At 44.7% G+C, this 144179-nt stretch overlaps 1 protein-coding gene across 4 annotated transcripts; it reads left to right on the forward strand.

Annotated features, from left to right (window-relative positions):
* Positions 1–8165: 8165 nt before the first annotated feature.
* Positions 8166–120343, forward strand: LOC106482246 (calcium-activated potassium channel subunit beta-2). Of its 4 annotated transcripts, none has more exons than XM_067301426.1 (6): positions 8166–8247; positions 8592–8716; positions 102360–102470; positions 109009–109179; positions 111929–112124; positions 119845–120343. In XM_067301426.1, the coding sequence occupies exons 3-6, from the start codon at positions 102415–102417 to the stop codon at positions 120127–120129; spliced, it is 708 nt and encodes a 235-aa protein (XP_067157527.1). In that variant the 5' UTR covers positions 8166–8247; positions 8592–8716; positions 102360–102414; the 3' UTR covers positions 120130–120343. The 4 variants fall into 4 exon arrangements, with proteins under 4 accessions (XP_067157527.1, XP_067157530.1, XP_067157528.1 ...); XM_067301429.1 differs by having other exon boundaries at positions 109030–109179; XM_067301427.1 differs by lacking the exon at positions 8166–8247 and having other exon boundaries at positions 8516–8716.
* The last annotated feature ends 23836 nt before the right edge of the window (positions 120344–144179 follow it).

Raw genomic sequence — 144179 nt, forward strand, 5'->3', positions numbered from 1 at the left:
GCAGTGTGTCTGCGCAGCTCATTGGGGTGCTTTTATCTTTAAGCACTGACAGCTGAGACAAAATGCATCCCCGGAGCCTGATGCTACAGCATGCAGCGGGTCGCACTGGAGTCAGGGGGTGACAAGTGGTACAAGGTATTATTTGCAGCAATAAAGACTTTCTGGAACTAGCTTTTCAGATTTGTTTCATTTACTCACCTTTAAAACACCACTAGTTTCTGTAGTCTAAAGCTCCAGCTGGTTGCCCCTGCAGAAGAAGTATAGTAATTGTGTGCTCTAGGACAAATCCATGTGCAGTGGGGGGTTTTTTGTTGTTTTGGGGGGGTTTTTTGTTTGTTTTTGTTGTTGTTGTTGTTTTTTAAGGATTTGGCCCCTCATCCCAACAGGAATGTACTCCACAGTTTGCAGTGCATCCTCTGTGGCCATCTTAGAGTCCAGAATTTAGATCCAAGGTTATTTCTAAGAGTCTCAAAATAGGGCAAATGTAGATGCAAAAACTTAGAGAATCTACTCAAAACTACTCAGAGCAGAGAAGAGGTCAGATTACTGGTGAATTTATGTACAAGTTGTTCCTTTATCTTTTTTGTATTTTAGAAATTACCTTAAGTGGAGAAATGATGACAAATTACTTCAATAGACATAATGAGTATAAAATCATTTCAAGCAGATGTAAACAAATAGAGCTAGGTAATTAAAAACAGATAACTCACTGGCTAAATTCCTCTGGAGTCCTTTTCACTTCAGTCTTTGATGATAGATTAATATTTTTTCATATGCAAGGTTGAAACATGTATCAGTGAGGATGAAAGAAACAGACTTCTCTTATCAATAGAAAATATGTATTTATGCCAAAGGAGTATCCCTTTAGCCTGTCTTAGAGGAAAGCTTTGCCATTCTGCTTTCCTCTTGGAAAGCGTTACTTGGAGAGTCTGGCCATTTCCAAAACCTTTTTTTTGTGCCAGAGTCACTTATCCATAATCACTGCTTGCGTCCTCATCCGTTGTGATGATAGGGGAGAGGTGGCAACTTCATACACCTGCTGTTGAGATAAGTTTTTCACGGAGGAAAGATAACTTTGCACAACACCTACATGCCTGCGGAGATGTCTGCTTAAGACCACAAAATGGCAGAGAAAAGGCCAAGTCCTTCCTGCCGTTCCCAGAGGAGGCACAGGCCCCTGGGCCATCAAAGCACGCAGAACGTGTGGTCCCGGCTCATGCAGAACGCGTCCGGGCGCTGGCGGGGAGGCAACGGTGGCTGTCCGCCCCCCGGAGCGAGACGGGGCAAAGGCCCCTCGTGGGCGAGCTCGTCGTTCTGCCTCCTCGACGTTTCTAATTATTGCACCATCCGGAATCGGTCGCTGACACTTTTCTGAGCGCTTGCTGGGCCGGTGAACATCTCCTCGGTGTTAAACCACGCCAAAAGGCAGCTGCTGAAGCTTGCGCCAAATCAAATCCCGCGAGGCGCGCTGCTCTACGCGGCTGGTTTGTAAGGCTGTGCTGAGGCTCCCGATGGGCCGCTCTTTTAAAACTCCGAAGCTTGTGAGACCGCAAGCCTGGGCAGAGCTTCGCTGTCCCGGTGCAGCAAAGGTGCCGAGGAAAACGCATGGCCCCAGCCCTCATCTTCCCCGAATGTCTCAATTTGCCCCAGCGGCGCAGAAGCGGCACACGTGCCCTGGGCCTGCCCGCTGGTCTCCGCGCTGCCTTCAGGACACATCCCCAGCTTGTCCTGCTTCGTGGACACAGGGACAAACAGCCTTTCCTTATGGGTGCTCTTTTGTCCGAAGAGGAAAGATAAAATGGTTGCGAGATGGCTGCAAGGACACCGCAAGGGAGGTTGCGCGTTCAGGAGCAGACGTACACAACCGGCAACACGCAGCATAAAACACTCTGCACAATACTTGCACAGTTTTAGGCTCTTACTAGTCTAAATTTAAAGTTCATCAGCAAGACAGCAATAGCATAAACTTAACATGGTTGAATTTCAGTCATCTTCTTTCAGCTGACAAAGCACTTTATAAAGGCAGAGCAGTGGCATTATTCCTGGCTTACAAATGGGGAAACTGAGGCTGCCAAATGGCCTCTCCAAAGCACAGATCCTGATGCCCAGCCTGCTCCCACACGGTATTACCGCTTCACTGAAGAGCCCTCTCACAGGGACGCGACCGTGCCCCTTTCCCTTGCCTTTTGCATGTGCTCTCTTCAACTTGATCTTTCACACCTAGAGTGCAGGGCTGAGCATATAGCACCAAATCATCAAAGAAATCAAAACAGGTAGTCATTTCACTGATGCAAAAGACCTTTCAAAAAGAGAGAGAACAGAAATAGAAGCATGAGCTTCAGAGAAGCGACTATTGCGCTAAAGCTAAGCAGCAGCTGAGTAAAGAATAAAAGACAGAATAGATTAAAGGAGATACTTGAGTCCAAAGTTTCTAGAGCGTTGCATATCAAATGATTTTCAGGGGGGTGGAAAAAAGGCAAGGAAAGAACTACCCAACAATATCCTTCTAAAGTTGCTGGAGAAGTAAAATTAGCATAGGAATAAGAAGTATGGATAGAAAAAAATGTCAAGAGTTGGTGGAGAAACAGCAAGACACTGTTTATAAAAATCAGAGTGCATACAAGTGGCCAATTCTTTTGTGTGTGTGTGTGTGAAAGGTGAATAGCACACTGCATTGTCTGTCACAAAGCAAGGAAATCATAGTAGCAATGACTGGGGCTTCAGGAAATTATTGAACAAACAAGAAACACCTCTGATCACAACATGCCAGGAGAGGAGTAAATTTGGAGAATTGCATGCAGAGCTCAGACCAACACGGGCTGCAAGTGTTTGAGCAGTAATCCATTGCTTAACAAATGAGAAAGCAGCAGGCAGCAATTGCTGCTCAGCAGAACTGTTCAGAGCAGGAAACAGTCTCTGCACAATAGTTGCACACAAAATCAGGTTTTGAAAGCACGGGTACTGAGACCCAAGCTGAGGAGAGTGGGATCACTGAAGCATGAAATCCTCTTGGAATTACTCAATGCACACTTTGGAGACCGGCCCCAGCAACTGGGTGTTCATCCTCAGATACATATTTTGCTAGCCATTAAGCAGAAAATATTCACTGGGTCTGACAGCCGGCATTGTGTAAGCAGTCTGTTTCATTGGATTCTGTTTTGTTGTTGTTCAAACTTATAGTGATTCACTGAGCAGAATTGGGCACACCAGAAATCATTTAATTTCATCCTCTCTGCCAAAGAATTCAATAGTTTACCCATCATTGTGAAAGATGCTGCTTGAGTCTAGATTTCCCCTCCAGCTAATCGAATGGATGCCTGACCCATATCTGAGCAGAAAATTTAATGAAGTCAGTGGAGTAGCACCTGTTTATACCAGCAGGGCAGTATGAAGAGGGAGAAAGGTCTATTTTGATGTCTTTGCTGATAGCTGTCTTAGGCATTTCACATATCTGCTGCTCCTCAGTACGACCACGTCGTTGCAGTATGTGGACACTTTGATGTTGCTGAAAAGTAGCTGTGCTTTATGATATATTTGCTCTGTGTAACAGCCCAAATGACAACTCTTAATTAACTAGCACATCTGGAAGTGCAAGAAAACAGTAAGACCTTGGAAATGGAAAGGAAGGTATAGAAAGAGTTAACTGGTCTTTACTTTTGCAAGCAAGGATATGTACTCTGTTCCCCATCCACCCCCATAAAGTACGAAATGTAGCAGATGTTTTGAGAACAGCTAGCCAGATCTATCAGCCTCTATATAAATAGAGGTTGAGTTAGTGAAGAAGAAGGCAGAATAATGTTTACAAGAGAAGAGCAAGAAGATTTCCGACACCTGGGCAACTTAATGATGGCAGATGGCAAAAGCTGAAGGAAAAGAGAAGGAGCAATGCACACCAGCAGCTGTTGAACAAATGGGGAGTAGAAAGGCCTCCATCGAAATTGCACAGGAAGAATTTAATGCTGGCAGTTGTATAAGAATGATAGAGTAAATATGCAAAGAAGAGGAGCCTATGTTTTAACTCCTCAGACAAATATCATCAAAAGTACCCAATGGATTGTCAGCCAAGGAGATTTTCACAGCAAGAAGCCATCTATTTGCATCAAATACTGTCAGCCTGCAAAGCAGCAACTTCTGGGTCGTTTAGCAACACTCCAGTTGTAGTTATTTTCTCCTAAGCAAGTGGCTCAAAACAGACTACGTGAGAAAAAGACAGGGTTGTCATAGAAAGGGGGACAATCAAGCAGCATGGGAAGCTATTAGCTACTCAGTGCAACATAACTCTGTTAAATGTATGGATTTCCAGGATACTTGGGCATCCTGTGATCCTGAGCACAAGAGAGACTGCAAGACAATAGCCAAACACAGGGTTGCATTTCACCATCAATAAACAGGTGATTTCTGACTTTATGCTAAAGACAGAGCTTATGGCTCGTCACCAAGGACAGCCTGGCTGTCTGTTTTTCTGTGGCAGCATGTCAGCTTTTGCACTGTAAAGTCGTAGAAGATGCAGGCACTACCCGTCTTATCACAGGGGAAAAGAAGGGAGACCAGCCAGAGGTGTAAACATAGCTACTGACGTCAGCTGGCTTTCTTGATAATTCTTTCATCTAAAGGCCCGAGGTGGGATTAATGCATGTAGCCCAGATTGCCACTAGAAACATATCTTCCCCCAAGCTGGACTCATCCTTTCTAGGGAATAGCTGCCATCTGCAAAATTCAGGCTTTACAAAGCCCAAGAGTATTTAGATGTGGATGACAGAATTTGGCCTGTTTCTTCTTAAGGATCTTTCTCTTTCATAAGACTAATTTTCTTTTACAATATAATTATATGCTCTTAATACAATCTGTTACCTGCTTTGCGTGTCATATCTGTAGCTCCGCCAGGCTAACACCATATCGACCAGTCACTCTATAAATGGACCCAATATAGAAGGACCATCAATGGATCATTCCTGTGATTCTTTTCATAGATGATTGACATCAAGCATCTATGGATTAGTGAGGCTCCCCTGCTGCCATTTCAAATGTGGATACATTTTGAAAAGGACTCCACAAGGGGATAGAAATAATGCTACCTGATAGGTATGCAGCTTCAAGCCAAGTTCATATTGTTTCTAGAGAATTTGCCACCGCAGGGGAAGAAAAGGTTACTGTATGTGTAACCTGCAGCTTTAATTATATTGTGTACTTTCCTATGCAGTTAGAAATGTGTATTTGTGACTGATAGTTACACTTTCTAGTTATGTATCTATCAAATTCTTGTTATAATTAGGATGACTCATAATGAAATTATGCATTAGTTGTTCCATTCATTATATTGTTTGACTTACAGTCAGCACGTAAACTACAAATCTCCTGAATTCCTCCTCTCCTTCATCCCTCCTTGGCCATTTCCTAAGTGAATACTGGTCAGAAATAGAAAGGCATCAAATCTAATTTAAGTTGTTGCAGCTCCTTTGCAAGCAATGGGTTTTCTCAAAGAGGGTCTACTGCTGCAGAGGTGAACAGCAATCTCAGCTCCTACCCAAGTGAGTAGGATTTTGCTGATGGAATGCAAAATGAAAGCACATTTGAGCCCTCTATTTCCCAGGGCAATCCTACTTTGCAACATTCAAACAGTCCAGGAAGATAGAAAATTGCCATACCTGATCAGATCAGTACTCCATCACTCTCTATATCTTGTTTCCAACAAGGAGCAGATCAGTGCATCAGAAGAATACAACAGGCAGTAAAGCCACAGTAAACGCAGGGTGTATGCATGAGTGATGGCAGCTGCTATTGCTGTCCAGTGATTAGAGAAAGCCTGAGGAATGGGGGAAGTATCTTGAAATATCTCACTCAGACAGAACCATTTTGAACTAATCAGCCCCTAGAAGGTCTTTCTGATTGTTCCCAGTTGACTAACACCTTAACAAACACCCTGAGTAGTTTATCCCCTTTCAATTACCACCCAAAGTAAGTATATCTCATTGTCCATTTGGTTACTCAGCTCTCACAGATAGTTACCACCTGTTGACCTCCAAGTCTGAGTGACTTTAACCTATTCCAAAACCTTTAAGCATTTGGGATCACTATGGCAGGCTGTTCCACAGGTTGTTTGTTCACTACCTAAGGGATGGGAGGGGATAGTCATCAGTCAGCTCATTTTTATGAGCTGCCTTATACTTAATATACATGGTGGGAGAACTGTGGACATGGATAGCAATAATCACCTATTTTAATCTGTCAGTGAACACTGTTCTGTTCAGTTTTGTACTGAAATCTCTTGAAAGACCATCAACAAAATCAGGGTCCCTAGGCCCATGCATCTTCAATAGGAATTTGTCTCGTGTTTCTTGAACTGCTGTGTCATCCCACATACAAATCAATTGTACAGTGAGCCCCTTAGTGAGACAGAAATGTATTGCTCAGGACAAGGAGAACTTTCATTTCTTTCTTTTTTTTTCCTCCCCTATAGTGAATTTAGTGCTTACGAAAGGTGCTGGATAGATGGCACAGAAAGAATTCTTGTGTTGTCCTCACAGCCATGCAAGCAGCATGAAGGTAATTGTTGTCCACCATTAGATTCTTGCCTACAAACTTCAGTCCCCTCAGCTCCCATCAATTTTGGGGGAAGCTTAAGGTTCTAAAAATCTCTCACTGTAGGCTGAGAAACAAAACTGGAGCCCTGACACCTTCCCTCCTACACGCTAACTGTGTAAGGTGCAAGGCTCGGAGAGGGGAAGGGAGGACACCAGATGTCTGAGATGGATAGCAAACACAGATTGCAAAGGCTGTCCTGTTAGAAGCTGTGTGTATCTGGGGGCAAATGTTTTGGTGGTAGTAGTCCCATATGTCCCCACCAGTATCCGTGGATTGTGGCTGGTGTAAGCAAGTCTTGAATGCCACTCATAGTTTGCATGAAGGTCAATTTAGGAGGGGAGAACATAGCCCGCTCTAAATGCACTCTCTGCCCTAGCTGTTTGATAAAGCTGTCAGCACTGCAAGCATCTGCTGTGCTGGTGGCAGGAAGCAGTGTGGAAAAGAAGAGGGTTGAAAGTTGGCCATTTTCCCCCTCCGAATGAGGTAGAATTTACCAGCTGGTTTGGCACAGACCAGTGGCCTCCCCTCCAACAATGTCATGGTTCAAATATTCTGTAGAAGACTCTAGTGCAAAGGACTAAGCCAAATCCCAACCAGAGCCATAAAACAAAGGAGAAGGTTAACCAGCCCTCAATGCTCCTCAGCTCCTAACCACTTAAAAACCTAATGGGCATCTCTAGTTGGTGCTCCCTTAACCCCTTCATTCCCATGGTATAAGACACCACAGATAGGTTTTCACTGAGATCTGCCTTGCTCCTTTCTCTCTCCAAGCACCATTCATTTCTGGGCTGGCTCCCTGCATGATGTTTTCATTTTAAGCTGATGGCTATAGGATCTGAGGGACTGATGGCTAGGTGACACCAAAAAATCAAGCAGGTGCCAAACAGGCAACAAAAGTGCTAACTTCCCACCTCCTCTCTCTCAGCCTGCCTTGACACCAGGTTGCCTGTCCAGTCCTTCAGCCTGTGTGCCGTTGCTGCTGGCAGAGCTACAACAACACTGGTGGGTTTTACATTTGTCCACTAGGGACCACACTGAGATCAGCAACACTAAGCTGACAGCGGATGTTAACAATCCCAGATCCATCTTGACCTGGGCTGATTAAGAACTGGCAACCAAGAATAAAAAGGCTCCAAGGTCCCAGCAGAACACTAATATTTCTGACTTGGGGTCTAGAGAAGCACCCAATTTTACTGAACGCAGCAGTCTCCAAGACGATCCTCTCACCACCCCCCTGACACGAATCCCAGGCACTACGAATGCTGTGTGTCACTCGTGTTTGCTCTGCTTATCATCAGCTGGGGTGCTGTCAGCTTGCAAATTAGATTGTGAGACCCTATTATCTGCAAACTGTATTTTGCCTTTCGTGAAGTATGGTGTACACTTGTGACACCAGAAGTACAATTCACGGTATGGTCCATATGTCCCCCTTACTCACTTCGTGCCACTTCTGCCTTACAGAGTTTTATGAACTTTCAGCTTCTGATCGATACTTTCACTAACTCCTGCGACAGCCTCAGCTTGCAGTGGGGGCGGACGCTGTCGCGTTCATTTTCCCGTCCACATCAGTCGTGAAAGCTACAGCACCTTCCTTTCCAAGGAGCGGTTTTCTCCTTAGTTCCAAAACAATGTGCGAAACCCTGATCTGCAGAAACAGTAGCCCTAGTAAGTTTAAGGATGACTGAAGCTATTTCCTCTCCTGGGGAGGTTTAAAAGCTACGGAGGGATGAATGGGGTTAGACCTATCGCTGCATTTCTAACAACCATCCTATTACAGCACTGAATAAAAGCAGGAATGGCATGTCTATCCTAGGTTAATAAACCTTATCTAGTGCATGCCTGAAAAACACTATGAAACAGCCTTAACTGAGCTTCAGATAACTAATTTCAAGCATGGCTGTCTAGTGTGCCTGTCATTCCTATTGTCCTCCCAAACTATTTCAGACATTTTGAGCAGGGAGTACTAAGCTATGAGTTAGCAGGGGTTGTGACATTAATGGTCCAAAAAGGTTTAAGCACCGGGAGGTAACGATGACAGCGCTTAACAACTGGTGGCACTTCGGAGGATTCCACTGGATCCCTGTTTATTAATAATTAGGCTTCGCCTCAGAGGAAGATGTGACAACTATCGGAGGTAGGATTTGCATGTGAAACAAAGGAATCTGTTGCTGTTCGGTGCTTATTGTTTGTGCTTTGCTCCGCGGGTTTCCAAAGGCAGCCAGGTGCAGAGTCAGGAGCAGCGAGGGAGCGGGTAGGGAGGGGGTGGCGGGACATGGGGGAGAGCCAAGACTGCTGAGAATTAAAATACTGTTGGTAGTCCTGTGTTTTATGGCAGAAATGCCCCGAGGACAAGCCGGTTCACATCTCATCGCCTGCTGAGTGTGCATTCCACGTTGCTTTTCCCGGGGAGTAAAATACATAGAGGTCATGAAGAAAACACTTTAGCCCTTCTCTACTGAGCCAGCTGAGCTGTTTCTGAGGTGGGAGAGGGGAAAAGAGGAAGGCGTCCTAAAATAAAAGGGGAAGGGGAAAGCCTGTCAGATAAGGGAGACATGCTATTAACATGTAAAATGTGTCTGGAGTGCCACCGCTGTCATCTGAAACGGGGAAAATAAAGTGGAGGGGGAGGGTAAGGGGGATTTTCCGGATAAGGAATTCCTTAGGTTATAACCTCTTGCAAAAAAGGCGCGATGTGTCCATCCATTTTTGCATAAAGAAATCTGCACTGTTGACACTGTTTTGCTGGACGAGAATTGTAGTTTCAGACAGAAAAAGGTAGGATTTCTTCCTCCGCCACTGCCAGACCCCTGCCACCCTCCCTCTCCCCGAGAGACGACAGCGTGGCGAGGGATGTAAATGATGTTTAGCTGCATGTTGAAAGGCTTGGGAGCGAGGGCTGAGGAGGCAGAGAACACTAAGTAGTAAGTACAAAAGGAAAGCTTCTCCGCGTAAAGGCTTGTTGTTTCTTTCCCAGCCAGAAGTGCGGGAGGAGATATGCAAAGTTAGCAGCCTCATGTACTTTTTTATGGTGTGCCTGTTTAGCATTACGAGACAAGAAAATGTCAGAACATCAGAGAGTCGGGTTTGCAAGGCAAAAGAAGGCAGTGAGGACTGTGTGTGATCCTTGGTCAACCCGAGGCTGAAAGTTGGAATATTTGTCATTGCATATGACCCTCACCAAGATAAGTAGCAGGAACTTAATGAATGAAAATCTTATGTACATGCATATGCAGTGTCATTATCATCTGGTGCGTTTGATCTGGGTATGATGTTCCCTGTTTTGATGAATGGTTTCTACTTAGGCATTAAAGTTTCATTTCCAAACAACAGAGAGACTTCAGAGTGAGCAGTATTTAGTAACAATAAAATGTTCTGCTTGTGGAAATGCTTCTCATAGGAGCAATTAAAAATGCACTTAAAGGAACGGAGAGTCGTATCTTGCAATAGGAAGTACAGTATCACTTGCTCTGCTAACTATTAAAATCAGGGTTATGATAACATTCTAAATCTACTTTAATGTGGTTGTCATTAGGCATACTTTACAATGCTGTTATCAAAAGCTCACGCAACTTAGAGAACTCTGTTCGACTGATTGTTTTCATTAAATCTTCATTAGGAAAAAAATTCCAATATAACAGGGACTTAACAACTAATTTGAATTTACTCATCCTATCAAACGTTCCCTTTAAGGAGAGTTTCATTATATTAGAGTACATAATAAGTGGGTCATGATGTAATTCATTTAATAGCAATATACCAATGACAATTTAACAACAAAAGTGCTAGATGTGTTCCGTGACAGTAAATACAGGTTCTGCCAAAGAGAAGCAATATTAGACCAGAAATACTAAGAATTCCTTTTAAGAATCATAGCTTATAAATATTCGGCACCTGATCCAAGCAGCAACTTTTCAGTCAAGTGCTTTACTTTGCATTGCAAATTGGGGAAAAGATTGTTTCAACCTGTGTCATGATCAGTGGTCGGTACATAATGATAATAGTGAAAACTTATTCCGAAGAAAATTTTTCTAGTGGTTTGCAGTATGGATCAAAAGCCTCCTTCACAGAGACACTTTATCTATGTCAGAAGTGAACAACGCCTGTGGAAATCAAGTACCTGTTTTTTTCTTCCCCATCTCACTTTCGTCTAGAAGCTTAGACAATTTTACTTCATTTTACTTTCCGTTCTTAAGTTTTCTTCCGTGCACTTTGTGAGGAAAGGGGGTGAAGGGGCAAGACGGCGAGGTGCTGGGAGACTGCGCTCAACCTGCGCCCTGCCACAGACCTCCCCGGGCACTTGGGCAAGTCCCCTAGTCTTGTTGCAAAATAGGCAGTGGTGGGGAAGGGTAATAGCTCTGCCTTGCAAATACCTGCGAGGACAGTGTTATTAACGATGGAATGAAAATACAGACCGTGGTCCTCAGGAAATGAGACTAAATGTACAGTTCCAGATAAGGCAAAATGCAAAACAAACTTTTTGTAGCAGGAGGAGGTTCATACATTGGGCATTTTCAATTGTAAATAAGACATACTGCAAATCCCTTGATCCAAAACTAAATTTGCTGTCAGAACTGTTCCAGACAAATTCACCATTTACAGAAACTTTTGCCAGCAGCAAACATCCATTTTTCTGAGATCCTGTCAGAAGTGACTCCAAATCTCTTGGCTTTCCCCTTGCTCCATCAATGTATAACAGACAATGAATTAAATTCCACCAGATAGATTTATAGTGGTGGGAAACCATTTCCCTACTTTCTTCAAAAGCTGAATGAGTACTTTTTGCCATGAATTTCACTTGTCTTTCTGTTTATAAATTGTCTGTGGAGTTCATACAGGTTTCTAATTTATTTATTTGATTTTGCTTGGGAATTTCTTCCGTGAATAACTCTTGGCTTGCAGATCTTTTGGGAATGGCAAATGTTTGCAAATTCATATTGTGTTGCTTAGTTCAGTCATGTGGTGTTTCTTGATTAGATGATTTGTGTAACTAACTTGCACAAAGTGAATTGCTAATTTCACAACCAAGTATACAGTTTCATATTGGGTTTCCATCACTATCTGAGCAGTCAGGTTTAAAATTCACGCCTTGCAAGCAGTCATACCAGCAACACATAAGCACTGAAGTGCTCCCACCAGGCAGATGTGAGAGCAGGGTTAAACAGCTTTCAAATTCAGATGAATATTCATGCAAAGTGTTTGAAATCTTGCAGCTCTGAGAAAATGAATAGTCAGCATCATCCATTGCACATTGCATGGGCCATTCGCTCACAGTGTTTGCTGTGCCACCACTTTGTTCCTAACAGTCTTGCTTATAAATCCACGATGCCCACAGAAACTGTTTGCGCAGCCAAAATAAAGAAAAAAGACCATCACGGAAATTTCTAAATTTCCCGGAGTAGTGTCTCTTCTTGCGTCTATCTTGTGTGTTGCATGAGATGAAAAGAGACACCCGGAAGGATAGCAAGAGAGCATCGGCAGTGATACAGTGAGTGATATGACTGCAGAACAGAAAACGTAACAAGAGGGAAAAATAAGGATGACCACTGCCGGAGGGGAGATCAGCCACACGGAGAGTGTATGCATTAGAAGTTAGGGATTGACACAATATTTACAAATAAAGGTGCTCAATTCAGGTGCAGTCAAGCAAGGGGGTGAGGTGGTTTATATTTTGTCATGCAGAGGTATTGATGACATTCCAGGAAAATGTGGAGGAGTTGTGAAAATAACAGTCAAGAAAACTAACTAACATCTGGTGCATGCCTTGAAAGCTGTGAAAATCAGCTGGGCTAAGAATTTCTGTCAAATATTTTTTCTCAAAGAGAAAAAAGATCAACTGTCAAAACACCAAGCTCTTTTGACTCAGAAACAAATAAGGAGAAAAAGGTTATAAAACAGGAATATATTTGCCTTTTGAATTACTTTTGCACTGTAGTTATGTCAAATAGGAGGAAAACTCAGGTCTACAACTGAGTGAATTGCATACTTTCCACTTTACGTAAAATAAGTCAGGCGTGTGCTAAATCAGCAGGGTTGCTGCAACTGCCCAGAGCCAGCCCCCAGTTTGGTCCCCCGTTAGATGATCTTTCGCACCCTTTCAATGGATTTGAAGTCCAGTGATCCTGCATATCATTATTTATCCTAAGAGCAGAAACGTGTCCATGTGGCAAGCAGCAAGCGTCGTGTGCAAGCCACACGGCAGGTATCACTCCATTGCACATGTGCTGCAAGTGCGTGTAGTCAATATGCATGTATTTGTATCTTGTCAGGGCACTCGTCGTGCAAGATTAGTACTGTGTAGGGAAAATAAGAGAACTGTAAGAATTAGAGGAACGAAAATCAAGGCAGAAACAGATAATCTTGCAGGGACAGAGATTGATTCACTGTAGTCTGGGGTGAAATCCCAACTTGAAACTCCTCCTTGATACTACTAGAATTCCTATTAGGTCTCCTTCTTGATATACTACTATCATTTTCTCAATATAATGCTGTCCTATGGACCATCATTAACTGCCAACTCTGCTTGATCCAAGTGGGATGATTTTATATGGACCACTTTTTAAGAAGTAATTAATTTTTAAAGGGAAAGCACAGAAAAAGTCAAATCCCTTGGGAGGGGGATGAGAGCGGATAGCTGTAGAGGGGGGAGCTCCCATGGGCAAGCTCTGCAGGGACACCCAGCAACGTGTTAGAGCTGTAGCATCTTCTTCAAGCATCCCTGTAAGGTGGGAGACAGCAATACGATTGCTAACGCACCTGGGGGTCTCCACTCTGTTTTTTTGTTATTCACTTCTACAGCTCTGCAGTAGCAGTCACCTGGCAGCTTTAGATCCTCAGCAGTCTTTCAAGACTACTCCAGTAAATGCACAAGCTCTTTAGTCACACCCTTGCATCACATCACTGGCCAACACCGCGGTAAAGCCAGTGTCTGCCTGTCTTGCCTGCGAACCCTCAGCACTGTCCTGCACCACAGCTCCCCATCACAGGGAAGGTTTGCTGGTACGTCTAAAAGCGATGGGGAAGAAGCCTAGCCCTTCAGGGAAAGGGGAAAAATGTCAAACTAAGCTGCAGATGCTCAGTGACTCTGAGCCACTGAAAGGGGGATATAATAAATCCCTGGACCACAGACACGACCAGCGTACAGCAGCCAGGGCCTGTTCCCTACCCATCCCCAGGCACCGAGCAGTTTTGCCTGAACTCGTTGTTCCTCCCCCTCTGACTCAGATCAGGCGTGCCGCTGTGTTGTCCTAAATCAATCACCTCCAGAAGGGTTTTGAAGACCAGAGGAGACAAAAGAACATTTGTCCCATTTCCCCACTTCCCTTTCAGTGGATCAGTGGGAGAGAAGTGTTTGCTTGGGCCCAGGGTGGCTCATTTGTCCGAGGTGGCTGTCGCAGAAGGAGCCCTCTGGACGGCACTGTCCTTGTATGCCTGCTGAGGCGCAGTACCAGGAAAGGGAAGAGCGATAACATTGCCCAGCTTAAAGAAGTGTTGCAGAAAACATCCTGTATGTTCGGCTGCATTTTACTTGCAGGCAAGCTATTTTCCACCTCAGCAGAGTGGTGCTCCTTACTGACAACCATTAGTTATTTTCAAATCTAGATAGGCTTTATAGACGTCAGGCTCTTGAGTGAATAAATAATGTTTCTGAGCAATAACTTGAAATAAGTCAGACTAGGAACGGTGAGAAGACCAGGAGTATGGTCCCTTTGGGACACACTCCCCACCGTTTCTAATTAATATATGGTACTTAAAACATCACAGCCCATGGTTAAATCAAAGTCAGAGGAAACAAAGGAATATTAAATCCTACTGGAGACTTGTCCCCCGCTCCATCCACAGGTGTGGATGTGCTACTCTGTGCTACTACTGTCTTTTACTTCTGCGAGAAGTGTATGTTTTGGGGAGGGGCCGAGGGACCCAGGGGCTGGGCTGCCCTGGCAGTTTGCGGCATCTACGGGGGCTGTCGTTGCCCTTTGGACTCCCGCTGCCTCCCCCTTCCCACACAGCCAACCCCTCCTGCACCATCCCAGGCTCGCCTGACCCTCTGGTGAGCCAGTTCAGCTCATAAAACCTTCAGACACCTACACTTTGGTTTTGGCTGGCTTAGGGGGCTGAACTGGGAGCAAACGGCCACCAGCGGTGGTGCAAGAAAAGCAGGAGAGCATATCCAGGAGTGAGGCATGGAGAGTGAGGAGCAGCGGCAGTCCCAGCTCAGCACATCTTCTCACCAAACACCCCTAAATTCCTCTTCCTAATGACCCGTCAATCGGCTGCAGAAAGACTTCAGATGAACACATCTGGACCACAGCAACATGTTGCAGAGCCCAAGAGTTAAAAAAGGAACTGAATGGCAAGAAGGACACAACAGCTTGTGAGTGCTCATTGCGTTTCAGCTGTCTTGACCCATCTATCCATTGATAAGCCATTTTTAAGTTTATGTTGAATTCCAGCGCTGTTGTTGTGGTGATGGGGAAAGAATTGATTCAGCTGTGAAAAACAGTCCTTGCAGAGCAGGTGTAAGGATGTCTGTTGTGATTTGGTGAAGTTTACTGATCCAGGAAATGAGTGTTTCAGAAAAAGAGCCCGAGTAAAAAACATCAGTGCAACTAGGCCATCTTTCAATTCCTTCAAAGAAGCATATAAATTTTAAGGCACAGGGAACAACAATCCAAACAGAGAACAAAGGAAGTAAATTTGTAACCACAGCATTTTATTAACTGGAGGATCTGCAAATGAAAAGGGCCCTGGCTTTTGAAAACCGGTGTTAATAATGCATCGGGGCATAGCATAAACTTCTGACAACTTCTTCCTCTCCTTTTGCTTCTGCATAATGCACTGCTCTAGCTGACACTCTGCTCTTTGAAAGCTCTACTGCTCTTCCAATTATTAATTTCATGAAACATGCATATTTCCCCATCTTGCAAAGAGTGTCGCAGGACTTACTGTCTGGTGGTGAAATATTCCAGGAAGTCCATGACAAAATATTTTTTGGTAGAGCTTAATTAAGAAGATCCAACAGTTGGTGCACAGCTGTTTTGGAAAGATTTTGTCACAGGTAAACGAGCTGCAAAAAAAATTGCTTTTACCTCCCCTTGCTTTCTGTTTTAGTTGTATTTCAAGTGGATTAGCATAATCTTTCCTCAGCCAAACTCCACAGCCAGTCTATTCCATCATTGCTCTAATTTTACAAAAAGAAGATGACTGAAAGCAATTAATTAAAAATCTCTTTGGAGATGCACATGTGGATGCACTTATTCAGTAAGAACTCACAAAATAACTCTGCATTTTAAAACAATTTATCTGGTGCATTAGGTGTGAACAGGATGTCTTTGTCAGGTGTGCCTGCCTTTAGGTGGTACCCTAAATGAATATGCTTCTCATGTAGAAATATCTACAGTAACTCAGCTCAGTCAGAGAGGATCCCCTTTGAAAGTATATTTGGGTTTCTAGGTGTGTTCCTTTTTCTTTTTCCCTGTGTGATGAAGAAGTTGACAGATTTCAAGTGAGGAGTCTCTCCCCGCTGGGACCAGGACTGTCAAAAGCCATCATAGAACTTGCAAAATTCTGTCGCAACACCAGAAGTTCTAATTCAGCTCCAAAATCATTTGAACTGAAGGAAAGTTTCCAGTAACTGACAACTGGAGCTTTTGTAGCAGTGACACTTTGCCAGACGAAGGCATTGTTTTCTGCACATGCATACACACACAGCACCCATGTTGGGGACAGTACTAAGGTACACAGTAAACTACTGACACAAGTGAGTTTGACCATCAACAAGAACACATAGATGAGTTCACACTGAATCCTTGGACTAGAGTATCCGTAAACTCTAAGGTCAACCAAAAAAAAAAACAAAAAACAAATTCACATTTTGTAAAATTCCTTTGATTTCTTATGAACCAAATAAAAATTCTAAACATCCTTGAATTCAGGGTGAGGGAGAAGGTCTGGAAATCAGAACTCTTGATCTCAGAGCTGTGCTTTTCCTTAATAAAACTCCAGCAGGTCAGTGCCAGGAGTGCAAATGATAACTGCTAGCATTCAGCACGAAGTGCAGAGGTTCTTCCAGCAGGGCTAAAAGTTTTACTCCGCAGAGGCACTAGTATTCCTTTTTTGTAGCTCAGAGTGAGTGTTTACCTATGGATTTAATGCAGCAGCCATCACTAGTCTACAAGCACACTTTCCATGCAATTTAAATACACGTGAGAAGATTCCTAGATTTCATGCACTATTTCTTTTCTTTGACTATAAAATCTTGAACAAATGGATTTCTCAGGCCCTCTTCACTAAGTTCATTTATAATCTCTTCAGCCTCCATTAAAATGTGCTCTGTTAGTCTACTGTTTCCAAATATCTGCACTCTGCTTTCTGATTGTTTGTGTTTAAGAGCATCACATATCAACCTATTGGTCACTAGCCAGATATCCAGATGGTAATCATGTATCATACTGATAGATGCCGTAGAAATAGCTGGGAGAGAGAAAAAATATCACTGGAAAATTTCAGACGCTCTTTTGATAGATGGCAACTGTAGAGCTAATTAGCCTATTCCCTCCTTTGGAGAAGTCCTGGAAGCAACAGTAGTTGCAGTCCCACAGAGCAGACATGCGAGAACACGTCTCTTACTGTCGGATTTTAGCTTTTCACTCCAAACAGCCTCAGCTGGATGGTCCTTCTATCCATCCCTCTTCTTTAAAAGACACCAGGCTTTCCTCTGCGTTTAAAGGTTTCTTTTAGTGCCTGTCACTGCACAGCCTTAGCACCACTCAGCTATGTCGGCTGATTTTGCACTGACAACTGATTTCTATAATAAAGATCAAACACCACTCACCTTAATTGGGTGAATATCCCTCTGACAATAATCAGGCTAATTACCTCAGCAAGGCAAGCAGGATTTGGCTCTAAATCAACCACCAAAATGATTTAAGTACAAGTTCATGAGCTTCTTTACAAATCCAAGACCTACTCGTTAGACATTTATATCTCACTCAGAAATGCTATTTTCTTCCTCTTTTCCATTCACTAAAGAGAAAAATAGAAAGAATGAGGTTTTCAGAAACACCTGTGTGAGTTAGGAGCTCGGCCCACCCTGAATGAAGTGGTGGGGAAGACGGGACTCCTTCCCCTTTGGCAAGAGGACGGTCTGGAAATGGCCTGCAAAATCCGCACGTGGGAACCCCAGGTTGCATCACGTCTGGGCGTCTCTCGCTCCCCAGCCTGCACAGGTCCTCCAGAGGAAGGTAAAAAACCTCTGGCTGGACATCTGCAGAATAATCTGCCAATAACGGAGCCACTTTCCAAAACTGCAGTAGTTAAGCATTTAACTTATGACTTAAAGCATGAGAGATCATATCCTTTAAAGTATTTAGCTTGCTCGATAAAACAGATATATGTTCACTTTACCTACAGAAATTTCTAGACCTTTCTTTTAATCCTATTTAGCAATTGGTGTTTATCTTGTTGCAAATATTGTAGTGCTATAAAAAAGTCCCAGCAGCTTCATTTTAGCAGTTGGCTCTGGCATGGGGGGTGTTAAATTCCTCAGAGCCAGCCAGTGTGCTAACCCAGACGGTCCCATAGACCGGGCATGGATAGGAAAGGCTTGAAATCCCACCAAAACCAAGGTTCGAGGAAGGGCTGCCATCCTCCTTGCAAAGAACTGGGCCTTTTTCTCTTTAGCTTCCACAGTTTCTATAGCAGCAGGTCTCTATTCCTGGGATCGTTTCTACATTTTATCCAAAGCCTAGCATAACAGGCATTCCTCCATCCCCCCGGCCATCGCGTTGGAGCCACGTCCTCCCCGCTCCGCCAGCCCCAGTACAATCTGCCCGGGTCCCGCCGAGGTGTTTGAATCTCTCATAGGAGCTAAAGCTTTTCCTGAACAGTCCCAGCTCATTGCCTCCCCTCTTACAAAAGTCTCTACATGTCTCTAATAATTTTCACTGTCAATCTCTGCACTCTGTTTATATCTATTAAAGACTTTATGAGATGGGATGACCAGAAATGAAGAAAGATTCTGAGAGCAGAGCGTGCGATTGATTTATGTTAATGGCACTGTAATAATATTTTCAGTGTTTGATTTCTTTTTCATTCTGTAAACAGCTAAGATGTTGATTACTTTTTTATTCCTTTCCTGCTTATTGAACAGCTTACACCAGGCTCCACAAATCTATTTTCAGGTCTGTCTCCAAAGTGGTTAAAATATAATTAATTTAGAAACCACCAACATATGAGAAGTTGAGCTGATTCCTCCCAGTCAATCTTACTAGAATTTGTTGATGAATTTCACCAGCTGTCAGGCTGCTCATACATTTGTCTTTGCAAGGCTTCTCTAACTTCACTAGCTTTGACATATTTAACAACCGTTAATCCTAAAAAAAAAAAATCCCTCCAACCCTATAATTTGTATTGAACTACACTGTAAGCCTCGGAAGTCCCCAACATGTGCATGAATAAATATCAGTCACCTGTGACAGCATCCTTAATTATTTTTACATTTCTTTATACCAATAACTTACATCTTTTATGCATATGTCAGAGAGAGAGAAAAGCTGTGTGCCAAGATGTGTTAGGAGTTTATAAAGGCAATCAGAGAATAAATCTTACTGCTAAATTTTGCCTTCATAATATATTCTGCCTTGAAAACCATATTAGGTGTCAAATTGATCAGATGTAAATGAAAAGTGTCCTTCAGTGATGGAGGCAAAAAACCCTGACTATTTTAAGACGAAGTTTGATAACCCAATAGAAGCTATTATACAGCACTTTGCCAACAATAGCCAGGCACCAGGTGTGAACACCTTTTTTAGGCCTGTTTGCAACTAAAAACGAACAAACTGGTTTGGAGAAGAAAACAGCCTAAGTCTTGTCTCAAAGTCGAGACAAAATCAAAAACAAGCATTTCACCAAAAGCGTGACAACCTGCTTGTTTTTCTTCTCTTTATTACAATGTGTCTGAGCACTGCCTTATTTTGGCTGGTGGGAGACAGGAATACAGTATCACAAATTCTGGATCTGCTGAAAGCACCAGCAATAACAACGCTTTATCCTCAAGAAGCTTTGCCAAAATTAAGGGCTGGATTTTCAAAGCAGCCAGGCACCTGCAGCTCCTCTGGACTTCCCTGGGAAATGGACAGCTGAAAATGCCTGAAAACAAGGCCATCAGCCTTTCATTTTCAGCGTGTCTCTATAAAGCAACTCACAGTCTTCACACCTTTTTTTAGGATTCAGAAAACAGGTGTTACATGGACAAGTGGCTTAACGTTAACGGGTTTCAAGTCCCCAGTGGCCACATAAAACTGTATTTTGTGACAGTGTCACCTAATACTGAAAGCCTCTACTTTTTATGATGGAGTGCTTCGGTTGTTAGCTGCCTCAAAGAGAGGTGGAGGAGCCAGTCCAAGGGGCGAGACCTGCATCAGTATCTGTGCGTTCAGCTCCTGAGACCATGCACCTAGCTCACAGCAAGGCCTGCGCACCTTCAGGCATGACATATAACACAAAGTAGTTACCACACTAATAAACGTAAGTGTAGCTAATTGGCATACTTATTACTGATGCGTGTAACACAGAAGCTGCTGAAGGCCTCAGGTTGTGCCAGGTGGCAGACAAACATACAACCATAAACTACAATTAAATGCGTTTAGACCAAGCGCACGACCACAACACTTGGGAAGGGTGTCGGACGTCCCCGCGGGGGCTTCCCTGGGCCGCGGGAGGAGGCGAGGGCGCAGCCTGGAGCAGGGCAGTGCCTCGCTGGCCCCATCTGATCCGTCGCTGGTGTCACTCTGCTGGCCGCTCGCTGTTTCTGGAGATGGGGAAATACAAACTGAGCAGCGTGCCGCGGGCAAAGCTCCAGGAGCTCCAAACACAGCACTGTATACCTTGTGAAAGCAACAACCCACAGGCCCCTTACCGGGCCTTTGCTCCAGCAAGCTGCCGTTCACCGGCACAGTCATGGCTTCGACCCGGTGCCGCGTATCTCCCAAGAGCGCGCTGAGGGACGGGCCCTTTCTGCACCTGCTGTGGAAGAGGTTGTGCTGACCCCAGCAACCACACACGCACACGCACACACACACACACACACACACACACAAAACCTCCGACTGCCTCCCTCTCCTGGAGGGTCGTCTTCGTGTTTCTAAAGTGCTCAGTGCGAGCAGCAGAGAGTGATGAGAGACGGGGACAGTAGCAGCTGCAAACGCGCTGACGTACCGCAGGTAGCGGGCGTTTGTTTTGCAGCTATCCGAGGTTGTTTGCGTGACAGCTCCTATCCTGGGGGGGAACGGAAGCAGCGCGGTATCGGTCTGGCTGGGGACCTGCAGAGGTAGAGGGGTAATTAAAGACTATTTGTCAGCTCTTGCTGTCCGGATGGCTTCTCTGGGTGGGGGAAGGGTATATTTACAGCATCACTGGAATCAGGCTATAAGCTATTCTTTCAAAGCGCTTATTGCTTGCAATTAGAACACAGCTTATAATGTTATAAATCCAGAAGAATGACATTTTCATTCATGTGGTTTCATAGGAACTGCCAAAACAAATCTTCACTCTCTAAAGCAGTGTCTGCCTTTCAGATTCTCAGATATACATTTCCCAGGATAGTATTTTTCTTCATTCCCTATATGTGCAATATTTTGTATTTATGGCTTTCACGTACGCATAGCTAGGAAACATTGCTTATCCAAACAGAGTTTTTCCTCTCTATCTCATCCTTTTCATCTATAACTTATTTTATTTCCAGACATGAGAAAACAGTTACAAATTGTATATGACAGCAACTCATCAGCTCCTGTGATTTCAGATCTGTCCTGCTTCACTCTATATTTTTGCTACATCTATATGAACAGCACAGAACATGCCTTGCAAAAGAAGCATTTTATCATAAATTAGCCCCAATTTCTTCATTCAGATTCTAGGGATATTGTCAAATTACTTCACCTTCTGCTAACTCCTGATTGTCTTTACCATCCATCCTCTCAGCTTAAAAATTGAACTAACAGACTATTATGCATAAAAAGTAGTTTTTAACACACAAAAATGAAACATAAGAACAAATGCTGAAACGAATAAACTTCAGAAAATGCAAAGCTACATCTGTCATCCTCATCAACAGTGGCAGTAGCATCACAACTAAAATCAAAATCCTCAAATACAATCAGTGCTCCGTGACTGTACAGTGTCAGGTACTTACTATACAAGCCCATAGCAAGAAATGATTCCTACCTATTAAGGATTTATTGTTTGGACAAACAAGGTGTGGGAAAAAGGATAATATTTTCCCATTTCAGAATAAATGAGCAGAGGCACAGAAAAATTAAGCATATTGTCAAAAAAAAACACATAGGAAGCCCAAAACAAAGTTAGCAGTCAGTCTCCCAAATCCCAGGACAACAATCAATACCATCCTTCTCTTCTATTCCCACACTCATGGAATTGCATCTATTTTTGCCTTATTCCCCCTGGGTCAATACATCTGGTGCGAGAGCTGCCATCCTCTGTCTAGCCCACAATCCTGGCTTCAAAGGCAACCAACAACAGTCTTCAGAGGAAGTCACAAGAAATTCCTTAATTGGTAAATGCAGGATTATCTGTGCCAATGAAGGTCTTATCCTGACAGAGATTAACTTTAAGCCCTAAAGCATGAATTTTTATGACCGTTCCAAAATCTAATTTATTAGCGCTAAATATTATTACTCAAAGCATTCATATTAGCCACATAAACGTACACTCCATCTCTGGAATTGCAGTCCCACACCGAACCCTTTGGTTTCCTATTTAATTAGCACAATTTTTTGTGACAGACGTTAGGGGATAACAGCGGGTCCAAAGGCCTGTCAGTTAATGAGTACTAAGAAGGTACTGAAGGAGGAGAGGAGAGAGGAGCACGGCATATTTTTCACTAGTCCCAGTATTTACAAGTGAGATTTTAGATCAAGGTGAATAACACTGAAATGCTGCCAGGCTTGTTTCTCTGGATTTCTGAACGGCTTCCCCTTCACCGTTGCCTTGCCAAGTTTTGAATTTGCTTTGTGCCAAACTTCATAGAAACAAATTTGCAGAAAAATCACTTCAAAGTCTGACTTACGCTAGTATGAGTAAAAACCAAACGTGAAGCTAGCATGCCTGAGTATTAGTGCTACTGCTGCTGTTTCCACGATCACTTCAATGAGGAAGGGAAACAATAATGCCAGATTTTCTTTTATCTGGCCACAACTAAGCCATATCTTTTGTATAAATGGATACCAAACACATCTAAAACTATTAACTTTTTTTTTTTTCAAATACACGAAGTCTAGCATTGGACTAGGATGGGAGGAAGACTTCATTGTATTCTTATAGGAGCACTTTAAAGTTCCTTTTCAAGGATCATTTTGCCTTATGGCTGCCAGACTCAGCAGTATATAATGCTCAAGCAGGGATCAATAGAATCAGGCAGCCGAAGGACATCTGGGAAAAGAAACGTACATGGAAATAATGATATTTTTATATGCATAATTCTAATGTAATTATCAAACTAGCATGAACAAAGACATATATTTTTCCCTGAATATAGTGCTAACATGCCCAGAGCAATTCAGCCCTGAGCACGGGAGGAAAACGTGTGACAGGGTCCGCACCCACGTGCGGCAAGGTCAGCTCTTCAGCCCAGGATCAGGCTTGCTCCCACATCCCCATCAGCTCAGCTCATGGTGGGAGATAAGGCTGCCAAGAAAACAGGAGCAGCCAATTAGAGGTAATTAACAGAGCTGGAAATCTATCCCAGGCAGCTATTAGTGACACACTCAGGGGACGGAAAGGAGGTGATGTGTAGGTGGTTTTCACTTTCTGCAGGAAAGACCCTGTTCTGGCCAGCTTGGTAGACAAGCATCAACAGGAGACTCGCCTCCCCTGCCTGTCATATGGAGTAGGGAAAAACACCCCAAATGCCAGTCATCCGCCCCGCTTGCACTCATCCCTTGCCCTCCTCTTCCATCCCCCTGTGGGCCAGTTGAGGGCACTTGCTGGACCAGAAAGTGGAAGGGCAGGGCCAAGGAGATGAACATGCTTTCTCTGAGATGCCTCATCAGAGACACCACTTGAAGGGATCAGATGTAAATTAAAAGTTGCCTCTGACCTTGGAGTCAAAAAAAACCTTTGCCACCTTCTAATGAACTGATGAAAGAGGTTGTAAGGCAAGGGACCGAGGCAGGACCGCGCTCTTTGGGGGTTGCCCTGCCAAAGGGGAGGTCAGCACAGCTCCTGGCTCCATCACACCAACCTCGGGCAGCAAGTTACATCCACAACCCTCCTCTTCTCCATTGCCCGGCAGGCAGCAAAGCTGTGCTATTTACCCAAGTGGCAGCTGCAGCTCAGCTGGAGGCAGCCCAGTTTTTCAGATTTACACTTGCATTCATGGACATTTAGCCTTTTTATAAACAGGTAATGAGGTTGGGTCAGCTGGGGATAGAGCCAGGGCTCCTTTCTCCCATCAGGCAAAACTCCCATTGCAGCGAACCTGCGCACAGCCTAAAAACAGCATGGGCAGAGGGGCTCAGGAGGCTGCAACTCAGCTGCTGCTACCCCACATGGCACACGCGCTCCCCGGTACACGACACACTGGAAGCCTTAGAGTTGTCCTTATTCATTTTTGCAGCTGAGTCCTTGGGCTAAAATAGATCATAGCAGTCGACAGGCCTGCTCCATCAGAGCAAACCACTACAACAACCCCCAAAAGGTGCTTTTTTTCTTTGAAAGAACAAAGAGGACAATCCCCTTCCTTGCAGGCAGCAATTTGACCCTGCTCCTTCAGCCAGTGCTATGCAGCACTTGGAAAACAACAAAGCATCCAAGCCAGTCCTCAGAAAAACCCTGGCCAGCCTTTCCAGCTTTCTCTTTGCTGGGCATCCAAGCAGGACATCCCTGCTGCCAGCAAAGGCTGGCTGAGGATTCCCCCACTGCAGAGCCGGTGCGGGGTGCCGGCTTAGCCCCCACTCCTGCTCCCGTTCGCTTGTTTGTGCTCGAAGCCCAGGTACAGAGCAATCAGCGCTCTGCTCCAGCCTCATATCAACACGCTCTCGCGTGCTCTATTTTGTATCTTCTGCTTTGGGAGCTATTATTAGAATACGCTTGCAGATATGATACAGTGCCAAGGTGATATAAATCTAATCTGGTTTTCCTACTATCCCATCAGTGCTGCATTTTGCTTTTTTAAAATGCAATATTTAAAAAAAACAGCAGCTCAGAGGACCATCATGATGGGAGCAAGCCAAGACAGAGTGTTTTCCTTCCGGCTCCTCATCCAGCTGGTGATGTTTACTGAGCTTGGATATGTTTACTATGTTTTAATTCCTCCATTTAATTTTCCAACCCCATGGAAGATACTGTGGGCAGTTCCTCATGAGCCAAGTCGCAGGCTGCAAGAGTGGTTGAGCATGTCTGCCCCAAGGTGCTCTTCCCTTAAGCACTAATCAGTTCTGTACGATACTGCCACAGTAATTACTCCGCAGCCCAGCAGATAACAAGACATTACCGGAGCAGCTCAGCAGAGTTTCGGGTAATGCAAGCACTAGTGGACCGCAAGGAACTTGCTGGTCTTCACTGCAACAACCAGCCCAGTCTCCTGCCGGTGGGGGGCTGCTGCCCGCTTTGCCTTGTTTAGCTATAATTGACTTTTGCATGCACTTTTTGCCACGTCTTGTCAAGCAGAGGTGTAGGTATAGAGCAGATTGGCTAGGTATAATGATCCTTCTCCTCTTCTATCCCACTCTTCCTTATTACGTCCTTCCCTGGACCACAGTGAGCAACCGATCCCTTTTAGCGCATGCCCTGCAAAGGTTTGTAGACATTCACAGTGCCACTTAAGATGAAGTCTAAGTCTTTCAGTCTTTCAGAACAGTTCGCCTCACCAGCTGTTAGCTATCTGCATTTGCTCCAGCTGACCAAGACCCTCTAGTACGCAAGTGTCTAAGAAGTATAGAGCACTTAAAACCTGTTCTCCTGCTCTTGCTAATTCTCTCTAGACTACAGTGGAATATGTTAGCACTTGCAGCCCCTAAAATCTATGCTCCGGGAAGCTTTCCTCCAAAGTTGCAGAGAAGGAGTAGAAACACAGGATCACAGCAAGCATGCAGGGGAAGCAAGTCTAAGAACCAATGAAAAATTCAATGTTTAGAGAATTTTTCAAAGAACATCAGAGAAGAAAATGCAGAAACATTTATTTTGACTTTCTTAACATACTCAGAGAAATATTTTTCTCTAAGACAAGCTCGGCAATGCTGTGGCAGTACACTGACTTTATGCTGATGCACACGGGGAGGCTGAGCCACGAGGCCTCAGTTCCCTTTTTCCAGGCAGGTGGCATTTCATGCCCATGTAGCTGGTCAACTAGCAGCACCTGCCCACAACAGAAATCAAGTTCTTAGTGCTGAAACTGTGCAAATTTCTTCACCCATGCAGAGGTAGGCTCAAAAAGCAGGTCAGTTCTCAGCCTGTACTGTACCATTATTTTCCCATCAGAATAATTGCAGATACAGGATAGCCAAAAAAGTGGAAAATTGGCAGCAGGAAAACGTCAAGTCACAATTCAGTGGAAAAAATGTAAATCGCCACTCATTTTTAAGAACATGACTACTCTCACTAAGAAATACATTTAAAGTAAAATTATCTGGACTAGGACACAGAAAGATTGGTTAATCCTTTTACTTGGAGCACTGAGTTATTCCCTAGGCTGTATTTGCTCTTGTTCCATGCAAGTCTCTGTATCATGGGGGTCCTGATCTTCGGCACAATTAAGAATCAATGAATTTTCATTTTCACAGTTGCTTTGATCTCATCTTGCAGGGGAAAATGCAGTTGTTAGCCCCACTTCTTTGCGGCATTAATTCTTCCATTGGCTTTAAGGAAGCTATCATTTAGTGGTTGGCTTTTGGCACGATTTAAAAACGTCATCTCAGTAACTTTATCTTCCAGCAATATTTCACAGATATTGTGAAACCAGTTTATACTGATATCATACTTAGCATCTGGTTGAAAGGACAATTGCAAGAAAATAGTGCCAGAGATATAAGACCATTGTAAGATAAATAATGGGCTTTAACACTTAACGGGTTGATTACTTCAAAGGGGATCGTAGCAATGTTCCTATGCACAGAATACCTACTTCCCATACAAAGGATGGGATAGAAAGTGCGCCATAATGTGTGAAATAAATCCTACAGAGCGGCTGAATAACAGCTTCGTTCTGAACTGAAATTTTTCATGGGCTTCTTGAATTATCTAATTTGCCAGAGTGAGCGACTGCTTCTGGGAGTGTGCGATAACTGATAATGCACTCTGGAGTCATTAAGGTTTATCATGTAAATCTCTATTTAAGTGCTTTTAAAATGCATATTACTTTCTTGATAAACTATGATGGCTCCTTTGGAACCCTTAATACGAATTAGGGTGCATACCATACAAAGTAGAAAGCCTTATGAAAAGTAGTTATTCCACATGCAGCATAATCAGCTTTTAAATTATATTAAATACTGCAGCTGTAATGTTCCCCCCCACACACACACACCCTCAGGGATCAGAGAGCTTTAAAAAAAAAAAAATTGCTAAATTTCATTACCTCAGGTATAAGCCCAGTATTGAGTCGTGCAACCAGGAGCTGAGAAGTCAGGGACTGACAAATGGCAGGGAGGGGAGGACGGGTTCTAGTTATCTGTATGAGTTAAAAATTCCTAGATACTATTTTTAAAAATGATTTTCATAATCTAAAAAAAGTGTTGCTTTTGGTCAGAAACTCACTACATACATGTGGAGCAGAGTTTCTTGCTTTTTATTCTGACCTCTGGTGTCTTTTCTCCAACATACTGTGACTAGCTTTATCCTACACTGAGAGCTCACTGAGGCAAGTTTCTTTTCTATAGGCATAGGGGGCTTTGATACTTATTTACAGCACCATAGCACTACTGCAAATAGTATCCTTATCTGTAAAACCCTATCCTGATGCACGTTGAAGGAATAAGAAGAGAGAAAGAAAAGTTGCATTAACTTTAGCTGAAGTCAGGTCAAGTCACAGCTGCTCACCTTGGCCTCCTTCAAGCTTGTCCGAGGCAAAATGAGGTCTCGAGCTGGTCGCTCTCTGAAAGTGGAAAGCAGGGGACCTGAAAATGAGGTGGTTGCCGGGGAAATGGCATAAACATTAGCTCACCTATAATTACTGACACTTCATCCGAAGATCATCTTTGCCTTGAAATAACGGCCAAGGAAAATCTGAGCAAAACCCCAGGATCTGACCCATGCTGGGTAAAGAAATCTTGCAGTTATGGCAAGCGGTACATGATTTTCACTTACCAGCTATCACAGGCCAAAGGACAACAGCTTCATAAGTGTGTTAGACTGAACAGAAAAGCGTTGCTCAGATTTTAGTCAGCTTTTTATCCCGCTACCCTCCTAGCTACAGAGAAAGGCTGAATAAAAACCACCTTGACACAGGGAAAAGGTCTCAGGATGCATCCTGTTCTGCTTTTCCAGGGAAAGGATCTCCACAAACAGCAGCATTGGGCCCCTGCAGCTGGAGCAGGAGCGCAGGAGGCAAACGGCTCCGTGGCCAGGAGGCAGTGCAATGCCCCTTGCCGGCCTTTCGGATGCTCCATGGAAATCCTGGCTGCGTACGACAGATGTAGTCTAAGCTACAGATGCTAACGTGAAAGCAGGGTTTTTAGTTGCTTCAAGCTGACAGACGGTTTCCTTACATTTCATTTCAAAAGTAATTTAAAGTCATGCAAAACTTCCCTGTACACGGCCTCATATTCTTACCGCGAAGCCTTCTCAGGTGCTTGCAAAGTATGCCCAAGATCAAAATAGCTGTGAGGACTGGACAAGAAGGGAACGTGGAAAGCAGCTGCAGGCACTTAGAGATTAGGAGAGCTGTAAGCTTCTGTAGCACTTGTCTCTACCCAGCATTGCCACCTAAATTAACTTAACAAGGTCTAAAAAAAAAAAAAAAAAGGGGGGGGGGGGAGAAAAACATTTCTCTCTGTGTTCAGCAAATGCTGCTTTCCAAACATCGGTTACAATTTTGTTAGCTTGTGTAGTATCATAACTTGATACCATTTCTGCATTTGAAGATAACCTGCTTGCAAAAAGCTGTTAGTTTTCAGTACCTCTCTTCTTCCTTAGTGAAAAGATTGCAACAGGCAGCAATGTACTACAGCAAATAATAAGGTTCATTTACGTCTTATACCTGCATGTATCTATCTGCAAAATTCTTTATCCACCAGTAACATGTCTCTCTGCTGATACATCTTGCATTGAGCTCATACCTATATATATTTTGTTGACAGACAAAGGCAGGGACGATTTGGAGAGAGATGCTGTTGTTTTTTTGTTTTTTGGTTTTTTTTTTAAAAAACATTCAATTAAGCAGCAATCTCCCCCCCCCCCCATCAAATCCAGTTTCCATCATCTGCATTTTTGTAGAGCCACATCATTATCACACACTGTTTGAAAGCTTGTGGTTTTGGGCTTTAGCGAGACCTGTTGAAAGCAACATAATGGAGTTGTGTTAAAGCCTTTTGCAATGGCTTTTTTGTCTCACATGATCCATGATGAAATTTCTGAAGGAGTGTTTTTCTTCCCTACAGCTCTTCCCTTTTTTTTCTTCCAACATACCCACTTGTTTTAAGTAGAAATTTTTACCTTCTTGCACCTTTTGCGTAGAAGTTTATTTTTACTATGGAAACCACACATCAAAGGTAGGATCCTTTCAGACTTCTGTTTCTCTCTGTCCTTTGAGCAAAGATCGAAATAGTTGTGGCAGAAAGGCTTGTAAGATCCGGTTTCTACAGATGTCAGTCTGAAATGTTTCTTTATTTATGAGGAACATCAGAGGAAGAATAGGCAGATGCGCGGCAAGATCAGCCTTGCTCATCTCCCGGGTGCAGGGCAGGTGGTTTTGGATGGCTTCCCGGCACCAGGGCACCAAACAGAGAAGCTGTCAGGATAATGTTGCGCTTTTATTATATGAAAAGCAGTGTGAAGTACCGGCTTCCTCGTTGCTCCAGCAGTCCTGCTTGTGTGGCAAGGAGCAGCTTTATGAAAGATTATAGGACAATTGGGAGGTATAGAGAAGGTGATAATTTATATGATACTGTCAGATAATGTATGGGATATTCATTCCCATACATACTCAAACACTCTCGTAGTTTATCACCTTCTATGCAATTTTAGTCTCTGTACAATTACGCACTGTACAGCCTTCAATATTCAGGACGTGCTGACTTTTTTTATTTATTTTTTAAATGAGCAAGCATTTGAGCAGCATCCTATTAACCCAAGTCTAGGAGGTGGTTTTGGCATAGGATACTCCTGTTGCTCCTATATCCGATGCCTCCAGTCATTGGCTTCATGCCTGGGTTTGATACGAAACGGACAGCAGGGCTGTGCGAGACAGACCGTTGTAGGCAAACAGATTGGGGTGCCATAAAATTAACACCTAAGAGCGTCGGGGAGAGTGTGAAAGCTAAAAATACTCACCGTGTGCCTACAGCCAAATGCAGAGCACGTATGAGACAGGCGGTTTCTGACACTGCTCTCCCCAGCCGGCTCCTCCCGGCAGCCGAGCCGGGGCAGCTGGTGGCTGCAGAGAGGTGCGAGGGCAGCACACGGCCCCGTCCGCGTAGGGCAGGGCTCGGGGTCCAGGAACAACAGGTTTCACGGTCCTCTCGCACCAAGATGTTGATCAAGCGGTGCAGCCTCAAAGCTGTTGGTGAGTGCAAGAGTGCTGATATCGGTCACTTTTCCAGCATTTTCCCACCTTGCTTTCTAGACCTCTCCAGGTAGACCAGCAAAAGATGGTGGAAATACCCGAGTGCTCCTTTCATACAACTCTAAGTAAGGTAGGAGCAGTGGGAGTGTTAGAGAGAGACAGCAAGCACCAGAGAGCAATAGAGAGAAAATTATCCTGCAAAACATCTAAGACGCTAACAATTTAATTTATGCAACTCTGCTAGAGAATCTGTGCAGAATGGGCTGTGGTCTCCCAAGAATACTTTCTCTGAAGTGTTTGTAACTTGGGTTTTGTAATTATGGAAGAGCAGAGACAGGTATGTCCCAGCTGTATTGCACTGTGACCATGCTTAGCAGCAGAGCGAGCTAAGAGAGGTGCAGACTCGGGTGGACAACATGCAGAAATTAAGCTTCCTACAGGAGAGCCACTCTGACGTATGGTGGGGAAGCATTTTTTTCCTTTTCCTGCAGCACTTCTTCTCTATGACTTTCATTTAAATGGAGAGTGGAAGTTAAAATTACAAGCAGCAAGGACATAGGAAAGGTTGATAATAGCCATGGACTCAATCTGTAGGGGTAGATTGTACCAGTGATTGAGCTGTCTTCCATTAAACAGCTGAGGCCAATGCTGTGTGCTTGATTTACCCTTCCAGTGCTGGGATTTTTCACCCAGTCTTCCTCCCTACCTTTTCTAGGGCTAGAAAATCTGTCCCTAGCACTAAAGATTTAATTGCCTGGATTACTGAAGCAATCCAACACGCTAATCAAGCAGATGCAAAAATCTCTTGAGCTGATGGTTGTGGTGATCACCATGTCCCAAGGGGTTTTTTGATGGAACTATGAAACCAAAGAGATTTTTCTCTCAGTCTCAGAGCTCCCAGAAATGTCCTCAAGACACTAAAAAATCCTCCGGACAGTATCATGGGACCTGCTCGTTACTATGGTGCCCGGCAGCCTGGAATTTGATTTTCCTGGGCTGAGGAACTCTATTTCCAGAGGCGCACACTCAAATTCAGGTTGCTGGAATAATCCTGAAAAAGCTCATCTTTTGAGAGGACAAAAACCTGTTTACTGGATAGCGCACACAGCTCTCTCCTCTGCCTCAGACCCTTCCAGTCTGCCTTCTTGTCACTGGAAAAAGTCTGGTTTCATCAATACAACTGAAAAATTTCAACCTCTCTCTGAACCATTACCAATCAGTTAACCTATTAAGAGACCTTCCCACAAGCTAAAAATCAAATGTTGAGCAATTATTAATTATTAAAAAAAAAAAACACCCTCACACAGCCTGTTAAAACTTCTCCAAGGTTTCAAAGAACCTTGTTTAAGCTAATGCTTATTAGTGTTGTATTTAATCAGCTCTGAAGCCACTGTCCCAACAAGAGTGACTTATCCTCCAGCGGCAGCTGCCAAGGGGAAAAATCATGCCCTGTCCTCCAGGGGAGATGGTTCAACCCTGCATTCAGGCAAATGCACGTGTGTCCACACAACATGTAAAATTAGCGGCTGCGCGTGCTGCAGTGGGGCTGGCGAGAGGATCCCAACCCGAGGATGCAAAGCTCAGACCTGAACCTGGGTTTTAAAACCATGCGTTTACTCTCCAGTACTGAGGGGTGCGATGAACTACAGCATTAGTGAGGAAGGTAGGCTAAAGTCCGTGCATTTTGGCTGGGAAGATTCATCTCCTCCTGTAGAAATAGGCGAGATGGCATCTGAAGGTTTGCTGCGGGCCCGTCTTTTATAGCAACCAATGCAGGGAAATGATAGAAATGAGATTGCAGAGGGACAAGAAATAAGAAAATGCCCCCAAAAAATTGAGACCAAGTATCTGCCAGACAAAACTGTCACCAAGATTAGTACCGGCTAGCACCTGTCTTGACAATCTCAGCTGAAATATGACTGAGACCTAGCGCATAAGGCATTCAGCCAGGAAGGGGAAATTATTTCAGCTCAGGATTATTTCTGTTTTCAACATTTCTGTGTTTATTTCTATGTTTAACATAGAATGCAGGGAAGACAGCTACCTATGTACTGGATTGCAGAGGTAACCAGGGTAGTTTCAGACCTAAGTGAATCTGCAGATGAAGGGGGAAAATGGAGAAATTTCATAAGTGGGAACATCTAATGATAACAAGGGTAATTAAAGCCCTTTTATCCACCTGATAAACCCTTCTCCTGGGAATTTTGGGGCAAGTCAGCAATAAATTATGACCTTCAGATGTTGATTAGAGAGCCTATATTCTGTCTGATGATTTTAGGTCAGCTCTTAGAGACTCACATCAGAAAAACACTGTTGGCCAAATGTATTGATTCCCCCCCACCACCAATCCTTTTAGCAATCTTACCACTGGCCAAGGAATAGTAGGTAAATAAAGCAGCTACCCTCTTATCCATGGGAGATTGTTCGTCTGGATGCGTTGTTGCAGCTGACTATATTGTAGCAAATAGTTAGCATTAATGAATAATTAATGAATAAATAATGTATTTGTCTCTCAATACCCCAAGGTCTTTGGGCACCTTCACAGAAAATAATTAAAACAATAGATTACAAATAAGATGACAAGTCCCCAGGCAAATGGAGGTACATAAAACCACCGCAATGCCGAAACAAAATAGACTTACATGTGATGCAGAAGCTAAAAAGGTCTTGTGCCTTGCTCTGCAGACCCCACAGCTTCTGTTCTTGCCCCATGCCCCAACCTCAGAATCTGGGGAAGCCAAAAGTGCAGGCTAATACTAGACTAGGAAGCCACAGTCACAAAAGCCTTGCTTTCATGAAAACAGCCTAACATTGTGAAGACTGACAGCTAAGGAGGGAAAAAACAGATTCACAGGCTGTAGAGTTGCCCAAATCCTTGAGTGCAGCTGGTGTGAGAGACAGGTAGCCCTTGATGATGTCTGAAGGGAGAGCCCAATCCACTTGATCAGAGATCTGAACGTTTGGGGAAAGAAAAAAAGCAATTCCTGAGTATTTCCAGCTTTGGACCTCTTAAGTAAAACTGTACCACGTATTACAACTGCTAATACCTGACCGGACTTGTGGGGCTAGACACCATCATCAGTAGAGAGCAGCCAAAAAGCAGGTTATATAAATGGAATTCTTGATCTTTGGGACAGCCAGAGCCTTCTCCAGGCTCAGCATTCATGGAGAATTAAGGTGAGCAGCAGCCCCTCCCCGCTCTACACGCACACACGGTTTTCAAACACACGATCTCCTTAGCAAAGCAAAATAGGCTGAAAACGCCTCTTCCAAGAGACATGATGGAGTCAAAAGAAAAGGTTTCCAGCTACCATTTAAGAACCCACAGGAATTATGGTTAAATAAAAGAAGCCACCAGTCTGGTTATGATCAAAATGAAAAATTACTCTGAGGGTCGTTCAGTCTTGGGGAGCAGAACTGGATAGTAGCTGTTTGCAATCTGGAACATTTCCATCCCTTCCATGCAGGTGCACAAAGGAACCTCTTCCCAGACCTTAATTTCTCTCTTGATGATGCAATATGAGAGTCCCTGGAGGCCAAAACCAGATATTCAGTTCTTTCAGTTGCTTCTGAGCATTATGGAGCCAATATTTCCCCGCTGCAGAGAAAGAGCGCAGTTGTGACGTATGCCCGTGTACCCAGGCCACAGTATCACCAGTGCCCAAGGGCTGGGGCACAAGGGGACCTGACATCGCACTGCTGCCAAAATGGGCAGCGACCCCTCTCCCCTTGCTCTTCTGGCATGTTCCTGTTGCCTCCTTCAGATCAGCCTTGGCACTAGCTTGACTTCTCACCTGATCCAGCTTTTTAAAAACAATCAGAAAATTGACATAGGAAAAGAAAAAACAAAACAAAAACACGCACAGTGAACTGCTTGCTGCTGATTTAAGGATTTAAAGTTGCTCTCCAGAAGTTTGGCCAAGCACCACAGCCTGCACAAGGAAAACGATGGGAGAGCAGGAGACACAGGCTGGTGGGACACAGGCGTAGCAGCAAGTCAGTGCAGCTGTGTCCTCGGTCCTCAACCTTGGAGGAGGGCTTTCACTGTAACCAGGGCTCTGGATATCCTAGCAGCAAGAGCTGACACCAGATGCACAATTCCCTGCCTCGTCCTCTGGCAGCTATTGTGGATGTCCCTGCCTGCCTTTGTCACTCAAACACACTTCTCTGTCCTAAGCAGATGCCTCATCTCAGCAGTCTACACTAATGGAAAGCTGATTAAAACCTCTAAAGCTGTCCTGCTTTTAAACTGAGTGTGTTTATATGGACTTTTCAGTCTCCCTGAGGAAAGAGAATCACTAAGGCTCTGTTGCTACTTCAGAGCTGCAAACACCAAGAAGCTCTGCATGTCTTCTGGAGATGAAAATGAGCTGCTGACTTACCAGTCAGACCAGGGTGTTTCACAACCGCCTTGGCCTTTCCAGCAGGCAGGCAGTATGAGAACGAAACCACGTAGTCAGCCCCCTTCTTTCTGGGAGATGTCAGCACCCTTTTTAAACAGGGGAAAAATTTACATCATTTAATACCCTTTCCTCACCCACTGACATCCTGCATGGGCTTCTAGCTCCAACCACATCAGCGTGTGAGAAAAAGAGCAGTACAAAGGGAAGTACAAGAAGTGGGAGAAACCTACAGGTGCCTACCAACACGTTGCTATCACCCATCATGTGTTCAATGTGGAAGAGGTAAAGGCTACAATTATGCCAACCAGAAACAATATTGCAGAAGTGTGACTTACAAAGCCCGTAAGCTTTTCACTCCCTCTTTCCAAATCTGGAGTTTAGAAAGCAGCAGGTCTAACCTGGAAACCTAATTCAACCCCCAAGGCATATTCTGTTTTCTGTCTGTGGCATAGCGCTCTCCAGGCACCAGCACAGGACTCTTCTCCATTCCTCAGTCATCTTAAATTTCTGCTAAAGGATCAAACAGAAGAAAATCTTGGCAAATCTGCTCAAACATTAGCTTTTAGTGTTGTGAAAAGAAAATCATAATGATTCATTTAAGTTTGAGCCAGTTCCGTCAAAGATGTGTGCTGGAGCTGGCACTTGTGCATTCATCCCACTGTGTTGTATCAGATTATACCTTTGATCGTGCAGCACAGTTTGGGAGTTCTACAGATTCACCCAGTCTTAAGCGAAGGCAGAAATCACCCACTAACTTCAGCTCACTGGTCTGACTGAAAACAAAGCCCATAACCCTAAAACCAGTTCAGTTTGCCACTCGAGTGGTGGTATGGGGGAAGAAAGTGGCAAAAACTGCACACTCGAGAGCAGAGGATGGGTCTGCTTCCCTCAGTGGTGCCCACAGTTAGTTCAGCTTCAGTCAGTCGTGAAATTTCACCTTGATTTTCATTGCTTACCTCATTCCCTTTCCCATTACATTTGTAATTGCCTCAGAGAAGCTCATCAGTAGGTTTCTCTACTGTTTCTGAACTCATCCCCAAGGGCTCAGTGCAGGAGCTGGGGGACATGTGAACGTCCTCACTCATTAACATAATGTCTGTCAACAGCAAAGCTTCCCCGTGACTCCTGAAGCAGAGACATTTTTACAGAGTGGAGAAAAAAAAAAAAAAATGTAAGCCTTGCACGAATACCTTGAAACATGCAGACAAACCAGGACCCACATTTGGATGTGGGCCCATACAAACAGCAAGGCCCCTCTAAAGAGAGGCTCAGCTTTCCTGTGGAGTCAGTGGGAACTGCATGTCATAGCCTCTGACCACAGTCTTCCCGGATTTGAGGTTGGGCCTCCCCTTTCCCCCAGCTGAGGAAATCTCAGGGCATGTGTGTCAGTCCTTCCTCTCGGTGATACTAAGCACACCAGAGGTGGGTTCAGGTTACAGAGCAAACCTTTAGCAAAAGAACACAGCATCTGGGGATCAAACTGTGTTCCTTCCTCTAATAAAGCTTCTTCCTTGGTGTTTGGAGGTGGAAAGTTGGCCCTCAGGATAATGGAAGCAGTTAAGTTTTTTGGTACTCTTGATTTCCCAAATGAGCTTATAAAATACAGGTCACCCATAAATGCTCAGGGAACAAAACCTGTCCCAGGGAACATCATGACATAGTAGTAAACTGGCTCCTGTGCTTTTATATTTTTCCCCAACTATTCAAGACCACTTAGGAACTCCCTAGTTGCCTGGAATTTAATACAAAACACACAGAAATCAATGGAAATGCTCCCCCTTAAGTCCCTACAAACTTTTAGGGTTGTATTAGACCATCCTTACTGCTACTCCTTAGCTTTTTGTTCTCTAAAATGTCCCATTTTACTGTTTTATAAAGTTTGCTTCTGAGTTCGGTTCGAGTTGAGGGCTTTTTCCTAAGGGTCTCATGTATCTAGGGTCATCTTTCCTTTTGTGCTCTGCTTTTTCGGATGCATGCACTGGCAGTGAGGAGAGCTGCGACTGGCTGTCTGGGATGCTCCCTGGGCTCACCTGGCCTAACCACTTATAATTACACTGCTGTGCAAGAGTGATTGCAAGGCAATACTTGAGGCTAATTCACCACTTTTTGCATGCTTTCAGCTGCTAAGGTGCCTCTGGTGACAGCCTGGGGTCAGCCAAGGCTAGCTCCAGCATGCACTGGCGCTGGGGGTAACCTCGACTCAAGGGGACACTCCGCAGGGATGGGACCCTCCCTGACCTCTGAGGCTACCAGCCACCTGCAGGGACAGTGCCAGGCAGACACCCCCCAAAGCCCCATCATCACCCGTCATAAGGTTGGGTCAGGTTCACAGCCGACCTCAGTTTGCACCAGGCTGCATAGAGGGTGCTGAGTCCTGGCCACAGCTTCCCACCAGATAGGTGAAGCTACAAACCTCAAGTCTGCTTAGCTTCCAGGAAGGTTGCAATGTCCTAATACTTTCTGAAATTTAAGCAGCGAGTGCAATAAGTCACATGCTGTTTAGAAGTCCTCATTCTTTATATTCAAATGTTATATCTACTTTTAAATTAACGTTTTATTGTCCATTTGCTTGAAGAATTGTGATGAGTATGAAAGGGTTATTTCTGTGGGAAACAGACATCTCAGTGATATTGAAAATGAAATGTCCTAAATCAAAGCCTAGGAATGTATTTCACGCACTAGCTACTGAATGATGAATTAATAACAGCATCTCAAATACATCTTCCATCAATATGCTTCTTCATATGCCATCAGCATTTAATTAACATAAATTATATGACATGAGAAGGATTCTGACAATCACCAACCAACCAAAGAAAAAAACAGCTCTTATGAGCTGCTGAAATTCTCATGGTACCAATCACAAATTCTCATTCTGAGATAGGTTTTTTTTCTTAGAAATTCACCACAGATCAAATATTTTTACAGTAGATCTAGAGCTGAATTTCCCCACCTCTGGTGAGGTTAAGAGTTTGGATCTCTGTCTTTGGTTCAGGCACTTTTCTAAGTTTTATCCCAAGTAAAAGTAATTATACAAAGGAAATAATGGTAGCGTCTAGCTGCAGAGGCGTCTTCAGCAGTCCCCATAACTCCAAAAGTGAGGTTGGACCTCAGTAAAGCCACACAAGCCATTTCACATTTTCACCATCAGACTGAGAGAAAATAGTTACAACTCTCCCAAGAATCCTGGGTGTTTGTTATCTCTCGTAAGGATGTAAAAGGTCTTATCAGTGCACCTTCGAAAGGGTGCAACAAAGAAAAGCGGCTGAATCCAGGAATGTGAAAATTAAAGTACACAGTAGAAATGTCAGCCAAAGGACCAGAACGATGAAGAGGGAAAGAAATGCTGTAATCGCCCACCGGGCTGACTGGTGTGCACATGCTCAGTTACAAGAGAGAAAGAAAGAAGGGGGCGGGCGGGGGGAGAGGAACCAAGTGCAACAGGCAGAAAGGAGAGACAAGGACATTGAGGCTCCAAATGGCATAAACAGGAACACGGCCTTTTCTCTGTGACTTCCCCCTGTCAGACGGGGGGAAGAGGAACAAGGGCGAAGAGCTACTGCTCTAGGTAAAAGATGCGAGAGTCCATCTTAAGCTAAGAGAGGGAGATGCATGCTATAACCTCGAACAGAGAGCACTAAAAGCTGGCTGAGTTGGACCAACTAAGAATGATTTGTATTAAGCACCATATTAAAAGCATGTTTTGTCATTATTTTTGTGATTCATGCTTTTAAGTAAACATATTCTTTTAAGTTGGGTCTGGTGAAAAGGCCAATTCTGAAGTGACCTGACAAACCAAAACATATTTTATTCCTGTGGGTGTGATTATTCTTTAAACTAGGACAGTGGACCTCTAAGAAGTGTCCTGCTCCCCAGCACGGTACTCCCAGGAGTGCAGGTAGTGCAGTGTAGTAGTGTACAAGGGTACTGTACGGGCTAGGGCAACATGCAGCATATAAGTCTAAGAAGTAGCTTCTTCCAGAGACTAGCAACAATTACAAAAGCTTTCTGACGTGTAAAGAGCAGATCCTAGCCCCGAAACTCTTTGAGAAGTTTGTAACGGGAAAATGATCCTCCTTTGGCATCGCATGAAAGAGAAAGCATGACGCTATAAATAAAGTGGAGTTAATGTACTGCAAGTAGTGGGGGAAAGACGAGCCCTACATTCAATTACACTGTTCTAGTCCATATAATCCACTCCAGATTAGTTAATATAAAGCTCGCAGACCAGCAGCCCTCTCTGCTGTTGATACTCACTGCCACATAGTAACAGTGCTCAGCACCATGCAAGCCCGCGCTAAACAGCTGTTCGTTCTCCAAAGAGTTGACAAGAAACCAAATAAGCAAAGGAAAATAATAATAGCATTAATTGTCCAAGGTTAGGGAGCAAATCAGTAACAGAGTCAGGAATAGAGCCTATGTCCTTCGTGCCCTTGCTGCATGCAGCAGACCGAAATGTGCCTTTTGTTTGGTTAGCTTCTTTTCACATAAGATGCATCTTTCCCCTTTGCAGACTCATCAGCTGTACCGAGACTCCAGTTTTAATAACCATCATTTCCATAAATATTATACAGGTCTATGAAGGCTGACTAATAAACCAGCAAGCATGACATAGTGCCTTAAATAGGGCAAATCTCTCCCAAATCAGCAGATAATGGATGAATCCTTGATCTAACGCTTTTATGGTGAAACTCCTTGAGCACTATTGTGGGAACCCTTTTCTGAAGCATGCCACATTCACGTATGCAGTCAAAAGAAGGGTGAATATTTGTGAAGGCCATCTTGAATGCTGGTCAGAGAACAAGTCCCATTTGGGTCTTGCTTGCAAACATATTTTGGCTTCACAGCTCCAAAAGAGGAACTGTGGCTACATAACTGTGGAACCGTTATTCTCATATCTTCATTTGCTTCCAGCCCAACCTTTTTCACATCCAGAGTTGAATGGCTGAAGAATAGTTCTTCAGAAGGAGTAATGCCAATGTTGTTTGGCCCTTAGCCCCCTCACTTCTCCCCCTCAAGATGGGGTTTTAAAATGGGATGATGAAGCCAGCATCCTGGCCGTATGTTTGCTTTGTCAACACACCTTTGGTACACATCCGCACCACTAAATGCTACAAAAAGCAGCTCCCACCAGCAGACATAACAGCGCTGACAGGAGATTTGGTACTAACAAGGCTCTGGCCTTTTTAGAATGGTGACCGAGATTTTCAAAGGAGTCTAGGGAAACAAAGCATCCAAACCTGGTTACAACTCAGTGTGAACTAGAGTCCTAACCTTCTGAATCATTTTTGAACATCCAGGCCAGAAATAGTAAAAAAAGTATTTGCTTCTCTCCCACATTTGCTTTTTTCATTATATGAGTACGAAGCAATATTTTTATATCCCAAGCAGCCAGAGCTAAGCTGAAACACAGCTTCCTCCATGATACTTCTCATTCAGTTGCTCATTTCCCATTCTCATAACACTCTCAGGAAGCTTATTAATAACAACTGGAGAGACAGAGATCTTTTCCATCTCCAACTTTGTAATGTGTAAATTTTCCTGGAATGCATTACTGAGATTTCTTCCCCAGACATCCCCCTACTCCAGGCCCCACTCCTCAAGAGTGGAGGTATTTCCAGAAATTACGTTAGCTCCACCAACTGTGTTACATACTCCATTCTTGACAAACCACCCTTCATTGCCTTAATGACCTCATTATGGTTGATGCATTGCGTCACTGTTCATTTATTACAGCATTTTAACTCAAGTTCAGATTATATATTGCTGGTGGAGCTCCCTGGGATAAAGGGCAATGAATACTTTAATTGCCTGATAAATTATTAAGGACACTCCTTTAATTGGCTAATGTCGTGTTTACACCTTTGAAGCAAACACTTATGGAATCTGTATGGGTGCAGATTTTCGCTAAACACACAGCTACCAGCCGCTATCTCCCCTTGAGAATAATAGTTCTATCAGGCTATTAAAATAAACACCACGCAGGGTAAATTGTACCAGATGCCAGGCCAGATCTGCAGCTGGAAGGAACAGGCAAACCTCCATCAATGTCAAAGGAGATGCATTGACTTACATCAGCTGAGGGACTGGTCTTCTGCATCCAGTGGATTTCACTCAAAGTGAGGCAAAATAGCAAGAGACCTACATTTTACACTGCTTTAGCTAACCTAGATCATTTGAACTGAAATGGGTCATGGTGTACCCACACAAGGGGTTCAGCAGTGAACCTGACTTCGGGAGTGCTTTCAGGGAAAATGCAGCTGGGGAGAGCAAACACACATTGTGTTAAGCAGAGCCTGGCAAAATTCAGCTGCTCTTGCAATGAGGTTCAAAAATAAGGCGTCTGCTGGAAGGGCACAGCGTACACAGCCACTTACAGCCTACAGGGAAGGGATGGGACTGTCCCGCAGGGAGGGAAAGGCAAGGCAAGCTTCTGCCTCCAAGGCCTTTCTGCTCTTGGTGATCTCTTCCATTGCAAATCCCTTGTTCATTCATCTCCAGACTTTGCAGCTGGTATTTCTTGAAATTTTGCAACACCCCTTCCTCCCTGAGCTGCGTGAATATGAAAACAATTGTCTCATCCTTTGTCCATTATTTTCCAGCCGTACAGTATGCTTTTTGTTTATTAAAAGAGAAGGAAGCAGATTGTCTAGGAATAAGCTTTGTGTTGCTTAAAGGTATTCAAGAAACAGCCTTTTCAGGACAAGTTAGCATTTCAAAGGCATTTTGTGTCTATTAGTTGTCAGCTGTTGGCAATACAGTGCAGCCAGACTCAGGCATTGCTTCCAGAATACCACTGAGAGACTTGTACTTTATCTGCCTCTGATTTGATCCCCGCATGCTGAGCTCCAAAAGGGTGCGAGGTGAAGTCGTATGAAAACTAGAGAGGACAAAGTCTCTGCTAAAGAAGAGCAACTCTTCTTTTGTTTCAGTAACTACACAGCGGCTGCGTTTTCAGCCATTTTATTGAACAGCCTCATTGCGATTCAGGGAAGTCTGTCCTGGGAATACTGGGGCTAAGTAATGAGCAGCGGGCAGGAGCGTGCAGAGAGCAGGAGAGCTCTCCGAGTGCGAAGAGAGCAGAAGCGAGAATGTATTAATGCCAGTTTGAGTGTTATGGGCATGGATGTCTGCTCCTTTCATTAAGGAGACTTAGCATTGGCAGCAAGGGACAGACATGGTTGCACCAGCACCAGATTAGCTGGAAGCCGGGCAGCACTGTCACCAAGCAGGCGTAAGGTGAGAACCTTGCCCATATGTGTCTGGTGCAGCCTAGAAGTCCCTCCTGCCTCCCTCTCCCCAAAGTTTTTTTCTCACCAGAATTGCACAGCCTAGGACCATATGACTTCCTCTTTATATAGAACTCCATGCTCCGTCCTCTACGTCCAATACACACAAAAGCGGTTTGGAGAGGAAACCATACATACTTACATGCACATCATATGCATCTATTCACATGACTTTTCCAAAGAAAAGATGACACTCTAGCATCTGGTCTACCTGTTAAGTATCCACCAAGTTGGGGTAGGGATTTTGGCCTGTGTTATGCCACACGACCCCACTGGACAGTGTTAGTAGAGTTTGGCCTACCCTTTACTACCGCGCTGGAGTCTGAACAGGATTAAGCCTTAAAGAGAAAGGAGCTCTGTGCCCTTTCAAGGGCTACTGTGAAAAGTGCACAGACCTACTGCTTACTGCCAGTGCATCTCAATAACAAAGTCAAATTAGGTGAAATCCCAGCTGATGCCTCCTTGCAAAAGCCAAGGTTGAAGCAGTGCATCCGGAAAAACATCTAATTCAATGCTCAGATCTTAAGAAAAATCAATGCCTATGAACACGCACGCAAATGAAAACAAGTGTAGATGCAGAAATCCCTCAGGTTAATGCTTCCAAACAAATCAATGCACAGACTCCTGTGGATTGATTTCTTGGGACTCCAGCTCCACGTTAACTCTTAGGTCCCTTCGGGACAATCCTGACCAGCCATGGATCTACGGAACTACAGAGAGGGCCTATTCCTGTAGTTTATTTATGTTTTTCTTGCCCCTTCTTTTCTGATTCTGCTCCTTTCTACTCCCACCACATACTCTGGCCACTTTCACACCCTCTCCAGGCAAGCAAACAAAGCTTTCCTGGTCTCTGTTACCTGTGTTTCTTGCTCTCCAACAGAGAGTGGCTCTGACAGCCAATTCAAGGGGTTTCTACACCAGCTAACAACTTTCCTGCTGCAAGTTGCAGGTCTTTCAACAGAGAGCATACCTCAGTAACGTCAACAGGCTGGATGTGACCAAGGCCAAGCTAGCCACAAGGGAAACAGCTGGTGCTAGGCTTAAATTCTAGATATGCAGAAAAAAATCCTCCTCCCTCCCAGAAGTGAAGCAGCCACAGCCTATTCACTCAGTTTAGCATTTCTGCTGTATGATATCATGCAAATAGATGTTGGAAAGAACTCAACCCAACTGTGCCCTCACTTCTACGGGATCCATCCCTCCTGCTGTCACTGATAACCTCTTTTCATCACATCTCAAAAGGGCCTCTTTTGCCGGTCAAAACTTCATTGTCTTGCCAAATCAGTTGTAATTGCAGGGCAGCTTAGCAGTGTTATGTTGATTATGTTGTTAATGGGTGCAGAGACACTCAGTGTACAGCTCAATAACCATTACATTAATGTCTGGTTAAAGTTTACCTCTAATACCAGCGCTGTCAGGAGACCATAGTCCAGAGAACACAGCAATGAAGAAAAAATAAAGCAGCTTTAAACGCGGGTGTTGGGGGCTTTGTGCTTTTTAAGTGGTTTCAGGGCCTTTACATTCACATGAAGTTGGAAGGTGGAACACCAGGCATCTGGGGCACAAGGGGAGCTTAGCTGCAGGGAGGACTCTGGCACGCAAAGCCACCTGGAGGAAGGCAAAAAAACCATGCAGGAGGTGGAAGATGACAGTGTGAAAGATGGAAACTGCCCATCGCAAGGATGGCATCAGGCTTCCTGAGGCAGAAAATGGTGTGGTTGCCAGCTTACAGCAAGGGGTCCCAGGCACCAGCCTCTCACAGTGCACCACTGTATTTGGCCTTTTTCCCACCAACGCTTTGCAAATTTAATGGGTGCCACTTCCCGCTCCAGTTGGCAGAAGCCCTGCATTTTATTCTGCTTTTGGATGTCTGTGTGCAGCTCCCAAAGCTTGTGACCTGCTAATGTTTTATGCTCCCTACAGCTAGTTCTCACTTTGACATTGGCTCTACCACCATCCTCAGTTTACCACACACAACATAACAAGAGCAAAACGAACACACACCTGACTGCCCCGAGATCTGTAAAGAGGGCACTAAAGAATACAGGAAGTGCAGTAACAGCCCATACAGTGCTGCACTGATTGAGTGGCTCTTAATACTTAATGCCATGATCAGATTGTCTCCGGGGTTATTCCTGCAAACAGGTGGGTCCTCAGCCTGCGTTATCCACGCGATGCTAGCAGGGAGCAGAGCTCCACAAGCAGGGAGGAAGGCCTCCTCCTTGCTCAGAAAAATTTTTACATCACCCTCCCTCATACCCGTACGTGTATGGTTAGTGTGACAGAAGTGGCATGACTCTGGTAAACGGCACAAAATATATATGCACATGTCTTTACATGAGTGGGGTCGTAATGCTGCAAGTATCTTGCTGGAAAGCGTGAGGCTCCCTAGGACTCCATGTTCTGCTCTCCATCCTCATTCTTCTGGGGTAGACAAGGTGAAGAGGATAGCGGAGGGCAGGAGTTGTCTTGTTTGTAGAAATATTCAAAACGGAAATCCACGCTGGATACTAAACATCCCGAGGCATTTTCCATGCCACACCACAGCCACACTGGCAGCTGCTCTCACCTGGCTGCGACCTCAGCGGCGCACGAGCACAGCTGTAAGGTGACATGAAAAGACAGAAATAGTGCACATACAAAATCCTGCGCTGTCATAACTGTTCCTGTTATGCGGGCTAAAAATAATAATTTGTAGCACCCTCAGCAAACTACCACAAACAGGCAGTGGGAAATAACTTCCTATCTTCTTCCCTTTACCTTGAGGCATTTCTCATCTGCCTTTGTCAGAATAACCATCTGTCAGATCTCTTAGTAAGTGCCAGAGAAAAGAAACAGGCATTTTGCATCTGATTATGCTGCTTTATCTTTACCTGCCTTTTAAAAGCCGTTTCCACTTTGATTATGCTAATCTGATAACATTATATTTGAGCAAGTTGCCACAGCAGAGAGACCAAGAGCTGCGTAGCAGAGGCCAAACACAGTGTAATCAAATAAGCTGCTCTTGTATTTCAGGCACTGCTTTCAAAGGGTACGAGTTCTTGTGATGCCAGAGAGAAAGCAGAGTTTGAACTTCCAGCAAAACGTTAAAGAGGCAATATGTATACATCTGGGAAGTCGGGAAATGTCCCATGTTGTGCAAAACGAGTACAGGGATGGGGGGGGGGGGGGAAATCACATCAAAACTCTCCTAACAGGAGAGAGTCCAACTGCAAATCCCAGCGTCAACCCCGGCGCAGTTTAAAAGGCTTTTCCCCGCAGCCGAGGGCCTCGACGGCCCACTCCCCTTCGCGGATGGGCTCCTGCTCATCGGCGGTCGTAGCCCGCGGGGCAGAGCGGAGGGGGGGGCGCGCGCCCCAGGCTGCGGCCCGGCTCCCACCGGAGCGGGGACGCAGGCACCTGGGAACAGCAGCTCCTGAAACAGCTCAGTCCACCAGCGCCGGTGTCCAGACCCGTGCTACCTGTCCTAAGCCTCTTCTGCTTTCCAATACAAGCACTTTCCAGTCTGCTATTACAACAGCGCAAGGGCAGGAAAACTATTGCATCGTGGTGCCTGCTGTACTAACTCTCCTTTAATATGCCGCTCCGAAGGGCTTTGCTCTGCCGGAAGGGCTGTAGCAGCGAGGAAGGGGTCTCTACCTTTCTGCACCCAGAGCTCCTGCTCTGGAGAGCAAATTAAGTTTTTTCAGATAAACATGTTAGAGGGTTAAAAAGAAAAAGGAAAAAAAAATTGAGAGAACCGAGAGAAAATGACTCTGATTTCCACAATTACAGTACCTTTAGTTTCCCATTAACATCCCCACAAGGGAGGGCCTGAGCTGGAGGATGGATGCCCTCACGCTGGGACAGGAGCGAGCAGCAGGCGCAGCCCCCAGAGCAGGACGAGTCATGCCACCCCATGCCATACGCTCAGAAACGCTCCCACACATGGCTAAATGGCTCCAGATGCTGCAGTCAAGTAATTGGGAGTGCCATGTTTCAGCAATAAAAGCGAGAACGCTGAGGGAAACATCCTTTGATATCCACAGTGAAACTGCAAGGATCAGAGAGGTTGGACTCTGCTTTTTTGGCATCAAAGCTGCTATGTCAGGAAGCGCAATGCAACCGCATCCTGAAACGTGCTGCTTTCGTACCCCAAAATCCAGCGCGGGGATTCCCTGTGTACGCACCGTAACAGCACAGCACTTTAGGAGACCAGTGCCCACATCAGTCCGCCCTCTTTAACCCAGAGGTTGCCACCTTCGGACCAGAAACAAGCGTGTGGCAGCTCACAGCAAACGGCCCATTTCTCCCTTCAGACAGAGCATGCTGCGTGTTCAGCTTGCTCTGCTTTAGGGAGGCTCCCTCTGTAGCTGAGGGGGTAATGCCAAGTTTCCATCTGCCGAGCATCTAGCCTCTCTCCTAGAGATGGAGAAACAACGGAATTTTCTATCTGATGGCCAAAGCAGGTCAGATAGGGAAAACTCAGTTGAAGCTGATCTGAAAAGTGGATAATTCCTTTAAATACAAAAATAATAATAAAAAAAATCTTGAATCTACTTTAAATATTTTTAAATCTTACTTTCTAAATTTAGGGACATTTACAAACTAGAAAACCATTTCAAAACAGAGTCCCCAAGTCTCATTTTCAAAGTACCAAAATGGCATTTTGTCAGCTTGGAGACAATTCCTCTTTCTCCTTTCTGCAGCCAAAACTATTCTCCTAATTCAAGCCACTTCTGTGAAGAGTTTGAGTACTTTTAGTAGGAAAAATTCACCCAGCTCATTCAAGCCTGCTGTTGGAGATGTCGAATGGAGTTGTAGTTCCAGGTTCTGCACAGCTGCCTGATGTGAAAGGGCGTCCACAAGTTAGCAGATTCATTTCTTCATGGATCAGCCGAATAATTTTGCAGTTAATAATCTTTGGTCAGTGAATTTACCTTTGGCTGCAGCTATTTTTTGTCATTCAGGTTTATATCCTAAGAGAAAAAGATACCTACTCCCGAGCCATGGAGGGAATCAGGCCAAGCCTTGTAACCGAGACCTGAGCTTGGACATCTCCAAGATGCTGCTTTTCGCCCTGCTTTTAAATTCCTGAACTACAGCAGGGGAGGCTGGTATTGCCTGTGTTGACGTCTCTGGGAATAAGTCCAGCAGTGAGTTGATTTGGCAGCATCACCACGCTCGCAATGACGTGGCAGCGCTTTTGAGCGGGTATGGGTTGTAGATGCTTTGTGGGGGCTCGAAGGAGATGGCATCGTGTACAACCAGCTCCCGCGGAGCCAGCAGAGCATCGCGCAGCAGAGGCCATGACTGGTGCCCAAGTTTGGCACTCAAAGCATCCGCAGAGAGAAAAGGAGGTTGCTAGAAAGGCAGAGAGAAGCCCTGAGGAAGCCTCAGTGACAACTCTTGCAACGTGGCGTCCCTTCTTCCCCTCCCTGCAGGTCTTCACACAAAAATCATCTATAACAGGGTTGAGAGCAGAAGTGTGTCATCGACACTGTCTGCAGGGATTAGAAATTGGTATAAATTATCCTTTTCATTAATTACTTGATCCTACCTAATCCTCAGCAGACTGTAGGTTGACCTCGATAGTCTGAATCTAGGCTTCTTAGCTTGCACAACCTCTTTATCCCATTTTCTAGCTTACTCTTTGCAGGGCTGGTTTCCAGCTCCGTTATGTCCCAGCTGGAACTGTTCATTTCTGCCAGGGCTCGCCCAAACCACAGCAGCTCCGGTGCAAGTCCCCAGCTGAAGGGGTCAAACCCAAACCTTCCTGTGCTGCCCTGTGAATTGGTGGGTTTCCATTACGTCATCCAGAGGTGCTGTAACTGCTCTAAGAAGGACAAAAATAAGTGTTCAGAAGGGCCCTCACCCTCTCCAGTTGTCCTGATGGTGTAAAAACCTGGAGGACTCAGGACTGTTTGACTCTCCAGGCCAAACCAATAAGAGCAGAAGAGCTTACAATTCCAGCAGAAAAGAAGCAGCACTGTAAACGCTCCAAGTGATAGTGGGACAATGACTTTTATATAAATTGATTTTTCAGCCTAAACTCAATGGCTACTTATCTCCAATAGCAAAATTAACATTCAATTACATTTGCTAAATAATTCATGGCAATATATTTGATACAGTAGTGAATTCCAGCAGTGAGTCATCAGGGTTTTGCATTATTGTGTTGCAGTAACCAGGATTATTTCTTAAACTAAGGCATCTCTTGTTGTTTCCACCATCCACACCCAGACTATTCTGGGGCTTGAAGCCTCATGATTTCATATTGCCTAAGGCTAAATTTGAAGGCATAAGAGGATTCATTTCTATTGAGATTTTTAGTTTAAAGCAATTTAACCATACATAGCAGTTTGATTTACTGCCGTTTTTTTCCAGCAATGAAACATATTTGGATCTCTGCAAATCTTTTGTAATGAAATGATGCAGAACCACTGTTTGGTTATGCAAACGAGATGAGAGTTAACTGAAAAGCATTCTGGGGAGCATGCACCTTTTGCCAAAACTCAAAGCAAAAATTTCTATTGTCAATCAAAAGGCACAAGCATTTCCAAATTGTCTTTTGTGTGTGTGCATTGTCAGGAGAAGGACAAACAAGCTAGAGTAAACATTTCCTGCAGTCTCCGAAATACCAAGGGTACAGAGTATTGGGGGAGGGATGCAGATATTTTTGCAAGAAACTGCTGAACAGATGCACGAGGTTACGACTATAGGTTAAAAAAAAAAAGGGACAAAAAAAAGTTTTCCATCACTGAAGCACCAGAACCTCCACTGAATCCATCCTTTTTCCTTATCATACATGAGACCAGAGTGGACTCTCAAAGAGCACAGAACTTCTGCAAGCAAATTCACAAAATTCGCTCTATTTTGCTATTCGATCTGAACCTTGTTTTCACTTGAAGGTCAGGCTGGTCTCCCACAGTAAGTCTATTGCGAGTCCCCTGAAGCCTTGGGAGCAATACAAGACTTGGACCAAGAAAAGCCAAGACAAGTTTTCACCTGGACTCAGTGGTCTTCTCCTTTTGCATTTGAAAGCCTCCCCATTAATCGCTTTTTATAAAATATATATTTATACACAGATAAGCTAGAAACAATGGCTGGGACATATGTTGGTTTGGGGACTAAGAAACTGTAACTTCCCCTCCTGCTAGCTAGATCTTTTTCCGTTTTATTTGTGTAGTTGTATTTTACCCTGCAAGAGGAGGTGTAATTAAAGCTATCTGGAAATTTGAAATGGCTTTCACCCCACAGCTAGCTGAAGGTGAAGTCAGTAACTACAATCTTCCAGGACAGTAACTTCTTCTAACTCGATCTTACGTTACGTGGCAAATCCAGTTTGGCTCAGCCCCTGCTCCCCGAGGACAGGAGATTTGCTCAGCGCGTGGTTTCACCCCGGCTCCGCCGCCTGCCCTGGAAACACCGCGCGCCTGGCCCAGCAGCGCTGAGCTTCTGCTCACAGCACGCAGCGCCTTGCAAAACAGGACCTTCCGGACACCATGCATGCTCACTGAAGGGGCAGGGGGAAGCGGTGAAGGAGAAGAGATCTATATAACGGTACGCACAAAGGATGCTTCTCTGCATGCACTTCCCCGGTCTGCACATGCAATACCTTTGTCTTTAAACTGAAAGACTTTGCAAACAAGTTTTAGCAGGCTGCGGTTAAGTTTTCGGCTCTCTATAACCCTACTCCCCTATTCTTTACAGATTACTACAGAATGTTATATTGCTGAAGCATCAAAAACAAATAGCCGTTTGAACCTGCACCTCCACAGCAGCTTTTACAATGTTAGATATGAACGATCAGGTACTCAGGTGATATAAACTGCTTTAACTTTATTTTCTCCACTAGCAATAAAAGCCAGTTTACATCATCCAAAGACCTATCCTGAAGTCAGTATTGGATACACCCGATACACAGGTCTCACTTAACTACGTGACATTTACTCAGATTTTTGTTTCTGCTGAGATCTCTACAAACTCTAAGCAGTTCATTAACGTATCATTTCTGCTGCAGACATGGCAATTTTTGACATGTAATACCAGCAATGTAATACTCTCCTTTATAAGGAGAGCAAAAAAAAAAAAAAACCATTTGCCACCCCAAGGATGACACAAAGTGGAAGTAGGGATCCACCTATCTCACACAACACAGAGCAACGTAGGAGTATGAGCACTAGTTCTGAACACGATGGGTTGAGTACAGATGCAAGCTAGCTGTTTCCAAACTCCCTGCTTGTCCTCTATGTACCCTGCATTACGCTGTAGCTACTTCTGGACCAGCCGGTAAAACAAGGTCATTGTCATCATGATAGCAAGAAATGTTGCAGCTGTGAATTCACAGCCCTGGGCTGTGGGTGTCTTGATGAGACAGGCTGTGATGCTCAAGAGATATGCAACGGGCTGGCAGTGGTTCAACAAGCAGCAGCATCGCTGGTAATGAATGAACTTGCCATAGTAGGCTATTCACAAAATTACAAAGCATGGTTTATCTCTAGACTTTAGTTTGGCACAGAGCTACAGCTAAATGGCTGTGAAAGCCAGAGGAAGTCTTCTTCAAGAGCTTTTGAAAAGGGAAAGAAAAATCTAAAACAAAACATACAGCCGCTGTAAGAACAGAGTGTTAATTCAGTCTACGCTTCTCTGAGCGACTCAATAATCCAGCCAGGTAAACTGTGGCTTGTGGATCACGTCCTGCAGCGAAAGTAGGTAGCATCAATCATAAGAATCTGAACAGCAGAGGTTAAGAGATGTATTGAGGGAGCCTCTCTTCCATTATAAAGAAGTTGGTGAATTAGTCAGATTAGCAGAAGACAGGAAAGGCTGGAGAACACTTGTGAATGATGCCAAAACCCACAAGCTGAATAGTTCTGCTGTTTTGTAAGCTAAATGGCTATTCAAGCCATTAAGACCGAGACTGACAGCACTGACAAGATTTATCAGAGAACATTTACTCTGGACTCAATGAAAAATCACTCCAGTATGAACCATGCCAGCTCTGCTGATGTATATTATCTTTGTTAGAAAGGCCTCTCTGATAACCAAATTCATTAGGAATTTTAACAATTCATTTCTTTGTATAAACTTCTTCATATGAATTCAGCATAGACAGATGCAACAGGAACTTTGCAGAAATATCATTATATTCAGCAACACTACATTTACCAGTGGGTGTAACAAAGGGGAAGGTTTAAGGCACGCTTTTGTTCTGCGAAACCCATTTAAAATCCGTACGGTACACTACTAACTCAAGTGTCCCTGCTGCCACTGGTGTATGTGCTTAGCCTTCCTTTGTCCTAATACAAACTAGACACAGTACGAGGAGACTGATGCCATTGCCCACAGGATGCAGTAATTCGTGTTCTTCATTGCTCAGGTTTTACTTGACCAAACATATGTTCTGAGTGAGGCAAAGAAACTTTGCTAACGGAAAGTTAGTGAAGCAGGATTCAATACTTGGATCCCCCCCCTCCTCTCCGAGTTTGCCCACCAAAGCTACTGGGTCAGGAGATGGCAGGCTTGACTGCAGCAACAAGCACTGCTTTCCCTACCAAGCAAGGAAGGGAAACTGCCATGACCATCACTTCCAATTTCTTTCTTTTGTGGCAGTGCAAAGGTGTGAAAGGAGCAGTCTGACCCTGGCTGCTCTCCAAGGGCAGAGCACAGAGGAAGCAGCACCCCTCTGGGAACTCCGGTGCCCCTAAAGCTCGTGCTGGCCAAGTACTTCCATGCTTGCCAAAACTTCCCAAAACTTTGGCTTTTCTGACTACTGCTTTCCATGATGATGGGGTAAGCTCCAGCCTGGAGCAAAGCAGGGCTGTAAAGCTGAAATGTGGCAAAGAGACAATTCTCACTGGAGTGAGGGATTTCCTAGCTGTGTCTATCCAGGCCAGCAAAGCCACTGCTCACGCTCAGGCGTGCCTGACCCGTGCCACGAGGCTGCAGGGATGGCCTGGGAAACAGGGTGTGGAGCAAGCCCCCTCCAGCACACCCTCCTCATTGCGAGGCTGTGCCCGCGTGGCTGCTCTTGGTGAACACAGGCAGGTGGGCACAGAGGTCCCAGGACAACTAGCAGGTCATTTCTGACCTGCGCAGCGGCAGGAGGCTTCAGGAACGCTGTCTCAAGCATAGACAGTGTAAGCCATGACATCAAGCCCTGTTCAGCAAGCAAGCGACCAGGACTGCTTTCATGCAGGCTGACAGACAGCTAATTCTCTTCACTGCCTGACCCAAGGAGGGCCAACGGAGCTCCCTTATGAGTCATGCAGAAAATGTGAGATGGTACATTCAGGCAGGAGCAGACACGGGGCTCCAGCCAGGGATAGCTTCAAATCGCTCCACAATCCCCCACCTCCCCCACTCTGCCATAATACTGGCATCATTCACACTCTCAGCACAGCACCCCAGCTTCTCGCCTGATCTTTAAATTGGGTCCAAGGGGCCAGGGTGTCAGAGCACAGGAGCAGCAGGAGGTGGGACTGATGAAGCCTGTAAGGTCCCCTAGTGCTCTCCTGCTAAATCTGTGCCCTTTCTCCAGTGGGAGATTGATTAGCTAGTGTTTAGGAAAGAAGGGGGATTACTGTACGAATCCAGTTCAACCTCCAGCCCAACATGGGCCAGCACGCTCCAGCTGGCAGCAATATTTCTGACTGCCCCCATCAGAGGGGCTGCAAGAGCCATCCTGGCGACTCATGCTGCCCTTGCAGCCAGATGCTTCCCGCAGTGCATAACAAGGTGCTCAGGGCCCGTCAGCCACAGCCAGGCAGGGAAGGATGCGCGCAGCTGGCACACCTGCTCTGGAGAAGGCACACTTCCAGGTCCTGGGTGGTCTGGAGCGGTGGGGAACAGGATACAGTCCCCACACAGAGGTCCAGGCCCTGCACGTTGAGAAGTCGGAGAGCCTGACACAGATCCCTGAGTTTTCTGCCATTAAAAACCCTATAGAAAATTGCACCGAAGAGTGAATGACTGTGCTCGAAGCCTGCTGGGTTTCCCACAGCTGCACACTCAGTCAGAGGATGGCAAAATTAAGGCTTCACACACAAGTTCAGTGGTATCCTCTGGTGCATCAGCCCTAACACAGAGCTTTTAATTGCAAGGTCAGATAAAACTTCCCAAATATGGCACTTAACATGATCCCATTTCCACACAGCCTTGTAGGGGTGTCAGAGAAGGGAGAGGCATAGCACCTCTTGCTTAAACCTGTGTGCACATCACTATACTAATGAAGTTCTCAGTTCTTTGTCTACATTGAAAAGACTAATTATATCCATGCTTTAAAGAGATAGTAATAGAGAGAACAACAGCCTTCGACTTCTAACAGCAAGTTACTCCTTTAATTCTCGCAATTAAGACCTTCAGTTTGGTGCTGAAGACTTAAAGTCTTCCTAATCCTCTGGCTGACCTAGAGAGATCATTAAATGCAGAGGGATGCAAAATGTTTTTATAAACCATTAACCATCAACCTGTCCACCTTCTCCCCTCTACCCCCACTCTCTACTAATACTTGCATGTCAAGGGATCCTGACTTCCAGCCCCTCCTTTCTCCCAGGAAGGGCTGAGAAGGTGTGCATGCAGACTACACTGAAAAAGCAGCTGGGCATATCACAAACCAGCATTTCAGACCACTAAATCCATCCCCTTCAACCTGCAAAAAGTACGTGTAGCCCAGGGACAGTGGTAGGGCAAGCCTTTCACCACACATGAAAAAAATCAAGTGATTATTTCTATCTTTGCCACTGGATGGCCAATTTCACTAAATTCCATCTCTAATCCTCCAGAGGACAAAAAAACAGTAAAACTTGCAGTAAATCCTAATTGCAATGGACAACTGAAGAAAAGCACCTTACAGATCCTGCCTTAGGAGCAGAATTCCTTCTAGGTGAAGGAAGGCAAAAGAAGTCTCAGCAGTAGCAAATGACATAACCCATTTAACTAAAATCCGGCTGGAAGAAGAGAAATAAGGATTGACAGACCTGTTGTTCCAACATAAAGTTTATCATGGTCTCTGTGGAAATGAGGTGTCCTTTCCTACATAGACTGGCAAACATGAAAAGACAAGCAGAGCAGATTGACTGGAATCTCAATTACAAGGGGTACAGTTAGATAACAAGGGCACTATGTTTAAGTGTCTTCTAACACTTCAAAAGCCTTAAGATGTCGTTAAAAAGAAAAAAAATCTAAAGTGCAGATTTCGCTTTACTTCTGACAGCTTGCAGGCTGGAAAAGAACAAAGAATTTCCCACAACGGTCGCAGAAATATCAGGCACATTATTGTTAACATTATGCAAGAAGTGGACATTAATTAATGCTGAGTTTCAGTGAAATTCCTGTAGTATAACATATTTCATCCTGCAGCTGCAACACCAAACTCATTATGAATAAAGAAATTAAAAGCATATATCAAAAGGCAAAGTTAATGATTTTCCACTTATTATTAAGCATGAGCAAACTGTACCACCAGACTAAAATGAGAAAGGATGAACATATCTCAGCTTTTGTCATAGGATAAGATCACAGCCCAGAGCACATCCTTTTCTGAAAATGAAGTGTTTATCAAGTGATCTGAAAAGTTATGCTCTGTGTCCTTGAGCCAAATATTTAAAATTAATCACCCAGTAGGTTTTCTGTCTGTGAAATGGGAACAACAGCACTTACCTCCTACAAATTCAGAGACAAGTTTATAGGCGGGGGACCATGCTGCTGCTCTGTCCTTGCACAGCGACTGCTACAACAGTAGTGGGCATCTCAGGGACTCCTTCAACACCACCACCAAGGCTGTGAAACCCCCCCCGGTGAGACATGGGCAGTTAATTAGGAACAGCCCTGTTGGATGGGGAGCTGGGGGAATCCAAACCACCTGGGCACACTGGCCAGCACAAGGGCTGAGAAGCCTCCATAAGGTGCTTACAACTGATTAAGGGAAAATTGGGCTGAAAGGAAGAGCCAGAGGTGACCAGCTGAAGTGGATGAAGCAGATGGAGTGATGTAGGGTCAGTCAATCAAAATTACATTTGTGCTGTCAGGAGGGGATTGAGGCTTTTTGCATTACCAAAGAAAAATAGGTCTAGGATTGCATAATCATCCTTAAACACAAAAGGCAAAGCCACATCTGCAGTAAATCAGTGCAGCTCCAAGGACACCTGCAAGCTGCTCGGCTCAACGGGCTGAGGACCTGGCCCAGGGATGTGCCAGATCTTCTCTTCAGCACTTGTCAGTCCCAAAGACACCCGTCAGCCTTGCAAATTAACCAAGCACCAAGCTGACACTCAGCTAGGTGCATTTGCAGCTGCAATGAACCTTTCCTGCAAGTTCCCATCTCAGATATTTATTCTGGTAGTTCTAGCTTTCATATCTTTACCATTTTTACTACTTCCATTAGCCCTTTCAGCTTGAACTGAACAGTCTGCCTTCACATTATTTCTGCCATTGCTCTGCTCATATACTATATAAGTGTCAGTGACTGCAAAATTCCATGAAGCTTAGCTAAATCCATGTTGTTTTGTAAATAATAGCAGCATGTCCCCCCATTCAAAGAAAATAATGAGAGATTTATCAATGTAGCATCAGATGAATTTGTTTTGTATAATTATGCATTGAATTTAAAAAGAAATGTCATGCAGGCACTCTTTAGAGTCATAATAGACAATCTGTAAGAAAGAACAAAGGAAAATAATTTTAATAAAACATTTTGCCCTTAGCGAGGAATATGCTTCATGTATCATACATGAGAAAAGATAATTATTTGATGTAAAATGGAATTGTGACCTTGCTGCAGGAGCGTTCATTACCTTACACAGCAACAAGCAAATTAATGGATTTTGGAATGGTACAAAAAATAATAATCACGTTGCTTTGTGGCATTTGCTTGCTGACAGCAAGGTTTAGCAGCATGTGTTTTGTATTATTATTTATAAAAGGGACTGCAAATAGAATTTCACATAACCTTAAAGACTTTACAGAAGCATGTTTCTAGTAAGAAGAGAGGGACACTAGTAATCAAGGTTTTGTAATCATTTACAAGCCAAGCAGAGGAAGCCCAGAGACAAAATAGTCTCCCAGAAGTTTATATGCTTTACACGAGAGCATGCAGGTATGTAGTACTATCAAGCATACATCAAGCTGGCATTTGCGTCCCTGAAAGGAAAGCAAGAACTATGGTTAATATGCAGATTAGTCGTGCGGTTCCACGTGCATTTTGCAGGTGTGATAAACTATTGTGCGATAAAAAGACTCATGATATTGTTTCAGGGAAAGGTAGCCCTCCTGGAAGGTATTTAATCGTCCAGTCCAAACGTTGCCCCCTCTCTCCAAGGAGCAGCTGCTGGAAGTTTCTCCCATACTGGGGTGTAAAAGTCACCTGAATTATCCCCTCAGCAGGTCCCAGGGCAGTTCTTGGCCCTCCTGGGCTGGCCTGGAGCTGCCAGAGCTTCCTTGGGAGAAGAGGGACCTGCAGCAGCAGTGTTGCCTAATTTAAAACATGGATGTAAAGGGAATGCCAGTATTTACCCCCAGAACGCAGAGCCGAGCACGCCGTCCCCTTGCCCGCCAGCGATGCCCGGACCCGGCGGGGCACCTGCCCCATGCCCGTTCCCCAGTGCAGCTCCCAGAAACAGCAGAGCGGCTCCAGCAGCGCATTTGCTCCTTGGTGGCTGAAGGAGAAAGCTGAAGCCACCCCCTTCCTGCCCCCGCCGCAGCCGGCCTGTCTGCAGAGCAACAGAAACGGGCTGCAGGAATGATATATGTGTTATTTGGGGTGAAAATTTACTGCAAGAGTGACTGCTGCTCCCGGAGGGGCTGGGCTGGTAGGGAGAAGTTGATGGCCTCTCCGTGATATAGAGTGCAACGATCTGCTGTGCCACAGCTGAAGGATATGCTGTCAAAAATCAAGATGGGGAGCAGGAAACGCTGTACAGGGTTTTATCTAATTAAACCTGCACAAAGCATAAATCCGGCTTTTGGAGCAGCTCTCAACGGAGCACGTACGCCGTACAGAGCTTGCTGGATTGCCTTTTGTTTTTCAGCAAAGATCACAAATAGGTTTCTAAAACACCTCGGTGTGTTTAAAACATCGAAGTTATTAGGCAAGTAGATACAATAAAAGAAACATCTCCACAAATGGAAAACCCCCAGGCCCATATGCCTTCAAAATGCTATTGGAATTTTAAGCCATGATAATTGCTTTGTAACGTAAGCAATTTCCTTACGAGCGTGAGCGCTGCAGACAATGTATCACCTCAGCTATATGTCCAACTCCGACTTCAGTCGTCTCCCTGAGCAAAGTACGCTCTGATTGCGGGATGCTCAAACACTACTCGTGGAACAACTGATTGCGTACGTGAAAGCGAGTCCGTTTAATGGCATTAATCTGGCTTCTCTGTAGTTATTTGTGCAAGATTAAGTGGGAAAAAACCACCAGTGCTGTGGGCCACTGGTGTTTACTGCTCGCAGGTGGGACATATAATGCTACTGAGGTAGGAGCGAGCAGTAGGATGGGACCCTGGGCCAGCCAGAGCTTGCAAGTGGAGCTGCTGGTGTCTATCCATGAAGGGAACGTGCCACAGGGGGTTTCAGTTTCCAGCGTTATGATTTATTAAAAGACCACTAGAACAACACAGCTTTTCCTAACAGATAAAAATCAACTCCATCAAGTAAAATACTAAAATAAAGGGGATTGAAAACAAATCTCACCCCAGCCTTACAGGCTTTTCTTTCAGGCTCACTCTGGATCTAGCAACTTTGGAGACTGCGTTAAAGACTACATTCAGCCTTCCCTGGACCCTAGATAGGCATTTCTTCTTGCCCATCACCACCCAGGATTACGCTCAGCAGCTCCCCACCTGCCCCACGCTCCGGAGGAGCTTGACAGCCCCACATGCCCTCCCCTGCTCTGTGTTTCCTCCAGACCCCAGAGAAGCAGCCAGGACAGGTCAAATTTGCAGCCTTCCTTCTTCCTACCTTTTAACAGCCTAAAGCACACAGTAAATCACAAGCAAAGGGGAAGAAAAACAGTGTCACAGAGGGGCTAAAATTAGAAGTGAAATAGCCTAGAGGTAAGCGAGCAGTTGCAATCAGTCCATGGTGACCAGCAGCTCCCCAGACCAGAGGGGAGACACGTATAGCTGGGACTGTGCAGCAAGCGCTAAAGTGCCACCTCTGTAGTGACGGGTCCTCACGTTTCCCCTTGTGAGTCACCTGATTGCTTATGCTTTCCGTATCGCTCAGACCAAAAACTTTTCTGATGGGTGTCTGCCACAAGCTGAATTTCTGGGAGGAGAGCATCACAAAATAGCTCAACAGTTCCCAAGAACAAGGCTGGAGACAAAATGCAGCACTTTGTCCACATTAAAGTTTCTGAAGCATTTAATTGAAAAGCTTTAGCATTCTGTACTTAGGAGGAGCAGCTGGGAATTTGGCAAGAAGATTTTGGTGTCAAACATGTGCCTTTTGCTATTTCCAGAAAAAGCCAAATTATGAACCTCCGAAGGTCTGCAAGTGCTCAGTAAAGATTGCTCAAACACAGCTGCCAAACCCTGCAGCAGAGTTTGCTCTTGGCCATCCTTCCTAGAAAAGGAGCAATCCTGCCAGCCCCACAGGAGAGGTGGAAACCACCTCCCTGAGCTCTCGCAGCTAGGTGAGAAAAAGCAGTTTCCTCTCCTTACGTCCCTCCACCGCAGCTGTGCTCAGGCACACCACAGCAGTAAGTCAAACCCAAGTCTGGAACTGTATTTTCTTTCCAAAGGGTGGCTCCGTGCCAAGCCGCCCAGTCCGGCCCGTCTGCAGCACGACTCAGCCGCAGAAGCCCACTCACACGCGACTCCAGCTATGCTAAGTGGGAGAAACGCCTGAGGAAGGGCTGGGTCAGGACCGCAGGAGTCAACCCCCTGCACGCTTCTATTTTTAACTGTGCCTAAACACAACCCCCCAACCTTTCATCAGTATTTTAGCTGCAGTCATTATCACCCATGAGGGTGTTGCAATTTTCTGTACTTTAGGTTCCTCAATTACATTGATTATCACATTAAACATTCTTGGTAGTACAGGAACAGACTAAAAATAAGCTTGTATCTTGATAATACACATGAAACCCATTTGTACTACTGGGAGCGTAGTGGGCTCGTTGTTTCACAGTAATGAAGCTTTTATCTCAAGAGACCCAATTCATAAGAAAACACTTGCCAAAGCTGTGTACATTTCTTCTCCCCCCTCTTTTTCTTTTTAAAATAAACACTGCCACTGGCTTTCCTTTAGCTTCAAAGCAGATTTATGATTAGGTAAGCAATCAAAATAAAATGGAAGAGCCACACTGTTCTGTACTGAGGGAAAGAAAAGCAAGAAATCGGGTCTGATTGCAGGGAGCACCTTTCCCACCATCACAGATGTGGCCACATGCTCACCCAGGACAGATGGCTGCAGGGCCAACACCAGGAGCCCACACAGCTCCCCCTTCCCTTAGTAGTAGCAGCTGCCTTTGCTCAATTTCCCAAGTCAGCAACACGTTGTAAAAGAGAGAGAAACAGTGAGACACTATATGTAAGCTTGTTTTTATTAAAAATATTAATTTCAACCCCAAAAGACCCAAGAAAGGAGATAATACAGCAGCAGAAATGCCACCTCCAGACAACCCTGGAGGAACACCAAGATGGAGTGCACCAGGCGTCAGGCAAGGCACAGGTCCCTCCATCACCCCCACAGGTCTGCACTGTCCCACTCCTTCAGTGCTTTGGAATAACACAGCAGAAGAGATATTTAGCCTTATCCTCAGGACCACTTGGGGCCCCTCCATTGAATATGGCATGGTGACCAGCACAGAGGATTTGGCAAACTGAGCTAAGCACTGCCCAGCAAGAGCCAGAGGAGGTCAGTCTGCTTGGGACAGATGCAGCTCCTGCTGCCAGACACATAAGTCCATTTTGCCCAGCCTGGTGCCTTCAGTGATGCCCCAAGACCAGCACATCCCACTGCCACCTTCGGGGTGGGATGGGAAAAGCTCGTGCTGCCCCGCTCTGCTCCAGAGGCCTCGGTGGCATGGACCAGAGGGGACATGCTCTGCAGTGACACCACTCCCCAGCAGGGCAGCACTGGAGAAAGGGGATGGCACCAGCTCACCAGGACAGCTCGTTCATCCTGCCACAGCCACCCACCCTTTCAGTCCCATTTCATCAGTGCCCACCTAGAAGCCCGTGTGAAGAGAGCAGGTCAGATGAGTGCAGACAGGAGCACCAGGCACTAGAGCCAGGCTGCACTGAGGGCTGGTGACGCCAATGCGGAGCAAACGTCCTCGGCAGCCAGCGCTGGTCCTCAGGGATACCCAGCACCAGCACCACCTGACCCGACCGACCCCCCTCTAAGGGAGCCTGTGGACGAAACCAGTACAGACATCACCCAGAGAAATACCCTCCAGCCTTCCCCCTGGGGCTCGTTTTGCTCCTGTTTTCCTTCCTGCTCTCTCCCCTCCCACCCAGAGACACAGGCACAGAGATCCAACAGGAATAAAGGCTTTGCTCTTTCTTTTAAGCTCCAGGAAGAAAACTAAAAGGTAGGGAAGAGGCAGAGGGGTGGGTTTCCCTTGCATTGACCTTCAGGCCTGGAACAGGAGCCTGCCAGGGCAGTCAGGACCCAGCAGAGAGGGAGCAGGTGCTCGCCAAGGTGCTCGCCTGCCCTCACATGTCCCAGCACACATGCAGCTGCACCAAGCTGGCCATCTGCAGCTGCAGGAGGGGGGAAGAATCATCTCCCCTCACTTCTTACCATTGAGGGGCTCCTGTCATGCTGAAGGAGTCAAACTTTGATGATCTGAAAAACCTCAATTATCCAGAATGAGGTCATGTTCCTGACATGTATTAATTGCATTGAAAATTAGCTTGGTTATCTGAACCCTCATTTATCAGAATCAGTTCAGCATCCCTCCTGTTACTTAGTAAATTGAGGTTTGAACACTTTAGGCTCCACTGGTAGGGGAAATATTTATCCAAGCTTTTGGTTGGAAAGATTTAAATGCCCTGAAATTACAGGTTTGAATCCAAGTGGGCTGCATGAAGCCTCCTCAAGCAAATTACATGATCCTGGGTCTGTTCTGCCCAGACACTAAAGATGTCACAACATTTTATGGGAACACAGGTTTTGTCCCAAAATGCTCATACCCAGTATGCAATGGGCATAAAGCCTAGCATTACGTCCTGGAGGCTTCCTTTTACTGCTGCGTGCTTCCCCAGAGGTGGCTGAATTTTAATGATGAGTTCACAAGCTTCTTGCAGAGATAAGAGACACCTCAGACCTGGGGGTTTATTAATGTTTATTTATTCAGAGGAACTAGGGCCACAGGACAGAAAGGTCATAAGAGCCATAGAGTACATGAAGAGTAGGCTCAATTGCCCAGCTCTCAGCTGTGGACCTGCCTCACCACTCATCTTCTCAATCCTCTATGCCAAAAGCCACCCAAAGTCCTGTAATTATTTTGCACAAGAAATCTATAGATGATTTTTGATTCCTAATTTATCTGATCAGACAAACTGCAAACAGCTTGACTGCACCCACTTAGTGTTATCTGTCAACTCTAGCAGTGAATTTGCAGCATGCTAGAGCCCTGCATTTGCAGGTTGGACCATCCCATTCGCATGCATGCTGTGCAAGCTGGGAGTCACGGTTTTCTTGCTGTTGATGTGTAAGAAATAGGCAATATAATTTGTTTCTAGCCTAGTTCTGTCGCATAATTCCCCTTTAACTCTGTTCAGATGTCTTAAGGCAAAGTTTCTTAAAGTCACACACTCATAGGTCTGAATTCTTAACTTACACGATGTTCAAGAGCACTGGCCTCAGCCTGAGGCTTTCATTTCCCAGTCCACACAGGGGGGCTGTAATACTCATCCACTTTAATAGTGCCTGTAGAGCACTAAGACCCCAAATTGAAATTCCCGAAGAAATATAAATAGTTAACTGTTAAACACATTAATGGTTACTTTTTTATATACTAAACTTCTGCATTAAATATGAACACATAATTATCACCTGTTTCAAAAATTGTGCTTAGCCTCACCTTGAATCAACTTTTTCAATAATGCTGGTTCCTGAAAAAACCTTCAGCAAGCACCTTGATTTTGACTTCAGCAGCCTGAAAGAGCACACAAGTGTTTTGCTATGCACCAAGGAAGGGTCAGGCAGTGTTCTCGTTACCAAAGCAGGAGGGCTACTAGCTAACATCAAACCACCTGGCTACGCTTCCTGCAGAAAGTCACTGCTTCTGAATCTTTATAATTGGTGATCAGTCTTGCACAGGGCCAGAAATATGGCTTGTTAAAGCATGAACTGCTGAGCCTCTCATTAAATGCCAGCAACATCTTCTCCTTTGAGACTATCGACCCTGCAGACAGAGTTACCAGTCCTGCAACAGGGAAGAGGATTTCTAGCGGAGAGAGGGCACCTGGAGTACATCTCCCACCCACTGGGGGGAATATGCTGTTTTACAGAAAGGATGCTTCCCCCCACACATGTACAAAAACATCCAGTATAGCTGCGTGCACACAAGAAATGTGCTTCTGTATAAGGTATCTAAATAGCATAGTTCTTCCTGTTTTCACTGTATTTTATCTTTAAATTGGGAAAGCTTTTTATATAACATGAATCATCAGAGAGGAACAGCTAGTTACCAAGGAGATTCTCTGATGAATCAGAGACTGACTGGTATAAGATCTACACATAAGGTATTTTCTTAATTCAAGAGACCTTACATTTTAAACAGGTGGGGAAAAAAGATCCTATCGCAACCAACTGTGGACCATGCATTTCTTCTGCCAGCAAAAACAGCTTTTATTTTTGCCGTAGGAGCAGATAACAAGTGCATAGCGTGGAATCAGTTAGCAGATTTAGACAAATGAGGGTGTCTCCCTGGAGCACTCTCAACTCTGAAAAACAAACACCACCCAAGGACAACATGGTCCGGATGGAGGTGACTGAAGAAAAGGCTGAAAAGCCCTTATTTTCACACAGGCACAAGCGAGGATACGCAGGGTCAAGTGAGCTTTGGAGAAGCAGCTGCACCTCTGCTTTGTCACAGCCGTGGCGTTTCTAAAAGCGAGGGTCACGCTGCAAGGAAAAGCGTCCGTCTGCCTGCTTGCCTGGCACGGGACCGAGCAGCTCGGGATCAACTTCGACAGAACCAGCTCCCGGCAAAAGCTCGGCTGCGTTCAGCCTGGCGAGCTCTCATCAGCGCCCGAACGCTGCGAGATCAGGCTGAAGCACTGTCGACGAGCCTTTTTCTGTCCGACTTCTGCAGAGTTTTCTTTGAGGAGCAAAGCGAGAGTGCTGAATTCTGCCAAGTGACAGTGAAGGCGCTTACCGCACCAAACCGAGTGGTTTTTTTTGCCATTTCTGGGAATTACCATAATGCCCAGGAAATGCGTGAACAGTCCAGCCAGCCGGAGACACGTAAACAGAGCAGATGGCAAGTGGAGTTTTAATAAACGTGGTGATAACAAGGAGCTTTGTAAAATAAAGTTTGGAGACTGAAAGCTCAGCTTTTTGGGGCTGGCTTTTTTCAGAGGGTCTTCACCTGCTTCCTTCTGGCACCTCATTTCAGAAAAAATACTGAACACTGGTGTTTTGTCTCCATTTTAAGAATACAGAGAAATTAAGAGCCCAGGAACTGCGAGAGAAGTGAGAAATACTTGGAGACAGACATCAAGAGACAAGATATATGGAAACCTCCCGCTTGCAAATAGGCTGTTTTCCCAAAGGTGAAAACTACAGAAGTATGTAGATGAGAGGAAAAACCTTCCTGTCAGATCCAATTGAAATCTCCATATTGGGACCAGCTGCTCCTCTGTTGCTAAGGTAACCTGATCAATTAAAAGGTGCCTAATATTGCCGGACACATTGAGATGTTTGAAATGAGCACTATACTTGAGAGCTTAGATTGCCTGGTGTGAAGTATCAGGGAACGAAGATCAAAGTGTGTATTAGAGCAAATTTAGACTTTACTGCTGAGAGCGTTTTGCAAAAGGGTTTCCTAGAGTATTTACATTTGACAAGAGGCTGGCACTAACCAGGTTGTAACTGAGGATTCAAGTGAAGGACATTTTATAGGCAAACAATTTCAAGTATGTTTTATGATATAAATTACACCTGCTCATTTGGAGAATGAATTAGCTGTTAGTAGCATTTATGGGCTGAAGCTAAAGGCTTGCAGTAATAGTGATGCATATTGCAATGTTATCAGAGGGGGAAAAAAAAGTCTTATTTAAATGCTCTGTAGGCCACTCATTTGGAAAGCAAAATACTCCAGAATGCTTTGATTGAGACTGAAAACAGCATATGGAATAATGAAGTGGCATGAGAAACACTTAGACAGAAAGCTGCTTTTGGCACCAAAAAAATCGTAAGGAAATTCCAAGCTGTGGCTGACAGTCAATCATTAACTCACTGTCAGTCTCTCCTTCAACTTCACACACTGAAGGAGCAGAAGATCAACACACAGATTATATACCATTTATTTGCTGCACTTCTCAGATATGTCAGTTAAATTAAAGGTACAGCAACAGCATGTTAAAACTGGTTTCCAGCTTTCAGGTATTTAATAGGCTACTGGCTCTTATTTGATATCATATTTATGATCTTTATTCATTTTAATGTGAAATAAGTCACTTATATAACAATTGCATTTAAAATGGAGAAGGGCTGGGGAATCACAAAGTTCACGTGCAGTTACTACAAGCAGAACACAAACTTCCGTGCGCACATCAGCTTGGAAACGCCAGACTGCCACAACAGTGCCATTGCTCCAGCCTTAGATTGAACTTAGATATCTGTTACTCCATGGAAAGCATTCAGGGTTTGCTTTTAGAAGTGTACAAACAGCTGTTAAAGCATGAACCATATCTTACATAGTGTTTTTAGTCTGAGAATAACATATGTGCAGGTTACTGATTTGTAAATGGGTAAACTGGGGCAGTGGACATATAACCATCTTGCATCAAAGCCTGCAGCTGAACAGAAAGCATCAAGAGAGGAACTTAAGTCTCTACTTCCACTGCTTTGCACTAACTCTTCATCTGTAAAGACGTGGAAACTCATTACTCTTATGACCTTTACTGTGCAGTAGAGCAGATCTGAACATAGGGACTAAAAGTAGCAGAGCCACTGTATTTTGTGGTTTTAGGCTGGAACAGTATCTGCATTCTGTCCTTGCCTGCAGGTTTTGACAGAAGCACACGAGTAGGTTGACAGTGGTCTAAAAATTGGTTTGAGTTAAACTTATTGCCACTAGCATGATCCTTGTCTAAATACCTAGACCAAGATCAAGAAAAGAGGTGGGAATTCATGAAGAATATGAAGTGCCAGATAGAGAGTAGCTTCTACTGAGCTATAGTGTTTGACAGCATGTCTAGCTTGCTTGGTACTAACCAGATTTTAGAATGGGGAGGAATTTTGTAACAGATAAGTCTAAAAAAACTGATGTAGTTTGTTCTGCACTTCTACATGCACTTTTGTATGATTTTAGAGAAATTGGTTGGGTGTGTTTTGCCTCTCAGGGATACTCTGCACTAACTTCAGCCATTGACTTGTCTATTCTGTGCCCCAAAAGTGTTTAATGGATCCTACAGTATTTCCAGTGTCCCTGAAATGGTGCCTCAGCATTGTCTTATCTCGGCTGGTCACACCAAGGGGACACCCTAGGAGTCTGCCAGCTGCTGCATGTTGAGCTGGGTTTAGGATCAAAATTCAGGGACTAGCTCATCCCCTCACACGCCCTGGAAGGCAGAGCGCTCAGTGCCAGCGCAGCAGGGAGGCGCAGGATCCTTCCTGAACCACCTTTTCCAAATGACCCAGATTGCGTCAATGGGCTCTGGAGGGAGCCCGCAGCCGGCGCTCTTCAGATGGAGGCATAGGACTTGCAACATGGGGCCCAACAGAGAAAAGGATCAGGACAATGGGAAAGGAAAGCAGAAGGCCTCAGCATCCTCCCCTCCTTCAAACCTGGTAAATGTCTCTTATTTCACTTTCTACTCTTTTAAATGAGCCGGAGACAGATCACTCCCTCTGTGCGACTTTGCATGCCAAGTTTCAGGCTGCTGGAGAGGCTCTGCGAGGCTGAGTATTAAACTTTGCTTTGCAAGCTACTATTCAGTCCACTAGGTTGCCTCAGGGCTTTTGAAGTAATGCATGTTTCCAGAGTGACCCAACATCTCCTTCATATTTAGCGATCAGTTGATAAATATAGCAATACCAGATGTCGAATGTTGCGCAGGCAGAAGGATAGCAGAAACAAAGGAGCCGCCTGTGTTTTGCATGCCTGTCCAGAGGCTACAAACAGACAAGTACTGATGCTTGTAGTATTCCTCCAGGCAAAGGGCAGGCAGAAGCACCAATACCCATCAGTGTAGGGAGCATATGAACACCCTAGAATGATGCATGGAGGGGCACGCGCGCAAGAAGTTTCCCTTCTGTGAGGGTCTCGCATTAGGACTTTGCAGCTCTGCAGTAACTGATACATTGAACAATACCTTTTAGCTCCTTTCTTGTTTAAATGCAAGTGTTTTTCCCTATGCAGGTGCGAGCTATGAGCACCATTAACCAAGGCATATGAGCCACTTTCAACCCTGCCTCACTCAGTGCAGGGGACAGATCATGCAGTAGTAGCTACACTGTGGACCATTGATTTACTGCCTAAGTGGCTTGACCCTGAACTTAATGTGCATTTAACTAGAAGTCTACAGCAAAGATTACAGTGAGTACAATATTAGAAATGCACTATTAAAGAAGTTATTTTACTGCCAGTTAAATCACTGGCAGAACTGTCTGGCTTCCACATGGCTAACATTCACTTGCATATGTTCACTTGCAGGTAGATGCTGCTGGGTGTAATATTTGGTTATTTACAAGACTAGAGTATAAGGGTAATGCAATTTCATAAGATGTTTCACCAGGAATGAGTTAAGATTAAAAACATGGAATTGGTGACTAAATTCTCATGTAATTAAAACTTCTGCTTCAATACAGAACTACAAGTCTGTAAGGTACAGATGTAGCTAAACAGATGCTTGTAACACTTGTGCTTCAAGCACACATCGATGCTCTCTGCTGTGCTGGGGTCCAAATCAAGTTGGCTTCACTTAGCACTCTGCTCACTATTCAGTGCAGGCACATACCTGCCACCTTGTATTCAAAAGCCCCCAGCTGCACTGCTGGGGCTGTGCAGGAGGGATAATGGAGCAAACCTCCACCTAGTGTCAGTCATTTAACTCCAATTTGCTCAGCAGAGCCATGCCCATTTATAAGACAGGCCAGCTGCAACCCCAGGTGGTAAGGTGGTCTTGCTAACGGGATGCATCCAGCAGAGTGAGATTTTATGCTCTTGCTAATATCAGTGGAGATTTAAAATTGCCTTTAATTAGAGGTTTGAAAAAATCCCACTGTTTCCTCAGCAATTAACTCCTATACTAGGAGTATTTGAATTAAACAGTAGCCCTCCAAACTAGACATGTGGCAAGCTGAAAAACTGCTTTACCTAATTGTTAACTCCATTTCTGTTGTATAAAAGCTAATGGGGAGATGCAACATGCATTGTAGAAGGAAGGAAGAATGTAGAAGTCTCAGAAATAAATTAAGCCCTTCCATGTCCTACCCACATGCTCATGTTTTTTTTTTTCCTACTTTAAAGTCTGTCTCCACTGATACACAGCTTAATTAGCTCCAAGTGAAGCAGCATGGTTTTGACAAGTGCTGGAAGTTTAAATGGAGGGGGAGTGTAATGGAAAGCATCCTGCTGCTGCTGGCAGGGCTGCAGGGTCTCTGCACAGCAGGCTCCCTCCCAGCCATTAGCAGGTCTGTATAAGGAGGCAGAGGTTACTCCCAGGTGGGATTTGAGGACTTGGTACAGAAGGAATGGATGTTTTCTTCCCCTCCTGCACATATCCATCCTTCAGTGTCCCCTGGCTTTGCTGTCATCATTAAGTATCTGTATCCCACCCTATCCTTTTCCCTCTCCCTAGCTTCTTGGCCTCAGGACAGCTAAGTCTCACATCCTGAAAATGTCATTATCCTTAGTCCAAATTCTTTTCAGCCTGCTTCTCCATTTCACAGGTGTATCAGACTCCTGCTCTTCTCACCCTCACACCAGCTCTCAAGCAGTAGCTCAGCCAAGCAGCCAGGGTCTGAAGGCAACATGCTGATCTGAGCAATGATGTGCTTTCTACACTTAAACAAGCCTCCAGCCAAATCCCACTTATCTGACTGGTAGAGAAGCTGCACTACTTGATTACATTTCTCACTAGCTGCAGAAAGATCAGACCCTTTTAACTATTAAGATATCACCTTGATGCATGTTATTAACATCTCCATATGTTAAACAACAGATACAGGCATCTGAGAACATTTATTACTTAACTTTGTGTTGCAAGTTAATCATTTTATACCTCTATGGTAGCTTTCAAACCTTTCCATCACTGTACAGTTCAAGCCACAGGACACTCCTGTCATCAGTGCTGCCCTGCCTCTTCTACAGGAGGTGAAGGAAGGGTGTCCATCTCCAAACACACTGATGGAAGGGCTGAGAGCAGAAACTGGAACTTTGGCTCCTTGTTTTCCATTTCACTCAGGGGAAGACTCCCTTGTTGTCAGTCCTTCACAGTGATTATAAAATGGATACTTTAAAATGTTTAAGTGTTTTCTTCAAAGTACACATCCACTCCTGATTTGACTAATAGGCTAAAGCTGTGCTCCTGGTATTTTTGGAATTGATTGCAACCTCCCATTTCATAAATATAAGCAACAACCCCAGCAAAACAAGACTGCAGGTGCTGCTGAAATTGCAAGCACTCCTCAGGGTCTGAGCCTGCAGTTACCCAGCCCAAGATAGGAACCCGCTACCTTCTCAGTGCAACACATGCCAATTTCCCTGCGCTCAGGGATTTAAATAGATGACCATCTAGCAGTTAAGGGTACAGACAAGTCAGCTATCACATGCTACAAGTACTCAAGACTCAGAAGTGGCACATCTTTGCTTTAATTGCATAAGCTCACAGTTTGTTCCAACTCCACTCAGGTGTTGGAGTTTATGCAGGCCCACACTCAAGGATTTAAAGCAGTTTTTAGTGTAGTCACTCCCTCAATTGCATTAGTATGCTCTGCATATGTAAGATGCTCTCCAGAGCTTCAGGCCCCATCCTTACATTTGCAGTCCAAATTGTGACCATTCAGTTTTAGGCTAAGTCAAAAAAGATCAGTAAGTGACTAGTCTCAGAGGTCATTAAAAACAAGGCAGAGAAGTTGTAACCACCACAAAGCATCAGATAAGTTTAATCTGCCCCCCTTTTATCCATACAACCAAACTCTCAACCCAGAAACAGCAGCAAATTCTATCAAGGTGTCTTAAAGTAAAGGCTATTTGGGAACATTGCTCCTACCAAAACACCCAGAGTCTGCAGGAGGGACCTATCACACCACACAATCACAGAAGCAAGCAGCCATTTCAGATCAGCAGCTTTTGCAGACACCTAATACTTGTATCAGGCCAGTCATAAGTCAATCAAATTGTCCACAGCTTTCAGATGCAAACTCATCATGCAAGACAAACAAGACACTTATTTTCACCATGGTTAACAGCTATGGATCCAAAGGCTGAAATTTCAGTTCACACCATTGAATACAATGGTCAGCAATAGATTCAGCCCACAAATAACTAGAGAAGTCATGACCTGTTCAATGGACCAGCAATAAAAAGCAAGCCTTCAATTTATTTCTCAGTGGTTAATAATCTCTCCAAAACTAGCAAAATTGGCTCCTTCAGGGTTATATTTAATAAGCTATTGCTATGCTCTGGCCCAGAACTCATCCAGTGATATGTCATTATATCTGCTGTCTAGTACTATAGACAGCTGCTCTGATTCAATAAAGCTGATGAGAACATACACTTATCTGAGTGGAGGAGATGGCTTTGTAGTTTGAGCATCAAGCTGAGACCAGCTGTTCAGGTTGGGCAGTTAACATCCTTAAAGGCCCTTCAGGCAACTCCGGCAGTACAGCATTTGTCATAAGGAAGGGTTGTTCATTTGGGGGAGGAGGGAGAGAAGGTAGAGCAAGTCCCTGAACACCACCTGCTAGTAAACAAAGACCAGGGCTCCCTGTTGTAGGACCATAGCCAACATTTTGTTCCTTCACACCCACCCTAGCTGGCACCAACCCAGCCCTCAAAAAACACTGGGAATGGCATGTTAGGTGGCCTGAGGGGGAAGATGCTACAGAAACATGATCATTTATTATGGCTGTCAGTTATTATGCCCATCAGTTTTGTAGGACAAGTGTCATCATAATGCACAGCCAGGGTGTCACTTCTAGTCCAAGCAGGAACTAGCAGCACAGGACAAGTCAGGCAATTTCTGGCTGCCCTTGGAGGGGCTCTGCTGGGCCTTGGACAGAGCTGCAGAGCAAGGGACAGAATCACCATCAAGGACTACTTTAAACAAGCTTCCCCAATAAGTCAAATCTCCACCATTTCACAGTGCCTCAAAATATGCCTTTCCTTCCTCCTCCCTCACACCAAAAGCTGCTTCTACACCTTGATCATCCTCCCTCCCACCACTGTTCTTATTAGCAAAGCTTGTCCCCTAGACAACACTGCAACTAAACCTATATCTTTTGCACCTCTGATCCGCTTCATATCACTTCTTGCCTACATTCCTCATCTCCTGATTATACCTTAGTTCTCACCTAAGTCACCCAGCTGTTGTGGTCTCTTTCCTGAGGCAGCACAGGCTCCTCCAGGCCCCCACACTGCCCACTGGCATACTGGGGATGGCTCTCTGCCTTGCACTGCTAAACCACTCTCCATTTCCCTCTGCCTCCCTCTCCCATCTTTGCTATGTGCTATCATTACAGCCCAGCACTGTTCAGCCTCCCTCAGGCAAGGTCTTATTGCTAACAGTGGAATCTTCCAAACATTGACTCATTTTAGCCTAAATATTATTATTCTGTCATTGCTGCCAATAAAGCTGGCTCTGTTTCACCTTCTACAATACTTCAGAAACAACTTGGCTGCATCAGAGATAACACACATAATACCAGCAGCACCAGGCTGTATTTAGTAAGGCTCATCAGCTAAACTAAAACTCTGAATCCCCTGACCTGCTCTTCTCTAACTGGTAGACATAAATCCATAAATCCTTTCCTGCACAGTTCTTCCATGATTGCACACCTACACAAAGAGGAAAGTACATACATTCAGTCTTACTGAACTTTACTTTAGATTAAAGCAAACAAAAAACAGCATCTTGAGGCAGCACAACATGCCTGCCTTTCCCCTAGAAACCTGTAACACCAGTGGACAAAGATACTTAAAAAAACTCATACCTCCAACAGACACATAGGTCTTTCCCAGTTACTTGCAAATATTTTTTCCTCATGCTAAACAATTTCCCATTCTTCTGTCCAGTGCCTCAAAAAAAAAAAGCAATTTTCCTTCAAAACATCACAGCAAGAAACTCTACAGAACTACTCCTAGCATATCAACCATCTGTACTGCTGGGTGAGCTATTTATCTGCTCTTAATCTTGCCTGGATCAGAGGCACCTGGAACCAAGGACCACCGAGCAGATCCTGGACTGATTGACCTAAATCGCCATAGTTTCATTAACTTCAACAGATCCCTAATGACAGTTAATACCAGCTGAGGATCTAGGAGCTGGTCCCTTTATTTATTTATGAGCCCAGGAAGTGCTCAGTGATAACATAATAGAAAGAGTGCTATTAAATGTGAAGTCAAGGAGGCAGCAAAAGTTAACTTGTTTGCAAACAAAAGGGCTAAGTCCGCTTTGCGATACATGCATACCTCTGAAATTCAGGCAAGACGTTTAACATCTGCTTCTTTAACAGCAACTACAAGGGACACTGAGCAGGAGGCAGAAGATGTTTTGGATGTTTTCATATGGCTCCTGTTGCTAAGGAAACTGCCTCCTTGAAATCTATGCATTCACCACATCTGGGTCGCTTGGGCTTTGGTTCTCAAAGTATGGAGTGAGTCATGGTTGGACAGTAATTGTGAAAAAACTTGCTAAGGAATGCATTTATCACACACTTTCACTCCCATGCTAAAATATACATTATTAGTAGTATATGATAACACAGAACACTAGTAACAGGAGAACTATATTAATACTATTAGTAGTATGCTGTGTATTAACAATTATATCTGTCCACTCAAACAGAAACAAGAAAAAAAACAGCCTGCCATGATGGCCGAAAAAGAAGTTATGGTTGTCTACTTTTACCAAACCAGTTATGTGTTACATACAGAAAGGTGATGGTATATGAATGTGATATCCATATGATAGTTGCATATATTCTCCACCTGTAAATTACGTAGTACCCCTACACTATCCTGCACCTTGTCTCTGAAAAGCCACTAAAGAAGTAGCTGTTTCCTTTTGTTTGTTTTGGTCTGTTTTGTTGATTTTGTTTCTTCAAATAGTGATGAGTTTGGTACAGGGCCAAGTATTTTTAGGCTTTCATAAAGTATTCGTATTTCAGAGAGGCCCATAAGAAGGTCCTCATTAATCTTGACAGATATTCTGCATTTGCACTTAAGGGTCCATTTTGAATAATCATCCAAAAGCTTAGCTGAACTCTCAGAGCCTTGTAGGTCTCCAGCCTGGCCTGGAGCTCTTCTGGTTGATCACAGGAAGATCTGGTGACCATGGATCTGGACCAGGCCTGATTCTGCTCCTCCTTTTGAGCTGGGCAGGAGCAGCTGGTATTTCAGGCACAGGACCCCAGTGCTTTTCTTTGGCAACCTTGTGAGCCACTTAGTTCGGGCGATACGTGTTCGCCATTGCCCTGGTATAAATCTGGAATGAATTCCATGGAGCTGGTAGAGTTTCCACTGACACAAAAATGCTATTAAGAAAAGATGTACTGAACTGAAGAAATGAGCTTTCAATGCTTTGTTTAACTCTGTACGCCATCCTGTAATGTATTTTCTCTGCACATTCAGACTTTAAGATTTTTAATCTGCAATCAGTAGAAGAAAGTATGTAAGGGTTAAGGGCTTAAGTAATGGGGGTCATTTCTCATGTCTGCTACTGCAAAACACCAAGGAAGCTGGAAATATAGCATGCCTCTTTCCTCTCCTGTTTCTCCCTTTGGGGGCCTATTTAGTTTTCCCGTGCGCTAGGAGCTGGCGTGCCTAGTTCTCTGTTTTGCTGTCAGACAATTTAGTAAGTGCCAGGAAAAGGAAAGTCTGAGGTCCCATCGGCAGGCTTGCAAATGAAGGGAACTGCCAGTCAGCCCTTGCCTGAGGCCTCAAGGAGGGATCGGGTGCAGCGGCATTTTCGGTGCTGTGATCTTTGGTTCCAGTCTCCTTTTGGGGCATTCAGAGGAGCTTTGTGAGGACACCAGGCAGATTTTGTTTTGCAAATATAAATCATTGTGAAAGCATCTGGTGGGCTGAGTTCCTGCCTTGCAGCTTGAAAGCGGTCTGGGTTTAGGCTGCTTGGTCCCGTCTTGTCTGATTTCTCCTTTTGTTCTTGCGGAGAGCAGTGCTTTGGTAAGCAGTGCAGGCTAATTATTGAATGATGATTTTCTGAAGCAGATGGCTGTTTTCTTTTAGAGCTTTCTTATTACAGAGGTTTGCAAGTACCAAGATAAGTATTTAACCCTTGAGATCTCGCATTCTGCCTGAACGCACCATCGCACCATCTGCCGGCAACGCTGCTGCTGCGCGGCAATGCTCCTACCCTGACAGGCGGGCACGGCTGACTCATGGTATTTTTGAGTGACTTTAAGCAGGGTTTTCATGGACCAGTCGTGGGCCTTTTGATATATGCCTGACTGCTTCCTTCAGTCAGGCTGCCTTTCAGCAAGTTCTCATCAGTCATTTTAAAGGGGACGTGCCAGGACCTACGCTGTATTCAGGCTTTGAGCACCCTCTGGGCCCTAACGCCAGGCGGTCTCGCAGTGTCCTGTTCCCACCGCTGCTCAGTCCTCTGCTTAGCAGCAGCCGCAAGACCATGAGTGATCTGGGATATGATTTGGTGGAGGATTCCAATAAATGCAGTAGGCAATTTAAAGGAACGGCTCCTCTGCACCTTGGCTCCTGATCTGAATGTTTTGTCAAATTTATCAACAATTTCTTTTCATATTTACTATATTCCCTGGCTGTCTTTTGTGCACATATTGTATCACTTTAGCCCACACTCACCATTCCTCTTTTACCTTCTATTTTATAGGTCTTGCCAGGGTGATTGCCTACATGCTATGTTAGGTGCTTTCATTTGGTCCTATAAGTTGCCATTTCTCAAATTACTACTGCAGGTCTCAAAATATTAACAGATATCCATATAAATGTTTCTTGAGTGTGGAAGTATGAGATTTAATATTGCTTCTCCACTGGTATAATGGGAGGTTTGTTTTCTTTTACAGTAAAATCATTGTTGCAATTTATCTGACATACAAAGGTAACAAGTTTCCTACAGCTTGGATAGCAAACTTCACTATGACACTTCACTAGGTGACCTGAGACCAGCTCTGGAACCGGGAGACTTTTCTTTGCTCTCTTCACTTCACTCTGCACCTTCAGGGTGAACAGTTCACCTTTATTTTCTTCTTTCTGTATGAAGCCCTCTCACCTATACTGTATCACCTGATTTTCCCCGTCCCCTCTTGGGTATCTCACCCTTTTGATAGCAACAGCTTTTTGGACTTGGTGATTTCAGTGGCTGCTTCTGATCAGTGCTGATAGGAGAAGGGTCTCTAACACCCCTTTCAGGTCTAACTGCTGTGTTATATGCTGTTGAGTTTAGGGTATTTGGTCTCAGGATTCCCATTTATGTTCCAAACTCTCTCTTTGTCCAAAGCATGGAAGTTGAGATGAGTTAATACCCAAAACTACCTCTACTATTGAGGCTGCAATAGTCCAATATTGTCTGTAAACAGGATGAGATTCCATATGGTGAACCTCAGATGACTGATAGATTTATCTTTTCCTGCCAGCTGTGAAACAGCAAGGTGCCTGAGATGAGAATCCTCACTATACACCCCACAGGCCAGGATGCTGTTGTCTCTAAACCTAGATAAGGTTTCATTAGTCTTTTGAGGATCGTTTCTGGGGGTGAAGTGGGTCTAGGGGTTAATAGTACAACAGTGCCATGGGCTGGGCTGGTGACCATTCTGCCTGACGTGATAGAAGTCTCGTGGGAACACTGCTTTTGTGGAATTTCTATTATTTTCTTGGACCAATCTGCAGGAGAAGGGCTAATCTTATGAGATGTCAGAAACATATTCACAGACAAGAACACATAGAAGTGGTTTGTTTCTGATATATCCAACAACCAGAAGACACAGAGCAGCTTTGGAGGCAAGGATTGAAAGCCAATTCCCCATCTGCCAGCCCTTCCCAGAATTTAACCCAAGAGCCTCAAATGTACATTTGACTTTATATTCACTGATTAGCTTTTTAAGTACTTTGTAGAAAAAAGACTGGTTTCTGAACTAAGACTTACTGAAGATTTAACAGCTTGGCATTTGAGCATCAGTGATTTAGTTTCAGCGAATTTTCCCATCTGCTCCCCTGACCAGAAGTTAGCTCCCATTACGCAGCTCCAGGCCCCATGTTAGGCTGCGAAGGCCCACCAAGCAGAGCACGGTTGCACGGGAAAAGCAGCAAGGCTTCACGGGTTGTTTGGCCAGCGATTGCAGGTGTACATCACTCAGAGGGGACTCCTTTAGGAGCAAGCCCTTGCATATCACGTTATCATTACTATAGCATGACGTGGCTTGCCGCCAGGGCAGCGAAACAACTGTCCCCAAAAAGCAACTTAAAACAGTTTGCAGGATGTGTGCCTCCATTCTCTGTAACCAGACTGGCACTAAAAAGAATTTCATTTGTTTCCACACTGCCTTTAAAAACCTTCAGCCTACCTTTGACCTCAACTCGAGTGCTGAAGGAGCTGGCGGACATTATTGCTAAGCCACTCTCCATCATCTTTGAAAGGTCGTGGAGAACAGGAGAGGTGCCTGAGGACTGGAAGAAAGCCAATGTCACCCCAGTCTTCAAAAAGGGCAAGAAGGAGGACCCAGGGAACTACAGGCCAGTCAGCCTCACCTCCATCCCTGGAAAGGTGATGGAGCAGCTCATCCTGGAAGCCATCTCCAAGCATGTGGAGGAAAAGAAGGTGATCAGGAGTAGTCAGCATGGCTTCACCAAGGGGAAATCATGCCTAACCAGTCTGATAGCCTTCTATGATGGAATGACTGGCTGGGTAGATGAGGGGAGAGCAGTGGATGTTGTCTACCTAGACTTCAGGAAGGCTTTTGACACTGTCTCCCATAGCATCCTCATAGGCAAGCTCAGGAAGCGTGGTTTAGATGAGTGGACAGTGAGGTGGATTGAGAACTGGCTGAATGGCAGAGCTCAGAGGGTTGTGATCAGCGGCGCAGAGTCTAGTTGGAGGCCTGTAGCTAGCGGTGTCCCCCAGGGGTCAGTCGTGGGTCCAGTCTTGTTCAACTTCTTCATCAATGACCTGGATGAAGGGACAGAGTGCACCCTCAGCCAGTTTGCTGACGATACGAAACTGGGAGGAGTGGCTGATACGCCAGAGGGCTGTGCTGCCATTCAAAGAGACTTGGACAGACTGGAGAGGTGGGCAGAGAGGAACCTCATGAAGTTCAACACAGGCAAGTGCAGGGTCCTGCACCTGGGGAGGAATAACCCCATGCACCAGGACAGGTTGGGGGTTGACCTGCTGGAAAGCAGCTCTGCCGAGAAGGACCTGGGAGTGCTGGTGGACACCAAGTTAAGCATGAGCCAGCAATGTGCCCTTGTGGCCAAGAAGGCCAATGGTATCCTGGGGTGCATCAGGAAGAGTGTTGCCAGCAGGTCGAGGGAGGTGATTCTCCCCCTCTACTCAGCCCTGGTGAGGCCACATCTGCAGTACTGTGTCCAGTTCTGGGCTCCCCAGCACAAGAGGGATGTGGCACTACTGGAGCAAGTCCAGCGAAGGGCTACAAAGATGATTAGGGGACTGGAGCATCTCTCTTATGAGGAAAGGCTGAGAGAGCTGGGCCTGTTTAGCTTGGAGAAGAGAAGGCTGAGAGGAGATCTTATCAATGTGTACAAGTATCTGAAGGGAGGGTGTCGAGAGGATGGGACCAGACTCTTTTCAGTGGTGCCGAGCGACAGGACGCGAGGCAATGGGCACAAACTGAAACACAGACACTTCCATCTGAACATGAGAAAAAACTTCTTCACTGTGAGGGTGACAGAGCACTGGAACAGGTTGCCCAGAGAGGTGGTGGAGTCTCCTTCTCTGGAGATATTCAAAACGCGCCTGGATGCAATCCTGTGCAATGTGCTCTAGGTGACCCTGCTTGAGCAGGGGGGTTGGACTAGATGATCTCTAGAGGTCCCTTCCAACCTCAGCGATTCTGTGATTCTGTGAACTCCTTATGCTCTGGATGTAGCCTGGAGAATATTGTTCCTTAGGACCTCAACACTAATTAATTCTCTTAAAGAGATTACTCAAATCTCTTAAGCAAATATCGGACTAGTTTTTTTCATTAAGCACAGGCGCTAAAATGACCTTGTTGATGAAGTCAACATGATCTAACCTCACAGATCGGAGTGAGAAGCCTTGGATGTAATTTTGACTGAGTAGGTATGATCATGGTGAGTTATCAGACCGCCCTGAGTCTCTATTTCCCTATCTGTAATATCCTTGTGATGTTGCTTATGACCCAGCACAGAAAATATCAAATATTCCAGGTCTTCAGGGGAAAGGCAATATCCTGAGAAAGTTTTGGGGGCTATGCACATCCTGCTGTTTTCTTTTACTACTGCTGATGTGCTTATTGCTTTCCAGCATTTTTCGTATTTGAACTTTCCGGTTCATTTCAGTGCCAGCATGAGGCTGGTTTGCCCAGCACCCCGACTCCTGCGTTAATAAAACTGGCATTGCTCGGAAGTGGGTTGTTCAGCTTAGTGAATTTGGCTCGGTGCAGAGGCACAGGTCCTTGGGCATGTTAACGTACTCCAGGGTCTCACTGCAGACACGGTCCCCTCTGCGTGCTGCCTGTGGGTGACTTCCCTACCGTGTAGCTGATACCCGGTTATTTATGTCTTGCCTATATCTGTGCGGTTTTCTCTGTGTCTCCCTCTTAGGTTTCAGAAATAATTAACCATGAAAAGACAGATTCAGGTTGGCTGTACTACAGACATTTTCTTAAGAACTGTGGGTGGCTCAACGAGGTTTGCAGTAGATATTTTGTCATTGGGTTCTGGCCTGTGATGTGGCTTAGAAATTTTGTTTGTGAGGTGTAGTCCACAAAAGAGAGGTTATTAAATCAAAACTGTATCACCCGCAACCTACATCTGTTTTGTTGTTGTGGTGGTTACTTTTTTTCTTGATAGTAGATTTCCTTGCGAAATTTCTACTCTCTGTCATGGAAACAGTTTTAAATCAAATGAGACTTCATAGGCTTTTCTCAAAAAAAAAAAAAAAATCATTACAGGGAAAGTCCATCATGACTGAAGCATTTACGTTTACTTTCAAATCTCTTTGCCCAAATTTCAGTTTAATTTACTCATTTGCAGATCCTAATTTTCTAGTACTGTGCTTACGATATTTAAGCAAACATCACTCAGGTGGAAACACATTAAAATTCTGCAACTAGCTGGAACGTATGGCTTCAAAACTGTTGTCAGATTTGCTTCTCAGCCTTCCCTGTGCAGTGGTGGGTTTGCCTTCCTCTTCTCAAAAACATATTAGTAGTGTTCACTGCTCACTTTCTGAGCATCACGCTCCATTTCACTCTTACCGTTGTTCATTACAGCAAAAGTATCCTACTTTCACTAAACTTCAAGTACACTTGACGTAGGAGTATAGTGTTTGCTCACTTCAGTCACTCCAGAGAGTTCTTTAGATGCTATTATTTAGTTTTAATTTGTTTTTATTTAATAATTTCATAAAAGAGCTTTGATACTGCGAAGTGAGGCACATAGAAATAGCAAATAATTGTAATTAACAAAATACTGGAATATTGCTCTCTGTGCGCTCCAATCAGAAAGGAGAAACTGTGCATTATACACTCTTTACTTCTAACAAAAGAGAAGAATGATCTGGTTTTTGCTCAGATAGCAGGGGCTGCCGTTTGACCAGGCAGCTCTGAAGGCTACGTCCCCATCACACAACCCCTTGTTCCGCCAGCCCAGATGCAGGGCTGGTGTCACTTCTGCGGACGTCGGTGGGAGCACCACTTGCTGGGATATGATCCTCTCTGATCCCAGATGGGCTCTCAGTCTGGAGAGCGAGATAAAAGTGGCTGTGAGGACCCCAGACTGATGCTGAAAGTGCATCCCAGGAGGAGGCAGCTGAACGTCTCTTTGTATTCTGCAGCGCTGGCTCCCTCGCCTCCACAGCTGTCTCCTTCAGTCCCGTCAGGGGGCTGCATTCCTGTATGCTAATGTGAGGAGAAAAACCTTTTAAATCCAGTATCTTGCAGACTCAAAATATGGATATTTTTTATTTTGAATAAAATATGACTATTAAGCTCTTCAGGTCAGGGACTTTGTCTTCTAGCATTTCTGCAAAGCACTTAGCACACTGCTGGTATTATAGAAGAAAATACTACAGATAATATAATGCATTTCAGGTCTCTGGAATCTGTTTCATTCCAAGTGGGCTCACAAAGTATATCTGTATGTTATGATGGAAAAGGCTCCATGGATGAGCCTTATGAGAAGTGCTTTCCCTGAAGTTAGTGCTGAGCCTAGCCTTGAGAAAGCTTGGGGTCAAGAACCTGTTTTGATTTAGGCTTCCTAGTAATTCATGAGCCTCTTATTGTTTCTGTTCCACCATTAAATCCCCTGCCCAAGGGACTGGAAAATAAGTTTAACATATAGAGAGGCAGGCAAGAGCTGTTTAATCCTGCAAGGTAACACTATGTAATAGTTCAAGACAGAAAGTGGCAATGAATTCTCTAGCCAGCAGAAGGCAAACAGGTAAAAAGGACTTGAGAAAAAAAGATCCTTGCAGAAAAGAATATATTATTAACTGAAAAAGTAATTTAACAGAATAGTAATGTTCTCATACCACTGAGCAAATCTAATACCAGCTCTGCAAATCTAATATGATTTCTGCAAAAGCAGTCCAATCTGTAGTGTAGTCTTCTGAGGCTGAGGCCAGTGTCCATGAAGTACAATGGAAATATTTCATCTTCAATAAAAACTGGATCAGGCCTCTCCTGGATTTGATTTGTCAGTGGTTGTTATTGTTTCTACAGAATATTCCACTCAAACTTGCCATGGTGATTAAAGTAATTTCTAATTTCCACAACAATACAAGCAAATTCTCAACACGCGCTGCTCTGTAAAGCAGGATGTAGAAAGCACCGCTGTGTTTGCATCAGAGCCATTCCCTTCTAGGGTGCATTGAACAAACCAGCCTGGCCCAAAAATTCACAGGTGGGTGGGAGGTAAACATCAGACCTTTTTAAATGCTATGTAATCGATAGTCAGACCCTTCCACCACGGTAACAAATTATATGGGAATCCTAGACCCACCCTCTGAGGGGTCCATGAATACTCAACAGCAGACGTGCTGCCCATCTTACAACGATTATGCCATTGCCTTACCAGCCATTGTATCTCTCATTTCACTAATGGCCAGTTCATTGTACTTCATCTGGTTCTTTATTGCGCAAATCAGCTGGAAATGATCTGCTTCGTTACCCATAGCTTCTAAAGGCGCAGTGCCATAATCCATGTGGAATTCAGCAGGCTTCAATGTACATGGAGTAGGCTGGCCATACCACGTTATTTCATATGAGGCAACAGCAGTGCACCAAGCTATCTCGGCCTATTATTTTTTGCAGGTCCTGTCAATGTCTTCCAGTCGTTTCAATAACTTTTTCACCCCTTATTTCTTTCTTATAAAGCCTAAGGTAATCTTAATCTTTCTTACTGTGCTACACTGTTACCTTGCTATGTTCCTGGTGGCCTCACATAGAAATTTTGTGGTATTATGTTCTTCACTTAGTCCAAAACTGGCTTGGAAGAAACCACTGCAGAGAAGTCTTTCCCTGAGCAGCCTAGAAAGAAAAATCAAGTCAGAAACACAGCTTCCTTTTGTGTCTGCTTTTAATTCAATATCAGTTGGTTTTGCCACGGTTTGACAGAAAGGAGCGTCTCCCATTTGTGCCAAGCACAGTGCTGTTCTCGATACTTTCCCTTTCTGCAGGCTTCGGGGAGGTAAATTGTGGCCCAGCTTATGCACTTCTACAGGGTCATGGGGAGGAGTTTAACCTTGTCCTAAATTGCATTCCCTGGTTCTGGGGCCAAATACACAAGAATAAGCAGAAACTGAGCACCTCCTGCTCTTTACCACCAGGGAAATGGGCAAGAGCAGGGAGAGTTCAGCCTCCACCCATGATGTCCAGGTCAGCTTTTGTCCGGGAGGAGACAGTAACTTGTTGCTAATCCTCCACAAGCAAGTGCTGGAACAAGGAAGACCATAATCCTAAAGTCACAGTATTTTACTGAGCCATGCCGGAAGCTGTACAACACACTATAAACTCTACGCAAATACTGCAGGCACGCTCAAGACACTTCTTAGCACCAGGTAGGCTCAAAACCAATCTCACCTCCTAAACTAGGTTGGTAGGATTAGTCCCTTGGAGGGGTCTGGGATGCTCCATACATCCCTTGTCTGCTGGGACTAGCAATTAACCCAGCTCCTACCAACTTCTGGAAAAGATGTCATCATGACATCAGTAGTCACCTTTCCCTTTATGAACTGAGGATTTCTGTAAAGGAAAAAAAGAGATGCAAGAAAAGGTACAAAATCCACTTATTTTTAAGTGGAATTAAAGTCATTTTATGGATCATACATTTGTAATGGCTGGCTATATTAATAAATTCTGTACAGAAGCTTTCAGGTTTGAAGCAAGTCTCTTAGGTTATTGCTTTAGAGGGCTGCAGTCCAAAAGCTATTGATCTATTTATACAGATAAGCACCAAGCAGAGTTATCAGCACCAGGGCAAACACTCAGAAAAAGATTCAATATAAATAAAAATAATAAACAAATAAAAACCTAGGAAATAGAAATGTACAGTTTAAAAATTAGTTGAAATGTTGACCCAAAGAATAGCTGTTTATGTGCATTTCTGCAAAAGCAATTCCAAGAAAGGGAAAGAGCACAAAAAGTAAGCTGGTAATTTCAGAGGTGGCAGATGAGAATAGACGAGCAGCATTCATCTCAAAGGAGACGGACAAGGGCTAGAAAGGTGGGGGAGAAAAACAGGGTTTTTTAGTTTGTTTTCTACATCAGTCTTTAAAATGAATTAGTACAGAACAAGATCTGAGCACTATTATTGAAATTAAGCCAGGGGAGAGTACAGGAGCAGCATGGGCGGTCTAATTTTGCACCTACCCTCCTTTTCTAAGATCAAGAGAAGTTATGACATGAACTCTCTTTGTCACTGTAAAGAATGTCAAGACAAGACTGTATAAGTGACTTAAATTCAACCCATACTCCATTTCATATGTGGATTCTGTACTATACACAGAGGTACTTTAACCCTGGGAAGGTGGTCCTTGAACAGCGACTTGCTGGCCCATCCCCAGAAAGAGGCACCTCTTACCCCGACAGGCCTGCAAGGATGACCCCAGATGTGCCCAGGAGCAAGCGCACGTGCTGCAGCCACTTACCATCTGTCTCTTTAGCTGCCCAGGGATGGGATGCAGGAGGCAGGGCTGGCTGAGGCTGCCAGTCTTTCAAAGCATAGATGAGCCAGTGGGTTTGAGCTGAGAGCCGTGCAATAGGCTGGAGGTCACGTCTATCCTCCATCATAGTGTTGGCAGCCTTCCTTCAAAATATTATTATTTAAATTCTAGCACCGTTTCAAAGCCTAATGAAGACCAGGAACCCCAGGCAATTGGTGCTGGGTACACCAACGATGAAAGGACAGCTCCAGCCTCAGACAGCTCATAACTTGCACCAATTTTGTTTCGAGTCCTCAGCCCAGGCAAAAACGTCAAGACAGGTTCAGATTTGGTGTTAGCAAGTGTTGTCTCACCCATGTCACTGCATTACGTCTTACCCTTCAAAGCAAATTCCAGTCATAAACAGCCGTGCTTTTCTTGGCTTCACATGAGGAACTACAACAGCACAATATTCTGGGGGAAAAAAGGCCACAAGGCTCTGACTATTTCATCTGCTTTAGTGCACGTGGAAATATTAAGAGCTTGCAAAAAAATCACAAAAATTATCACCTGGGATTGTTTGAAGTTTTAGCCTCGGAGGCCAGGTTCTTCCAGAGAAGCTCAAAGCTTTGTCAGCAAGATTTAAACTTTTCATTAAATAAGAAAATAGGCTTCACTGCAGTCCCAAAGCAGTTAAACACACATGTAACTTATGCATTGCTTCTGTGAATATCTGACGTGAATCTACATCGTCTGTACTTCAGTTGACTTATCCCAGAAATTCAGTGTCTCCTCTCCCCGTAGGCAGCCTGAGCACACAGGGAACATGAGAGAGCAGGAATCTGGCATAAGCCTGAACCTCAGGTTTGCCCTGTTACAGCCACATAGACACAGCCTGCGGGCAACAGCCAAGCGTCTGCAATGACTGTGAAGGTCATAGGACAGTTGATCTGGTGGTGCTAATCAATACAGCACCACCGAATCAGTGGAGAGGCACTGACCCGCACCAAACCCAGGCGATCTGTAAGTGCTGAGAGAAAAGATCCATGCAGCAGAGAAGAATAGAGAGACTGGGGAGACAAAGAAAGAGGCAAGCAAATAGAAAAGGAAAGGAAGATCAGGAAGAGACAGCAGGTTATCCAGCACAAGATTTAAAAGAAACAAAAAAAACGTACTTTGACAGAGAACGTAATTAAATTGTGGAACTTCTTGGCACCAGACCCTGTGAAGGTGACGACGGGAAATGGCTTGGGGCAGAGGTTAGATGAGCTTCGTAACCTGCCAACCACAGGACACAGAGCGGGCGCGTGAGGTCCTACATACGGGTCGCAGCACCCCTTAGGGCTTGGTGCCGACCCATCTGCATTGACTGTTCCTCTCACCCTCCCCTGAGCACCCGCTAGCAGGCGCTGGCAAAGGTCCAGCACCAAACTAGATGGATCTGAGTTTCCTGCTGCCACTGCTGCTCTTTTAGGACCTTCTAGGAGGGAGAAGCAGAGGCCAGGTCATGGGCTGAGATAATGCAGCACAACTCCACTGAAATCAAGACGGATGTCAGGATGCAACTAAAGAATTGCTGAGCATGATGCTGGAGGGAGAAGAACGCCGCTGAATTTCATATGTGGCCCAAAGTACACCAGGGAGAGAGAGATAGGTTAAAAGTTTAAAGAGCGTTTAGATAAAAAACAAAAATACTGTCGAGGAGTTAATCAGAAGTCTAGATTTAGCCAGATCTGCTCTTGTTTAACCTTCAGAGTGAGATCAGGTCTCAGCCTTTCTATTCTTGGTAGCAGCTGATGAACATAATGTAACAAGGTATTCATAAACATCTGCCCAGCTCTTAGATTAATATGGGGAAGAAATAATGGAGGTCTTAACACGTTCATATTTTCTAATTATGTCAGATGATTTTATTTATAGAAATAATAGGGGGAATGGAAATAGTCACTGACACCGTGTCGATATATGTAATGAAATCCAACCATTTAATTGCATTACACTTGGCTAACGAATCACGTCAATAAAAGGCCCTCCTTAGAGCAATTCAGTGGTCAGTATGTACTTCATCTAAGAAAGCTATTAAGATAAATATTTTTCCAATGAATCATCGGGAAAATAAGATATCCCTAACTGATCTAATCCAGTGCCTCTCACCACGACAGGGCCGTTGCTGCCGTTCGTGCTGTGGGCAAAGCTTGCCGCCAAGGCAAGGACCAACACAGCCCTCAGGCACTTGGACTGCACCTCTAGTAGGAGATGAGGCGTCTGGACTTAACATCCCTTCAGAGCTCCACATCACCCTCCAACCAGCATTTGGTCCACCATTCGGGGTTGAAATTAGCCCTTGGCTAGTTCCCAGCCCAATGCCCATGGGTCACTTCAGCGGTGCCTCTACAGGGGAGGTATAGGGGCAAAAGTCGGCGGCGCGTGGCACCTCTGTTCCCTGGGAGGGAGAGCCATGCACTGCACCTCCTGGCCCCAGCCCCTGCAGTTGCACCCCCCAAACAGGCCCTGGGGAGTTTCAAAGAGGGAAAGGTGAAGCCCGTTGCCCTTCACGTAGCTGTCGAGCTTTCACACTCCTCTATCGCCTCTCCAGACCTTCCTTGCTCCCGGGCACTGAAGTATCCAAGATAATAAAATACGCCTAGAACGAAGCCTGTGCTATATTTTGGTTATCACCAGCCATGGCTAAACCAGCTCATGCATCAGCTCCACTTCATGAAGTGTCCTAGGCTTCCTCCTCTCTACAGCAATAAAATATCATCAGTACTTCTGTGGGAATAATATCATGCTATACCACAGAGATAAATAAAGCGCAGTTTGAAACCTTTATATGTTTACTCCTCCTAAGAGAGGGGTAAATGCCCATAAAACTCCCATTAGAGCAGACTTGGCAGTTCTAATCATTTGCAGCTTGTTAGGTAAACCCTGAAGCCAGTTTTTATTGCAAGGTGCCAGTGTTAGTGTTACAGAGCTGCTGGGGTTTAAGCAGGCTTTGGACTGACCACGGCTGTTTCTAAAAGTGTTAAAATACACTTCATAACATTCAATTCAGTCAGGCAGCTAGGGAAGTTTAGATCTGCTCTCTCAGATGTATGGAAAAAATATAAAATAAAACAAAATGAAGCTATGATTAGAGTGAAAGACGGTCTGTTACGCACAGCAGGGCATTGCTAGTAATTTTGCTCCTTACACATTAAGGGAAGAGATCAGGATGGATGCCGAAAAGCAGAGGAAGTCCTCTGGTTCTCTCCTATTCTTCCAAAAATGCATTTCATAATATCTTCAGATCCTCCAATGCCATCACTCTGAATTAATGAAAACAGCAAGATAATGTTACTATTTCCATTAATTATAGGCCCAGATTTGTGCAATAAACAGAATTCATATCCCCAAGGTGCTGCATAAGTACCAATAACTCAGCCGCTTCACGCAGACCTGTGGTGTCTTCTTCACATTCTGCTTTAGAAAATTAGCAAACCTAAAATCGACAGCTATGCACAGTATGGTGACATTTAGTTTAACTACAGAGGATCTGAACTGCTGAATACATGGGCAGTCTTTCAGCATTGCTCTTCACTGCGATTGTGTTACAACTCCCAAATTAAATACTTCTAGATCGGCTCCATGGAAGAGGAAACACAGGTGTTGCAGGAAACGCTATCAGCATTTCAGTCCCTGCTAGTCCTCCAAGTTCTGCTAAGGTAACGCTCAGGGCACTTCAGTGCCTCATTTCTTCTGGAAATGAGCAGAAAGCGGGGACCAGGGTACTCGTGGAGCCTACCTAACTTGCCAGGTGAACCACCTGGTTCGTATTTACTGTGGTGGGTGGAGAGTAGGAACACGCATGTGGACAGCTTTGCTTGGTGGCCAGTGCACCGTACCTTGAGGTCTCACAGGAATTTCTGTGCATCAAAGTCCGCAGAAACAGAACCAGATCTGTTGTCTCCTGGCCAGTCCCTCGTCTCACGCCACCTTAACACCAGGACTTGTGCCTACTGTGACAGGTCTGACAGCAGCAACAGCCTTTGGGTTGGGTGAGCACCTCCTGTCAGCCCGCGGTGACCCTCACATCGGGTCGGGTCTGGGACCCGAAAGCCCCTGCAGGAGCTGCCTGCACCACGCACGGCCACGACAGCAGTGGTGCGGGAGAAGGGAGCTCTCATGGCAGCGGTGGAAGAAAAACAAAGTTCCTGGAGATGTAAAAAGAAGCTGAAAAGGCACTGGGTGACGATCATTCTGATTCTGCTCCAGCTTTCCACCCTCCAGATTAAATAAACATTGCTTTTCATTGCGTCCGAGCGAGAGGAAGCAAACTGCCAGTTCCCAGCCGGCAAAGGCGTTTGATAGCAAGGCTCCCTCTGCGAGCCCAGAGCTTCGCACCAGCAAGCTGGTCTGACGGGGGAGCACGCCGATAGCTGCGACACTCAAGTAGCAACATTTTCCAAGAGCTGTAAAGTGCTGATAGCAGACCGCTTTTGACAGCAACATATTCTGATAGAAAACCACTCCAATGGGATAAAGAAAAAAGGGGGAAAAAAAACTTCTCTGGGACACAGCGCAAACGGTTGATTTTCCATTTACTTACGTATCCACTACTCACAGAGCTGCTGGTGTTACATTTTAAGTATCTGACTCAGGCATTTGAGTGGAAAGGCGATAAAATGCTTGACTTTGATTGAATATTTGACTCGAGTTTCCATTGTGGGAAGAGGTAAAAATAAATGCAAGCACTACAAAGAAATCAAAAAGCAACTATTGGGCAAAATGTCCCCCATTGATTTTTAAATCTTTATGGTATGATAGCACTTACAAATACCGAAAGTCTCTTTCTTTGGCTTACATGAAGGTCGAAAGTCGGCTTTTGAGCATTCTTTCTGCATCAGCCCTACCCCTTCATTTACTTCTGCGCTCGTGTGCACCCACTCTGCTCCCCACCTCACTAACGTGAACAAGAAGAGAATCAAGCACCCATTCACACATGTGTGAAGGACACATCTAAGAGCACTGAAATAATAAACTTCTTCAATGCTTGTATTTCGGCTTTCAAAAAAACCTGACGATTCAAGACAGCATTTCTAGTGTAAGGAGGAGTGCAATCTGGGGTGAAAGTTACACTTTGCACCATGCGAAATAAAAACGCAGTCTATTTTATGATGGCCTGAGATGATATTTTCTGTAATTGGGCTAGTACTATTGAATTAACATGGGAGAAAAGCCCTCCAACTCAGATGCATCAGGAAGAAAGCTACCAGTTCTCATTTATATCTAGTACATCGCACTGCAGCGAGAGGCACACGAGAGCTACATCAGGGCCAGCCCAAATGATCTGTAGGGTGTTCGCTGGCGACTTGACAAGCGTTGCCACAGGTTTGTTTGCTCAGATTGATCTAATTCAGCCGAAGAATTCAAACACCAGGCTTTACTGTCAAGGCTCAATCTTGAGAATATCACGCAATTGTACAGTACTTGAAATAACAACTTTTTATGTCTTTGGAGATACCTGGATTTTAATCAGTTGAAATTGGCTTTTTTGGAAGATACAGGGTTGTAGATTAGTCACAAATTAAGCTTCCCTGGAGTCTTTAGTTTCCAACTGATTCAGTGTTAATTTTCTGACTTTCAGTGCATTTTTAATAAAAACCAGAAATTATTAATGTATGGGGAAATTTTCAGTGTTAAAATGGTAGAAATTTGAAAAAAATCAATAAAAATGGTAAAAAATAAAAAATATTTTCTTAAATGCTTTAGTTTTTTATTTTATTTTTTTATTTTAATTTTTAATTTTAATGCTTTTTAAAAAAAATAACCTTTCAAAATATATTTTACATTTTTTAACTTCTTGGCATATTTTAAAATGTTTTTAATTTAATTTTTAATTTAACTTTTTTCCTTTTTTCAAAATTTTATAAGTTTTTTAGATTTTTTAAAAATTCTTTTTACAATTTTTTCTTTTTTTAATTAGTTTTTTGACATTTCTGTGGTTTGCCCTGCATAACTGTGAACACTTATGTGCAACAGCTTGAAATGTTATGTCTGTGGACAAATAATTGCATGAATAACAGAATTCCCAGTCTTGCTCTAGTGTGGCAGAACACTAAGCTTAGAAAGTCCTTGGTTCCTGGCATGAGCCAGGGAACTCTGTATGCTCAGTTTGTGGTACAGAAAAAATCAAAATCCTGAGGCACATCATAGAAATCTTATTCATGGTTTTTTTATAGAAAACAATATAGAAAAATACACAAATGGGGAGGGAGAGTAAGAATTTGGAGAGAATGGTGCATCTTTTAGCCTGCAAATTGTGTGTGCGTGTGCATGTGGAGGGGAGTTATGTCTCCCCCCACCAAAAAAAAATTCTTCAAAAGCAAAAAATCCACAGTGTTAATCCATTCTCATAGCAAGAACAGAAAATGGCACATCAATTATTTGTCCTGACAAACTAGGGAAAAGCACAATCTCATTACCAACTTAATCTTCTGGTGCTTCTTGGATGCGGGCCAATTGATTCTATCAATCTAGAAACAAAAGGACTATTTGGGGGGCAATTATTCAAGCTCAAATACGCTCAACATATGAAGTGAGTTGATATATCTACATATGAGAAACATTTCCAGTTAAACTTACCTTAGCTGCCTCCTTGGTCACAAGTAAGAAAAAATGGTGCTCTTTTTTAGAGCACCTTTATAACGAGTTATACACCAGCTGTATCCCACAGGAGGTGGCAATCACAGAATCACAGAGTGGCTGAGGTTGGAAGGGACCTCTGGAGACCGTCTAAGTCCAACCCCCCCTGCTCAAGCAGGGTCACCTAGAGCACATTGCACAGGATCACCTCCAGGCCGGTTTTGAATATCTCCAGAGAAGGAGACTCCACAACCTCTCTGGGCAACCTGTTCCAGTGCTCTGTTACCCTCACAGTGAAGAAGTTTTTCCTCATGTTCAGATGGAAGCGTCTGTGTTTCAGTTTGTGCCCGTTGCCTCGCGTCCTGTCGCTGGGCACCACTGAAAAGAGTCTGGTCCCATCCTCTCGACACCCTCCCTTCAGATACTTGTACACGTTGATAAGATCTCCTCTCAGCCTTCTCTTCTCCAGGCTAAACAGGCCCAGCTCTCTCAGCCTTTCCTCATAAGAGAGATGCTCCAGTCCCCTAATCATCTTAGTAGCCATATGCTGGACTCTCTCCAGTAGTTCCATGTCAGATGGCCTTCAAGATTTCAAGGTCAATGAGAAAACACAATTTCTTTGCATTTTGATTTAAATGTAATTCCCATGATTCCTGGGGCTCATGGATACTTAAGAGAGACGTAGGCAGGAAGAGAAGTTTTCATAAAAACATCAGAAAGAGGAAAAATTAAGAAGCAACTGTTAAACTCCCATGAAAATCAGAGAATACAGGCATAGCTCATGTGTCCTGAATTTCAATAACTATTTCCTTGTTTCATCAATGGCACCAACCAATTCACCAATTCACAAAAAATTCAAAATTCATCAATTTACAGTAACTTAGTAAAGGCCTTTTGTTGCTGGAGAGAAGATAGGTAAAGGCTGGCCAAAGGATGGAGACCTTATAGAAAAAGTTGAAGATTAAGAAGATAAGGTAGTGCGGGTTTAATCTGGTGATAATTATCATCTGAAGAAATCCCATTTGCATGGTGTTCGAGGATAGGGGCAAGCTCTTACTCTCTAGACAGACCTCTAGTGTGTCCTGACGCATTAGACGCACGTTTTGGCAGCAGGAAGCTGGTTTTACTTTCACGTGTAACATTTGGCATGTTAGGACAGTGAATTTTTTGCATTGGTCCTGATAGCTCCTGTCATTCAGCGATGGCTGGGTGGCAGCCGGCCTAGGAAAGGCTGGTGGTTAGCAAGCTGTTCCCATCCGTGCTCACTCACTCCGCCCGAAGGGCTGTGGGATACTCAGATCAGCTCATCCAGCAGACACAGACACCAGATATCCGTCACTGGAGGCAGCGTGAGTCAGCGGGAATAATGAGTGCCGTAAAGCCCTTCGAACGTGCCAAGCCTCGGGCATCGGTGGTACAACCCTGCCACCCAGAACAAGCCAGCAGAGTACTGAGACGATCACATCCAGCGAGGCGCCATATGGCTCTCCAACTTGGAAGTGTCCCCCAAGACAGGGAAGGGACATTCACCTGAGCCTCACTCCCGGATCATGAGCACTTTTGCACCTGCAGCAGATTAACTGCTTCCTGCTTTGTGAATTCCTCCATATTTCAAGGAGAGGCAGTGGCAAATGCCAGTCTAGCTAGCTCACCTTGAGTGTGTGAAAGAGGAGGGCGCACCGAGCTGGCCTTTCATGGAGAAAAACTAGAGCTTTTTCCCTGATCAAGGGTCCAATACTTGTATTTCGGGGACATCATCATTGCACAAGAAGTCACGTGAGAGAGTGCTTAGGAAGCCAGACGCTCCGCCAAAGAAGAGAGAGGTCTGGCTCTCTGGGTTTAGAACTGGAACTGATTGGTGTCCTCACTCAAGAGCGAGCTTTTTAAGTACATTGTGTATTATTTGCTACCATCTCCCTGTATCTCTTTTTGTAATTACTACAGGCAACAGTGCAATATTTTCAGTGAGCAAATAGCAACCAGTAAGTTCTTGCTGCAAGCTGTCTGTGCATCTTCATATAGTGGAAGTAGCAATGATGTAGATAACTGGATACTACATGCATAGCTACCGAGCAGTTATTAGTGCAGTTAAATATTCTGCTCCATTCTGTACCAGAGCAAACCAGGAGGCAGACTTCTCTCTTCAGATTTGCTGGACTATAGACTGGCAGAGAATTCCCTTGCTCAAGCTAGCCTAGCCTTGAAAAACAAAGGGCTAATGAATTCCCAAATGTCGTTGACAGCAAGATTAGTAGTGGTATTGTTCTGATAACACACTGCACCAAATTCATTGCTGTTCCATCGTTTCTGCAGGATACTTGATTTTAGCATGGGATCTGGGAAGTCAGAATTTGACCAAAATGACCAGTGTTTCTGCCACCCACTATTCCCCCACTGCCAAAATGACCTCTGTTCCTGAGGCCCAGGCTCTGTCTCCTTCTCCCTGATGACAGTTGCAGGGGCCGTGCAAGATTATATGGAAAAATACATCAACATGGCACAATCTTTCTGTTCGTATCCACTGAGGACCTGGCTGAGGACCTCCATAATTACCCAGCCCCTACATCACTGAAGTGCTGGCAAAATCTGCCAAGAACGTGAGCTGTTATCACCAATGCCACACGCTCTCCAACAAAACCGTACTCCCCTTGCATGGTACTGTACATCCAGTGACAGATATTCCCAGGCAATAAGTGTGTTAACGACTTTGTGCTAGTCAACGCATTGGCCAGCAGCAATCATACAGAGCACCCACATTGGGAGGCTTCTTTTTTCTTCCACTGCAGCTGCCCAGCCCTAAGAGGCTCTGGCAGAGCCTTGCGGTTCCCCCCAGCAGCGAGGCAGAGAGGTGGGGAGCGGGACACCTGAGTGGGACACTCAGGGAGAGGCACCTGAGTATCTTCGGAGTTTGCTCTCTGCCTTTGCCATCAAAAGCCTGACTGCTGGGCAGCGACGTGATCAGGTAAAACCGTCTATGCAGGAGCAGCTGTTCAGTGCCAGACCTCTCAATGACTTTGCTAGAAAGGCATTCGTGCTGGCCATTTTGCTCTTGATTATCTGCACCTAGATGTGTATCTTCCAGGAGCTACTACAGAATAACTTTCCACAAACGGACCAGCAACGGCAAATCTATTTCTGAATCCTAATAATTTCTACGTGTTGCTACTGCACACTGTTTTGCTACCACCAGTTCCTTAAGGCAGTTTTGCCCAGCACTATTTAAAAGGAAAATATTCACTATGGCCTGAGGGAAATGGAGCATGGAAGTCCCGTTATCACTGACAGAAGTTTTGCTTCTAATTCCCCATCTGCTCTTCTGAATGTTAACCTCCAGTACTGGCATATAAGCTTAAATGATAAATAGGAATTCCAAATAGAAGGCAACAAATTATTAGTCAGCTAGGCTGGTGGCGTCTGCAGAAATGTGATGTGGGCACTCATATTTCAAGAGAGGGAAATTATATGAGAAAATAATGCCAAAGTTATGTTGATGGAGGGAAAATGCTAGCACAGAGTTGTACACTATAAAGGGTCAAAAACAGATTTATCTTTTTTTGATCTTTAATCCATGTGAGATTCTGCACAGCTCCTCTTTCCTATTCTTATTGTTTTTCACGTTTAGCAGCCAAATAAAATAGCACACAAGGCAAGAAATCTGAGAAGAGAGTAATAATGTGATGCATAGTGTTAACTCTCTGGTTTTGGAAAAATCCATTTATCTTGGTTAAATGAAAGCTTAGCCCAAGTACTAACCCAAGTAATCATGATTAGGGAGAGAAAAAGACATTCACCTCCTTAGAAACTCAATACTCTTCAACAGTAATAGCACTGCAGTGACATTGTTCGAAACTGGACACTTGCTGTAATTAATATAGATTATTGCCATATGAGGAAAGGAGGCATCTGTGCTGCTTCTACCATTGTTTGCATTTCTAGACCAGGTATGAGACCAAAATACGTTGGGTTTATGTTTTGTGGACATGACCCTTTCACTGTTTGGAGCAATCTGCTGCCCTGAGAGGACTGCAGAGATTTTGTTCTCTTTGTTGTTTCAAAACTGTACAGAGGGCATTGCATATTGCTTTTTCTAATGGAGACTTGGTTTTTGTTCTTTCTCATTATCTCTTTTCCTGACTTTCAAGTAAAATTGGTTTTGTGCTAAAAAAATGTATTACAAGAATACACCTATGCAGACCCTAGGTGCTCAAGCTATTGGGTTCCAAAGGAGGCTAAATTTGCATCCACACCAGCCAGTGTATCATGCACTGAATCCATCCACAAAGGAGGTGACTTAGTGCTGACACCAATTTTTGATCTAATGGACTGGTGCAGCACTGTACTAGGCCCAGCTCCTCAGCCTTTCCTCAATAGTCATTCGACTCCACCAGATTTCCCACCCAATTCATGCAACCATTTCTGTAGATTTTGTGACTACCTTTCTGCAATATGCAGGCTTTCCTTCCCTCTCTTGTGTGTGCACATGATTATTATCTTTTAGGTTGTATTCCCTGTCTTTCTAATCCTCTTCTTTATTATAACCCATTTCATTTCTAACTTTCTCCCAGTCCTGTTCATCAGGCTGGATTTGATCTGTGCTTTAACTGTACCTGAATCCATCAGAAATGCTTTCTTCTTCTTACCCTGGAAATTGTTCTCTGGGGCATGCATCTTCCTTAAAGTAATCAGGATTTTGCAGTATTCTGATGAGGCAGGAGACTCTTACCAATAGGCAAGGCAAATGGGGAGCTGTAGAGAGCACATGCAAGAGTTCAGTGCTAGACAGAGATGTAACAATTTTATCTATAACTTAGACTCAATAAATAGGCAGCTGCTTCTATGGAATTGCAAGAGAAAAAATCAGGACACTCATTCAGGTCCATGGAAATTACATGAAATTTATGTGTAAAAAATATATTTCCAGTGCTTTTCTACAACATTAGGACACAAAATTGTTTTGTGAATTTGATGCAACAGCTGATCATATCCAAAGTGCCACAGATAATTAGTCTGTATCATGAAAGGATAAGGAAGCACCAAGGAGTATGCAGCAAAATTTAGTCTTGTGTAATAAGACAAAGGGGAAAGATTCTCATGAGATCTGAGCTGGATGTTCGGTGGGTAGAGGAGGTGCAGCAGCCATGTGGCAGAAGACTTGAGCTCAGGCTCCTCCTGTTCCTCTCACCTGGTGATCTCAGAGCATTTACTGATCTCTGTTAGCTGTTTCTTTCATCTCTCAGCATGTTTGATATAACATATTTCTTTGACAGCCAAGGAAACTGAGGCAGCACAAAGTCAAACAACTTGCCTGAATTGCCCAGACACTCTGTGGCAAGGCTTCCTGTTCTCTGGCCACTGGTTTTGATCAGATTTTTTCCTAATTTACCTATGCAAAGTCAGTGCAAAAGTGGTTGTGTGTATTTGTAAAGTAGCCTTACACCGATACCTAAAGGAGGAAATCAACCTGCTTACCAGGGGGCAGTGTGATTTGATGGACCTGAGCAACGATCTGAGCAAAGGAAAGAATTGTCTGAAGAGCTTGTATAAATCGTCTCCTTTATCTGTGCCTCAGTTTGATATCTGCACTTTTGCAGTAATAACAGGCATCCCTGAATAAAGGTCTTCAGTAAGATGTGACATGTGAAACCTAAGTAGCGCTCTAGTATTCATATATATCTGTACATCCGTTAGCAATGCACACATTTGGCCAGCTGCAGATTGCTAGATCCTTGCAAAAATTAACAAGCCACGAACTGTAGACCGTTGTATTTCACTACACAAAATGAAGTCAAGCAACAGCTAAAACTGGGGAGCGGAGGAGGGAAAGGGGAGACGAGGAGGCAGACCAAAGGCAACACAAGAATTGTATTTATTTTTTAATCCCATCTCTTTTAGTGTCTGTGATGAGCGCTGTAACTAAAGGAAGCTAACTGAATTAGAATTTCAATATGTCCTGAGCAGATTGTAGCCATTTCCATTCATGAGCAGCACGTCCCAGCTGTAATTGCCTGCTTGCTTATCCACGCAGCTCTTTACAGCTAATCCAAATGCGGACTCGAAAATAAATAATGCCAGAGCATTCACTTCCCACTGGGCAGTAGTTTTAGCATCGCCTCTGCCTTTGCTTTGTTCCAGTTGGTGCTCTCGATGGCATAGGAACCGACTCAAAGGAAATAAAAGATGATTCACCCGCTCAAAGAATTAGGTGGAGAGAGAGGAAGAAAAACCACTCCTGCTGTACCTGCCCTGGCTGTTTGAGCTTTTCCTCTGGGTGCTGCTGTGCAGCTGGTTTATCTCCCTCCCGTGCTCCCCCCTCACCTCTCTCCCCAGCTGTACCTCTCTGTGATCTGCTTCTCCTCCGTCACTTCCCCAAGGGACGTCGGTGCCATCCCCTTCCCACACAGCTCATCACAAATCCTCTCCCTCTGCTCCCACCCTTAAACACAGCCATCATGGTTTTAGCACTGCTTTCCTGAAATGAAACACTCTATTCAGGGACATTTAAAAGCCAGGTGGGCACAGAGGAGGTCTCCTTTCTGGAAGTGTATAAAACTTAGGCAAGGCTCTGCCTTTGCTCTCTGACATGAGAAACTGTGTGTCTTGGCTTTTCTCCATCCTTCCTGGTTGTAAGGAATGTTGTCCACCATCTTTTAGACTATTTTCATCACTATGTCCCATCTTGGATAATTATACCTCTGCTTCTGAAGAAATGGATTTGGAGCACTCACTTTGCAAGACAGCTTTGCCACAGACTTCCTGGGGGACTTTGGCCAAGTCGCTCAGCACCCTCTGTGCCTCTGTTTATCATCTGTAAAAAGACAGTGCCAACACTCTGTTGCTTTAAGTTTGGCATGTAAATACCGGGGCTCTGAGGTGGCAGCGGTGCAGGGACACCCGAATACATAAGGGGAACCAGTCGTCTGTAGAGTCAGATGACACTTCACTCCAGCATATTCACAGGTGTCCAGCTCCTACTATGCAACCAATTATTTTTAGAAATTGTCTTCTTAGTGTCCAAAAGAAACTGAGCTTTCCCTAAGATCTGGTGAAGTGCGTACCCCCAGAAGTGTGGCTGGGGAGAAGGTTGTTCCCTCTTGACAACCATCAAGGAGACCGACTTCAGTGCAGAGCTCGAGCTGGAAACATCTCCCAGCCCCTAGAAGCGGAGGAGCAATGCTGCAGTGAACATCCACTCCATTTCTCTTCCCTCACGCTCTCTCTCTCTGTTCCTCATTGGGTTTAGCATGGCATGATGGTGTGAGGCAGACCACGTTTACTATCACCCATTTGCTCTTAGCCAGCCAATCTGGTCCAAGGCTGTATAGCTTTTTTGGTGCAGTGCAGTGCCTAAGGTAATATATCCCTCAGCAATTACAGAGATGTATGCTAAGCTTTAAAGGAGCCTAGCCTCACGCTAGGTAGCATAGCACTTTCATTGCCTTCGTTCTCACCACCAGCATCTTTCCTTATCCGTGTAAGGGTACAGGGTCTTTGGCAGAGCAGGTCTCCCCATAAACCTCTCCCAGCCGGACTGACTTGGAATGTGTTGCAGCGGGGTGACCCGATGCCTGCCACTGCTGCACCCGTCTCAAAGCTGGCCCTTTTAACAAGCAGCCTGTGCCCTTCTCTGAACCCAGAGAGCAGCTGAGATGATGAATATAGTGCTTGTCCAACATGTCAGTTGCTGCATAAATTCAAGTTCATTTACAACTGACAAAGCACAGAAAGCTAAAAATGTCTGCAGAGTCCTGACAGGCAGAGGGGACAATTATCCCCAGCTGTTCCTCAGGAACGCTGATCCCCAGCGACTGCAACGTGCCAAGAGAGTCATTGCCTCGTGCTCGGTCTGCACACTCACCAGCACCAAAATGTGATGATGGTAAAAAAGGGCTGGCTCTTCTTTAGATGTTCTGATACGTGAAGCTGGCCTTCTTCAACTCAAAACCTAGGTGGAGAGCTCGGCTCTGAGCTCTGGGGAGATTTAGAAGGGCCAAAAATAGAAGTGAATTCATTAACGCAACATCATTAGCCATTAGTCTTCCAAAACTCTTGTCAGTATGTTAACACCAGTTCCCCATTGTCCAGTTTTTCCTTGCCATAATGAAGAACCCCAATTTCAAGGTCATCTGTCAGTTGGATTAGTCGGTTAGTATAGCTGGAGCTCCTGAGATACTCCAAAGAGAACAGTTATTTATGTTGCTCCCTGTCCCACACTGTGCCCATTAGCTCGCATTACAGCAAGGTCCGGTCATGAGGCAGAAATACACCATCTGATATTGCCATTGCTCCTTCACGATTTAGTGTTGCTGCTGCCAGGGCGTTAAATGTTCCCTAAGTGGTAGCTGTCTTCCACTAATGCAGATGCATTTCTTTTATGAGTTAGTTTATTGCTCTTCTTAGTCCATGCTGGCTGTTCTTCTGTTTCCCAGCACCCCTGATTAGCAGTGGTACTTATTTACTGTTATGGCCACAGACAAGTAGAATTAGGGCAAGCAGATACTGTGCTCAGATGGAGACCTGCAGAGAAAACAGGTATTTTGACAATTCAGGAAACACTGTTCTCTGAATTGTGTCAGAAGAGGGGAATTGACAGTTAGGTACTCACCTGGTTTTTCTTTTGCATCTTCAGGGCACTGCTAGTTAGTGAGACCCACCCTAGTTCATACATGTGGGGACTTTTGCGTCACACCAGACCTTCTTTCACCCAGCCAGAGCCCAGCCGCATGGTCAGCACAGTGGGTCTCACTCAGATATCCCAGGCAGGCACTTGCTCAGTTCTCCCCCTTCAGCTGGGTCTCTCCTCACCCTGCCCCTGCTGCAGCTCTGCTTAATCTGCCCTTTTGCGTTTCATTGAGAGCACCATGTCCATCGCCTGCTCTGATCCCTGAGCCCTTGCACAGACCAAACTGCCATGGACCATACCTGGGAGACCATACCACAGATGTCACAGGTTCTGCATTTAGTCCTGGTACCTGCTCTTACATTCCTTGAATACTAGGACTAGAAAACTCCTGAATCAAGCAGGCAGCATCCTAATTAACTCTTCCACTCTGCCTGGTAAACTCTTCCATGTAACATTAATGCTAGACTACCTGATAGTCAGGCTACACTTTACAGAAGAAGTTCACCAGGCCATTTTATCTATACTCCCATCCTTCATCATACAATACTTCTCCCTGTTCTATAGCTCAGCAAAGCCATGGGAAAACACAGAACCATCAGACGTGACAGTGGATAAGACTTATCGGGGCATGAAGTCTAGCTGCCTGTTTTAGGAAATTCACCTCAGACTGTACCATCTTCTCCCCACGTGCTGCCTTTGATGCCTGGTTTCTGTCTCTTCCTTTTTTTCACCAGCAATGGTGGCTAGGCCCATCCTAAAAGCAGGCTATCCGGCCATGAAAGAAACTCAAAAATCTCACATCACTCAACAGCAGCCGTCCTGCTGTATCCACCAGGTGGATGGTAACCTGCCCTATAGGACTATTCCCTCCAGGCTTCTAATAGTCAAAAAACAGCTTGAAGCACTTTTTCCAAATTGTTTTTAGCACGTATTATTGTGACTTCAGGTACTCGTTCTGTTCAAACAATAGCACAATCCACTTTTACTTTAAACCCTAGGCTGACATCCTGTGGTGTAATAAGTTTCACACCCTTATTACTTGTTGCATAAGAAAAGTAGTTTGTCAGAAGCTGACTCAGAGAGGCATTGGGTTAAAAAGTAGTACTACTACTTGTTTTCAAAAAAGAGACGGGACATGGAGGGAGAGTGGTTCACAGCCGTGCCTTAACTCCAGGTAAGAGAAAGGCGCCACAGTTTGCTAACTAACCTCCTAAAGCAACACACCGTCATGCAGGTTGTAACTGTTCTGCACTAAGAGTCCTCCTGAAAGGCCTTCAGAGAAGGGTCTTGGGAAGTTCATATCACCGCTCTTCTGCGAAAGGCCTTTAGCTTACAGCTACCCCCCACACCTAAAGGAAACAGGGACTTGAGTCATTTACATCTGACCCCTGGGATGGCTGCTGTGATGTCACCAGTGTTACAATTTTACACAAGATTAGGCGTGTAATTGTGTGTTAAAAAGTGATGGTTAGCTTGGATTGCCCAGCTAATGAAGCAGGCAGTATTAATGATATCACATACGGACTGCTCCATGGCACTGGCGCTATAAGAGAGTCTGACATCGCTCTAACTGCGAGGGGAAGAAAGACACCCCTTTTCCTCCTCTTGCGTCCCCTCGCTGGGGCAGACACCTCTCCAGCCCAGGTGCTGCCCCTCCAGTGCTTCGGTGATTTGCTCTGGAGCTTGTGACTCTGCCTCCCTGCCCTGGCAGCCCTGCAGACTCAAACAGGCAGCAGAAGCCACTGATCACTCTAATGTGTGCTCAAGTTTTGCTTAATTAAGAGCAGATTCTCTGATAAAGTTCACCCAAGTCTCCCACAGGCTCTGGGACCATTCAGGCTGTGTCAGCACAGCCACCAGGCTTTGCAGTGGTGCAACTCACCCAACATCTTAAGGGGAGCAGTGGCAAATATATCATTTGATCTTTCAGCAGTAAGAAAGCCTTAGCCTGGCACAGGCCTCACTCTGATGGGGCCCCCAGGCCCTCGGATAGTTGCTCTGAGCCCTTTTGCATTACTTGCTGCAGAAATACCAGCTCACTCAGTGCTGGCTTGGGGGCCTCTGTTTTAGTCCTGTCTGGGGTAATGTGGTCACAGTCTTACCTACTAGAGTGAAGATTAGTCCCAAGGTCCTGTAACCCAAATTCCTGGCACTGATCACTGTAAAAACACTTCTTAGTAGGTAGCTACATTGATTAGATCCTGGCAACAGCTCTTCCAATTTCTAAACTATAGCTATTTCAGGGAAGAAATGCCTCTTGTTATTGTTATTTCCCAATACTCAAGCACAGTGTTTGTAAGGCAAGAAAAGCCTCCGCCATGGCATTCAGAGCTGCAGTGATGTCCATCGAGTGGGGGAAAGGGACAGGGGAGGTTTCCCTCTTTCTGCCTCCCTTCTTTTTGGCAGCTTCAAAAAGAGCCCCTTTCTCATCTAATTTGCTGCCCATGAATGCAGCACAAATGCTTTGCCGGATATTCTTATCTGTCACTTCAAGTAAGGCCCCTACCTGCGAGCCCCGGTCCCAGTTCGGCTGGGCAGGCGCCGGTGCTCAGCTTGGCACCGAGCACCAAGCAGCCTGCCGAACGGGCACGGGCACGTCCCCGGCGTCTGCGGCAGCCCTGTGCGTCTCGCACAACACCCGCAGCCTCCGCAGGGGAGAAGTTGGTGTTGGCGTTCAGAGAGAAGCACAGCTCGTACCCCCTGTCCTGCAAAGCAGGGTGCAATGGCTCGGGGTGCAGACTTGGGCAGGGACTGAGATATGTAACCCGCTGCGGGGCTCTGAGCTGACTCCAGAGGGAGAGCCCAGTCCCTTGGTGCCCATCAGCCTGGCTGTGGACGGGTTTTGGCTCCAATCCATGTCAGTTTTTCTCTGCAGCTGCCTCAACTGGATTTATTCTCCCAGGTTCACCACTGTGCAAATATTGAAATTAGCCCTTTGCATGTTTATGTAGATAGTGACTTTACAGACTTTTTCAGGCAAAGAGCACTGAGGACTTCATGCCTTCTCCGTCTCTGCTGACAACATCAACAGCTAGGTTCATTTTTCTGTGAGCTAAAGAATGGCACCAATGTATGAAAAACTTCCACATTAAAGCATTTAGTATCTGGAATATTGCAGAAAGTTTTTCTCTGAGTGCAGTAAAAGCACAAAGCACTGTGCAGTGAAATAGTACGAAATACGACCTCACCAAGAAGGGCTCAGTTCAAGATCAAGATTATAACTAAGCCTCATGAAAACCAGGAGCAGACCAGGAGGAGCTACTAGGGGAGCTGTGGCCCTGCACTAACACTGTCCAATACAGCCTATGCTTCAAGCCTGGCAATGAAGTTGCCACCTGGAAAGATGGCTGTTCAAAATCAGTTGGTCTAGGGTAACCAAATCTGCTAGGAGCAATATAGAGAGAGTGAATCTGCTTTGAATCAGAGCAAGAGAGCAGCTGACTTCCTGAGGTCCTTTCAACCCTGTATTTCTGATTCTGTGAGATCTAATTGAAGTAAAAGATCCAAATTCAGTCCTTACAATGAAACTCCTTAAACTTTTCCCTTCTTTGGAAGAGGGCCCTGAAGGCCCAAGAGGAGAATGCTGCAGAGCTGATGCCCCACGTGAAACAAGGAACCCCCTGGGCATGAGCCTATTCTAAGAGATTTTAGAAAAATCACAGGTGAGGACTTCTCATGGAAGGAGAAAGTTTATGCTTGAAAGACACAGAATGGAAGGTGATATTAGCAGCACTACAAGGGCTCTAGGAAAAAAACACAGAAGTGGGAATGGGAAAGGAAGATGAAGAAAGAGTAAATAAGGTGATAGTAGGAGGAAATTCACTGGAGCCCAGTTCAAAAAAATCAAGAAAAACACTTTGTTTAGCTTCTGAGACAGCTGTAATTGGTCTGGCCAAACAGACCACGGACAGTCATTTCAAAAGTTATTGGACAGTTGTTTCTCTATGTGAAAAAGCATCTCTGAGACATCAGATACATTTCTATAAAACAATGCATTACTTCTCATACTTGTGCCTTATTCAGACAAACACGTTCCTTGAGAGCCTCACCTCACTGAGAGCTACTGTACAACCAATTAACTGTAACGAACATGCAATGACCACTTTCCACCCAAAAATACTACCATAAAAATTGGATGTGCCTATTATCTTTTCTTAAAATACCAATAATCTATTGTTGATGGTGCAAATCTTATGCAGTGCTGAGCGTAGCTAAGCCCAGTTAGCTAGGATCACATTTTATCAGAGTGTCTAAAAAGATCTACCAGGCCGTCCCCTCAATCTGTCATCTCCATTATTTTACATATCACCCTGAGTTAATAAATGGTCCATCTTCAGAGCTCTCTGGGCACGGCCACAGGGGACTTGGCACAATGGACATAAGGTGGTCTGCTGCTGCATTTGAAATGGGCAGTGACAGAGATTATCCCTCTTCCCCCAGGTCCTTCCATCGTCCCACTGCAGCGAGCAAACCCAACACTGGGCAACCCTCTAAGATGTTTATCTGGACCAGTGGCCGGAGCTCTACATCTTACAGACATGATGAGAAAAGGTAAATGGCATCGCTGCTGATTGTCTCTTATGGGTTTTAAATTTTGGGGGCTGTGACCTGCAGCTTATCTTCCCTGGCAGTATTGGGGGAGGGAGAAGGGATGCAAGGGGTGTCCCCCCCTTTCCTCTCACTCCTCCCAGTTATTGCTCCACTGAGAACAGGACCAGCTAATAAATGTCAGGGCTAACATGCCAAGCCAATAAAGAGTGGAGGGATGATGCTAGAGGCATGGCCACAGTCTTCCTTGCCGCCAGGACATCAGCAGCACACAGGGCCCAGCTCTGGGGCTGGCACACATTGTCAAGCACACTAATCCCCAGCCATGAGTGTGCAACCCCAGCCCCAAGCCCAGCAATGGCTTTATGCCCTCTCCAGGCATCCCACTTCCAGGCATGGGCCCATCCTGCAGCCCCCCAACTCTCACCCCTTCAGACAACTCTCAAACACTGTACAACTTTTATGCATCTGGATGATACATCCAACTGCCAGACATGTTTTCTGTTTATTTGCATGTGTGTGTGTGTGTGTGTGAGCGTGCGTGCATTACATTGTACAATAGCTGGTTGATGACAAGCAGCATGAAAGTGAGCTGATTACTGCGAGACTGTCAGCCCACTTAAGTGGTGTTGCTGGAGGGAATAGGCTGAAGGAGACAGAGGAATAATGTGAGTCACTGGATTTCCCAGGGGAGCAAGGAACTACACAGAAGAGGAGGAAAGGGAGGGAGAGGTTTTAAGTCCACAGACAAAGACAGCACTCAGTTGGGAATGAGAGAAGTTAAATATCACTGATGAAAGAACAATTGTCTGTAATGCCCAGATTCATCCTTCCAAAATCTCCCTCCTTTGTAGTGAGATTTGCTGGACAGCTTGTCTTGTCACAACTGGACACATTTCCCTTTCTTTTCTTTTCCTTCCCCCTACTCCCCCGTGCCTCCTCTCCTTCAGTTCCCCTTGCAGTCACTATTAAATGTAATCACAAAAAATCAGACTCCAGTGAAACAAAAACAGAGGTCAATGTATCTACAGTGCCAATTAGCAAAACACACTCCTCAGTCATTCTAATGAGACATTATCGCTGGTATCTGCTAGGGAAAACGTGCTTGTGAGTTCAGGCACTAAAGCTGCCCTCAGGATGCTGAGTTTCTTTGGAGAATTGGCCCATTTGCTGAACTCTTCTGCAAAGGCTACACAGGTGTTCAGCTCTTTTGGTAATCTGATCCCAAACAGATATTTTAAAGAACAAAGGCCAGCTTGGCAGCGGGTTTCCATGGTGTCTCAGTTGGAGTTAGTTATCTAACTGCCTGTTGTACTTCTGAGAGTCCCCTCTTTAATTGAGTTTTCCCCAGGCAAGTGGTCTTCTGTGTTAATACACTGTCATGAACTGGATGGTCCAAGGTTAGATACTTGCAGGATATATCTGCCCACATGTTGAGCTGGCTGGGAGCCATGTGCCCCTGATTATCATGGCCTTAAGCTCATACCATGCCTTTGAACAGGGCTTATTAGCTTGAGCTGAGCACAGTGCTAAACAGGGCTCACTGGCTTCTGGTCAGCTTAAACCCTGGGCAGAGCTAGGGAGCAGTACCTTAGCACTTACACACTGGTTGTGGTAATTTCAGGTGCCTTCTCAAGCAATTGGGTGGGTTTATTTCCCAGGCAATCCTGCAGAACCGTGCAGAAAGCTTGTTCATACCCTGCGAGTGATAAAAAAATGCAGGAGCAAATGGGAGGAATAGAAAATGGAAACAGGATAGTGCTGACGGCAGCCTCAGGACTGCAAAGGAGAGGTGTTAACACAGAGCAAGTGTTGCTGACAGGAGGAACTCATCTGCTAGCAGTTGGCGGTGATTTTAACACATGTAAGGTCACCAGCATAATCACTATGTCTAACAGGCAGTGCATTTTAGAGAAATAACTTCCCCTAGATGACCCTTTCCTAGGAATTTTGTTGTTTAAGCTTCAGACAGGAAGACTGTTAGCTGGGAGAGCAGACTTTTCTCCTAACACACCTCACAGCTGCAGACTTTCAAAGGGTCACACTGGAATAATACCCAGCTCCAGGGAAATGTCACTTGCATGGAGGAATCACCTCCTCTTGTGTGAAAGGTGGTTCATGGCATGTGCTTTTGCAGGACTGAGGCTAAAGCTGTGTATTTCATGGGTTTGTTTTAGACATGTGCTATTTCCCAGCTGCCACTTTTTAGGTTTTGGAAACCTAGTCAAGCCACCTTTCTTCTTCAGCTGTCAGTTATGTTTTTCACAACATTGTAGGCTTGGAAAGCTAAAGCACTGGTTCGGTTTGATTCACTTCAGTCCAATTTGGTGGGGATAAGGGAAGGAATCAAGTGAACTTGTTTTCCCTCACCCAAGGTCTGTTCTTATCGAAAGGAATCCTGCTACAACCATCACTGAGATTTGTATAAGAGCTCTAGAAGTTTTCTTGTTGCCATAGCTCTAATAACAAAAATTGATGCAGCTAAATATACCCTGTAAAGAAAGATATAAGAAATAGGCCTCTGAGCAGAAAAGTCCCTGAACACGGGGAATTCTGCAGGTAATATCCAGGATTTTTTGACCTTTGTATTCAAGGATTCTGATATCAGTAGACAGCTCAGCATAAGGCAATTTGAGTGATATCTGCATAACAACTTGATATCAGAGAACTAAATGTGAATTCAAAGTCACTCAGAATAATTCAAGTGGGCACGTATTCCCACCTGACAATCCCAATGACCATGGAGTGCCAAAGGAGGCAGCGTCTCCCTCAGCTCAACTCCATGGTCCATTCGCAAAGGACAGAATTTGAGGGTGGTGATTTGTGTTTATTTTTTTTTAAAAAGGTATATGCTTCCAGATACCTGGTTATTATAGATTCCAGGGAGGAAACTAGATTCCTTTTGCAATGTTCCTAGATCCACCCATTTTGGAGTGAAACAAGAACTGTTGTACTGCATCAGAAGAAGCATTACTTTAGCTCCCCCAGTCTATATGACAGTGCTTGATTGTAAATGCTTGGCTTATAGGACCATTCCTAATACATACCCATAAATTCATCATATCCCTGGCATTGCGAAGCTGTCCCACCCCATGCTGGCAGACCACAGAGTGCATAGGATGCATGTGGCAAGCCTCATCCTGCGCAAAACCTAGTGCTAAGAGGTCACATCCCTTGTAATGGTAAAAGAAACAGCTCCTTGCTGCAGCAAACATGAACAGGTTTCTTTATTAAGGCCAGTACTCTCCAAAGAGCACTGTAATTCTCCTTGACTGTCTAATATTCAAGTTGACTAAACATACTCCGGGCTGCCTAATTTCATCACACAGGTTGTCCCTAAACATTCATCCAGAGATCACATAAGGAATTGATGACTCCACTGCAGAGGGATCCCTGCACTGCTGCTACGTAGAGAGAGGCAGAGGGGGGGATCTCTGCTCTGTCCCCACGCAAGGCACAGTCATAGCTGAGATTTCCTCTCTATGCCGCTGTACGGGTAGAGCAGCCAACCCGTATCCTGTGAGCAACCTGGCAAAAGGAACCTGGAGGCATAACAGGGGTGAACTTCAGTTCAGGAAATCATCAGGAGAGCAAAGAGCTTTTGTCCTTGGAGGCTTACTTTCTATTGAACGTCTTTGCACTAGGAGAAGAGGCCTCATGTTCTGACACCTGGAACTTCTATAAAAACAAGCAGTGTCATATTTGGGGAGTGATCATATGTAATCACAATTACTAGGCAGAGTCACTGAGATGAGTAATGTCCAGGATGCAGTGATCTGTATTTATACAAACCGCAGCAGTCAGCTAATTGTGGCTGTGCAGCCCTTGGATCCAAAATCAGCTGGCTAAGCACAGTGCTCTTCCAGCCCAGTGAGCAGAAAGAGGTCCCTTGGCTGTGCCAAAAGTTCACACATATGCGAAATCCCACCCCAGGGAGCGACACACACACACACACAGGCCACCCCTTCATAGACCCACGCTGCAGGTGGCGGGAAAGACGAATGTTCTCCTAAAACGACTTTGCCCCTCCAGCTAAGACGATGCTGAGGCTCTTCTGTTAGTTGTAAAATATTCTACTCAAAGGCGCACATGTGCTGCATCATGTGCCCCAAAGCCAGGGCTCCCTGGGGCAAAACATGAAGACTGATAAGAGCAGAAGCTCCTGGCATCAGCAGAAACAAGCTGCCACCTCCTACAGAGCGGACGCAAGTGGGGAGGAGGAGGGATGGTTACTCAGCCTGTCTCCTGAGACTGCTTCAAGACTGGTGTGTCACGTGTTAGCACGTGCCGACACCACCGCACAGCTTGGCATATGTTATCAGATTGACTTGTTGCAGGGATTCAGGAGGAAAAGCCCTTGACAAAGTGCACCAGACTGCCACTGTTCTGTTGTTTAGGGCTTTTAATAACAAATATCAGCAACAGAGCAACCAAACAACTGCTCCTAGCATGACCCCATAGGCAGAGCTTTATTTAGCTTTATTTACCATGGCCAGCGCACCCGGGAGACCTGCTTGGCACGCAGTCTGTGCACGCTTCTGTTTGTTTGCCAGTCCCTGCTAGACAGATCTACGACATACCCTTCAGTTCATCTCTTTTACCTCTCACTGCACGTTTCTTGGCTCAAGGCCATGTAGGAGGTATTTGTAACCATTCTCAATTAGCTATTTGTTTTTAAATTGTCCATTTGTACCACTTTTACGTTCTAGCTGCTCTGGTGACATTAATGACTGATTGCACTGTGTCTGTTTTATGTCTGCGCGCTGACATAAGTTATGCTATGTGATCGGCTAATGTTCTGGAACTGCATGACAATTTCTGCCTTCCTGCCTGCTTCCATTTGGGAGCAATGCAAATCGTAATAGTAGCTCTCAGAGTTAAATACAGTTTGATAAATAATAATAGAAAACTAACATTAGATTATTATTCTACAACACTTCTTTGAAGGCAACGGAATCCACTAGTTCCCAATATATTCCACTCCCCAACACCAGGGAAAATTTCAGCAGCCTGAATTACCCTTTCATTTGTAACTAGGAAAACATTGACAAGCTTTAAAGGATGATTTTGAAGAGAAACCATGAATACCTAAAGTATATCACAGTAGGTTGAAGAAACTTTAGTGGTTCTTAGGTTTGGGAGACTATCTGACTTTAGTAGCATCTAAGAAAATTTTTTGCTATAAAACCCCACACCATATGTGCTTTTCCTGGCTATGACTCACTCATCTAAACCCAAACTCAATTCAGGTTTCAAGGATTTCATTTCTTTCTTGTTTCTACTGTGTTAATTTAGGGTTTTACATATGTCTTAACCCTGACTATATCTTTGTCCCTGTTGGTGAATGTAAGTTATGCGGTTGGTCTATCACACACTGCTTTTTACAAGGATGAGTGAAACTTGGTGGTTTCAGCTTAAATGAGTGGTGGGTTTGCTAGAACCCAAAGTGATGTTGATGTTGCTCACCTGCCATTTTGCAGACAGTAGAAGAGGAACTTCTTCCACGTGTACTACTATGTCCATGTTATGGTGGTGCCAGGGCTCAGAGGTGTGCGGTTCACATGCATCGGGTGCTGCCTGGATGATTCAAAAGAACCGTAACAGAAAACACAGGAGATTTTGACCAGCCTCAGGTCTGTAAGTACATTTTAAACCCACAAAGTTTAAGTGTGTTTGAAATGTACTCAAATATTTCCTTCTTCACCATTGTGTCCTCATGACCCATTGAATCATCAAAGGCTTGGAGATGAAAGAAAGACTTATGGTTAGAAAATGGAAAGGACTCTGCTGAAGGGGAATGGTTTGTTGTTTCTTCTTTTTAAAATCCCGGAACAAATTGCTTTGGTGGATAATTTTCTGTGAGGGTTTTCACTGTAATGAGTAAATGGGCTTCCAGAAAGCTACTTTTTAATACAGTAAATAAGCTCCCAATCAAAAACCCGCAGAAATCAATTGCAAAATCCCCCTTGTCTTTCATGAACTTTGAGTCATGCTCAGGGTGGAAAATTACCCAAATCACTAACCTGTCGGGAATCAAGAAAGAATGTGGTCCTTTCAGATAATTTTTTCCACTACTTTCTTCAGGCTATTTTCTACGTTAGCTATTGACAAGTCTTACCTTGAGTGTAAAAATCTTACACTACAATAAGTCTGTTTGCCCTGTTCAGCTGAAAAAAAGACACTTCATATACCTAAAGCTATTTTAGTGGCATAAGCTGGAATTGACAGGTCAAATGCATCTATGGTATAATTCTACTGAGCCAATGAAGCTGCACCAAAGAAGGATTTACTGAGCTGGCACAAGTGTCTAATGTTTATATTTGCAATAAGAGGTTTTTACCTTTTCAGAAATGGCTGTAATTTATTTTGGAGATGAATAAATTTCCACCAGGTCAGAGTGAACCCGTTGAAAAAGGACATCTGAGGACCCTTAAGCCTTTCTCTCCTACGAGATGGGTATGGAGGTGGAACTACCCACCCTTTAGAGGGTTCATTGATTAAATATGAACTTCACATAAGAATGTATTATTTTCAACCTCAGAAATATTTACCAAAAAATCAGGGATCACGATCTACTGGATAAAAGGAAAACAGTCACAGCCCTAAAAGCCGGAGAAGACCGGGCCATACTCCTGGGGCTGGCCATGATGGTGTGCTCAATCATGATGTACTTTCTCCTGGGAATCACCCTGCTGCGGTCTTACATGCAAAGGTAATTTCATTATGGTCACCCTCATCTCAGACTATCTGCTCCAGCTGACTTCCTCTAGCTTTTTCCTTTTACTCTTTTCATTAAAGTTTTATAATCTTTCTTTTGGCCAGTGCAGGCCTGATTCTGCAGTTCCTTACCCGAGTGTAAATTAGGCATAGCTATAATGAAAGCAAGTTGAGTGATACTGGCATAAATGAGGGAAGAATTAGAACCTTTGCTTGAAAAAACATTTTAGGTTTGCCATAGTTTAACACAAGTTTAATTATAGCCGAGGGGTGGTAAAAGGCTTTGGATTCTGCGTGTACTCCCTATCACACAGTCTGGGTTGTATATAAGTCCCTGGTTCAGCTGGTGTGCTGAACCCTGTAAACCTCTTGGGCTTTGCTGTTTGGCTGTTGCTGTGAAGCCCAGTCAAATTCAGGAGGGACCAGCAAAAATATTTAGCAGCCTAGAGAATAAATGCACTTTCAAATGAAAAATGGAGATTCAATTTCAGAAAGAAATCAAGCTGCTTTGTAGCATGTAGCTTCCCATGTGGGTTAATATTTTCATTCTAAGAAGTGAAATCCTACAGAAATATAGTAATTTGCTGAAAGTGAAAGATCATCTTTCATTATTATTGCACTGCACTTAATTTTTCTGAGGTCTTCTCCAGCTTCTCTGTTAAGGAGCAGAAAGTTTGATTGGTGATTCATTAGCAGTATTCGAAAGCAGTTTTCAAGCACCAGCCCTATTTAAAATCTACCCCAGACTGTAATAAGATTGTCAACAATGTTTTTTCTGCCCTAATCAGTGAAGTTATGAGAATGAAAAATGTGTAACTGTGAATCAAAACATTAGTCTGTCATGCCCAAAATCATACTCTGGCAGTGGTCAATATCTGGCATGCTTTGGCTCATCCACCCTAGACTTCTTACTTAGGCATGTATGTTAAGTGCCTAAAATTAAATAGTATGAATATCCTCAGTTGTGTCATCGGTTCAGGAAAATATTCCTTCTTGACCCTGCAATGAACAGGAGAAGCCATGATGCATGAAGATCATTTGTCTTGATTTTCAGCACCTTATTTGTGTGATAAAAATATCTAATCTCTTTTTAAAATCCAGGCAACATTTAGATTTTGAAGACAGAGATCAAGCCCAGTTAGATATCTAAGAGTATGTACATTTCCAGATTGCTCTCCCAGACCCTTTAGCAATATCAGGGTCAATTGCAGAGGCTGTTAAGGTCAAAACTGCTCATTCGGAAAGCTGATTTATATTATGAGCTATGTGAAAAATTGCCCAAATATATGGAAACACCTACAAGGTATCAAATATTCCAGCTTTCTACAAGTCTGTTGTAGGTAGGTGTTAATCTGTTACCTCCATATATGAATAAAACAGCAGTCAGAAAGGTAAAATTGAAGAAATGAGGAAGAAAGGCCAGGAGTCTTTGCTGTCACTTCTTTTGGCAGAGCTAGGACATCCACAGCCAGATCTCCTTAGGGGTCATTCTCCCTTACAGACAGTGACACCCACCAACAACATACTGCCTGAGAGGAAAAAAAAAATCCTTTCACTTGATTTCCCCCCAGAAATCATAGCATAATTTAATAAAAATGTAAAATGCAATAAACAAGCTTAATTACTGCCAAACTGAAATGCCAAGAGAATTAGTCAGAGATCTTTGATAGCGCTTACCATCTAAAGCTTTTCGTAGGCTTCGTTACCTGGCAGGCAGACCCTCAGCCCATCCCTTTCTTCCAGTTCCCAGCAAGGCTCATCGGGAGTAGCAATAGCAGCGGGACAATTGCGCCGGGCTGCGAGCTCAGGGGCTGAGCAGCCTGCGCCTCGCATCGGCGCACAGCTGGGCATGGCACAGCCCATGTCTGCTGAGACCGGGGCAGGAGGGACGCAGGGCTTCAGGCTCCCTGCGCCGCCAGGAAGGGCCAAAAGGAGAACCAGGGGGCGAAACCTCTCCCCAGGCTCATAAAGGGCACAGAGGTGTCAGTGCGCCCTTCTCACTGCTCCTGTCCCAAAAGAAAATGTAGCCATAGATTTTGAAAAACGAACAAGAAATCCAAGTGAATGTTGTCCGTACGTAGCTAGGCTCCATCATCATCGGTTTTGGCCGCTGGTGAATGTGAGATAAGCTAAAATTCTCCAGAATGATTACATCAGCTGATTAAGCTTATTGAAAACCTAATGAGTTGTCACTAGAAAAAGCCTTTCCACAGGCAGAGTTGCATGCAGTATCACTTGTATATGGGTGTGTGGATACATACATGAATACGTGTACACTGGTAATGCAAAGCTGTCCTCACATCCTGCTTTTGGAGATGAACTGGACTTTGCGGTTAGCTGTCGAGTCTTGCTTCAAGACGCCCCATCACAGTTGCCATGTGCTTTGCACTCTCCCCTGGGCATGCTGCTCAGTTTTCTTCTCTGATTTTTCTGTTGATTCCCTTTAATCTCAAATATACCTTCTGCAGAAGTTCCAGTCCCCTTTTCATGTATAGGTAGACAGAACATATGTGAATCATATATTTTTATGCTGAAGACACAAACTTTTAGTACTACAGAATAATTCCCCCAGTCTGTGACATGTGACTTGTACTGAGAAAGTCCAGCCGCTGCTCCAAAACCCAGCAGAATATACTCTCTCCTGTAAGGTGTCCACGGGTATATCTCCGACAGAAACCCTGAGCTGCATTTAGTGCTCATTGCCCATCCTTGCCATGCTCTAACATTTCTTTTTTTCTACTTAGTGTCTGGACAGAAGAGGCTCAGTGCACGCTTCTCAACGCATCCATCACAGAAACCTTCAACTGCTCATTTAGCTGCGGTCCAGACTGCTGGAAAATCTCTCAGTACCCCTGCCTACAGGTGTACGTTAATCTCACCTCTTCTGGCCAAAAGCTTCTACTCTACCACACTGAAGAAACAATGAAAATTAATTCTGAGGTAGGAGCATGGAACAAAATTTCTTCTCCCATGGGTTTCTGGAGGGCTGCTCACCCTGCTATACACATTCATCCTCTTGAAGCAACATAAGGCTTCCAGCTCTGACTTCCTTGGTAAATGTGGAGCAGAGACAGCAGAAATCAGTGTGTGAACTGAATTCCCGCTGTGGGTTGGGCTGTCCCTTGTGCTCATGGGGTGTCCCATAAGGGGGGACAGCACAAACCACTGCCGTCCCACAGCCCTCAAATTTCCAGTTAAGCTCCATCGCCGCACTCCCATGGGGAGATCCCTGCCTAGAAACCCATACGAGAGCGGAAGTAAACCCCTGAGCCTGCACCACGGTAGCACTACACGGAGCTGTTTGCAGGGGAGCAGAGGCTATGGCACTGTCCCAGCGCTGTCCCACCCTGGGAGCGCAGCTTGTCCCATGCAGGGCCGTGTCCTCCCAGCCCGGGGCTGGCACCTGCCCCTGGCCTGCAGCAGCTGCGGTTGCCTGCTCTCCATCTCCTCATCCTTTGCAGCGTAAGCAGTGTTTTACAGAGGCAAACGAGTGCTGAGCCCTCATCACGTGTATATTCTGGGGGAGCTGCGGACAAATCACTTCCCATTCGGGTATGGCTCTGCATTATGTCTTAACACCTCTAGCAATGTACGTGGAGCATCTGTGGTGGTGAGAACAGAAATGGCTTTATTACTGCGAGGCTGAGCATGGCGACAGGGAGGAACAGAAGTCCCCATGTCTAAAGCAGACTTGTCTCCATCTGGATCTCTGGTGACAAATTCGGTGCCCAGACTAGCTCCAGCGCGGTCAGCTGTGCCACCAGGATCAGGACACAAAATTTATCCCTATGGGTGGCACAAAGATGCTGATAGTCTGCCAGTGAGAGATTGTCAAAATAAAAAGAGTAGCATAAAAATAAAAGGCCTAGTTTCTGAGCTTATATAAATTAAGGAGTCAGCCAATCTTTCTTGCACCATTTCCCTGGTACCAGACATTGAAATAAAAATTATTTTTAACAAATCTGCATAAAAAAAAAACCCTCTCTCTGCTTCAGCAAGTGTAAAATCCGACGTAACTTGATCCAGGTGGGACTGAGGCAGCTCATGTCTGGAGGCTATAATGAACATAGCGATGCACAGAAGGCGTCGCTTCCTCCGGCCTACAGTCACAGCTGTGCCGGTGACGCAGTGCTGTGTGCATCACAGCCGAGGCAAGCAACCGGCTGTTCGCAGGTGGCTGCTCGCTTCCTTTGTGCGGCAGGACGCTGTGGACCGGACTGCTAAATGCCCCTCTCCCACCTCCTCTTCTTTGCGCTTGCAGTGCCTGGGCGCAAAAGCCTCCAAGCTGCAGCAACCCGAGATGCAGCTAAATCGCTCAGATTTCAAAGCACCAGATCTGCATTAACTACTTAGTTCTCCAAGGTCACCGAACCCCAAACTACAGGCACCCGGCAAACCGCAGCGCAGCCCAGCCCAGCCCTGGTTCAGGCTGCTGACAGCGTAACCTATTGTGTTTCTATTTATGGGAGCAGTTCAGCAGACCAAATTGCTTCTGCATATTAAGATGAAGTGATATTAAAATTAGTCAAAGCACTGACTGGTTTCACCGGGCCAGTTATTCTGCTGGATAATTAACTCCTGTGGCTGGTGTACAAAGTCCTCCGGAGCCAAACTGTGAAACGAAGAGCAGTGTCCTCACCTCCCCTCCCAGGTCTGCGGTAACGCAGAAGGGAGGCGCTCGGCCTCAGGCGCTCTACTCCACCGGCAGGACAGACTTAACTTTCTGCTGGTGCAGAAGCAAAATCCGGCGACACACCTGCCACAGTTCGATTAAAACAGATCAGGTCAGTCTCTGTCCTCCAGTGGACTCAAACAAATCAGAAGATTCAGCATAAATGTCCAAATTCTGTTACTGATGATTTTTGTTTGCTGAAATCAACTTTGAAATTCTCCCAGGCGTGGCATCCTCTTAATTTAATGTAGGCACAGTTAATCCTTCTCCAGCCCAAGGTTGTTTTACAGGTTAAGCGCCGCTCTCAGGAGGATTCCTAGGTTTTCCTGATGTGCTGCTGGCTATGTGCTCTGAATCCAAATGCAGTTTCAAGTGGAGCTTGGCCCTTGATTGTAATGTGAATAAAATACCTGCCTCCTCATGCCCAGCTGGAATGAACAGAGACTCCAAGTTTCAGCGCGCTCAGATCAGCACAGCAAATCTCAGCTCTCTGGTCAGGAGGCCCTGTCCTCCTCACGGCCCCGGAGCAGTATTTTCGGTGCAGTATGCAGGACAGGCACCCGCAGGGGCAGCGAGGCAGCGGTTACCGCTGAGGTCAGGGAGCTTCTCCGCTAACCAGTCATCAGTATTGCCTCTGCTTCCTTCCTTCGTTTGTCATCGGTCTCTGCTGAGAAACTAAAATATTGCTCCCAGACGGCAGTGAAGGCCCCGAGCAAGAGTCGGCTCCAGCTGGTTGGTTAAAAGCAGCTGGGGCCGTTATAGGCCTGGGATGCAAAATAAGGCTGATCCAGGATCGCAGGGCCCAGGAAACGCACCAGCTCCCTCAGAGCCGTTATATGAGCCTCAGGCTGCTCCCAAACAGTCTAGGGACTGCTTGTGCTCAAAACCATTCCCAAGCACCTTCATTACAGAAGGACTTGGGAGCAGCGACTTTCCTAAGGTGGTGCAGGCAATCGGGGCGACGTCCGCAGCCCCCTCGTCCCGCTCTCGGCGCAGAGAGCCCTCACGCAGACCCGCTCCCTTCGCGAAGCCTCACAGGCCTCTGCGGGAGAGCTGGAAGGGCAGCCAGGTCCCGTTTCAGGGCCTGGGTGTTCAGGATTTGTCACGGTTTTAATGCAACCGCAGTGCCTTGGACTGGGGAAAAATAACAAGGTATTTTCCAGACAGACTAGCAGGCTCAGAGCATCCCGGACATCCCCTGCGCAATGTTCACCGTCTTTCTGCTCAGTCTCTATGTGCACCCTGGCACTCCTTCTCTGCGTGATTTCCCCCCACGCTCGGTACGTCCCTCCTTCCACCTACTCCTATATTGGAGGTCTGCATTTCTTACCTTCCTCCTTGGGAAAAAAAAAAAAAGAAAAAGAAAGAAAGAAAAAAACACCATACCCTGTGTCACTGAGCCCTAACATTCCTGGCAATGTTGCAGAGAGTGGCCAACACGAGTGACCTTCAAAAGGTCGGCATAACCCTGCCAACCTTTCCATCTCATGCTCATCACCCTGCACGCAGAGCAGCAGCTGCAGCCCGTCCCTCTCCCCTTCTTGTCACCTGCTCAGACTGAGGAAAATGCACTTTGATTTTAAATAATGATTAATCTAGAAAGCTGCTAGATAAACTTGCTGTCTTCCCAAAAGGTCAGGTAAGGAGTAGGTGCAGTTTATATTGAGATATACAGCGTACTGCCGTCAGTCTCCAGTCAGAATCAATGGGAAGTAAATGGATGCCAGTCAAGCTGCTTGAATCTTTCCCAGAAAAGCACACAAGATTTTTCATGCCTTTTCATTGCTCTCGCTCTGCATATTTTATCTCTAGCCTCTAAGACAAGTGCAGCCCCTTGTCAATACTACAACCACAGCAGCTTAAATGCTTTTGCTGCTGCACTTTCTCTTTTCAACTGTCAGATGCTGTAACAGCCTCTGGGGAAAGCAGATCGGACCGGTGTCCCCTTGCTCTCAGACCACGGAGCCAGTTTGTCACGCCGAGGAAGGGATGCAGTATTTAAAGCAGTTCTCAAGTCCTCATTCTGATCTTATACTATATCACTTTGATTCTTTTCATGTCATTGGGGTTACAGCTGATTTATATCCATGCTCCGTAAGTGAGATAACAAGCAGACTTTAATCACCAAAATCACTGTTATGCCAGCTATAACTGCCTGATATTGAGAAATGATGGTGGCATCTCATGGTTTCCCACTGAAAGTTCAGGTATTTATAACCCAGAGGGGAGTTCGTGTAGTGCAGGTGGAGCAGCAATGTTCGGCTGCAATTCCCAGCAGACCCACTTCTGGACTGGGGTTGGAAGATTCAGTCTGTAGAAATAAATATCAGGCTAATGGCAGACACAAAACTCCTCCTTCAGCCCTCAGTCCAACCTCTTTCACTTTTCAGAAGAGATGTAAACTGAGGTCCTGGCCACTTTCTCATCAAGATTGCTGCAGCACGTCTTATAAGAGTATAAACGAGGTGTTTCGAATCCCAACTTGCAAGCTCAGTATGACAGTGACAAACACCCCAGCCACAGAAAGAGAACGAGAGCTATGCATTTCACTTCTCGCCTGAATTAGGGGCTTCTCTGGCAATACTGTTGTCAGTGTGACTTCACTGACTTAATGAAGCTGCTTCCAGGTTGCCCAGAGATGTTTCGGGATTCCCCAGCCTTGGAGATATTCATAACTTGACCAGACAAGTCGCTGAGCAACCTGATCAGCTGGCCCTACATTAAGCAAATCTTTGAACCAAGTAACCTGTACAAAGTATCCAATCCTTTAAAGTAGGGAAGTTGAGCTGGAATATCTTAAGACAAGTTCTTTTTGTCACTATCTAGTATGCCCTTCTTCTAATCGGATTGCAAAAAACACAAGAGCCACTTTTCTCATGTCGTATCACAGAATCCTTAACGGAGGTAGAGATCCAGACATTGTTTTCTTTCAGATTTCTATGTGTTTGACAGTACAGAAGAGTAACAAAACAGTATCGATTTAGTAATCTAGATTCACCGATATAGCGTAATTATATATAGACAATCCCCTGCCATATATTGAAGTAAACTAAATGAAGATCAAACCAAAGAAAACACTCAGAACATCTCATTATCAATGTCTACCATCTTCCCTGCCAATGACCTGTCCAGCACAACAGATGCCAGCAAAAGCAAAGCCAGCACAGTGTTATCCTCCAGCTCTTGCTGGAAAAGCCAGGTCCTGGAAGGAGGCCACCAGCACCTCGTGACCACAGCTTAACACACAGGCGCTTTAGGAATGTGTCCTTGCACCAAGGACTAGGAAACCCTCAGAGCTGAGCAGAGGCGCTGTGAACTGCTAAGAGCTCAGAAGAATAGAACGAGGCACTTAGGACATAGAGTAAAGGGGACCCATGTCTTATAGACTGGGTAAAAGCCCGCAGCAGAGAGAGAAAAGTTCTCAGCGCCAGGAGCCTGGCTCACTGACAAAGTATATCGACCTTCCTTGCACAATTACCTTTAATAGCTTAGGTTTTTTAAAAACTTGCTTGCCACTCGCAGCCTAGCTAGCCTGACGTAGCTGATGTCTCCAGTACTATTAGGAATTACAGACCACAATTAGAGTTCTGCTTGGGCCTTGGGTCTCCCAAGAATACAGTATGCTTGGAAAATACTCAGACTTGCAGGAAGTCAGACCTTCCCACTGCACTCTTGGGACGTTTCCGTGGACTTTGAGTCCAGGAATCTCATCATTTGGGCTTTTATGTGCCTGCAGTTTTCTGTCGTTGCAGGGGACTGTTGAACTTCAGCAAAGAGTGACCAAGCTGTCATTTAATCTCCTCACTCAGGCGTGTAACAGTTGGGACTTCAAGGAACAAAAATGTATAGCACCAAGCTTGCAAAAAAAAAAAAAAATCTGAGCTGGAAATACCACATTTAGAGCAGTGACAGTGTATAATTTAGTAAAAGAAATTGAGGTACAGCTTCACTGAAAAATTCCCCCTACTTGTTAGATTATGATATATTAAAGAGTAGTAGGGACTGGGAGAGGGCTTGTGGCTTCCGACATTTAAGACAAAGCTGGGCAGAGCGCAAGAGAATAGCCTGGAGGGAGCAGTCCTGCACCAGCAAGGGAATGGATGAGATATGACCTCTCTGAGATTTTCCATCTCTAATTTCTAGAGTTCTATGAAATATTCATAATGGAAGTGCTGACATGCTCTACCCTTACTGCTATAGTCTGCTAACTCCAGACAGTATCTCTGCTGTGCTTCAAATCATATTCCCAGCTAATAAACTTGCCAATGGATCAATCAAATCCTGTTATGAGGTTAATCCTTTGATCATTATTAGGGCTAGAGATTTGTCGCAGTACATTATGAAAAGTCACAGCATGGTCATGAAAAAGAACTGAGGGACATTTATAGAGTTTATACATTGAAAAAAAAATAATCAAAAGTCATGGGTCACATTATTTTAATCAAAAGTCTTTTTTCCTTTGTAAAACTTGCTTTCTCTCATTAAATTATCTAAAGCTACTTTAGCTGCTCGCCCAGCAGAAGCATGTTCAGCCATGCAGCAACGCAGCCAGGGGAGCATAGCAGGGGGCCTTTGATCGGCCCATCACTGCAAGGGAGTGGTGATCTACTTGGTCCCTCTGTGCGTGCTCAAGCTGAAGTCACACAACAGCTTCCCCCCCGTCCTTAAGCTGTTCTTGCCTAGGTAGAGAATTTAATCAAAATCCTATTCAAGTGTGGATGCTTTCAGGTGTGGAGGCAGGTAACTGTCTAAAAGATGGGAGGGAGCAAGGGGCCCTGAGCTGTCCCTATCAATCCCCTTTCCAGATTAGCAGCAGCAGCAGCAAAGTCAGGTGTTGCTACGTTAAAGTCTGGATGGGGCTTCAGCCATTGCATGGCTGTCCGGCAGGGCACCTGGCAGCACCGGCACTTTAAAGGGAATGGTCAGACTAGCCCAGGGACTCCGGCCTGCAGGTCCCATGGAATATCTTCAACTCATGGACTCCATAAACTAGCTTTTTTAATTAACTTGTTTCTAGTATTGCCTGGAAATGTTTGAAACATGCCCACTGCGTAGCAAGACTCCCAGCCTTGTCTAGTGCTCTCTCTTTGAAGCACAAGCTGTGCCAGGTTTCAGACAGGTGGTTTCTGAAGGTAAATTAAGTATTGCAGCGGCTTCTTGCCAGTATCTATGTTCAGGGTTGGCTCTCCTCCTGGGTTTTTCTGAAGCAATAGGTAGCAAGACACCACTGCAGGCACTCCCTTTGTGCCCTACACATTGGTTAGGAACTGCACTAGATAGAGCTATTCCCAAATTTTCTAGTCCCTGTGACCAAGACTGAAATTCAAGCAACACCTTCAGAAAGAGTGAATCATTTCATTACTCAGTGGTCAAAGAGAAGACTAAGAGCCATCCAAATAGCCAGGCTGATCTTCAGCTAAAGATTGAATAAAAGCTTTCTGAGATGTCAGTGGGGAAAATCTGTATTTTGTCTCAGACTTCCTACATGACCCAAACTGAGGCATTCCTCTCAAAGGAAAATTTGTATAAAGGTCTCTGGTTGGCCTTCCTCTCTGTGAGTGAACTCTTTTGCCCACTATGATCATACTGATCATCTGCAAGTGAGATCTGAACCACCAGATTTGTATTTACAGACAGGCAATTACCATCTAAATGTGAGAATATGCATGCCACTTCAGATGAAGAGGTACTTCATCAGTTCCATTTTTGCATGTGTAAATTAGCAGTAATAATATATTCACCTATCTCACGAGGCTGCTGTGCAGATTAAAGCATTAACGTTTGTACAGCACTTGGAGACTCTCCAATGGGAAATTCTGTAGATGTGCAAAATATTGAGTTTTGTCTGTGATAAATTTATTATTACCTTAATAGTATTGCACTCTTATTATGAAAACCATAATCATCTTGAGATTTTCCTGCTTACCACCTGAAACAGATATTGTATCTGGTTTGGAGATGCATCTTTTCCCTCTGATTTCTTCCCAGTGTTCATACATACCCAAGTGCGGCAAGAATTATGAAGAATCCATGTCGCTTGTGAATGTTGTAATGGAAAACTTCAGAAAGTACCAGCGCTTCTCCTGCTTTTATGACCCCGAAGGCGTTCAGAAGAATGTGATATTAACTAAACTGTACAGCTCCAACGTGCTGTTCCACTCCCTCTTCTGGCCCACCTGCATGATGATCGGTGGGGTCGCCATTGTCGCCATGGTAAAGCTGACTCAATACCTTTCCCTCCTCTGCGAGAGAATCCAAAGGATCAATAGATAAAAACAAAAACTTCTCTGAGATGTATTTACAGCTAAAATACTGTTTTCTCATTCTTCACCAAAGAACCTTAAGTTTGTAATGTGCAAGTCTGTTATAACTTCCTTACTATATTCTTATAAGTAGAGCAATAATGCAAAAGCTGTTCTATATGCAAACATGATGTTATTATTATGCAGACAACAGAAAAAAACTACTGTTTTGTGTTGACCGTCTATATGATCTTGTTTTATGCTGAGACTAGTACTTCTTTCTTTTCTACAGCCAAAATAGGGCTCAGTGTGACCATTTGCCAAGCTTAGTCAATGAATACATTGACATTTTCAATGTAAAGGATTCTAGGGAAAATTCACCCCTGGACAAAGGGCAGCAAATGACTTGTGCATCACTTAGGTCTCACGTCTGACTCAGTCCATGCAATAGATCTGTGGTTTTATTTTTATTATTATTATTGGCTGCAGGGAATAAAAGTATAGAATTGACAGTTGTCTGTGAGCAGAGGGCACAGAATAGACATATTTTGAGGCCAGCATAAGCAGTAACAGTATTTTCAGCCTAAGGAGGACTTGGTGATGCTTTGTATTAGCTTCCCCAGTTCAGAAGTAAATTTTACCCTATGGTGTTTAAGGTCTTTTGCAAAACACTTTTATTTTGTGCTATATTTTTCTTATGTCTTATCAGCATCATCTTTGTCACCTACAGAAGCTGTAGCCAAAAAACAAAAATCACCTTGTTCCATTTTCTACTCCAATCTGAGCCCTGTTGATGGAGATGGGACCAGAACACCTTATGTAAAGGTTTATTACTCATTTGTCTTGTATTTGCTACCATATCACTGTAACAAAAAAAAAAAAAAACACAATCAGCTATTTTTTCATTTTTTACTTCCAACTATTTTAGATTTTTTTACTTGATATATATACAAATATATATATAAAGATAAAGCTATATTATATCTAGTTGTGTACTGGAACTTGATTATGGGGTTTTTTCTTTGTTTGTTTTTACCAACTGGAAAGTGAGCAGTATAACTCATGTATTTATAACCTTCAGCCTTGGATAATGTCATATCATGGAGGAGCAGCACTGCAGGATCTTATCCAATATTCATGATATTGTTTCAGTCAAAAGTCTCTATTGCTGTGACATCTGAATGGACAAAAATCTCATCCAGTTCTATAGGTCTATTACCTGAATTGTTAGATAATAATCATAATACTTCTGGAAATCTCTCCCGACCTTAACTCAGTATGCAGTGCTGGCTGAAGTGAATTTTTGATTTAAAAGGCCCAGGTGCAATGAGTTATTGAAAAAACTGAAGTTCAGACTAATATGTTGTCCTATCTGTCAGACGTTTACAGCGGGGATTTTTCCAGCATAATTCCATGAACACTATAGTCACAATTTTTGCATAATTTATTTTTATTCCCTTCCTCAAAGCATTTCCTCTTATGTTATATTTTAAAGGCACCTCTCATAGTTTCTTACTTTGCACTTAGCCTGAAGGACAAACGCAAGGCAACCTCTATGAGTACCCTGTGAACTCACAACCTAATAGTTCAAAGAAATTTACAGGCATATTCAAAACAAGAGACAATTTTTTCCCCCTCAAAAAGCCTGCAAAAGAAGAAAGCAAGTATTCTGCCTAGTTCATCTATATATAAGTATCTTTCCACAATACAGCATTAAAAATTTCAAGACGTTACAAAACTTTACAAGTCATGCAAGTGTAATATGAGCTGTAAAAATGAGTTCTCAGCAGTGAAAATGAATCTGCAATCTTGTAATCAGTAGTATAATTTTCCTTAGGTAAATAAATTCCTGGAGGGTGGGGGTATAATCAGGGCTCCAAAAATATGTAATAAATATATTCAATTAAATCTTCCAGATTTCACTATCTTCTGCCTTCAGATCTGCCTTGTTTCATCAGACTTTTCTTTGCAGCTTGGTTTGCCAAGAAGTCAGAAGTGCTGATGCAACAGGGAATTCATAAATTTTACTTGTAACGTGTTCATTTATCAATCTGCGGGATGTGCAGAAACCATCGCCAGCGAATCTCCCACTGTCAGCCAGCAAACAGGAAACGAGTCCCCGGCGGCGGCGGCAGCAGCATGGCTGGGGAGGATGGGCAGGAGTCGCGCTCTCCGCGCCAACCCGCACCAGCATCAAGCCAAAGTCCCGGTGCTCCCGTGCCGCAATAGGTAGAGCAACGTTAGCAGCACCACCATGCAGGCACGCGGGGGATTAATTGCCTAGCGTTCACGCAGTACTCTGATATGAAGGTCTCCACATTGCAAATGCTCATAGTTACTACAATAGCATATTCTGAGAGGTTTTGTCAAGGCCGGAGGTATCTAGGTTAGGCCCCCCGAGTCCCACAGCCAAGGCGTCTTGACCCATTTCTAGGTTGGTGCAGCCTGGGAGGCTCCCACGGTGCATTTTCTTCCTTTACCACATTGCTGTTTTCCCTCCCAGCAGAGGAGTTTGGGTCTGTGCTCAGAGGTGCCATCCTAAATCATCCTTTGCCCATCTAGCACATCCGTGCCTTCAGCACGGTCACAAATACTGAAGAAAGTGATCGTGCTGTCAATTTTGTTTCACAAACCAAAAACTATGCAAGACATTGCTAGCAAGGAACTGTGATAACCGAGCGGCTTTTTCACAAAATTACTGACACTAATGTTGGCCATTTACATGTTGATTTATATGGCATGTGATAAAGTATCTCTTTGGTTGTGCGTGTGACATTTGAGGTGCCTGTATTTGTGCATTTTGTTTCTAGTGACAGGAAAGCCGATTGTTCTTGACATTTACACATCAAATGCTGTTTTCAACATGTTGCACTATAAACATTTTACCCGCATTCCTGCGGGTGAAACATCTTGACGCTGTTGCAGTCTATAATCATTTTGTTGACATTAACACAGAGATCTGTGGGATAGCAAAATAACTTGAGTAATTGGATAGAGCGAGGTAAAACAATAATTTTAAAGGGAATTATCCGTCTCATCACTAGCACAGTTAACCCCCTACTGAAGCGTTAGCATTCCAGATACGATTTTGACAACTCCTGCTGCCCCAGAGAGAAGATGCATTTTAGATGGGATATTAGTCTGTGCTATTTCTTTCTCCACCTCCATTTTAAAATCACTTTTATCCTCTGCAAAAGAACTTGATATTCTTGTAGGCAGCTCAAATGAATGAGAAATATCCCCCCCTCCATCTGCATTGCTTCATTAGTAAAATTCAGTGATCAGATAAATCTGTAATTCAGCAATACCAAGCCTGACTCTTCCCAGCATAAATGTTTCATCTCTTAATGTCCCAGCTGGGCACCTGGGATGGAAGGGAACAACCATCAGCCAGAAAGGGCTGTGAAACCTCTGAATGGAAGAGCACGAAATGAAAACATAGGTGCAATATTCTGTGGTATTATGAGCCTACTGACAGGCACCCTTGCGGGATTTAAAGCATACATAAGTATTCCAGGTGCCAAATTCACATGGCCTTTTAATAGTTGTTATTTTCTTAATTAGATTATTTATGTCAGGTCTTGTTTCTATTCTGGAACATCTAAATCTGAAACTAAAGTGTGAACATCCCTGCTGTAATTCTCTGAAACTTGGCACCTTGCAGCAGACCTACTAAATGTCATCAGCTAGGACAACAGAGAGCTTATTTTGGTTTAGCTTTTATAAATGAGGAGACATCACTTTTATCTTACAAAATGTACCCAAAGTGCAAACAGTGGGAGTCTGAGGTGAATACAGAAAAGAGGAACCAGGACCTCGGAAATAAGAGAGCCTCCTTATCTCAATAAGACCCAAAATACAATAATTTCAAACTTGAGGGACAGAAAGGGAACAAACTCCCCATGCAAGCCTGGGGGTGCTGCTGGCTCTGCATGGTGTGTCCCTGCCCTCGAGGCCCAGGGCTGCACCGGCTCCACCGGGCGCTCTGCTTTCAGACCAGACAAGCTCAATGGAAGAAGACGGTGAGAAAAGCAGCAGTTTGTACAAGCCTGGTCTAAGCAAAGTCCTGCACCGGTTTAACTATGAAAGCTGTGACCTTATATCGGGGTGACTCTACTACTACCTCTAGAGGGAATGGCAATTTCAGTATAATAGCACCTTAAAATTGGAGAGCTAATTTCCCTTCTCACATAGTAATACCCATATTAATATAGCTGCAGCTGTTTGAATGGATTGAACCAATATCCTTGCGGCGATAGTCTAGGAATCTGAGCACGAGAGCATCAGCTCTCCATTAGCTGCTCTACTCACCATCTATCACAGACTTGGTACAAAACTCACTTTTCTGCTCCACTGAACACCCCAGAGCGTGTCACTTTCTAGTACTGTTTTTCAGGAAAAAATCACATGCAGTTTGTGGTGTACCCAAACATTTCACAAATGTATACAAACTTCACCAAATTGTTTTGGTTGTGGAGGAGAAAGTAAAAGCAGGGGAAAATATCAGTCGTCAATATTTTGAAAACAAGATGTTTCCATTTTTCCGTTTGAACTGATGTTGCCTCTTAAAATTCAAGTTTGGGGGGGGGTGTTGGTTTTTTCAGGCAAGCTTGAAAAATAAACATACTAGTTCCCCTGATGTAAAACAAAACCATTGACAATTGCTTGGTTCACTGCACATTTTGAACTTTTTCTTTTTTTGAGGTTGACCTGTGACAGATTTCTTTTCTTCCATTTTTCTGAACTGTCAGCGAACTGCAAAATCAGTTGGTCACACAGATCTAATCACTAGCAGCTCTGGCAGGACTCCAGCGAGGTTCGAACGATCATCATTTCAAAGAACATTACTGATTGTTATTATGAGTAAAGTAAAGCTTCTGCCTTGAAGAATATAAAAAACTACTAAATTGGAAGACAATAGGAAGGAGAAAAGGCGCATTTATCAATTGCTATTAGCTATATGTGGTGTAGTAATGTGTCGGATCTGCAATTCACGGGCCAGACACAATGCGCTAGGACTGCCGTCGTCCCCGGTGGCCCCACCGCTTGCAGCGCCTGTGCTCCAAGAGTGTACACAGATTTCCTTTCCTGGGCACAGACATACCTGCTGAAGATGTCACTGCTCCCAGGGAGCAGTTCACGTGCGCATGCTCAAGCACACGTTCAACAAAATCAGCTTAATATTTTTAAGCAAAATAGAATGGTCAGGCCGTTCAATTCAATTGTTTAAGCTGGTGCAAATTAGGGAGGACTCTGGTGGCCGAGTCTTCGGCCCATACACCTGCGCAGGCGGATTCTGCATGCTGTTTTAGCTCTGTTTCCCAAGTGGATAAATAAGTCAAAGAGTAAATACTGCATCTGTCAAACAGGCTGTACGGCAAACGCATCCCGCGTCTGTGCTCCTGACCCCCAGCCTCGAGCTCGAGCGCCCTGTTCATTACCGAGATTATCAGCGACACAAACCTGCAGCAAAGGACTAGCCTGAGCCCCACTGAGGCTGGTGCTTGTAGCAGAGGTTCGGCTCTGGCTGATAGCTCCTCATTAGCAATGTTGATAAGGAATTTCTCAAAGTATTGCATTTCGTTGTTTTTTTTAATCAGAAAAAGCTGACACTTTCAACTGCGACGTTTCATGCCTCTCTCAAAACAACCTCCTTCAAGAAAGGTATTTTCTGTCCAGGTTATCTTGCAGAAACCAGGAGATGACTCACCGTGGGAGAGGAGAGGCTAGCGGTGCAGGAGACAGCCTCAAGCTGCTGTGCGAATACAGCGGGGCCCAGGTCCGACCCTCAGGTCCACACGTCCAGCAGAGCCCTTCACCCATCACGGAGTTGGCTGTCCTGAGCTATGTCCTCTCATGCTTCTGTGTTTTTGAGAAAGAAATTGGAAAATTTGGAAATCTAGTGGGGAAAAAAAAAAAAAAAAAAACACGCTTCATCCTGAGGCAGAAAAGAAAAAGCAGTTGAATCTTGATATCTCAGAAAGAATTAGGGGCTGCTATAACTTTTAATTACCTAATGCTGTTCTTCAGTTTGTGCTTGGAAATGTATTTACAAGTTTTCAGAAAAAACTGAGGCCTCACTTCTGAACCAAGCTAGCAGTCTTTTTTTTTTTTATCATTCCTGGTTTGATCATCATGATAACAAGCCATTAATGAATCCACTAAATCCCTAGTACACAGCAAAAGGCTCTTGCATGTGCACCTCCCAGGGTTTGAATTGCCTAAAAGCAATCGCAATGAAACAGGAGTGGCGGATGCCTCACTTGCTACCCAGCAAAGCTGCCTCCAGCCATTTGTTAGCTCCTCTCCAAACAGTTTCTCTGCAGAGACTTGCAATTGCTGAATTTAAAAGAAATCTCATTTCACAAAGGATTTTCCTCCCTTCAGAAATGATCTTAAAAGTTCTGTTTAAAAAAAAAAAAAAAAAGCAAATGCTGCCAGGTGAATTCACATCAGTTTTCAAAATGAATCAGATTTCTCCAAACACTGAAAAATGTGTTGAATAACAGAACCCTCCAAAAAAGCCTGCATACCTTTCATTTTAGAATTCTTTTTCATATAGGTAGCTGGCAGTTGAATATACATTTTTAACTGAACAATATTTGGGGGGGATGAGAACTTAGAGCTTTTTATCAGCTAGTGATTTTATTGCAATATAGAGGGTAAGAAGCACTCATTCTAAAATGCTCTGCAAAGTCCAAACTCCATTCATACTAAAGGGTTGGCATTTTCAGGCAACATAGCAGCAAATGACTCAAAAACTATAAAGACGGGGAATTTTGGCAAAACCCAGCAAGATCCTTATTGTCCAATGCACAGTAAAAGGTTTGTTTACTTCAGAAGTTCAAGAAAAATGGGTGAAAAGTAATAGCATCCCCCAGAAGGCGTCAAATATTTATAAGAAGGCCAGATTTATGGGAGCAGATAAGACAAGTTCGCTCTGATACTGCACACCAGGGATCAGCCACTACTGTAGGTGGTAAAGAATTTTTTATGCCTTTTCTTTCAGGAGAGAAAGAATGGCAGGAAGTGAGAAAATGCTGATGGATCAAATGGGAATGGAGTATTTTCCATCTGTCCTCTGTGTCTAATGTATTTTAGGGAAAAAAAGTTAGAAAACTGCTGAAACACTGTTTTTGTCACTCCATTCACCCAAACTTATATCATTTTTAAATGCAAATGACCTTTTTGTTTCAAAAGTTAGATTAATTTGTTTTGGAAAACATACAAGGACAAACATTTGAACCTTGAAATTGAGTGATCTACCACTATGCCACTGAGCTCTTTATATTGACCCAACCTTAATTTTTTCAGGTTTTTCAGTTTGCAGAAAATTTAAGATTTTAATTTTTCATCCCAGATGCAGGATAGAAAAAAAAACCACCAAAAATGTTGTGGAATTGTAAAAATGCCCCCCCCCCACACACACACACACACAGCTTAGGCATATATCTTCAAGAAAAGAAGTCTCCTAGAGTAGATTTCCTAACATATTGTGTGATAATGTATATGAGGAAGGTGGGACGTATGATCATATCTCTCCCTAAACTCTCAGACGTGGTTATTCTTTTGCATAACTGCAAATATTATTCTACATTCAATTATAAAGCACTTAATATCCAGCCACCTGCACACTTAACTCTAGATCAAAAGAGAATAATCTCTTGTTTCCAAAGCCCTCCAGGCAGCTTCAGACTCAAAATACAGTGGGGAAGAAGGAAGAGCGCTTTGAAACACCTCCATGTGGAAGGTACTTGTGGTTTTAATCACCGTGCACATAAGCTCTGTTATATTCATCACAGATTAAGTAGGAAGCAAAGTATAGTGACTAAGCAGGAGCACCTTTATCACTCCCCTTAGAAGCGAGAGTTCAAAGTCATTAATATAGCCAGACAGCTGAACAATATAATGGGAGTTTGTTAAAACTGCAGCAGGCTGCAAAACCCAGCTCGGAGGGAGTCCTGGTGTAATTAGACGTCGCTTCCTCTGCGCTGCTTTACCATATGCTTAAAGACGGGTGGGAAAGCAAGTTAGTACCAGCAGCCGCGCATTTCCCACCACCGGCTGCTCTTTCCTCCTCAGCACATGCTGACTCCCACCCCTGCAAGTGGGATTGCTTGGTCTCAGCCTCCAAGTATTAGATGTTACCTCCCCTCCCTGTACAAGAAAACATGGGCCAGAAGTCTGTCACAGAGTGTCATTTTGTACCATCCAAACTACGACTTGGAGGTCCTATCAATCTGAGGTTTCTATTAAACAGCCCCCAGGAAAGAGTGAGAAAGCACGCAAGGGGAAAGACAAAGAGCAGAAGTTAATAAGATGTTCTGCTTCACTTGGAGGAAACAAGACTCATCTGCTTCCACATCAGTCTCTCCTTGAGCAGGAGTTGCTCGGAGGGAACTCACTCCGCACACCACAGCCAGACAGCAGCGGACGCTGGAGTCAGATTAACCCTCGATCTAACTACTGTCACGTCTCCTGCTGACGGACAAAGTCCCTAGAGATGCATTCAAAGGAAAAGCCAAGGCAACAAAATTGAGGTGCACATGGCATGTCCTGTTTGGAAATAAGGCCTGGGATTTTACTTCATAGGCGCAACATGTGGCTCTTTCAGAAGCTCTGCTTCCCAAGGAATAGCTGATTATTAGTCCCACTGAACTGCATGCTAAACATTTCAAGTATTCAGTATGAGAAACAAAAAACAAAAAGAAAAATTTCTGAGGCAAGAGACTGCCCAGTCTAGACGTCTGACCTTGTTCTACTGAGATCAGCAGCCAGTGATTTCAAACAAATCAGGATTCAAGAGCGGTCCAACTAATGAATTAATGTGGAAAGCAAGTACTTTACTAACAGTGAAACCGTCCTAGCTTGCCATCTCTATAGCTGCTCAGAGCTCACATTCGTTCATACCCAGTTTGGGACAGCATAATTAATTTCCCAGTAATCTCCATGACAAAGGGTTTTGTGCCAGGCAAACCTTAAAAAAAGATGTTACAGAAAGTTGCAATGGAAAAATTCCCAGCACAATTATACTGACCTGAGGGGTCTACCTTCTCCAAAGCTGCTGGTGATTTTTACTTCTGTTTATCTATGACAAGTTGAAAATAGACCTGCTCCTCCGCAGTGCAGAGCAGAAAGCACAGTTATCAACCACCTTTGAGATATCTTGCATTACTGAGCACTGAGACACTTACCTACATTGGGGCTAAACATTCAAAGTCACAGACCGCCTTAAGGTATAGCCACGCAGTGATCACCAGCATCACCACATTAAACCAGTAGGCATGGGTACCATCAGCTGGGTAGCGGGGGAGAAGGGGATGAAAACACTGCAAAATCCGCACAGAAAACAGAGGAAACACTGCGCTGCGTTCCGGACTGCTGTGGCAGCACCCAGCTGAGTTGGTGTAAAGACACCCCAATACTGGTGTTAGGGGCTGGTATTCAAGTGCCATGCACTACAGGACTTGTCAAATGCACAGGGGTCAAGTTAGAAGCCTTGACAGAGTTGGCTGTTGGTGAAGAATTTGACCAACCCCTTAAAACTTGATTTTATGCTCATAATTCATCGCACTTTATCTTTCACTCTTTTAACTCAGACTCTTCCCATTAAGGACATCAGGCAGAGTTATCCAAAAGGTTTTCCTTGTGCTACGGAGTACTAAAATTAGAACTGCTATTAAAGGGAATTCAGGTACTCTCCTGTCAAAACTGGGAGGTTTTTACTCCATCAAAATTTCTTCTAAAGCTATTGGAGCAAAACTGTCAGTGCCTTGCCTTATGCCTATGCATAATAACCCGTGCCAATGTGTCTTTTTATTCTGTCTAGCTGTACCTGTGCACTGACATGAACACCGCCTGAAATTTGCAGCTCTTCAGCTCATCAGTGTCTTTTAGATTAACAGGCTCTGTTGTTCCCTCTTTACTGCCATTAACCTTTACCATTGCCACAGTACAGGGCAAACGGCAGCATCGCCGCACGGTGATGCACAGCAGGAGACGGTCTGCGACAGCCAGGCTGCAGCAGAGGCAGCGCGGTGCCTCCCCGCCGCGCGGTGCAGCGGCGGCCCGTCAGCGGCAGGCCCGGGTTACGGCACTGGTGGGAAAGAAAGCAAGCAAACGCTGCTCCCAAAAGCCGGCAGGTCTCGTAACCGCGGCTGGAAACCGCTCTGCAGAGCTCACTATGCAGCAAGCAAGAGTCAAATCCGCCTGGCTCGCGCTGCTTCGGAGAGCCGGCGTCGTAATTCAAGAGCTGCCACTTCACGGTCTGGACGCTTTCGCAGTAAATAAATGAGCCTCCAGCCGGCGGTGGGGAAGAGGCAGCCTGGCAGGCGTGAGACATCCAAGAGGTGGGTTAAAGCTGAACCCTAAAAACAGCCAGGCTTGCTAACAACTTCAACACAGAAATAAGAAACAGGACGCTAAGGAATTGCAGTCTCACGTCTCAGAGGGGCACAGAGAAGAGGAGACTGGGCAGTTTTAAATGACATTGCACCTTATCGCAAGTGGTGCCCCTTTCTGAACCCCCACAAGTCTGCAGGATGCAGTCTGTGAGCAGAAATTCGGGGGACATTCACTGCTTTTTATTTTCCTGTTTCCTGCCATTAGCTTTGTGCTGTTCAACGGTCATCTTAAGGAAGGAAAACATCTGCAGTCCCAGATTTCTGCAGCCATCTCTGGCAGTCCTTCATTTCAAGCCAATAAAATTCTGGCCACAAACAGCAAATTAATGACCTAAGAAATATGTGGTTCCCTTGTAACCTGAGTCACCCCCCACCCCTTCTGGCCTCTTCCCCCCATGAGGGCTTGTTCACACCAATCTACACATGCAGGAGAAGAGATGGAGCAAAACCAAAGCACCGTCCACTTCTCATTATAGGAGCCTTGTAAACTGGTCAGCACTAAACCTAATACAGATGCTTGACCAAGGGGACTTTGGTCACTCCAGCTCTTTGACTTTGGTGCTGGCTGCGACCAACAGGAGCTTTCTTGGCATCAGTCATACAAATGACTCAGGTGTCCCTGAAGGGGACTTTGGGAAAGGAGCCCTCCAGGACCCTCTCATGCAGATGTTGGCCACTAAGCCTCTTGCTGGGTTAAGCCACACCTCCAACCCCCAATTCCTGATGCTCCATGCCTGAGATAACCCTCAAAGCTTTCAAACCTCAGGCAGAGAGTGAGACAGGAGGTCACAGACCCAATCCTGTGCATCGGGCACTCAACACAATTCACCTGGAACCAGGAATCTATTTCATAGCCATGAAATCAGATTTTCTGCTCAATCTATTTGGGGCAATTAATCTAGCAGCCCAGTGCAGGCAAGCAAATGGGCAGAGGCAGCTCCCCTCGGAGCAGCGTGTGTGGGTATGTCCAGCTGTGCGATTGCTGCCCTCGCCAGACGCTCCCATCACCGCGGGCTGCCTGCGTCCCTTCTGCACCACGTACACACCACTGGTGCTCTGCCAACATCCCCAGACTCCCTTTGTTTTCCAGGAAAGGTGAAGGCAGAGCAGGTAACCCTCTCCCCAAGGGAATTTACACTGTTCACCTGAGAGAAGAGTGGTTTTGTTTCCGTGCGTGAGCCCTGCTACCACGCTGGAGTCCAGTGCAGTAGCAGTGGTTTACATTCATACAGCACCTTTCATCAGTATAAAGGGCAGCAGGCCACCTAGCAGGGACAAATCTCAACAAATTTACTCCCTCAAAGCTTTTTGAATAAGTCCCAAATAGCCGCCTCATCTCTTCTGGTGGTGCAGAAATGCCTGTGGTGAACTCATATCCCTGATATGCAGTGGTTTGCAGGAGCTGACCCGGAGCATGTTATTGATAAAACCGTTGCTCTGAGTTCACAAGCATTACTGTTCACCACAGAGACTATGCATGCACGCTCACAGGTGGGCTAGCGGTTTTCTGCATTACGTGACTGAAAATATGCACCTTTGTCCTTTCCTTATGTTGCCTCAGCTGTTTAACAAGCTATTCCGACAATTACTTCAAGCCTTGGATAAAAATCTCCTGCCCTGATGCTGTTAAATTATGTAGAACAAGATTATAATTACATCCTAAAAAAAACCCAAACCCTACATTTAAAAGAACATTATTCAGGTTGCAAAAGCAAGCACTCAAAAGTTACCAAATGCCAGAAATAGAGTTGCCTGAATAGCCTTCATTCAGCTCCACTTGTATATACGCATTATGATACAGGCTCTAACTATATAGCGACATACCATTTTTCCACAGGACCCCTAGCCTTGCACCAGATGAATGATGTTTGTTTAAAGAGCAGTTCTCCAATTTCTTGCTTAACCCTCATTGTTCAGCGCGTGCCCTCAATGCCTTATTGCACTGCTGCCACATGCTGCTCTGCAAGGGGAAATATGTGGCTCCTTCTACAAAGTAGCTCCACTCAGAGGTATCCACGCAACCTCCAAGCAGCCTGGTTCAGAGGCTGCACACTAGAAGACACACAGATTAAGCTGTTCTCCTGTTGGCAGAACATCATGCAAATCTAGCTTCGGGGCTCCTGGCACCCAAGGTACAGTCACAGTCAAGCTATCATACTGTCAGACCAAGGACAGGAGAGGGAGCGGTGTCCAATGTCCTTCAGTGGAGGACACTACCAGGGTGCCTTTGAGGGTGCTGAGGATTAAGTTAAGGGAGGGTCATGCAAAGTCTTCCCTTACCCAAAATCCTGCAGCTCCTTTTCTTGCTCGACTCCATCAAGCGTTAGGGAAACTGCGGGACTCGTGCAATATAGTCAAGCACTGCACGCTGCTCTGAGCAGGGCACAGCCAAAACAGGTCAGCTCCATGCTGAATCCAACCCAAAGGAAACATTCTGACAGATCCAGATAGATCATTTTTAGAGATTTCTGACCCCTGGAAAATGGAGTCAGTTTACTTTTATTCTGTAATTCCATAGGGTCAAAAAACAGGAATGTGCTGCAGGACAGAAACCCTTGCCAGCTCTGTTTCAGTCTCCCAGGCACTGACATTGAGTTTTTCAATGTATTGTGATCCCTTTGCTCTGGACATCTCCCGCAAGCAGAGCAGGGTGTCACCAAACCAACTCCAACACCTATCAGCTAAAGCAGTCCCTGGCAAATGCCAAATCCTCTCAGCCAGTCCCAGTCCAGGAGGATACATAAGTTGTCCTCCCACTACACCAAGGAGCATGGTCGTAGGGGCTGCTGTGACTAACCTGGAATATTTCAAAACTTTTTTCTCTTGGTGCCTATTGCTTTACAGGCAATGGACATGATGCAACAGTGTCTTTCTCACTTGTGTACTTGTTTTCAGCATCTACACTTTTTTTTTTTTTAAACGTATGGTTTGAATCTGGCAGAGTTCACGTTCAGTGACTCTGGAATATCTCAAGCATATGAAATATAATGAATTAATGCAATCTGAAAGCATAACACATTCACACAGCCTAACATCTCCTGTTTCTTGGGAAGCAAACAAGAATATGCAAGATACAAAACCTTATGATTAAGGACTAAAAAATAATGAATTGCATTTACCTATCCAGCATCACGTGGTTCCACAGAAGATAAGACACAGTCTGTCAGTGCGCTGAGACAGGCACTGTCCAGCCTTTCAAAACCTGCTCCTTCTGAATGTGGATTTCAAGCTGGCCTGAGCCTCACAGTCCATGTATAACTCCAATTGGATTTGGAGTTAGGGTGCCTCAAAGTACAGCTCTTACTACTAGCTTAGCAGTTCAGCAGACTATGGTAAAGAAAAGGAAGCAGGAAACTAGAAAGCCTAAAACCAGCAAATTTTCATGGAATAGGAAGTACAAGAGCTCCCTTTCATAGAACAGGTCAGTTACGTGAAAAATAGTCCTAAAGTACCGGATACCACTTGTACTCTAGGTAAGAATATCTGCTACAAAGGGGCTCTGTATGAGCAATGAGTGTCTCAAGGAGTAGCTCAGTATTTCTGCATCTCCCGTGCTGACCAGCGTCATCTGTTTGCTCCCCCTGTCCGACGGCGCCCGCATGGGATCTCCTGTTGCAGGCTCCAAGCTTTGGGAATAAAGCCATCTTTTGCTCTGTTTTTACAGTACTGAATACAGCTGAGCCCTGGCCCCAACCAGAGCTGTGGCACACGCAGCCCGAGTTACCGTGCAGTTACATCAGCAAGCATGAGCCACAGGAGCCGCTTGGTGAATGATTTTATAGAGAAGACGCTGCAGCAGCAAGGAGCACACGGTCCTGGTAGGGGGTTAAGGGCTGGGGCCTCTGGATGCTTTTGCCTCAGGGCTGAATCTCTGCAGCATGGGGAACTGCACAGAGCACAGCCACAAAACCTCTTTATGATACGTTTGTCATAAGGAAGAAACTTTAACCTGTCAGCCAAGAGCACATACACAGTACATCAGGCTGTGTCATAACGCCACGCTTGGCTGGGGTAACGAGAAGGGCTGAATATTTGCTTGGGGAGTTTTGCTTTTCCTTTCCTGTTTTATTTTTGGAGCTTACCTTCAATGGTATTTGTCCTATCAGTGTAAGCTGTTTGTACAACATTCATCTTCCTGTCAGCGATGAAAGGCAGTGCCCTTAAGGTCTTTTTGCTGGCCTTTTAATTGAGCTGTTTAAACTGATAAATTCAACTAAGGAAAAATACATTAGAAAGAGCAGTGATTTTACTAAATAAAGAGAGATCATCTCTCAAGCCACAGCCAATCTGAAGGACAGAGCTGAGATATAGACCTGCTCTCCTCTCTGATTACATTTTTGCAGTGCTGAGGTTGGTGATTGAAAGTAACAAGGGGTATCAGCATTGCCTTGAGCCAAAGCTCTAGAGAGGTGGAGCACCATATCTTCATGTTCAGATGGTCTTTTACAGTACATGCCGGCACAAGGACAGAATTTAAAAATTGTAATATATTTACCTTCATAACTACATAAATAAATAGCTCATAAACGCATATGTTTGTGTAACGTCCCTCTTGCACAAATTTGGGAACTCCCTTTTGGTTCTGTAAGGTGACTCAAGTCAGCAAAATGCAGGTCTGGCTTGCAGAAGGGGTTTGCAGCTAATCATGATGCAGCTAAAAATGCTCCTTGTGCAGGTTATTTTATGGAAAAATGAGTCAGAAGTTCCGATTTTAAGGCATCCCTGGTTTGGTCCAAGTTTTGCTTTTAAGGCCTGCTACAACATCCACTGAAATCTTTTTTGCTGCCAGTGGCTGTAGCCTCCAGGCGACTCCAGACACATGGCCAGGGTGGTTCTTGATGAGGGGTTCACCAGACAGCAATCACTTCATATACTTTCTTTGGCAGCAAATAATTGAATTCCAGGATTTTCAGCCTGCTCTGCCAGTCAAGCCTGTTCTGTGCATTTGGGATAGACAACAATACTCCCCAACTCAGTCTGTTATCTTTCGGAGTTTTAAATCACTCTGTGGGCTGGCAGGACCCACATTAGAGTGGGGCCTGTGGGACCAGCAGACAGCACAAGGCAGCCAGGCTTCAGGGCTATAGAAAATGCCATTTTTAATCCTGTTTTTTTCGCTGCTACATTATTTCACTTGATGCTGTTTCCCTTTAGATTCTGCCCCCTTCTCTTTCTTTCCCCTTATTTCCTTAAGTGGAATTAAGCATCCAGCAACTCCCAGCCCGTGTCAGATTTGCAGAGAGATACAGGCTGCCACGGCGCAATTCTGCCTTGCTCTGGTGGAGGAAGAACCCTTCCAGTTCCAGCCAGACATGATACTGTTGACAGGGGAATGATAAAATATTGAAGTACATGAATCTCAATCAACCTGAAGTAGAAAATGAATTCCCTGCAGGAGCAGTATGGTTCCCTCCTAGGAGAACTTCTGATTAACAAGGTTAATTGTATATCTGCCAACAGTAGTTGGCGCGTTTGCATGAGTTTGACCATGCCTTGTAAGGTACAAGCTCTGATAATAGCATCTTTTTTATCCTTGGATGTTTAAGCACACGTAGGCAGCTCTAAGTTCCAAACTCTGCCAGGTGGGACTGAATTCATGAGCAAGATGTAAGTCCAGGGCTGAGACCAAACAAGTCATTTTATAGCTGACCTGCACCAGAGTCACACCAGTGCCTTCCGAGGCTGCTGCAACTGGCATGCAATGGTGTCCTCATGTGTGGTCAGTGAAAAGCTACTCCATTAACATGCCTTTTTAAATGAATGCCATGCCCAGCTCATACTGCAGTGCTAGATGAGGCATTTGGACAGCCACAGGCCCATTTCACCTTACTGAATTGCTTTCAGATACCACAGACATATACAAAACGCCAAGTTTTTTGAAAAGCCCGGAAGAGCAGGGACACACATTCCAGCCAGCATTTTTAGAGGTTGCACTGAAGCCATTCTGCATATTTGGGCCCTGAATGTTTTCTAGGCCCTTTAGAAGTAGAGAAACATTTGCTAAATGGTTGAGTTGTTAGGACTGCTGTTGAGATGCTGTGCTGGACTGAAGCGATACCCCTCATTAGTGCCGTTCCCCCATCTGTCTCTGGACTCAGGCTTTGCGTGCCTCCGGGCACTGCTGCAGGGAGCCCCAGCCAGAGCCCAGGCAGCACCGCGAGGTGACCTGTAAAGGAGGCTTCCACCCCGCTGACCTGACAAGGACGATGCCAAGCGAAGACCCACGTGAAAGCTCCTCTTCCAATTCTGATCAACTGCTGATGTCAAGGCAGTGAATAACGCAGCTCCTGGAAGAAAAATAATGTTTTAAAATGTTATCCTATAAAGGCAAAAGGAAACGAATGGAAGAAAAAGGGTTGTTTGAATATGTAAGTTCCTTCATATACTTATGCAATTAATTAACAACTCCATGAAACTTCCGCTTTTTTAGAAAGAACGGATGCAAAAAAACAAATTGGGTTACCCTTTGTCCCCACACAGGTGCAGCATTGGACTAGACTATACCAGCCATTCAAGATGTAAACCAGAAGCAAACTCTGCCCTTCAAGAAATAAGGAGAAAAGTTTTCACAAGGTAGAGATAAAATTGGGTAATGAAAGGCCAAGGGGACAGCCAAAAAGATGAGGCTGGGACACAGCAAAGCTTCTCTGAGTTGATCCAAGCCAATCGCATCATCCCTTTTCTCTGCTTTATATTGACATTTGTTCCAGAAGCTGAGGCACGGGGCTGTCTCTGTGCTGTTAAACAACGTATCTGAGCTGTGCTCATAAAGCAGAACTTCTTCCATGTGACCTGCGCTTTGGTTCCCCATTTTGCTGCAGTGTGTCCCAGGCCCTGAAAGCTGCAGATTAGCTGCGTCATTGCTCATCGCTAAAAGCCCTTCACAGAAGAAACTCAAGAAATTAAATCTATACACCTCAGCCAACTTATCAAAAGCGTTCAAGATGTTTAGGTCATTAAGCAGCAATAGAGAATAATGAAAAAACAAGCTTGCACGTCATTACTATTAACTGCAGTGTGCTGTAGAGTTTCAAGTTTCCAAAAGAAAAGCTGCATAGCAAACAGGCAAGCCGAGAGAGGCATGAAAAGTGGAGGGACTAAGGTCACTGCGAAGGGGAGGACAGAGAGCTGAAGTCTGTCACTCAGAGCCAATGCGCACCTGCGACCTCTCCTTCAGCCTCTTTGTTCAGATATTTAAACAACCATTTTGGGTGAGTTTAGTGCACAGGAATTCAAAGCCCCAACAGCACTAAAGGGTGGCAGACCCCCTGCTAGGCAAGAGCTGGGCAGGTTTCCAAGAGCTGGCTGTGCCAGCATCCCTTGCTTCAGACCTGCCATAGCCAAGGGTCAGTCTTGAGCACAGGCTGCCAAGCTTATCCCATAAAAAAGTGGAGATGACCCAGATCGTTCGCATCTGAAAATTAAGCCTGTGGCAGCGATAAGCTAGCGCAAGGACTTGCTGCATGCTGCACTTGCTTTAGAAAAACCTGACCTCTCCTCCCTGTATCCCCAAAGCACAGCAAGGCTTGATTGCCTTCGCAGTCCCCATCACAACCAGGCAGCGGCCGACGGAAGGACAGCAGTAGCTGCCAGTGGCGGAGCCCAGGACACAAGACCCCCCCGTCTGACCACAGACCTAAAGTAGCTAAAGTCTTAGCAATCCCTGCCCAGGCTAAAAATTTCACAGTCCCACACAGCTGGCGTCAGCTAGCACTAATGCAGACTCAGGCTGCAGCCAGTTGAGCAAATAAACAAGGCCTCTGTTTTCCTATGGGAAATTGCAGAAAATAAATTTTCAGTGATTTTCTTAGGAAATGTTTCAGGTTTTTGTCAAAAGAATCCTTAAAAAAACCTCATGTTTTTCTTCCCCCTTTTGTTAACTAAAAGGAACAATATGTTTGGCTGATGGATCAAAAGTAAACTGACATTTGCTGAACAAAATGAATTGAAAAAAGAAAACCAGGAAACTCTCAAAAAGTGGCTCTTTCCTATAAAACTTCATTTAAACAGAAAAAGAAGGTTTCAAACAAATTATCAGTTCTGCCCAGGATGCTACAATATTTACCATAGCCAATGTAGCTTCAGTATATTCATAATGTCACATGCATGCTGGGGAAGGTAAAAAGGTGACATATTATCCAGGCCTTCAAACAGACAGCTGAGAGGTCTCAGGTCCTAATCCTGACTTTGACACCATGAGCAAGTCACCTACACCCCTTCTCCCCCATTTCACCCCCTGCTCACCCATGAGCTGCTGTGAAAACAGGCAACGTCTTAATTCAGTGACAGAGCACTGAAGGGTTAATGTGGGCATTTGGGTGTTTATTTTAAGAAGAGCATAAAACCCTGACAGGCAACAATTACAGTGTTGATAAGCAGGGAAAGAATATTTGATGTTCCAAATATCACATGACTAATTGGTCCTGGAACAGCTGTGCGTGTAATTTCGGTGGCGTGTACAGTAAGTGTCACAGGCTCAGGGAAGTGCGGTGGGGAGTGGGGCCTCAATGTTGGCGCTGGAGGAACTCTCCTTCCTCAAGCACGATTCATCCCAGGCCATGCATCACCCTGACATCACCAGCATGTGGGGGCGACCTCTCCCTTATTATATTGTCAAACAGAATGAATAGGACAGTAAAGAAATAAATGCCCATTTCTATTCCCTAATCATCTTTTTGGATTGGGCTTCTAACCAGAGCATTATGGATATTCCACACAGAGAATCGCTGATAATTTTTCAAACATTGGGAATGACACTATTCAGAAAGCATCAGAAGATACCCTGAGCCCATGAAGGGAGGTAAGGTGGAAAGCAGATTTCTCTTGTTGCAAAATCCACCGTCCCTGCTCATTCAGTACACTAGCTTTTCTTTTTTGCGCTAAAAATGGTAGCCAGGGAAGTTGGTGTCCTTGGTCTTGCTTCTTCTGGCGCTCTTCTAGTAAGGAGCTCCGGGAATGCCCCAGGCCCAAAGGCACCTGGACCAGCCCTGGCAGCACTGCTGGCCTTTCTGGGTTCCTCATAACAGGTTGTTTCAAGTCAAAGTGAGATTTCATTCCCTATTCCTTCTGCCTTTCAGCATTTCTGTGCTGGGGCAGGGGGGTCTTTCCACCCCTATCTAGTTTGAATGAAAAATGAATTTTAAAAGTTCAGACAATTTTTATTTTAGAAAGGGATGAAAATTTTATGGCAGCAATTCCTTTTTCCTCTCCCCTTTCTCCCTCTGACTTTGTCTCTCCCGATTCCATCTTGTGGCACTTCTTAGGAAAGGGCACTCCACCCAGCTTTCAGAAGTAATAGGAGGTACATAAGCTTCTCTATCGTATGTTGCTTAAGAAAGACTTTTTTCCCCCCCTCTGTAGTCCCTGGGGAATTGTGGACTATTTTTAACCAGAGCTTGGTGTGATAAGAGCCTTTAATTACTAGATAAAATGTGTGCACCAGGGTGCAGAGTCTGATTCTTCTTAAGCTTCTGTAAAGAAAAATGCACTGTGGCATAACTGTGCTCACGACTGAAAACTTCTGATATTCACTAGTGGGAGCTATTTGCTTCAAGAAAGAGGGAGAGAGAGCAAGAAAGAAAGCAAGCAAACAGAAAGCCTAAGCATCTGGCCAAGGTCAAGCTGAGGAGCTGATGGTGCTTCAACTTCCCCCCAGGAAGTTGTCCAAGGCCCCACAGACAGCCTGACTTTTCCCACAGCCTGTTTTCTGATGCTGTGGCCTCCCAGACAGCATCAATACTGACCAGAGGGCTCAGGTCACCACCAGATTTGGGAAAAAGTTCATGAGCTTCCTCCAAGAGCAAACCTGACTCTCCTCACCCCACCCCTAGACCAATGCATGGATGGAAAGAGTGCAGCCAATACTGGAGCATTACCTCCATCATTACAGTCACTTTTTCCAAGATGACTTGGCCACCAAGGGCCAGGGTGTTTTGTTTATCCAAAAAAATTCCTAGGCTTCTACAGAGCAGACCCCATTCTTTGCTAACTGTGCCTGTGCCTCCAATGTCATCCAGCCACAAGAGCTGCTGCGCATGTGCCCAGAGCTGTCAGTCTGCTCACACAACTCCAACAGGTTCATATCTTCCTCATAACAGCTAGACACAGCCAAAGGCACCCATAAAAGGCAGCTGACAGACAGCATGACCCAGTCACAGGATTACTTGCCAGTAACCAGGTTTAACTTTCCAGCAAGCATCTCTGGACTGCCCAAACACCTGACAAGCTAGACCATCTTTATCTGAAGCCTTTCACAACTGCTGATCAAGTCAGCCCAGTTGCCTATGACTTGGAGATCTGACATATAGAAAGAAAGAAATCCATGCCTCCCTTCTGAAGCCCTATCAAAAGACTCTTTCTACCAGAAGCCCACCTCTTCAACTAGGGTCATGGTGTGGGGCATTAAGAGTATCAGGCAAAATATATTCAGTGCTCTAAACTCTCTCAGGGAGAACTTTGCCATCTCATTGATTAGCAGGGGCTACATACCTGAGAAACAGCCTTAGGAACCATGAAACAACATGCACACTCAGACCAAGACTGAGGTCTTTTAAAGAAATCACCCATTCAACCTAATTCAACTTTTAAAGTGTGGGAAACTGAGACACATTCTAATCAGCCTCACCTGGGACCTCCACCCACACACCTGCTGGTGTGGCTCAGCAGCTACAGTTAAGCTAGGTCCTTTGCTGAGCTAAGCAATAGGTAGATATCTGTGTTTGCTTGCTTCTGGTTCTGACTGGCGGATAGCCCTCCTGGCTTCCCCTTGTCTCCTACCAGAACCTGTTGCTATCCCCAGCAGCCTGGGGACTGTGCCTTCCTAGGGAGATCAGATTCCTGTGGGGCTGCTATCCCCAAGCTCATCCCCATCCCACCCTGTGGATGGAGCCAGAGATCTTGATTTATCCTTTTTCTTTTAGCAAAACTTGGTATTTTCTATAATTATGTTTTGGCTACCAGCTGAAGGAGATAGAGATGATTAAGGTTCTTACTATCTTTTAGAATTCAGCACAAGAACCATAGAGCAGCTGTGGTTGAAATGATTAAGTATTTATATTGCTGTTTTTCATCACAGGTGCTTTACTTCTAACGTAAAGGAAGATAATCACTTTCATTACTAATACGTAAGCATACACTGATTAAATCTACTGACACCTGGTCCCAAAACCAATAGCAAAAACAACTTGCAGACCATTGACTATTTATATAATATAAACTCTCCATATTGGATGTATGATATCATTAGTGCGTATATAACACATGTAGCAGTTACATAGCAGGTACTTTTCCACAAATTACCTCATGATATATTCATCAACAACTATCTGGGAGGTAAACCGGGAAGTCTTAACATAGAATCTAAAGAAGACTTTTTCTTATAGTTTCCCTTATTCTCCTTTTGCTCAGGAAATGGGATATGTAATTCTGTCCCTACTATGGGGAAACTCCTTTTTGTTTAAAATTAGTTCAGTTCTAGGAATTACTCTGGAGTTAATCCACTATGACTGAAGGTGACATAAATTAGGGCTTCAATCAAAATCCATTAATATTGATTTCTGAATGCTTTTGGTTCAGGTAGGCTACAAATTAGGAAAAATGTTGTCAGGGTTTGGCAGTACACCCATGTGGTCAACACATCTCCCACTCCTTGAGCTGGTACAGCAGCCCACAACCCCCACAGCCTCTCTGGCAAGCAGAGTCTCAGGAGACCCGCTTAGCCCAACGTGGCCACCACAGGCTGGGTGGCTCCAGCCTGGCAGCGGTTCATCCTGCTGCCTGGCCTGGACTACAGCAGGAACTCTCTTCTGGGAAAAGTGCCAGTGAAGCACCATGAACAGGAGAGGAGTATTGAGGACTTATAAACCTGTACTGCTGTGACATTTTTTCTCTCTGCCCTGCACTTGCCAGTCCTTGTGAAACGCAGCTGCACTCTCTAACCAGCAGCCTCCCGAGGCCGAAGAGAAGGGTCAGACTGGGTGAAGAGGCTGGAAGGAAAGGTAGTTCCTTCAAAGTGCTCATATTTCATTTTTGAAGAGCATTTTCAAAACAGTTAACACAAAAGAGAAAACACTGTTTCTTATGAGAGTAAGCAATGTCTTTTACTCAAAGTAAAACAGCAGGCTTTTCCTGTTTTTCACTGCATTGGGAAAACTTTAAAAAAGGAAGAACTTCAGGTAGTTCTTATGCATGGCCCCAAATCAACATTCACACAGCTCTTTTGCAAGACCCAGGGCTGCACATGTTGAAGACTGCTTGCTTGTGCTATGTAGCAGTTGTAGTTGTCAAATGCCACAGGAGTAATTTGCCCCCTCTCTCCTGCACTGCTCACCCAACAGTTGCAATCCTCTCCCAGACTCTGGGAGCAAACCACCAAATTTGGCTCTGTTTGTTCTCATCTATGATCCATGAGTATGAGTTATACCCATTTTATTTAGAAAGCTAAGGAACTGTCATAACTCACCAGGACTTAGGCCATTAGATCAAGTTTTGTTTTGGTGTTTCCTCACTCACAAAAGGATGTTGCTGCTGAAGCTTTCAAGGACATGCATGCCCCAGCTCCTCAGTCTATCTGATGGGCTACATCCATCTCCAAGGCACTCTCAGTTGCTGTTACAGTGGTTCAAGCTATGCCTGCAAACTGCTGTGCTCCCAGGATACTGCTGACCTTCCTCTGCCATTACAGCCCTGGGCCCTTAATGAGCACTGTTCTTATCAAGGGGCAAAGCTGTGATGAAATGCAGGCGGCAAACAGTATTCAACATCCCCCAAAGCCAACTGCTGTGAGTTACAATGAGAAGCTGATGCTTTCCTGACTATTCAAGTGTCTCTGTGGTGCTGAGCTCTTAGAGTTCCTGCTCGTTACCATTACACAGAGGCCAGTGTTCCCCAGGACATGCCTCCGAGCACTGTGCTTCCTCTTCCCAAACTCGAGTCAAGGGATCGTCTTGCTGATTCATGTGAGTAGGTGGCTCTTTTAGAGCCATTCTGGGCAAGTGGAGCCAAATGCAAGGAAAGAGGTTCCTCTGGGAGATTTTTTTCCTCAGCGTTAACTCCTGACCGAGAGGGAAGATATCAAAGGGAAGCCCATAGGCGAGCCAACATCCAAGGCCTGGGGTGGGGGGTTCCCAGCGAGTGACTCTCCAGAACTTTAATAAGGCAAGGTGAGATGTGAACTTGGTGCTGAGAGGAAAAAAAGCTCAGCAAGGAGATAGAGCTGACTAGTGATAGTGAAAGAGCTGGGGGTACTGTACTCTCTATAAGAATGCATGGAAAAAAGAAGAGTGATTTTACAGGTCAAAAGGCTATTCTGCTGTCTGTTCATATAATTTGTGTAGCTGTTTAGGTAGCAGACAAAAGGACAATAAGATAGAAGCCTGCGGGTTCAAGCAGCGTGTCAGGTTTTCCTGTGAAATAGGAAAGAGCTGTTTTATTTTAAAATAAATAGGCATCCCCACTTAAAAACAGAATTCCTCCTAGCTTACGCTCTGCTTTGATGTTGCTTGTTTACCAAGGATCGCTTCCCCAGGGGTTGCACTGTGTATGTGAGGGCTTCTACTGCCCCAGCTAAAGTACAAGCAACTGTGACAGGACAGAGGTTGGTCCAGTTATTAGACTGGATTAGTGGCAAGGCTCCTTCCAAGTTTTGATTTAGTTTACTGAATTTCATGCAAGATATAAA

The sequence above is a fragment of the Apteryx mantelli genome, chromosome 9 (genome assembly GCF_036417845.1).
Source record: "Apteryx mantelli isolate bAptMan1 chromosome 9, bAptMan1.hap1, whole genome shotgun sequence".
Taxonomy (NCBI): domain Eukaryota; kingdom Metazoa; phylum Chordata; class Aves; order Apterygiformes; family Apterygidae; genus Apteryx; species Apteryx mantelli.

Coding starts and splice junctions, on each gene's coding strand:
- LOC106482246 (XM_067301426.1), top strand. CDS start 102,415: ATGTTTATCTGGACCAGTGGCCGGAGCTCTACATCTTACAGACATGAT. Junction 102,471..109,008: donor TACAGACATGATGAGAAAAG/GTAAATGGCATC, acceptor TTTCAACCTCAG/AAATATTTACCAAAAAATCA. Junction 112,125..119,844: donor CAATGAAAATTAATTCTGAG/GTAGGAGCATGG, acceptor ATTTCTTCCCAG/TGTTCATACATACCCAAGTG.